The following is a 144,179-nucleotide window of genomic DNA, read 5'->3' as shown; positions in this document are numbered from 1 at the left end:
GATTTTTGGAGGGCCTAGGTTCAATTTAAAGGATTTCAGCATGAGATACACCAATTGTTATAAAGGTTTTTTTTCTTATTTTACTTTCACTGTGTTTCCCCATTCCTGTGTGTGTGTGTGTGTGTGTGTGTGTGTGTGTATACATACCAACAACACCCTCTCTTAGAATAGAAATATAAATAAATAATATCAATGAAAGAAGTGTTATTTCTGCTTTCCCTATAAAATATGTTTAATTTGTTGTTCCAATAAAAGAGTTAGCAAAACTGTCAAAGTTTGACTTCCTCAAACCTGAAGATGTCTCCTCCTGAGCATTGAATTTCCATTTCCATTTACTCTCTTCCTGAGTGTTTTCTGTCATTTCTTAGTATGGAAAAATACACCTTATTTTGGCTTGTAATCAAAAAGAGGTATTTTTTTAATCACAATTCCTTCAAAGTTTATGTTAATAATGCAGCATTTGGACTTCTGCTTCTAGCCAAGATGGAGTAACAAGGTCTAGATTTACAAGGACAGAGTTAGGAAACAACAATTTTCAAAACACTGGACATTAGGTAATGAAGAACAATAATCCCTGAGACAGGAAACATACTAGGTAACCTCTATGATTGCCGCAGAAAATTGAATCTAACAATATATTAAAAGGATAACACATCATGATCAAGTGGGGTTCACCCAAGAATGCAAGGTTGGTTTAACATTCAAAAATTAATCAGTAAAAACTCTCAACAAATTAGGAATAGAAGGGAATATCCACAACCTAATAAAATGCATCTAAGAGAAACCTACAGCTAACCTCATAGTTAATGGTGAACAGTAAAAAACTAAAAGCTTTTCTTCTAAGATCAGGAATAAGGCAAGGATATCCACTCTCACCAGTTCTATTCAAAATTGTATTGGAGGTTGTAGCCAGTGCAAGAGGGAAAGAAAAAGAAATGAAAGGCATCCACATTGGATGGGAAGAATAAAACTGTCTATTCAAAAATAAAGTACTTTTCTCTGTAAAAAAAAAAAAAAAAAAGGAAGCATATAGAATCACAAGGTACACTAATAAGTGAGTTTAGCAAGTTGCATAATACAAGCTCAATACACAAAAATCACTTGTACTTCTATATACTAGCAATGAAAAATTAAATATTGGACTTCCCTGATAGCACAATGGTTAGGAATCCACCTGCCATTTCAGGGGACACGGGTTTGAGCCCTGGTCTGGGAAGATCCCACATGCCGTGGAGCAACTAAGCCCATGCACCACAACTACTGAGCCTGCACTCCAGAGCCTGCACGCCACAACTACTGAAGCCCACGTGCCAGAACTACTGAAGCCCACGTACCTAGAGCCCGTGCTCCACAACAAGAGAAGCCATCGCAGTGAGAAGCCCGTGCACTGCAACGAAGAGTAGCCCCCACTCGTCACAACTAGAGAAAGCCCGTGCACAGCAACAAAGACCCAATGTAGCCAAAAATAAATAAATAAATAAAATTAATTAAAAATTAAAAGTTTTTTTAAATGTTTAAAAAAAGAAAAATTAAAAATTGAAATTATAAAAATAATATCTATAGGGGCAACTATACAAAATACCTAGGAATGAATCTGACCAAAAAATGTCTGATACCAGTCCATGGAAAACTACAAAAACGCAAAAACATTGCTGAGAGAAATTAAAGATGACCTAAATAAAAGGAGAGATATGCCATGTTCATGGCTTGGAAGACTCAGTATTCTGAAGATGTCAATTCAAAGCAACCCAGTTAAAATTCCAGCATGATTATTTGTAAATCTTAACAAGATAATTCTAAAATTTACATGGAAATGCAAATAACCTAGAATACCCAAAACAACTTTCAAAAACAGGAGAAAAGTTGGAGGACTTATAATCACTTGACCTCAAGAGTTACTATAAAATTGCAGTTGGTATTAGTGTAAAGAGTCATAAATAGATCAATTGATCAGAATAGGGAATCCTAAACAGACCCACACCCACACGGTCTATTGATTTTTGACAAAGGTGCAATGACAATTCAACACAGAAAGATGAGTTTATTCAACACATTGTGCTAGAACAGTTGGATATCCATGTGTAAAAAAGTAAACGTCAATCCATACCTCACATCATATACAAAAATGAACTAAAAATGGATAAGATACATAAATGTAAAACCGATAACCATAAATTGTCTAGAAAATCATGAAAGAAAATCTCTGTGACATTGGGTTAGGCAATGATTTCTCATATATGATGCTAAAACCATGGTATATAAAAGAAATGATAAATTAGACTTCAACAAAATTAAGAACTTCTGCTCTTCAAAAAAAATAGTGTTAAGAGAATAAAAAGACAAGCCACATATTGGGAGAAAATATATGCAAATTACATATATGATAAACAGTATTCAGAATATATAAAGAACTCTCAAATCTCAATAATATGAAAACAACCCAATTTAAAAATCGGCAAAAAACTTGAATAGATACCGCACCAAAGAAGATAAATGGAAGTCAAACAAGCACATAAACAGATGATCAACATCATTAGCTCAATGAAATGCAAGTTAAAATTATAATGAGCTACTACTACACACCTATTAGAATGTCCAAAATTAAAATGACTGACCATACCAAGTTTTGGTGAGGATGTGGAGCAACTAGAGCTTTCACACATTTCTGGTGGAAATGTAAAATGGTACAGTCACTTCAGAAGACATTTTTGCAGTTTATCAAATAGTTAAACATACACCAACCATATAATTCAACTATTCCATTTCTAGTTGTTTGCCCAATGAAAGAGGAATAAAAGCATATATCCACACAAAGACTTGTATATAGACGTCATACTTTACAGTTATACTGGTAATAACCAAAAACTAGAAATATCCTAGATGTCCATTGACAAGTGAATGAATTAAAAGATTGTCATGTATCATGCAATGGAATATTACTAAACAGTAAAAAGGAATGCACTAGTGATACATACAACAACCTGGATGAATCTCAAAGTAATTTTTCTGTGTTTAAAAAAAGCCAAACAGAAATGAGTACACACCGTATGATTCCATTTACATAAAACTCTAAAATATACAAACTAATCAATAGCAACAAAAAATACATCAGTGATTGCCTGGAGAGATAAGATGGAGGGTCCAGGAGAGAAGAATTACAAAGGGGCATGAAGAAGCTTTTGGGAGTAAAATGTTCATTATCTTGATAGTGGTGATGAATTTATGAGTGTGTACCTATGTCAGAACACATCAAATTGTACACTTTAAGTATGTGAACTTCATTATATGTCAGTTATAGCTCAATAAAGCTATTAAAAATAACAAAATTTTTCTTCTGCAGTAAATTAGCTTGTATTCTAAAAGATGTTCAGTTGCATTTGGTGCTTTGGCATCAATGCAAAAGACTCAGAAGTGATGAACAGAATGAGAGACATGGTCAAAGACCAGCTGCCTTGTGGGTTAAAAGAATGTAAAAATAACTTCAACCAACTGAAAAGTTAGTACGAAAAGGGGAAGCAGTTTTAGAAATAAATGGTAATCATTCCTCATTTTATAAATTATTTCTAAATATATTTTGTTAGTAACCTGTTTTATTCCTTAAGTTGAAATTTTTTTAATTTAAAATTTAAAAGATACATAAACACACACACAACATTTCAAGGAGGAAAGAGATTGCAGTCATTGTGACCAGTTATTATCAAATAATGTGGCATGCTTTGTAACATAAATTAAAGCTGAGAGAAGGCAAATGTTCTTTTAAGGTAATAAAACAGAAGTGTTACTTCCCAATAAATAAAAGTCCAGTATGTATTAGAGAGAAAACTGGATTTCTCTTATAGGCCTTTGTCTTTTGTCTCTTATAGACAGATTTTTGGGAGAAAATTAATTTTTGTGAAGGCAGGATGTGTTTGATTTTAAATTCTTTAGCAGATCAGCTAGAGCTCGTCATTCTTCATGTCCCCCTTCTCTATGACCCTTTTCCAACAATAGAGACCACCAGAGTCTGAGCTTATCTGCCTTAGAGCAGTGGTAACTAGAAGGAAAAGAAGGGCATATTGAAATTAGGGGTACCTCAAGCTACAAGATTTGCAAAGCTCCAGAAGAGACTAATGGGTGCTGTGACTTAATTATTTCTACTGGGGAATTTGGCAAATACTTAGGGCAAGGCCTATCTCCTGCCCTACGCTTTACACCAAAGGAGAAGAATAAAGAGAGAGAAATGGTTTGGGAAACATAACAGTCTGAGTCAAATCAGGAAAGAAGAAGCACACAGAGGAAGTTTGATATAAAGAATTATTAATGAGAAGTGACATCAGTAAGACAGGAGAATAGGAGATCCCAGCCCTCATATCAATACATGCATCATGGAAATCCCAGAAAGAGAAGAAGAAGAGAAAGGGGCAGAAAGCTTATTAAAGGAAATAATGACTGAAAACTTCCCAAATCTGGGGAGGAAAATGGACATCGAGATTCATGAAACCCAAAGGATTCGAACAGGTTGAACCTAAAGAGGTCTATACTGCTACACGTTATAATTACAGGCATACCTTATTTTATCGTGCTTCGCTTTATTGTGCTTCACAGACATTGCTTTTTTTTTTTTTAACAAATTGAAGTTTTGTGGCAACCCTGCATAGAGGAAGTCTACCAGTGCCATTTTTCAACAGCATTTCCTCACTTTGTGTCTCTGTATCACATCTTGGTCATTGTCACAATATTTCAAACTTTATTATTTTATTTGTTATGGTGATCTGTGATCAGTGTTCTTTGATATTACTATTGCAAAAAGATTACAACTTGCTGAAGGCTCAGATGATGGTTTTAGCAATAAGGTGTTTTTAATTAAGGTGTGTACTTTTTTTTAGACATAATGCTATTGTACACTTAACAGATACAGTATAGTGTAAACATAACTTTTTTTTTTTTTTGGCCACACCATGTGGCTTGTGGGATCTTAGTTCCCTGACCAGGGATTGAACCCATGCCCCCTGCAGTGGATGTGTGGAGTTGTAACCACTGAAGGGCCAGGGAATTCCCGTAACTTTTCTTTAAATTGACATATAGTTGATTTACAATGTTGTGTTAATTTATGGTGTATAGCAAAGTGATTCAGATATATATGTCTCTGTGTGTGTGTGTGTGTGTGTGTGTGTGTGTGTATTCTTTTCCATTATGGTTTATCACAGGATATTGAATAGAGTTCCCTGTGCTATACAGTAGTACCTTGTTGTTTATCTATTTTATGTACAGTAGCTTGTATCTGCTAATCCTAAACTCCTAATTTATCCCTCCCCCCCTTTCCCCTTTGGTAACCGTAAGTTTGTTTTCTATGTCTGTGAGTCTGTTTCTGTTTTGTAAATAAGTTCATTTGTATCATGTTTTAGATTTTACATATAAGTAATATCATATGGTATTTGTATTTCTCTTTCTGACTTCATTTAGTATAATAACCTCTAGGTCCATCCATATTGCTGCAAATGACATTATTTCATTCTTTTTTACGGTTGAGTAGTATTCCATTGTGTGTGTGCGTGCACGCGCACGTGCACACATACACCACATTTTCTTTATTTATTCATCTGTTGATGGGCATTTAGGTTGCTTCATGTCTTGGCTATTGTAAATAGTGCTGCTACTAACACTGGGGTGTGCATATATCTTTTCGAATGAGGGTTTTCTCCAGATATTTGCCCAGGAGTGGTATTACTGGCAACTCTATTTTTAGCTTTTTAAGGAAAGTCCTTAACTGTTTTCCATAGTGGCTATACCTATTTACAATCCCACCAACAGTATAGGAGGGTTCCCTTTTCTCCACCCCCTCTCCAGCATTTGTTATTTGTAGACTTTTTAATGATGGCCATTCTGACCGGTGTGAGGTGATACCTCATTGTAATTTTGGTTTGCATTTCTCTAATAATTAGCGATGTTGAGCATTTTTTCATGTGCCTCTTGGCCATCCGTATGTCTTCTTTAGAGAAATGTCTATTTAGGTCTCCTGCCCATTTTTGGATTGGGTTGTTTTTTTGATATTGAGTCATATGAGCTGTTTGTATATTTTGGAAATTAAGCCCTTGTCAGTCGCATCATTTGCAAATATTTTCTCCCCATCCATAGGTTGTCTTTTCATTTTGTTGATGGTTTCCTTCGCTGTGCTAAAGCTTTGAAGTTGGATTAGGTCCCATTTGTTTACTTTTGCTCTTATTTCTATTGCCTTGGGAGACTGACCTAAGGAAACATCGATATGATTTCTTTCGGAGAATGTTTTGTCTATGTTCTCTTCTAAGAGTTTTATGGTATCATGTCTTATATTTAAGTCTTTAAGCCATTTTGAGTTTATTTTTGTGTATGGTGTGAGGGTATGTTCTAATTTCATTGATTTATATGTAGCTGTCCAGTTTTCCCAGCACCCCTTGCTTAAGAGACTATCTTTTCTCCATTGTATATTCTTGCCTCCTTTGTCAAAAATTAATTGACCATAAGTGTGTGGATTTATTTCTGTACTCTCTATTCTGTTCCATTGATCCATATGTCTGTTTTTGTGCTAATACCACACTGTTTTGATTACTGCAGCTTTCTAGTATTGTCTGAAGTCTGGGAGGGTTATGCCTCCTACTTTGTTCTTTTTCCTCAGTATTGCTTTGGCAATTCTGGGTCTTTTATGGTTCCAGAGAAATTTTAGGATTATTTGTTCTAGTTCTGTGAAAAAAGTCAGGGGTAATTTGATAGGAATCACATTAAATCTGTAGATTGCTTTGGGTAGCATGACCATTTTAACAATATTAATTCTTCCAATCCAAGAGCATGGGCTATCTTTCCACTTCCTTGAATCATCTTCAGTTTCCTTTATCAATATTTTATAGTTCTCAGCATATAAGTCTTTCACCTCCTTGTTCAGGTTTATTCCTAAGTATTTTATTATTTTTTGAAGTGATTTTAAAAGGGATTGGTTTTTTTTTTACATTACCTTTCTGATATCTCATTGTTAGTGTAAAGAAATGCAACAGATTTCTGTATGTTAATCTTGTATCCTGCTACCTTGCTGAATTTGTTTATCAGTTCTGGTTGGTTTTGTGTGTAACTGTAACTTTTGTATGTACTGGGAAAGTAAAAAGTGTGTGACTTGCTTTATTGTGATATTCACTTTATTGTGGTGCTCTGGAATCAAACCCACAGTATCTCCAAGGTATGCCAATAAACTGTCAAAAGTTAGAGATAAAGAGGATCTTGGAAGCAGCAAGAGAAAAGTGACTCATTACATGCAAGGGGACTCCCATAAAACTAGCAGTAGATTTCTCAGCAGAAACCTTGCAGTCCAGGAAAGAGTGGGATTATATATTCAAAGTGCTCAAAGAGAATAACTACAAACCAGTAATACTAACTGTGCCTGACAAAACTGTCCTTTAAAAGTCAAGGAAAGAGGAACTTCCCTGGTGGTTCAGTGGGTAAGACTCTGCGCTCCCAATGCAGGGGGTCCAGGTTTGATTCCTGGTCGAGGAACTAGATCCCACATGCATGCCACAGCTATGAGCCTGCATGCCACAACTGAGACCCAGCACAGCCTAAATAAGTAAATAAGTAAATATTTTTTTAAAAGTCAAGGAAAGATAAAACTTTCCAGACAAACAAAAACAGAGAATTCTTCACCACTAGACATGCTTTACAAGAAGTGCTAAAGGGAGTCCTTCAAATTGAAATGAAAGGACACTGAACAGCAACACAAAAGCATATAAATGTATAAATCTCACTGGTAAAAGTAAATATATAGGCAAATATAGAATAATGTAATACTGTAATAGTGGTACATAGAACAAATTTAACCCTGGTGTTAAAAGACAAAGGCATTAAGAATAAACATAAGCACAAAAATTTATTAGTAGATACATGATATAAAAAGAAGTAAATACTGGTATTAATAACATAAAGGAGGTGGAATTAATATGTAGAAATGTCATATGCAATTGAAGTTAAGTTGTTATTAATTTAAAATAAGAGTAGTATAACTATAAGAAGTTCTATTCAAGCCTCACAATAACCACACAAAAAAACTACAGTAGAAGTAAAAAAGATGATTAAAAATAATCAAAATGTATTACTACAAAGAAAATCAAATCACAAAGGAAGACAGCAAAAGAGGAAGAGAGGAACAAAAGCACTACAAAGCAGAAAGAAAATAATGGAAAAAACGGCAATAGTAAGTCATACCTGTCAATAATTACTTTAAATATAAATAGATTAAAGTCATTAATCAAAAGATACAGAGTGATTGAATGTATAAAGAAAAAACCTATGCTGTCTACAGGAGACTCACTTTAGATTTAGGATGCGTATAGGCCGAAAGTGAAGGGATGGAAAAAGATATTCCACCCAGATGGTAAACAAAGGAAAGCAGAGATGACTATACTTATATTAGACAAAACAGACTTTAAGTCAAGTTGTCACAAGACAAAAAAAGTTACATAATGATAAAACTGTCAATTCAACAGGAAGATAGAAGAACTGTAAATATATATGTACCCAACATCAGAACACCTAAATAGGTAAAGGAAACATTGACAGATCTGAAGGGGGAAATAGACAGTAATAATAATACTAGGAAACTTCACTAATCCAAATTCAAAAATGGTTAGATTTTCCACACAAAATCATTAAGGGAACAGCAGATTTGAATGGTACTGTAGACCAAATGAACCTAATAGACATATATAGAACATCCAACCCAACAGCAACAGAATACACATTCTCCTCAAGTACATATGGTACATTCTCCAGAAGAGATCACATGCTGGGTCACAAAATAAGTCTTAACAAATTTAAGAAGATTGAAATATTTCTAAGTATTTTTTTATGACCACAATGGAATAAAATTAGAAATCAATCGCAAAAGGAAAATGGGAAAACTCACAAATACATGGAAATTAAACAACACACTCTTGACAACTATTGAATCAAAGAATAAATCAAAAAGAAAATTAGAAAATATCTCAACAAAAATGAAAACAGAACTATCAAAACTTATGGGATGCAACAAAAGCAATACTAAGAGGGAAGTTTGTAGCACAGATGTCTGCATTAAAAAAGAATATCTCAAACAATCTACACCTCAAGGAACTAGAAAAAGAATAACAAACTAAGCCCAAAGTTAGTAGAAGGTAGGAAATAACAAAGATCAGAGCAGAAAGAAATTTTAAAAAGGCTAGAAAGACAAGAGAAAAGATCAGCGAAAATAAGAGCTAGTTTCTTTTTCTTTTTTTTTTTTTTTTGCGGTACGCGGGCCTCTCACTGTTGTGGCCCCTCCCGTTGCGGAGCACGGGCTCCGGACGTGCAGGCTTAGCGGCCACGGCTCACGGGCCCAGCCGCTCCACGGCATGTGGAATCTTCCCGGACCGGGGCACGAACCCGCATCCCCTGCATCGGCAGGCGGACTCTCAACCACTGCGCCACCAGGGAAGCCCGAGCTAGTTTCTTTTTAAAAAATAAACAAAAGTGACAAACCTTTAGCTAGACTAACTAAAAAAAGAGAGAGAGAAGACACAATCAGAAATGAAAGAGGAGGCACTAAAACTGATAACACAGAAATACTAAGGATCGGGCTTCCCTGGTGGCGCAGTGGTTGAGAGTCTGCCTGCCGATGCAGGGGGCACGGGTTCGTGCCCCGGTCCAGGAAGATTCCCACATGCCGTGGAGCGGCTGGGCCCATGTGCCGTGGCCGCTGAGCCTGCACGTCCGGAGCCTGTGCTCTGCAACAGGAGAGGCCACAACAGTGAGAGGCCCGCGTACCACACACACACAAAAAGATACTAAGGATCATAAAAAACTACTATGAACAGTTACATGCCAACAAAATAGGTAACGTTTAAGAATTGGATAAATTCCTAGAAACATACAACCTACCAAGACTGAATCATGAAGGAATAAAAATCAGAACAGACCAATCACTAATAAGGAGATTGAATCAATAATAAAATACCTCCCAAGAAAATCCGGGGACCAGATGGTTTCACAGGTGAATTCTATAAAATATGTAAAGGAGAATTAACACCAATATTTCTTAAACTCTTCCAAAAAAGAAAAGAAGAGGAAATACTTCCAAACTCATTTTATGAGAGCAGCATCATCCCAATACCAGACAAAGACACCACAAGAAAAGAAGTCTACAGGCCAATTTTCCTGATGAACATAGATGCAATAATCCTCATCAAAATATTAGCAAACTGAATTCAACAGCACAATAAAAGGATCATACACCATGACCAAGTGGGATGCAAGGGTGACTCAACATATATAAATCAATCAATGTGATATGTCACATTGACAGAATGAAGGATAAAAATCACATGATAATCTCAATAGAAGTAGAAAAAGCATTTGACAAAATTCCACACCCTTTTCATGATTAAAAATAATCTCAATAAATAAGATAAAGAAGGAATTTACTTCAAAACAATAAAGGCCACATTTGAAAAGTTCACAGCTAACATCATACTCAATGGTGAAAAAATGAAAGATTTTCCTCTAAGATCTGGAACAAGGCAAGGGTGCGCACTCTCAACACTTCTATTCAAGATAGTACTGGAAGTCCTAGGCAGGGCAATTAGGCAAGAACAATAAATAAACGGGATCCAAACAGGAGAGAAAGAAGTAAAATTGCCTGTTTGCAGATGGCATGATCTTATATGTAGAAAACCCTAAAGACTCCCCACATGCCCAAAAAAATCTGTTAGAACTAATAAATTCATTCAAGTTACAGGATATAAAGTCAACATTTTAAACACCAGCAACAAACTATCCAAAAAGGAAATTAAGAAAACAATCTCATTTACAGTAGCATCAAGAAGAATAAAGTACTTGGGGATGAACTCAACCAAGGAGATGGAACACTTGTACACTGAAAACTGTAAGACATTCATGAAAAATATTAGACACAAATAAATGAAAAGAAATGCTATGTTCATTGATTGGAAGAATTTTTGTTAAAATATCCATACTACCCAAAGTGATCTACAGATTCAGTGCAATCCCTATCAAAATCTGCATGGCACTTTTTATAGAAATAGAGAAAACAATTCTAAAATTTATGTGGAACCACAAAAGATCACGACTAGCCAAAGCCCTTTTGAACAAAAAGAACAAAGCTGAAGGCATAACACTTACTGATTTAAAAATATGTTATGAAGCTACGTTAATCGAAACAGTATGGTCATAACATAAAGATAGACATATAGACCAGTGGAACCAAATTGCTTGGAAATAAACCTACACATATATAATCAAATAATCTTTGACAAGGGTGCCAAGAATACACAATGAGGAAAAGATAGCCCCTTCAATAAATGATGTTGGATATCCACGTACAAAATAATGAAGTTGGACCCTTATCTTACACCATACACAAAAATTAACTCAAAATAGATTAAAGACTTAAAAGTAAGACCTGAAACCATAGACTCCTAGAAGAAAACAAAGAGGAAAAGCTTCTTTACATTGGTCTTGGTGACGATTTATTTGATACGACACCAAAAGTTCAAGCAACAAAAACAGAAATAGACAAATGGGGCTACATCAAATTAAGAAGATTCTGCACAGCAAAGGAAACCATCAACAAAAGGAAGAACAACCTACAGAGTGGCAAAAAATATTTGTAAACCATATATTTGATAAAGGGTTAATATACAAAATATATGGGGAATTCCTATAACCCAATAGCAAAAACAAAAGAAAACAAAACACAATTTTTTAAATAGGCAAAGGGACTGTATAGACATTTCTTCAAAAAACACATACAAATGGCCAACAAGTATATGAAAATGTGTTTAATCACTAATCATCAGGGAAATTCAAATCAAAATCTCAGTGAAATATTACCTCACACTTGTTAGGATGGCTATTATCAAAAAAACAAAAGATAACAAGTGGCAAAGGTGTGGGGAAAAGGGAACATTTGTGCATTATTCGTGGGAATGTAGATTCGTACAGCCTCTATGGAAAACAGTATGGATGTTCCTTAAAAGTAGAACTACCATATGATCTAGCAGACCCACTTCTGGGTATATGTCCAAAAGAATGGAAATCAGATCTCAAAGATATATCTGCACTCCCATGTTCATTGTAGCATTATTCACAAGAGCCAAGAAATGGAAATAACCTAAATGTCCATTTATGTATGAACGGATAAAAAAGGTATGGTATGCATTGACAATGGAATATTATCCAGCCTTAAAAAGAAGGAAATCTGTCATTTGTGACAACATGGATGAACCTGCAGGACATTATGGTAAGTGAAATAAGGCAGACACAGAAGGCCAAACACTACATGATACCACTTGTATGAGAAATCTAAAATAGTAAACTCATAGAAGCAGAGAGTATACTGGTGGTTGCCAAAGGCTGGGGGAGAGAGAGAATAGAGAGGTATTAGTCAAAGGGTACAAATTGTCAGTTATGCAAAATAATAAGTCCTAGACATCTATTGTACGGCATAGTGCCTATTATTAACAATACTCCATTGTATACTAAGAAGATAGGTTTTATGTTTAGTGTTCTTATAATATGTCAATAAATAAAGAGGGCAGGAGGAAACTGTTGGAAGTGATTGGCATAGATTGTGGTGATGGTTTCATGGGTTTATAATTATCTCTAAACTCATCAAGTCGTATACATTAAATATTTACAGCTTTTTATATGTCAGTCATACTTCAGTAAAGTGGGGGTTTTTTTTAAAACATCTTTATTGGGGTATAATTGCTTTGCAATGGTGTGTTAGTTTCTGCTTTATAACAAAGTGAATCAGTTATACATATACATATGTTCCCATATCTCTTGCCTCTTGCATCTCCCTCCCTCCCACCCTCCCTATCCCACCCCTCCAGGCGGTCAGAAAGCACCGAGCCGATATCAAGTGGGGTTTTTTTTAATGAGCAAAGAATACAAAGAGGCATTTCACAGAGAAAGAAATAAAAATGCCTAATTAAATTTTTTAAAGTATCACAGGAAGTTGGGGTAATAAGGGATTGCTTAGTAAAAGGTAAAGAGAACTCTACAGAATCTAGGAATAGAAGATGTAGAAGCGGCCACCACTCCTAGACCCAATCCAGAGCTTGCTAAGAAGTCATGGCCATGACTCACTGGATGACAGAGAAGTCACTGTGTTGTCATGTCAGCAGAACTTGCTGGAAACCCACTCTAGGAATCTTCTTGGATTCCTGGGGAGCTGGTCACAGGGAGGTGTCTCACAAGAGTCACTCTGCTATAAAACCACTGCAGATGGGAAGCTTCTGGACAGTAGGTGCTGCTGGATTCTGTGCACTGTGGGAGCTGGGCGCTGGAGAAGTTACCCGCACTGGGGCCACCCAGCATCCTGAAGGAGCTTGCTGAGCAAGCACATCAGGCCATGAACCAAAATCCTTTCCTCCCGCAGTGTCTCTCCAGCACCTTCTACTGATAACGCTTCACATTGTGTAACTGGCAAAGGAAGATCTTAAAAAGTCCAGACCCATTTTCCCATAGCAGGGGAAAAGGGTGTATTTAAACCTTAGAGTCAGTGTATCAATAACTGGCACAGAAAGTGAGAAAGGAGGAGCAGAGGAGTCAGTGAGCAAGGTGATGAAGGCCTAAGGAAATGTCCGCACAGCACACCTCCCACGTACACACCATGTTCTGAGGAACAGGGAACCGAGTGCACTGGTCCTCCTCAGCCCTCCACCCATAAGGTTTTGAGTCAGCTACTAGCTCTCTACAGGTAAGAACAGTTTAGCATTTGCTCTGGGCCCTGTGTGCCTTCCCTTCAGAAAACTATGGTATCTCAGGCCGGAAGAAGTATCCTCATCCTCCAGGCTCTTCAACTCTCACTGGCTATATTTACAAGGTGGTTGACTAGGATCCCAGGAGCATTTACCCAGAGATGGTGGCTTGAACAGACTAACAGTATAGTCATTTCCCCAGCTTAACCTTCCCCAGCAGGCAACCAAAAAGAAAAGGAAGGGTAACGTAAGAAACATTTATGAAGTGTTCTTTATCACATACTGTAGTGGGCACTTTTATTACATTATATGTATATGTGTGCATTTATGTACATACATTTTACAGAAGAGGCATCTGAAAATTAATAACTTGCCCATGTGGCAGAGCTATGACTTCAACTCATACCTTCTGACTCCAGTTCCAGAGTTCACTAATCCATGTAGAACACTGGCTCCCCATAAATATCACTGAGATGACTTGCTGACAAGACATAGCTGAGTGCATTCTTTTTTTTTTTTTAACATCTTTATTGGAGTATAATTGCTTTACAATGGTGTGTTAGTTTCTGCTTTATAACAAAGTGAATCAGTTATACATATACATATATCCCCACATCTCTTCCCTCTTGTGTCTCCCTCCCTCCCACCCTCCCTATCCCACCCCTCTAGGTGGTCACAAAGCACCGAGCTCATCTCCCTGTGCCATGCGGCTGCTTTGAGTGTATTCTTACTGCAGTAAAAAAGAGCAACCTTGGCAGAATCTTAGGTGGGGAGGGGAAAATCAGTATATTTATGAGATTTGGAAGTCTGGATTAAGGAAGGCCTTTTGATGAGGAGTCTTGGTTAGGATTAGGTAAGAATTGTGGTATATGATAACACAGTTTTAGGATTGGTGGACATAGCAAGGTGAGGATTTTCAGGGCAAGGAATTGAAAGTCTGGGCATGTAATGTGTCTTTCAGAAAGTTCCCAGAATGAGCGATACTTATTTGTAAATATTATCTTCTTGGGCAAGAGTCTGCTGAGATAGTAAATTATGGTGATGAAAACAGTGGAGTATGAAGGAATAAAGTCACATTAATAATTGTGGACAGTAAGCTGTGCGGGTAGATGGTTTTGGTTGTCGTCCATAAGGAGTTTTTTCTTTTTCTCTTTTTCTTCTTGGTGAGCGAGCATGATATGCGGCAAATTATTCTGTTATTGATCATTAACCAATTTATACATTAAAACTAGTCTTAGCACAATAACTAACTCTTACATAGTACTTTATATCTGTCCTTCATATACTAGGTCATTTAATCATCATAACAATTCTATGAGGTAGGTGCTATTTTCATCCACATTTTATAGATGGTAAAGTGATGCACAGAGAGGTTAAGTAATTTACTCCAAGTCACAGTTCAGTAGACAGCTGAGCTGGGATTTGAACCCAGGCCAAAAGGATTTTAGAGTCCTTTCTTGGGAACTAATTAGTATACTAATTATTCCACACTAGGGTTTTACAGCTACCACTCCCTCAATTCATGTGCAATTCATATAATTCAGATCAAAGAGGTGATTCAGATCAATCCACTGCTCAAGGTCATTCAGTTAATAAGTTATGGCCTTAAAACGAAGTTTTTGGACTTCCCCACCCCCACTTGGTCTTCTATAACTACCTCTTAATTTCCAAAGAACAATTAACTTCCTTAAATATTGCCCAACAAAGACTAAATACACAAAAAATTTAGTTCATTATTAAGTTAGATTTTTTTGCAAGTTAGAGCACTGACTAAACTTTGATTCCTGCTATAAAATGGAATTAGAAATAGACACAGTTTTCATGTTCTCGTAGCTTTGAAGTGGCTTCACTAAATGACTTTCATTAAAAGAGGTGACTGAAAGTAATATTTTATTTAAAACAAATATTCAACTCTTATAATAGAAATGTAAACAAAGCAATGATTTGTGATTTCTCAGTATGTATTTCCTTGCTGAAAGGACCTATAGTCAGGATAAGCACAGTGCAAACTTAAGATTTATAACATAAGGACATGCAGACAGGAAAGATAAGCCATTACATAAACCTTTTTCGGAAAAGAAGAAAAAAGCATGGCACCATTAAATTTATGGTGCTAAAGATGTTTTCCATTAACTCAGGAAATAAAGCTTTATAAAAGTCATGTGGTTGACCTTCTTCAGATTTTAGCAAAATGAAAACTCTTTTGTCTTTTACTTGATGTGCCCTTTGTTCTGGATTCCAAACTCAGTGAGCAAATTGATATACAGTCACTCTTTGAGTTAAGGGGAAAAAAAGATAGATGTGCAACTTACAGACCATTGCCATTGAAGATATTACCTTTCTTTGCTGTGCATTTCACAAACAGATTACATAACATTTTCAGATTATGTCATCAACAGCAGCAACGTATTTAAGTAACATATGCTAAATACACAGGGTACTTGGCTTTTTAATAAGTGTAGTTTGAAGTGGGCTTTGTTGCTTCCCGTCTTTCCTCTTGGTGGGTAGAGTGGAAGGAGATGGGAGAGAGAGGCAGGGGTGGCAGGAATGTTACTGTAGGCCTGCTTGAAGAAAGGCAAGCATGTGCTTCCTATTCATCCCCCTACCCAACGCACACAGCCACATTACATAAAGAGCCCTTTGCAGATGAAAGAAGCTCTTTATGTATTGCCTTGAAAATGACACAATAATTGTGTGTCTCTCAGATGCCTTTCCCTGGATTCACATGCCCAATGCCATGCATAACTTACACACCTTATCCCGCTCCAACCCCTCCTCAGCCCCCATTCTCCTGACATGGTTTCCTTGGGAACCAACCACCGTGGAGGCTGTCACCTGGTTTCTAATATTTCTCACCTTTAAACGGAATAAAAAGAATAGTACAAGTGAATATTTGCTGAGAGCCAGCTATAGCCCCACACCTTTACCTAATACCGGGTAGAGCAAATTCAGGAAGTGCCTTCCCAAACAGGAGATTCTAATCCTGCCTTTTGCCACCCATGAGGGATTCTATTTGGACAGCCATCTCAGCCTTGAAGTTTTGCCCATCCTTCTGCAATGCAACTAGTCAGCATTTTATCTCCACTTTAAAGAGTAAAACTTTTGGAACTGGAAGTTCAAAGAACTGCACTTAAGTTCTGGCTTAGTTCCCTCATAACCTTCCTAACCCATATCACCTCTCTAGGTAGATCACTCTTGTTCATGATTAATCTTCCCCATTTTGATACATATTACCTCCATTTCAGATGGTGATTTTTTTTAAACCTCATTTTCAAATTCTCAATTGGACACTACTAATGCCACAAAATCAGAAGGGAAGATTAAACTTGGGGGTTGGGGGCAGGATTATATATAATTGTTCACGAAAACGTGCACCTGGGACCTTAGAAAAGAATTGATGTTCCTAAACAGTATGATTTTAATTACAGAAGCAATTTCTCTTATTATCCACAAATTAACTTTTACTCCTGAACTTTGCATAGGGTTTCTATTTCAAGTCAAATTGTATTTTCCTTTTCTTTTCCCACCTAAACCTCTAGAGTAAATTTTGTGTATGTGTGTCTGTGGGTGTGTCACGCATGTGCACCTCAAATAAGTATTGCTAACTTATATCTTTTGTCAGTGAAGAGTGATGATGATAAGTGTGTTTTAGCAAGGGCTTTTGTGAGTGGTGGAACTTTCTCAGGAAGTGTGACAAGAGCAGAGTACTGTGGCAGCGTATTTTCACACTAAGAACGTGGTTTTGTTGGTGGGTGAAGGACTCCACAAAAGGGCAAAAGCACTGATGCAGACATAGGGCCAACAAATACATCTCAAAATAAAAGGAAGGAAGAAAAGGTAAAGGAATTAAACAATTGGGAGTCCTATTTGCTTCCCAGGTTCAACTCAAGTACCAAACTAGCATAACAAGTTTTCCTTTAGGCTACACTAGACAGAGGCACTGTCAGTGTGAGATTATAAAAGCACATTCAGCCTCTATAACTTACTAGCATTCCAACCCCTCTGGCTCACGTTGGGAGCATCCCTCTGTAGTCCCAGAAGTGGCCAGTGTCCTCATGTCTTGTGGTAGGCCGAATACTGGTCCCCCCAAAATGTCCATGTTGTAATCCCTTGAGCCATCCCATGTTCTAATCTCGTGGCAAAGGGGATTTATGGTTGCAAACTGAATTAAGGTTGCTAATCAGCTAACCTTATGATAGGGAAAATTTCCTAGATTATTCAGTGGGCCCAATGTAATCATAAGGGTTCTTAAATATGGAAGAAGGGGACTGTCAGAGTGACGCAATATGAGAAAGACTAGACTGGCCATTGCCTACTTTGAAGATAGCCTGAGCCAAGTAATGCAAGCAGCCTCGAGAAGCTGGAAAAGGCAAGAAAAGGGATTCTCCCCTGGATCTTCCAGGAAGAGAGCAGCCTTAACAGCACCTTGACTTATGCTCAGTGAGAGCCATTTGGGACTCTTGACCTCAGAACTGTAAAATAATAAATGTATGTTGCTTTAAGCCACTAAGTTTATGGTAATTTGTTACAGAAGCAATAGGAAACTAATACAGGTCCCATATGGCTTCTTGGTGATATTTTTAATATTTTTTAAAATATAAATATAAAATATAAAAAATATTTTAATATTTTTTACTTTATCGGATTTTTATTTTTTAAAAAGTTTCCTGTTCTTCCTCACTAATCCTGCCCATCCAAGGTTATAATGTAATAGTTATCCTTCCCCAGGTTTTTCTCAGTGAGAAATTTCACTTTTGCAACTTGCTTTTTTCATATAAAATTCCATGGACATTTTTCCAGGTACTTTCACATGGATGTAACTCAAATATAAAAGTTAAAATATTTATTCTTTTTATCAGGGAAATATAAAGAAAAATATACAGAAAAGTATAAAGTTAAAACAAGAAACATAAAGAAAAAAATATTGACCTATGACTCCACAACTTACATAAACTCTGCTGACAATTTCAAAATATCAGTAATAGATGTAAAGGAGTAGAAAATCCATACTGTACAGATGGGACAAGATGTTAAGTAAAAGATTTCCTTTTTCTGTTCTTCTATATCCCTTTCTCCAAAGGCAACTACTATTCAAAGTTTCTTGTGTTCTCTTCTAGAATTCATACATATGTGTGTATGTGTGTATGTTTGTATGTGTGTGTGTGTGTGTGTGTGTGTGTGTGTGTATGTTCCATACACATCAGGGACCATTCATGATTGTGTACCTTTTTTTCTCTTAATAATTTATCTTATGGAGTTTTCCCAGATTGACACACAAAATCTCATTTTTAGTGGGTATATCATACTCCATCTGAAGGATGTTCCCAGTCTATTTCACCAGTTTCCAATTAATCAATGCTTTAGTGATTTCTTTTTTTCCTATACAATAATGTTGTAATGAACATCCTTTTGAAAACACTTTGAAGAACTTTTCCAAGTGTATTTCTAGGTTAAATTCCTAGCAGTGGGATTTCTGGATGAAAAGAGCGTTTAAATGATTGGTAGTTCTTGCCAAATTGCCCTCTAGAAGTCACTGCTATGGATTGACACTCCCTCCAACACAATATGAGAATGTCTGTTTCTCTAAACTCTCACCATCACTAGATATCATAATATATTTTAATTTATTACTAATCTTAGATACATAGCATTTTATTATTTCAATTTTCATTTCTTTATGAACAAGGTTGGGGTACTAATACTTTTGACATTGAGTTACTCTGATAGATAATGTGCTTATTTGGAGGTATGACAAACGTGTTTATAAGAAAATAAGTAATACTTGTATATAGTCTAAATATTAATTTGCAACTGACAAGCTCTGTCACTTTGAGGCATCCCTTAATCTCCCTGGGCCTCAGTGTCCTCATTCTCAAAATGACAAGGTTTAACTAGATAATCTCTAAGAGTATACCTAGTTCCAAGTCTACAAATAGAGTTGATAAGGGCTTCCCTGGTGGCGCAGTGGTTGAGAGTCCGCCTGCCGATGCAGGGGACGTGGGTTCATGCCTCGGTCCAGGAAGATCCCACATGCCGCGGAGCGGCTGGGCCCGTGAGCCATGGCCACTGAGCCTGCGCGTCCGGAGCCTGTGCTCCCCAACGGGAGAGGCCACAACAGTGAGAGATCCGCGTACCACAAAAAAAAAAAGAGTTGGTAAAAGAAAAAGGGATCAATGGGTATCACAATTATAAATAATAAATGTCTTAGTCCATTTGGGCTGCTATAACAAAATCATAGACTGAGTGACTTATAAACAACGAACATTTATTATTTCTCACAGTTCTGGAGGCTGGGAAGTCCAAGATCAAAGCACCAGCAGATGTGGTGTCTGGTGAGAGCCTCCTCCTAGTTTATATAGCCGTCTTCTCACTATAACCTTACACAGCAGAAGGGACAAGGGAGGTCTCTGGGAACTTTTATAAGGGCTGAGCCCTCATGACCTTATCATCTCCCAGAGACCCTACTTCCAAACACTATCACATTGGGGATTAGGTTTCAACAGACCAATTTTGGAGGACACAAAAATTCAGTCTATAGCAGTAAATAAACCACGATTTGTAGATGTAAAAAAAATTTTTAAGATAATAATCCACAGCCCCAAAGAAAAATTTTATCTCTTTTAACGTATTTTCATATTTTTATGTCTATACGTGGTATAAAATAAAGTCAAACCAAAATAATTAAATGAGAGGGGAAATCTTCATTTAAAAATTATTTGTTATGGGACTTCCCTGGTGGCATAGTGGTTAGGAATCCACCTGCCAATGAAGGGGACAGGGGATCAATCCCTGGTCCGGGAAGATCCCACAGGCCGCAGAGCTTAACTAAGCCGGCGAACCACAACTACTGAAGCCCACGCACCTAGAGCCCGTGTTCTGCAACAAGAGAAGCCGCCGCAATGAGAAGCCCACGCACCACAACAAAGAGTAGCCCCCACTCACCGCGCACAGCAATGAAGACCCAACGCAGACATACATACATACATACATTAAATAAATAAAATTTGTTATTTAGCAACAGGGTCCCTTCCAACCCTACTGCTTATACTATAAATTTTATAAGGCTGGCGTCAACATCTGTACATTGTTTGTTTTACTTAGCAGTATGTTATATATTTATTTACATATATTTATATGGTCCAAACATTTGTCATTTCTAATGGGAATATTAATCCATTGCCCAAACAGATCACAGTTTGCCTAGTAATTTCTCCACAGTATTTCAGATACTTCCCAGTTTTGCCTGGAATATGATATGCAAATGTAAACGTCTTTCTACAAGATGGTCTTTTTCTTTTCTTTTGAAGTATTTCTTTGGGAAAGATTGTACACATTCTGTCAGCACTGTATAAGAATATCTTTTTTCCCCACAACCCTGTCAAGCAATGGCCTATTTAAATTGATTTATTTTTTACTAATTATAATTACAATGATACCTTATAGTGCTCTAATTCACAAAATTTTAAATTCTTCTGGGAGCTTAACTTTTAAATAACATTTGGGGCTTCCCTGGTGGCACAGTGGTTAAGAATCTGCCTGCCAATGCAGGGGAAACGGGTTCAAGTTCTGGTCCGGGAAGATCCCACATGCCGCAGAGCAACTAAGCCCGTGCACCACAACTACTGAGCCTGCGCTCTAGAGCTCGCAAGCCACAACTACTGAACACATGTGCTGCAAGTACTGAAGCCCATGCGCCTAGAGCCCATGCTCCACAACAAGAGAAGCCACCGCAGTGAGAAGCCCATGCACCTCAACAAACAGTCGCCGCTGCTCGCTGCAACTAGAGAAAGCCCGCGCGCAGCAACAAAGACCCGACACAGCCAAAAATAAACAAAGTAAATAAATTTAAAAATAAATAAACATTTGATTACTACATATACTTTTTCTTATGCAACTGTACATTCATATTCTTTGACCCTGCTACCATTAGAAAGCAGTTATTGCCTTTATAAACCAGTATCTCTCTTACTTACATACTTTGGATCCAAAATTTTTATTCCTACATATCAAGTACAAATATCTTTCTCACTCAGTTGTTTCCATTTTATTATTGATTGTGTGGGAAAACATTTCATTTCTTATTTTATCCATTTTACTGTAGATATTTTTATTAGTTTAATTATCCAGAAATTATCTCCCTTTCACAACCAATTTAAGGTTTATGATTCTATTTTCTTCTGGCTTTGGTCATAGATGGCTTTTTAAAATTTAACTCTAATTTGAAATATATTTAGGATATAAGATATTACTATAAATTAATTTTTCTTCATATTCCTATCCACTTTCTTCAGCACATTTATTAGTGATTCATTTTTATTACTTTGTGTAACTTGACTTGCCATATATTGCCATCTTAAAATGTTTTTAGTCTGTTTTTTATACCTATTCTACTTCATCATTCTATTTTCTGTACTTAAGATAGTACCAGAAAATTGTGACAGTCATTTAAAAGTTTAGCAGAGCAAATCCTACACTTTAATCTTTTTTTGTAAGAACATTGCTTGCTTGAATGTTTTTCCATAAAAAGTTTATAGATAATTAAATTCTGTTAAGTAGTCTGCTGGAATCACCATATAATCAGTTAACGTTTTCTAGTTTACACAGCATTTTCCCATCAATTATCTCATTTGAGCTTCATACCAACCTTGGGAGGCAGGTCAAGTTCCAGATTTGTGTCTTCAGAGATGAACACATGTAAGAAGTTAGCCCAAAGGTCACTCAGCTATAACTGCTGGAAATAAGTCTCAAACTCCAATCTAGAACTCTTTCCACCTCCTTGTTGTATTGCATCAGAAAACAGTGAAATGCCGATTTTTTCTTTGTTATTATTATTCCTTAACTGTTATTTCCTTTAGATCAATAAAAATTCATGAAGGGTCACATGGTACAGGGAAAAGCACAAAAATCCTGGCACAGTCATTTATTACTCTTGTGCTAATAAGCAAGGCTTAAACTCTTTGAGCTTTGTTTTCCTACTTGTAAAATTGGAATACTACTTGTCTACTTTGCGAGATTTCAGTGATGAAATGGCATCACACATATGAAAATCCTAAAGAAATGTTACCCGGCAGAATCATCAAATTTCTCTGAATCTAATTTTTTTTTTTTTTTTTTTTTTTTTTTTTTTGCGGTATGCGGGCCTCTCACTGCTGTGGCCTCTCCCATTGCGGAGCACAGGCTCCAGACGCGCAGGCTCAGCGGCCATGGCTCACGGGCCCAGCCGCTCCGCGGCATGTGGGATCTTCCCGGACCGGGGCACGAACCCGCATCCCCTGCATCGGCAGGCGGACTCTCAACCACTGCGCCACCAGGGAAGCCCTCTCTGAATCTAATTTTTAATGTGGAAAACGAGGCGTGATCTCCAAAGTTTTACCCAACATATTCCATCATTCAAGGCTGTTAATTAGGGAAGCGATTTACATTTAATTTAAGGATACAGTGTCCTTACTAGATAATTGCAATTTCCACCTTTTACTGAGGGTGGCAGTGCTGATCTCTGTAGCGACCAGAATTTTTGGAATTACAGCAATCTCTAGATCTTTACCCTTATTACCCCTCTTAAATGTTGTATATGTATATGCACATGTGTATTTGTTAAGTGCAGATGAAGTGAAACTTTTTGTTTTGAGTTAGAATATAGTAATGTCCTATTATTTTTTTTAAAATTTCACCTTTGGGATGTCACTTGTACTGAGGTTAGAATTTCAGTCAGGTGATTTGTGCAACTCCAAAATAATTCTTTACACTTGAATGTTATAATATTCTTGCTGGCTGTCATCACTGCGTCCACATCAGTTCTTTAAGTAGGTTAGAAGTCACCCTTTACCTCCACCTTTTTTACTACCTATATGAAAGGCTGCCAACAATTGAAAGCAGAGGAGTCCACGGGAAGGGATTAAGGCACTCTGGTCTATCAACTACCAACACTGGAATTTGTATACTTTATTAAGTAGAGTTAGTCTTGGGCCAAAACTGTGAAGGTTGTCATTTATCCTCCAGCTCCTAACTTTTCTTCTACAGCCTCTCCTTGACCTTTTGCCCAGTTCTCTCCTTTCAAGAGGAGCCAGATCTGAGAGGCAGAATATAGAGGAAAGAGAATGGCTGTGGCATCAGAAGACCTATGTTGTCACCCTTACTCTGCTACTTTGAATTGATTGACTCCAGGTTAATCATTTAAACCCTGAGCCTGGTTTCCTTATTTATAAATTGCACTGAATGATAGCTTATTGAAGGTTGCCAGAAGATATGACAAATAAGAAAGTTTGTATATAATTGATACATTCTGGTTAATTTACCAAGATCTAAACATAAATATTTAATGTATTGCTCCTTACAGCAATTTGTGAATTATCCCAGGGTCTTTGCACAGGCTGCTGACGCTTGAATGACTTCTGCCCTTTACCCTCCGGATTCTTGCTCTAGAAGGCTGGCTAGTGTTCCCTTCTTAGAGGCTCCATAGTACTTATGCTTACTTCTGTTTAGTCTTTACCACATGTTTCAATTCCCGTTCACGTGTGTACATCTCCCTCTAGACCAACGAGAGTCTTTCGAGGGCAGAGACTTTGAGAACAAGCATCTTTAGAAGTCCAGATAAAGTATAGGATGTCCAACAGATAAGTCATACAGAGGGAAGACGAGAGAAAGGATGGATAAAACAAGTAAAATAATAATACAGGGCAGACTGTGAGATGTTCTATGGGAGTTAAAGTAAGAACAGGTCATATTTGCTTGAGGGATCCACTTGATGGAAGAAGTGGAATTGGAGATAGGCCTTGCAGGATGAGAATAATTTGATAAGCAAAAATTGGAAAGACAGCATCCTAGATGGTGAGAACAGAACAGTCAAAGGCACAGAACAGGAAAAGAGCAGGATGTCTTTGGGAAACAGAAAGCACGCTCGTTGGCAGTGGGTAGAGTACAGATGGGGAAGTTGTGGAGGATGAGGCTGTAAAAATAAACAGGAGCTTACTCTGAATTCAGAGATGAGGAAGTTTAAAGAGTTCCCACTGCTGCTTGGCCAACGTCCACTTCTTCCCCTAAGTGCTCGGAACAGGCTCCTCCCCCATTGCTCCTAACGCTTACAGTCAGGGCACAGCCTCTTTTCCACCATTAGTAACTAGCTTGTATTGGGAGCCTCTTCTGGGACTATCAGAGTAAAGCTCTACTAATGAATTACTTTTTTTTTTTTTTTTTTTTTTTTTGCGGTACGCGGGCCTCTCACTGTTGTGGCCTCTCCCGTTGCGGAGCACAGGCTCCGGACGTGCAGGCTCAGCGGCCATGGCTCACGGGCCCAGCCGCAACGCGGCATGTGGGATCTTCCAGGACCCGGGCACGAACCCATGTCCCCTGCATTAGCAGGCGGACTCTCAACCACTGCGCCACCAGGGAAGCCCCCAACTGAATCATTTAGACAAGCAGTATAGCAGGTTAAGGGCTAGAGGAAGTGGGTTTATGAGACAGAAAAAACATTGTGAGCTAACAGAGTTAGTCCATGGTTTTTTTTTTCGTTTGTTTTGTTTTTTTTTTGCCAGGCCCTGAGGACCTTTAATAACTTTTAATGTCTGGCCCTAGCCAAGCTTGACCAAAGCAAACCTTCTGGGGCCTGAAGTAGTCTTGTGCTATTAACCTTGGCCCAGTGCTTGCAGCCATGTTGCCACCTTGACTCTGACCTCTTCTGTGTCAGCCAGATATATGACTGTATGTCCATGTTGCTTTTCTGATATACACAGCAGTTTTCTCATTCCAGGGTACTAGTATGGCTCCACCCCAAACAACCTGGCTGGCCCTCTCCAGTAGGGTCTTGTCATGACCTAGAGATTGCAACTGTGGTACCACATTGGATCTCCTAGAATAACAATGCTGAACCAGAGCAAGCCCATATCTACCATGTCCCTTTAAACTGTGTTGTTTCTGCTGCTGACAATCTTAGAAGCCATTCCTACAGACTAGTTCTTCTAGCCCCTGGATCTTCCTGCTCTTCACCGTTAATCACCACCATGACCATCCCTGCTGGTCCAAAGATGAGCCTATCAAAGATGTGAAAAGGGGAAGGTGTATTAGATTGCGTTGTTGGCCCCAGTTCTTCAGCCCTACCTGCAGGCAGACACTTGTCATGGTCTCATCATGGGTGGAGTGGATTTCCCTGCCCCTTGACCTTGGGTTTGGCCATGTAACTTGCTGTGATGAATGATATCTGGATAGAAGTGCCAGTGTGACAGTTTCGAGCCTAGGCCTTAATAGGCCTTGCACGTTTCCATTTGTTCTCTTTCACTTTTGCCATCACCATGAGATAAACGTGCCTAAGAACAAGCTATCTCACTGAAGCAAGGAAGGAAAGAATACACATGGAGTAGAGTCTCTCTATCCAATACACAACTAGCAGTGAGAAAAAGGGCCACCTTAGCTGCCACAGCTTGAAGCAGTGGCACCCAGCCAAGTCCAGCCTAGATCAGCAGAACTCAAGGCAACCAGCAGATGCACAGAGTCTTGCCCAACCTATCTGTGTCCCATGTCACCACTGATGACTACATCAGGGTGATCACTTGATTAAAGGGAAGCTTACTCATAAGCAGTAGGCAAATGAGTCAATTAAATTCTTGAGGGTTTGTATTTGGAAAAGATTGTAATCAATAAGGGATGGAGTCTTCTAGACATGGAGAGTGAGGTGTCATTTGAAGCCCTGTGCAACTTGATGAATAAACAGAGAAAGCTAGTCTTCAAAATTAAGTAGGAAAACAGAACAGATGCTCAAAGAGTTTCAGAGAAGAGTCCCAGAGAGACCAAAAAAAAAGAAAAAAAAAAGATTAGAGTTATTTCTCAGAGGCTTCCCAGCACCAGCAAACATAAAGCCTGGTTGAGCCGCAGGTCTTGTGTGTAAGACGTTGTCTGTTTTGTCATCAGAATCATCCTTTAGGGGCTTCCCTGGTGGCGCAGTGGTTAAGAATCCGCCTGCCAATGCAGGGGACATGGGTTCGAGCTCTGGCCCGGGAAGATCCCACATGCCGTGGAGCAGCTAAGCCTGTGCGCCGCAACTACTGAGCCTGCGCTCTAGAGCCCACGAGCCACAACTACTGAAGCCCGCGCACCTAGAGCCTGTGCTCCACAACAAGAGAAGCCACTGCAATGAGAAGCCCGTGCACCACAACGAAGAGTAGCCCCTGCTCGCCGCAACCAGAGAAAGCCCGCGCGCAGCAACAAAGACCCAACGCAGCCAAAGAAAAAAGAAAGACCATCCCTTACCTCACTTAGCATATACACATGTGCACCTGCACACACTTATGCACATATATACACACAGAGTTTTATTTTTAGCTAACTTAAATGGGTTTTGTTCCTTGTGACTAAAGAACTGGACTAAGATATTGCCCTTAATGGAAGAAGAGGAAAGATGAGCAACCAGTTATGTGATCGGTATTCCCTCACATGATAGAAAACCAAACTGATTGAGACTGTGTATCACGTAGCTTTTGCTGCATAACAAACCATCTTGAAATTTAGGGGCTTAGAATAACAAAATATTTTATTTAGTTCACAATTCTGTGGCTTATCTGTGATGACTGGCACAGTTGTGATGGCTCTTCTGGACGAGGCCAGCTGGGCTGAGGCTAGACATTCTGGGATAGCCTCACTGACATGCCTGGTGATTGCTAAGCTGGTTTTTCTAGTAGGGCCTCAGTAGCAATGACTTGTCTCTGCTCCATGAGGTCTCTCATCCTCCAACAGGCTAGCCCAGTCTTCTCCATGTGATACTTTGAGGACTACCAAAGGAGCAGCAAAGGAGCCCTGGCCCAAATGAAGAAGCTTGTTTTAAGTCTCTGCTCATGTCATAGTTACTATTGCTCCCTTAGCCAAAGCAAGTCACCTGGTCAAGTGTAAACCAGGGTGTTGGAGACTAAGCAAGGGCTTGGATACAGGAAGGAGTGAACACATTGGAAGCCATTATTGCAACAACATAGGACAAACTACAACGGGCAGGGAGGGAGGAGGAAATATTGCTAAAGAAGGACCTGTGAGCAAAGGCCAAAGGCCAGGGAAGTGGTATTTTTAAAGGAGTGAGTCTAAGAAAACCTCCAGTTTGTTACAACTTGTCCTACATACCTTTAGAAGAGATCAAGATTTTAACTCAGAGACTCGTGCGCCTCTAAAGCCATAGAAACACGGGTCTAAATAGTTATAAAACAGCATGAAATCTTGCCATTTGCGACAGCATGGATGGAACTTGAGGGCATTATCCTAAGTGAAATACGTCAGACAGAGAGACAAATACCGTATGATCTCACATGTGGAATCTAGAACACAAAACAAACAAAACACGACTCATGGATATGGAGAACAGTGTGGTGGTTGCAGGAGCGAGAAAGGTTGGGGGGTGGGTGAAATGGCTGAAGGGGTTCTGGAGGTACAGACTTCCGGTTGTGAAAAGTATAGGTCATGGGTATGGTGAGCAGCATGGTGATGATAGTCAATGGCATTGTCGTGCATGTTTGAAGGTTGCCGGGAGAATGGATCTTGAAAGTTCTTATCACAAGAAAAAAAATTTGAGGGGGACTTTTTATGGTGATGGATGGTGACTAGACTTATTGTAGTGATCATTTTACAGTGTCTGCAGGGTCGAATGGTTACATTGTACACCTGAAAGTAGTATAATGTTGTATGTCAATCATACCTCAATTTTTTAAAAAAAGAAAGGAAAAATGTTATCAAATATACAAGTCTCTGTAGTATTTGCACTCGCATTGGAATATATAATCTGCCTTCCCTCCTTTAGAAAAAAAGAATATCAGTAGAATTAACAGGGGGAAAATATCAAAAGATTGAAAATAGTCTTTCCTGAATGCAATCCACATAACAAGCTCTCTTGTACTTCTTAGCAGAGAAGGCTCCCAAATAATAAATGTAATTATAGAGGGAAAAGCTATTCTGCTGCAAAACACTTCACTGAGGGTACCACAGAAGGCATCAAACCCTTACTTGAAATGGGGCTTGTTCCTTTAAGCTTCATAACCACATAGCTGTGAATCATCGCTCTGTCCTCTATTTCTGAACACATATGCCAGTGTGGGTGTCCATATCTGTGAGACTAGCAGACTGGAGATCTCTAAAGGATGAAGCAATATGGACTCTGTCACCTGTGGAATATGCAGGCATCTCAAAGTATCTAGACATTGGCACTACATCAAAGCAAGTTCTCTTTAATGGGCAGAGATGTCCTCTCACCCCATCCAAAAGAAAAGGAGATCATGAGAGGAGAGTCATACAAACTCATGGTTTCTTCATTATTTTCCCTTTAACCAGGTTCCTCTTGCTGTGTTGCCTAACCAATGATTGTGACATCACCATCATTTCCAGACGTGATCTACAAAGAGAAAATTTCCATTTGTGGACTGTAGTGTCATGAACCAGCAATTAGGGGAAAGGGCATGAAGGGGAGTGGAGAAGTTAAGGTACATTTGAAAATGTAAGTACAAAGTGTTCTTGAAATTCTCCTGAATAGCAGGAGTTTGGGGACCAACTATTCTTAAAAGCAGGAAAAAACCCTCTGTTCTCCAGAAGTTAGTGATTCCATGATGTGCCAATTTTCACAAAATATTTAAAATAGCCTTAGCTTTAGAAGATTATTAAATTCATAAGCTTATTAAAATACAACTAAAAAGAATTCTGATAAAATTTTATTTTAGCATAAGCAAGGAAATATACCAATGCAAGCAATGTGGTCAAAAGTAAAGGAGGGGCTTCCCTGGTGTCGCAGAGGTTGAGAGTCTGCCTGCCGATGCAGGGGACACGGGTTCGTGCCCCGGTCCGGGAAGATCCCACATGCCGCGGAGCGGCTGAGCCCGTGAGCCATGGACGCTGAGCTTGCGCGTCCGGAGCCTGTGCTCCGCAACGGGAGAGGCCACAACAGTGAGAGGCCCGCGTACCGCAAAAAAAAAAAAAAAAAAAAGTAAAGGAGGTTGAGGGAATTCCCTGGTGGTCCAGTGGTTAGGACTCCGCGTTTCCACTGCAGAGGCATGGGTTTGAGTTTGACCCCTGGTCGGGGAACTAAAATCATGCATGCCTCGAGGCGCTGGCCATAAATAAATACATATATAAATAAGTAAGTAAGTAAAGGAGGTCAAGACCAGAGAATCGAAATGGCAATGGGAGGGAAAGAGTGGTGATTTCTCAACCAAAGTAATGAATGCCCAGTAACATACAGCCAGCTGGGGAGAATAAGTAGGGGACAGAACCATTCATATCTATCAAAACTGTTTCTACAGTTTTTTTTTAATAGATTTTTTTAGAGCAGTTTTTGGTTCACAACAAAATTGAGTGGGAAGGATAGAGAATTCCCATATGGCCACTGCCCCCATACCCACAGCCTCCCCCGTTATCAGCATCCCCTACCAGAGTGGTACATTTGTTACAACTAATGAACCTACGCTGACACATCATTATCCCCGACTGTCCATAGTTCACATTAGGGTTCGCTCTTAGTATTTATATTCTATGGTTTTAGACAAATGTGTAATGACATGTATGCATCATTATAGTAACGATACAGACCTGAAAATCTTCTGTGCTCTACCTATTCATTCCCACACATCCCCACCCCACAAGCCCCAGGCAAGCACTGATCTTTTTACCGTCTCCATAGTTTTGCCTTTTCCAGATTGTCACATAGTTGGAAGTATATAGTGTGTAGCCTTTTCATATTGCCTTCTTTCACTTAGCAATGTCCATTTAAGATCCCTTCATGTGTTTTCATGGCTTGATAGCTCATTTCTTTTTAGCGCTGAATAATATTCTATTGTTTGCATGTACCACAGTTTATCTATTCACCTACTGAAGGACATCTTGGTGGCTTCCAAGTTTTGGCAGTTATGAATAAAGCTGCTATAAACATCTGCTGCGGGTTCTTGTGTAGATATAAGTCTTCAGCTCCTCTGGATAAACACCGAAGAGAACAATTGCTGGATCCTATGGTAAGAGTTCGTTTAGTTTTGTAAGAAACTGCCATGGTGTCTTCCAAAGTGGCTGTACCATTTTGTGTTCCCACCAGCAATGAATCAGAGTTCTCGCTGCCCCACATCCTTGCCAGCATCTGGTGTTTCTCTATGGTTTTTAATTCCTCATTCTGTAACATAGATTGGTGATAGAGATGAAGACCTGGGTTTTGTGTACAGTGGTGAGATATGGGGCCTTGGGAGAATGGAGTACAAAAAGTATGGTAGAAAAACTCTGAAAAGGGGCCACAGGGAATTCCCTGGTGGTCCAGTTGTTAGGACTCTGTGCTTTCACTGTCAAGGGCCTGGGTTCAATCCCGGGTCAGGGAACTAAGATCCCACAAGCCACAGTGTGGCCAAAAATAAATAAATAAATAAATAAGCTACAGGTTTTTTTTCACTGATGGCTCAATAATTAATATATATAATGTTTATATGTTTACAGTATCTTTGGAAAATAGTACTGTTGATTCATTGTAGGCTGGCATATACTCTGAGTTCTTTTTCCATGAATAGTAACAAATTCATTAGACGCACATGTGCATCTCAGCACTTTGTGACCAACTTCATGCATTTGAGTGACCTTGGACAAGCGACTTAGATTTTTGCCTTTATTTTCTCCCACTCTAATAAGTTCAGCTGAGCTAGGTAATCTGAAAAAATATTTCCAATCCTTTAATTAAAAAAATAAATCCATATGTTTCTTCACACATAAGAAGTTTCCCCAAAGACACAGATGATTTCAGTGGAATGTTTCAAAAATGAATAGAGTCTCCCATTAAAAGAACAGTGAATATACTTCAACTAAGATCACTGTTCCTCTTTCCTTACACGCCATTACTGAGTGATAAATGATAGATTTTCCTCCAATTTTTTTCCTAGTCAAGTTTAAATAGGGAGATTAAACAAATAAACTGTAAAGTTACCTTTTCTTTTCAAGAGCACACATTTTTTTTCAAAGAATCAGCAAATCAATTATTGTAATCTCACTGAGATTAGTGAATTCCCTCATCCATTCAACATGTATTTTGTGCCTCCTATGGGACTTGTCAGAAAGGCACTAAATCAGTTTTCTTTTCTCTGTTTGATACGAATGTGTGAATGGAGCACTGGAAAAGTCATTGCCCCATGATTATGAATGTAATGCATAATTTCTAATCACGAACATAATTGAACACAATATTGAACATAATTGTGGTTACTTTGACTTCATTTGGGTCATTATTCATACTTTTTACATCTTTATAGTGGCAAAAGGCAGAAAGTAAAAAGGAACTTACATCTTTGTCTTCTATTAGCCACTGGAGGCTTGGAGGTGAGCATATAAAAAGGGAAAGTCAAACAAGCACACAAAAGAGAAAGCGTGAGGGATATAAGAGGAATGTGAGACTAGAGGGCCAAACAGATGCTGGGGGAAGGAAATAAAAACAACCAAAGTGACAGTGGTCCCACCTTAAGCACCACTGCCCTTAACAGACCCAACGAAGACTTCAAAGGCATTCCAGGTATCATCCCTGCCCCAGAACCTTATCAGGAACAGGTTTTCAAATTGAAAGCTTCTCAACTTGCATCAGTTGAAAGTTTTTGGAAAACAAGAAAGCTTCTGGGTGCTCATACTTTGATTTTTCCAAAAGAGCCAGTGTCTTGGTTGTAACCAAATATGACTAAGAATTAAATTCTGTGAGGAATAGAGATCACACCAAAATGTACTCATTGTGTCATTTCCCTGTTGCTCCAAAGCCAAGTGGCTAAAAACAGCAACATTTATTATCTCTCATAACTCTGTGAACCAGCTGGGCGTATCTGGTTTTCCTGCTTTAGGTGATATTGGCTAAGGTCACTCATTCAACTTGGCCACTCATTTAGCAGCTGCAGTCAGCTGGGAGCTCTGCTGGGGCTGAAATATCCAAGATGGTTTCATTCACATATCTGGAAGTTGGTGTTGGTCAGCTAGAATGCCATAGTTCTCCTCCACGTGGCTTCTCATTGGCTAGTAGGTTAGTTTGGCTTTCTTAACAGCATGGCTCAGTTTTAAGAGGGCGTATGTTTCTTGTACAAGTACTTATCAAGTCTCCATCTGCATCATGTTTGCTAACATCCCATTGACCATGAAAGTCACGTGGCCCAAGCCAAATCTCCTCTGCACCTGTGAAGGGACAGAAGTGAGTTGTGACTTGTTTGGGTGAGTGAGAGTAGAGTAGTTACAGGACGTGGAAATGTGTATAAGGTAATGGATGGGTGTTGTCTGCTTATCAAGGGAAACGTTACCGCTTTATACCAAAGGCATTAATATGGACAGCCTTTGACACAATGTATTCCAAAAACAAGTTTATATTTTGAAATGGTTTTCTACAGCTTAGACTTGGTATGTACTGCCCATGATACCTGTGACAGTTGTCTGTCTTTTGTATCCAGCAGCAAAGCCTATAATAAAACTTTAAAATGATCCCCACCCACAAATGTGGGAAGTTACAACACAAGGACATTATCATCAAAAGGCATGACTCATTAGGAACCACCTATGTAACAGTCTATCACATTGATTGATTGATTCATTCATTCATTCAACCGTCACTTGTAGAACACCCAGACCCTAGGGATATAATAATGATCAGGACAAAATCCCTGGCTCCAAGGAGCCTTGCACATTGCATTTGAGGGGTCGGGGTAGGGAGAAGGTGGCAGGAATCTGAATCCTTAACAAGTGCCCTAGGTGATTCTGACACAGACTAATGTTTGAGAATCTCTGCCCTGAACCTTTACTACCAATATTCTAAGTGGATTATTTGATTGTTAGCAGGAAACTAAGATTTGGGACAAAAAGGTCTACACAAGTCATAACACAAATTTCTCATACCTCACAGTTCTGCCAAATCCTAGAAAAATAGAAATTCCAGCATACCCATAGCACAGTGGTTCTCAAAGTGTGTGGTCCTTGTACCAGCAGTATCAGCACCACCTGGGAGCTTGTTAGAAATGCAAATTTTCAGAACTCATCTACTAAACCAGAAATTCTGGGGTTGTGGGCCCAGGTTTTAACAAGTCCTCTAGGTGGTTCTAATGTAGGTAAAGTTTGAGAATAATTGCCATGTCCTAACTCTGTTACAATTGTAACATTGCATGAAGTGATACATAATATTAGGTAGTTATACTTACATTATTAACATGCATGCGAGTGGATTGTCCAGTTCGCATGGGGAGAGGGGAAGGCGCCCAATTTGGCTGTTTTTATCAAGTATATTTAAATTTTGGATCTGTCTTTAACTTCCTCTGCTACCTTGGGCAAAGCACTTCGTACATCTGCCTACATCATCCCATAAAATAAAGGGGTGCTGCCGCTATTTATTGTCATCCTTTCCAGCACTAACTTTCCATGTTATGGGTTTTTTTTCGTATCTATATCAATCCATATCCAAGTAATTATTAGAATAGCAGGGAGAGATTAAGGAAAGGCTAGCTTTCCAAATAGACTAGACTAGAAAAAGTAAGACAGGCAAATATGGAAAGACCAAGAAGCACTACTGGACAAAAAAAAAAAAATCCCTGAGGAAATGTAGCCTTTCTGCTTATGTAAATTCTGTGTTAATTAAAGAACAAGAAAAACTAGAGGAGGAATAAGTGAAACAGCCAGAGACTCTCCAAGGGGTGGGTGGGGAGTTAACACTGGTTTCTTGCTCTACCAGTCAGAAATATTTCACAGTGAGCTTTTGATGACTCAACCTACTTAAATCATTTGCATGAAGGACCTTGGTCTTTACCTCTGGATTTCTTTGATAGAAACACACTTGCCAGTGAGACTACATCTTGCTTTTCATGATGAACTGTGCTGCTTGTAGAGTGCTTTCACAGACAGTGTGTCACTTCAGTCTCACATTAACCCACCCACGTCGGTGATTTTCCCAGTTTTACAAACAAGCAAAAGAAAGACATGGGAGGCAATGAGTTACTCAAGTTTAGGAAGATTAAGTGTTGAATGCCAGGGCCAACACTAGACCAAGGTCCTGAGTTTTCCAATCCAGTGTTTCTTCTACCGCTTTGCCTTCAAATCTCAACGGGTCTTGGGGAGATCAAGGCGGACCATCCTACCTTTTTCCTTTTTATCCATTTCTCTTCCTAGTTTTCCTCAGGTTGCTATCAAAGGGCACTAGGCCTGTGTCAAGGAGATGGAAATTCTAGTCTTGGTTCTACCACAGAAGGACTCAGATGAGCCACTTATGCACTCTGGGCCTCACGTGGACCATTGTTATGATGAAATTAAATTCATATTTTATGGCAAGACAAGAAAAATTTAAACATAAAATTATTCTCTGCCTGTTGGGGCTTCCTCCCTCCCCTTTAGTGTGTATTGTGCATCTGCATTAACCAGAGCTCCTTAGGAGTTAACATTCCTTCTTAATTTTGTAAAGAGACAGGGTGACCCACTACTGGCTTTCTACATGCAGATCTGCATTGTGCAAACTGTCAATATGTCATTTGACATTATCACCCTTTGTCTCAAAAACATAACCGTGCTGTGTCTTCTAACAGTCCTCAGAGCTTTCTAAAAGACTGTCTCCTGGGTTATAATCCTCAGGTTGGATCGAATAAAATTTTCCATTTCTTTCTTAGATTGACAATTGATTATTTTTTTGTTTTGTTTTTGGCGGTGCCATGCAGCACATGGGATCTTAGTTCCCCGATGAGGGATTGAACCAGTGCCCCCTGCAGTGGAAGCCCGGAGTCTTAACCACTAGACTGCCAGGGAAGTCCCTTGATTAATTTGTCATCAACAGTTATTTCCAACTTTTTCTCAATCATAGTATGAAAAATGGAATCAGAAGATATATTGGTTGACTTTTGCATTTATATAGATTTAAGTTTACAGACTGTAGCTGGGGTTTAAAGGGATGTGAGAGGGCAGGCAAACGGGGGAGATTCCAAAAGGATAAAAGCAAATAGGTTTGTGACAGTCAGAGTAAATATTTAGGGTGTGGAGTTGAGATACGGCTGAGCTGGATTCTGCCATTTAAGACCCTTCCCTTGGTATCAATAATCAGTATCAAGGCTGCAAAACAAAGAGCTTTGTGGGAGTCTTAGGAATTGCAATTCTGGAGACAGATTCAGGTTCTGTTCTGGGGAAGATAAAGAGTCAGGGGCTTATATAGTCAAAAGCCATAAGGTTGTTCAAGAATTACAGTTGACCCAACACAAGAAAGGAAATATTTGTCTTTAAGGAATCATGAGTTATTTTAGGGTAGGGGTCCGATAAGTATCTTGAGTTTCTGGAACATTGGGCAGATGTTTCGAATGCCTATGTTAAGACAAGAAGGGATCATAGTTCAGATTCCATCTGGGATGAGATGTGCATAAGTCACATTTCCTCAGTGGCCTAAGTTCTGTTTTGGTGAAAAGAATAAGAATGTGGAACACAGACTATTGTGGGAACCACAGGATCAGTAAGTTTTAGAATCTCTCATGTACGTCTAGCCCCACTTTTACTGAAATGTCTGAATTATGATCACATGATGCTGCTGAACAAATAGTTTGCTGTCCTGTTAGAATCTGAGAGTCAGAAGTGTGTGAAAGTTCAAACATGGTCAGGGATTTTTTTTTTCTTTTAATGGATCAAAGTGGTAGGTTTGGTGGCTTTTTTTTTTAACTTTTTAAGAAATAAATTTATTTATTTTTTAAATTTTTGGCTGCATTGGGTCTTTGTTGCTGCGCAGGGGCTTTCTCTAGTTGTGGCACATGGGCTTCTTATTGCGGTGGCTTCTCTTGTTGCGGAGCACAGGCTCTAGGAGCACGGGCTTTAGCAGTTGCGGTACGCGGGCTCAGTAGTGGTGGCTCGCGGGCTGTAGAGCACAGGCTCAGTAGTTGTGGTACACGGGCTTAGTTGTTCCACAGCATGTGGGATCTTCGCGGACCAGGGCTTGAACCTGTGTCCCCTACATTGGCAGGAGGATTCTTGACCACTGCGCCACCAGGGAAGCCTGGTGGCTTTCTTTTTACTGCCTGTTAGCGTCAAGGAAATCCTTATCTATTTCAGTCAATTAAGTTTTTCAGGGTGTTTAGGGGCAAGTTAGCCTAGTTCCTTTACATGTGCCTGTATGCCTGTCTGTGTCTCTTCCTCTTCCAGGAAATTCAGAAATACTGATTCATCTGCACTCCTATCCTTAAGCAAGCCAGTTTATCAGTAGTTACCAAGTCCAGCATCTCTACAAGTAGGCCTCATCTGGAACACTAGAATTCGATTTCTAGACAGAGTATAGGAAAATTTGCTTCCAGAGCAAGAGTTGTAAAACTATAAACACAGAGATGAATAAGTGAGGTGGTGTAGAGGAAGGCGAGAGGGGGGAAAAATAGAAATGATGTTCCAGAACCGTGAGAGATTGGGGAAGTGGAGTGGAAAAATATGCGAGAGTGGGAATAGTACAATGCTTTTGAAATGGATTGAGCATGCTGGTTTACAAAATCAATTTAGTGATTTTTCAACCAGCATTTTTAAAAAAATGATATGCAATAGAATAAAAAAGATACAGAATGCATAGCATTGAAGGATAAATATGGTTTTGGAAACATTTAAAATATATGTAAAAATATATAAAATGTATTTATATATGTAACTATATAAATTATAAATAAATGCGCGCCTGTGCGCGCGCGCGCACACACACACACACACACACACACACACACACACACACACACACACACACACACACACACACACACACACACACACACACACACACACACACACACACACACACACACGTCGGCACACAGGCTTGGGGTTGTTTTGTAAGCTATGTCTCACATTGGGTCTCGGTCCAGACTTTGAAAACTCCTGGAACACAGGATCTAAAAGAATCCAGCAAGGTAAATTCAAGGTCAAATAAGCAGGACTCTTTTCTCCTTTTGCTGTCCACATCATTTACCGGAGGGAGAAGAAAAGGGCCTGTGAGGGAGGGGACATCAGACTGAGGCCAAACGAGGGGCAAGGGCGCATCAGGACAGGGAGGACCCCGGCGACTTCTTTCCGGATAGTCTGCGGATGACCCCAGGAGGTTGATTTTGAGCGCTTCACTTAAACGCTAAACCAAAAGAACTAACTCGTTCATTATCCCTGAAAAGCCTCCAAAGGCGAAGGATTCGCGCTGCTCCTGAAGGTGACACTACATAGGGTCAGTCCCAGTAGAGGGGATTATTCTTTTCTTGGACGAGGAACCGGGAAGTGGGCGGGGCGTGGGAAGCGCGGGAAGGCCCGGTAGGGTCGGTCCAAAGAGTGACTCACGTCTTGCTTTGCACAGCCCACCAGAGGAACAAGCAGTTCTGCCCTTTGGGACCTATCCGCGAGCGGAAGCCCCAGGGCGCTGGTAGGGTTGTGGCCTTTCCGCGGGCCAGAGACGCTCCCTGACCGTGGGCACCACCTGTCCCAGCCCCGGCCCTGCGGCAGGCCGACTTGGCCGCCTGGTCGCCGGGCCCACGTGACCTGTCGCGCCGGCCACCGCCTCCGCCGCGCCCAGGCCCCGCCCCCGTGACGTCTAGCTACCTCAGATTGTCTGAATGTTCCTTCTCTTTCCGCTTTCGGTAATTGGTCGGCCAGGCAGACAGCGCCCCCCCCCCTCCGCCCCGCCCCCGGAGTCGTGGGGAACGCTGGTGGGGGCGGGGCCTGGGCTGGAGGGGCGGGGTGAGAAGGCTCCGCGCCGGTAAAGGGGCCGCCCGAGCGCGGTCCGAGCCATCTACTGCTGCCGGTCCCCCGGCCCTCCCGACTCGCCGCCCGCCCCTTCGCCGCCCGCCGCCGTCACTCAGGGAAACGGGCTGCGACCGCCCGCCGACCCCAAGCTGGTTTCATGGCAGCCGCGAAGAAAGCAGTTTTGGGGCCGTTGGTGGGAGCAGTGGACCAGGGCACCAGCTCGACGCGCTTTTTGGTGAGCCCGGGGTGCCCCTGAGTAGGTGATGAACCGGGGCGGGAGCCTTGGAACGCCGGGGCTGGGTGTCGCGTCCTCATCCCGTTCTTCCCACGGCCCGGGGCCCCGGCCGCCAGGCAAGAGAAGGAGGCCAAGAGCCCCGGAGCGGGACTTGCCACGCTGGAGCTGCCCCGCCCGGGCCTGGGGGAACGCGGCCTCTCGCGACCCCCGCGGCTGAGCTGAGCAGCCGTGGCCTTGAAGGAGGAACCGGGCCGCCTTCTAATGGGGGGACTCCTCCCCCGAAGGGAGCTAGGACTCGTCGAGCGTCCGTGCAGAGCAGCCCGCCTGCAGCCAGGGACAGGTGGCCACATTGACCGCTGCTGCAGTCTTCCCCAGAAGCATTTGGCCTGCCGGGGGCAGGACGTCCTTGGATGGGGGAAGCTGTGTCACGGCTGTGGTAGCCTAACAGCGTCCTTTGGAGCAGTGGAACGAATATAGTATTAGCGTGATGATGCCTTGTCATTCTCTCCCACAGACATTGCAGAAGGTAGAACGCTAAGGCGGGGGGCGGGGGCCGGCGAGTGGCAGAGCACATTAGGAAAAAGTCACACTACACTGCTTTTACCAGAGTCTTTATTTAATTTCGAAGATTCGTAAATTTCATTTCTGATACTTTGCCCATTACAAAGATGACTGTCCTCTCTGCGCTTCACAGCGTAAAGCGGCAGGGAAATTCTATTTCTCGTTTTATTTACCATGTCTGACAGCAGAGTTTTGCCATAATGGAGTGCTATTTAAGTGACTTTCTGCTGATTAATTTGTTTTGGGCAATTAGGAAACTTGCTCTTAAAGTGACCTAGCACTGACTTCAGTAAGATAATTTAAAAGTAATTTTAAAAAACTATTGTTGTTTAAGAGCCCATGCTTTCAGTGGACATTTGACTAATCTGGCAAGTTGATGTAAATATTTAATGACTACTTAGCTCCCTCTTCACTTCTTTGTCTCAAATCATGTTTTCATGCATTATTTAGTATGTATATATACTGTATGTATACATTGTACATACAGTATATATATTTTTTTCAGAGCTCTGTTTAGTTGACCAAAACCTGCATTTGCACCTTCATTTTTTTTTTAGTGAGTATTTTTGTGTTTTTAAAAAATTAATTGATTAATTTATTTTTGGCTGTGTTGGGTCTTCGTTTCTGTGCGAGGGCTTTCTCTAGTTGCAGTGAGTGGGGGCCACTCTTCATCGCAGTGCGCGGGCCTCTCACTATCGCGACCTCTCTTGTTGAGGAGCACAGGCTCCAGACACGCAGGCTCAGTAGTTGTGGCTCACGGGCCCAGTTGCTCCGTGGCATGTGGGATCCTCCCAGACCAGGGCTCGAACCCGTGTCCCCTGCATTGGCAGGCAGACTCTCAACCACTGTGCCACCAGGGAAGCCCCTGTACCTTCATTTTGATACTCATCTCTCTTGTCTAAAGTCAAAAGCCTTCAGTCCAGTTTTAGCTTGGTTCTTATTTAATGACTTACCTTGGTTTGAGCTGCCAAGACATAATTCTACCGTCTCTTACACTGTTTACCTTCTGATCACCCAGGGCAGGTTTCACTATGTCTTATTTTCATGTAAGTGTCTATAAAGTAATCCAGAATCATAAGTAAGAAACTTAGCCTACCTGGATTTGATTAATAAAATACACAATCATCACTACCATCTTCCCAAATTAAGAAAGACCATCAAGACAGTGCGCTGTTCGTTGAGTTTTGAAGCCGTATTCAAGAATTGCCCACACAAATGCCTCCAGGGGCCAGGCAGGTAGAGGGAGGAGGGCAGACTGGAGAGCAGACTCAGGCTAAGGGGAAACCTGTAGCTGCCAGGCAGGAACACTAGCCCCGTGCTGCCAAATCTTCAAATTCTTTAAGAAAAGCTGGTAGTCTAGAGTTTTCAGTGAAATCTTCCTGTTCTTAAATGTTGGCAACTAGTTCCTAATGGATTGTAGGGGCCAAACCAAACATGGCAGTTGTTCTCAAGTTTATGCAGCCTTTGCCCTCTATGAAAGTGGGTAAAATATTTCATAACTCTGTAGGCTGCCTTTTTAGTTACCAGCCTGACTGTGCCTTTCTTCCTTTTGACTTTTCACTGTTGCTCTCCATATAGCCCAGCAATCTTCTTTATCTACTGCAGGTTGTTCCTGGTCCCTCAGATTTTGTTGCCCAAGAGGCATCTTTCTGCATTGGTGGGGAAGGAATGAAAACTTAGTATCATCACAATCAGTTGTTCAGTGTCATGAGCCTTTAAAAAGTTGGGTGCTGTTTACTGTGGCTTGATCTCAGTGAGTAAGCTAAGGTGCACGTTCAGAAGGTTCCTGTCCTGCTTATAGAATGATGTTTAGAAGTTGATCAATAAAGTTTCCTGCTGCTTGAGAAACAACTATGCAAGAAAGCTTCAGAGGTAAATAAAAGACTACCTGTGTGAAGGGATCCTGTGTGAAGTAGAGAAAAACTTGGGAATGGTTTAGAAAGGGTTTTTTTTTTCCCTTGGTTATAAGGAAAGAGGTTTGCTAAAGCACTCCCTACAAAATACAGATAATAGAGTTGCTGAATAAGTGCTTCAGTCACAAGGTGATTCCCAGGAGTTGTTCTAGTCATATTGTTCCACATTGTAATTATGACTCAAAAATATTTGCTTACCTTCTCAGGAAAGAATACAGCAGGTAAGGACTGTCATAAGGAAGCTTATAGAGTGAAAGGTAGTAAAATAATTTCCTGACCATTATTCCTTGAATTGTCATATCTCATTCAACATTCACAAGACCAATAACCTTGCTAAGTTTTCTTTTCCCTTTTTCTATGCCAGCTATATTGGCTTTCTCCCATAAGGGACACAAGATTTCTTTATTCATGTTCTTTCATCCAAGGGAAATGCTTCCTCCCTGTGAAAATTTCCCATATCTGCTTCTTGAAATTGTGCTCTACCTCCAAATTTTACTCCAAATTTTACCTCCAAATTGTACTCAACTGCCATCTCTTGGTAGAAGTCTTCCTCAAACCCTTAGTCAGAATTTCTCCCCCTTTCTATAGCATTCTTTTTTATTTGTTAATAGCTCTTAGCACCTACTTCGTGTCATTGTATATCTGCTGTACTTGAAAGCAGGAACCTCCTTTTTAAGACTTGTTCATCTTTGCATTCCTTAAAATATCTTGGTCAACATGACAAATGAACATCTGTTTTATCTACAGGAGCACTTTATACATATTTGTTGAATAGATTTTTATAGGTGAACTGAATTTTAAATCTGGTTTTCTTTTTTATCTTGTCAAAAAAATGTTAAAACTCTGACTTAGGTATGTTTGATTACTTAATTTCTTCTCTTTTAGTAGTAGACCTGCAATTTTAGAACATGTTCGTTTCTTCCTCTAGTTGTCAAAGACTTAAATCTTGGGATCCTATGCATATGTTTTGTACCAAAGGAAAATTTCCAACTTGTCTGATAGGAAAGTGAACTGGGCTTGGCATGTGTTTACCCAGATTGCAGAGTAGGAACTTCTTGGAAAGAGAATTAGTGTAACAGGTTTCAAGGAGGAGCCATTTCTTCGTAAGACAAAAGCTTCAGCTTAAACAGTCAACTTCCTTCTTTAATTTGGTAACTTTATTTTTTCCCCATTAAGTTGACTGCTAAAAAAACCCCAAAAAACAAAGGATTAGAATGTGTTGTGACTTGCAATGTGTCAGGCACTGCATTGAGGACTTTTCCAGCATTATCTCATTTAATCCTCATAACAAATATGATGTAGGTAGTATTATTAAGCTCCTTTACCCAGATGATTAGACTGTGCTGAAGAGTGTGCCCAAGGTTACAGAGTAACGTGGAACTGGGATTCAAGTCCAGGTCTGTCACAGTCAGAAACCTATCCTCCTAACACCTCCTGCCTTAGGCTCCCAAGCTACCTGAGTACAGTCAAACCTGGGTATCTAGGAGACTGGTTCCAGGACCCCCGTGGATACTAAAATCCTAGGATGCTCATGTCCCTTATATAATAAAATGGTGCATTATTTGCATAAAACCTATGCACATCCTTCTATATACTTCAAATCATCTCTAGATTACTTAAACCTAACACAATGTAAATGCTATGTAAGTAGTTGTGAATACAATGTAGATGCTATGTAAATAGTTGCTAGGCCCAGGGCAAATTCAAGTTTGGCTTTTTGGAACTTTCTGGAATTTTTTAAAAAATATTTTTGATCTGTGGCTGGTCGAATCTACAGAAACGGAACCGTGGATATGGAGGGCTGACTGCACTGTGAAGGGAAGATGGGAGGCTGGGGAAGGCCATTTACCAGTTCTGATTATGGTCACAGACGAATCTTCACCAAGCAAAACATACTCACACACAGGTTTCACAATATGTAAAAAAATGTTGCCTTTGAAAAAGTCCTGCTGGTTTGGATCATCTTGTGACTCAGATTAAGCGGGGCCTGGGCAGGACTTAGGTGTAGTCACCATGGATAATGGTTGCGTAACCATTTTGTTCCAATAGCCAGCATCTATGAAGAATGATCTGAATTGTAGCTCCGTGCTTATTTTGGCAGGAAACATTGCCTTGACCCCGGTTGTCTCATCATACTTAGAGATCTCAAGGTTAAGGGATAGATTTCCGCTTTCTTTTTTCATTTATGTATCCAACACATAAGTATTAGGCACCCATTAAGGGCCAGGAACTAATGAACAGTAAATTTGGTAAAACTAATTTGGCTCATAGCTCGAATGAGGCCCCTCTTATAATAAATGTAAATGTGATTCTTTTGTGTCCCCCCCGCACTAAGTTGGTTAGTTTTCTTGCCCATAACATTACAGACATGGCAAGAACATGTTCTCATCAGAGAGCTGCCACCCTCTCTTGTCCTCTTGTCTCATAAGCATAAATGTTTAGAGCCTTCAGTTTTGAGTTCCTTGAGGGGCAGAATGGTGTCTTTTTTCCCCCTCTCCAAAGCCTAATACAGCATCTGGCGTCTGGTCGGTGCTCATTACGTGAATAGACAACAGCAGAGAGAAGCCTCCAGGGCTTGATGTGTTGACTAGAACTCTTGGACCGAAAGACTAGAAAGGGAGAACTTGCGGGGTCTTGGAAAAAGTTGAATTTGGCAACTATAGCTATGTTAGATGTATGAATATGCTATTTAATATAATTTCCTTTTTTAAGAAAAATACAATGCCATTTGCTGTGTTTACTTCTGTGGCTTGTTGGAAGATGCCATTATGCCTTCTGTGGTCAAGTTTGCAATGTAACATGATTGTAGCTAATATTTTTATTTTAGGTCCTGCAAATTTACATAGTGTTTTAGAGATGGAGTTTATATTCCTGAAAAATGTCTTACTTATCACACAGTAAAGCTGAGTGTGGCATGAGTAGGCTAGTGGTGAAACCACGTGGGGAGGGAAGTGAATGCATGTTTATGATGGGATGGCTGAGTTAGTCATAGGGTGAGTGAGGCAAGCGTGAAAGACAGTTACTTAGTAAGGACTGCATTTCGTCTTCATCTCTCCACTACTCCCCTTCTGCTGAGACAGAAGGCATGCGTTGTTTCAGAAAGTCCTTTTAAAACAATTTTTATAGAAGTAATTTTCCTTGTTTCTTCAGCTTTTTAACTGTCCCCCTCCTCCAAATCTGGAATTGACCATGATTTAGGCACAATGGTAAATATAGAGCTAATGACTTCTAATTCTAATTCTCCTCTTATAATAGAAGTAGTAAGAGTAGCAGTAGTAGTAATAATCATAATAAGTAGCAGTAGTAGCAGTAGTAGTAGTAGCAGCAGTAGTGGTAACATCTTTTGGGCTTATGCTATGCTATCTTTGGGTTTTGGGTTTATGCTATGCGCCTGCACTGTGCTGAATTCCTTTCCTATGTGAAGTTGTTTCTTCAGTTTTTAATTGCCCTCCCCCACCAAAAACAAAATCTGGAGCTGAGACAGGATTTGGGCTTAGAGATGAATACAGAACTGGTGATTTTTTTAAATTAATTTATTTAATTTATTTTATTTTTGGCTGTGTTGGGTCTTCATTGCTGCACGGGCTTTCTCTAGTTGCGGCGAGCAGGGGCTACTCTTCGTTGTGGTGCACGGGCTTTTCATTGCGGTGGCTTCTCTTGTTGCGGAGCACAGGCTCTAGGTGTGTAGGCTTCAGTAATTGTGGCACGCGGCCTCAGTAGTTGTGGCTCGTGGGCTCTAGAGCGCAGGCTCAGTAGTTGTGACATACGGGCTTAGTTGCTCCGCGGCATGTGGGATCTTCCCGGACCAGGGCTCGAACCCGTGTCCCCTGCATTGGCAGGTGGATTCTTAACCACTGCGCCACCAGGGAAGCCCACTGGTGACTTTTTGAATCCTAACTCTTATCACCTATCTGCTGTGCTGGTGGTAGTAGTAATAATAGGAACAGTAATAAAAATAGTACCAGTTGTAGCCACAACAGTAATGGTAACATCTTTTGGATACATGCTGTGTGCCTGCCCTCTACGAAATACTTTTCATACATTATTTTTTTATTATATTCTATATATTTTCGATGTTTTAAACGAAAAAATTTAAAACACACTGAAAAGTAAAAAGACAAACGTAATGAATGGCTGTGAATCCATCACCCAGATTTAACAATTATTCATACTTGTCATATTTTCTTAATGTACTTTTTTGGTGAATTTAAACCTGGAGTCAGCTATTTTTCCAAATATTTCTCCAAGTTTTCCTTTAGTGATTAACCATATTTAGAGATGAAATTCTGAGTTCTAGTGTTGGTCACTGTCGCAGAGATGTCACTGTTTCTGGGCTCTTTCAGGGGACAGATTTTAAAAGCCTCAGTTCATATTGATATTTCCAGTTCTAATTAACTTTACAGTTCACTTAAGTTCTTTCATTTTATATTTATTTCCTCTTGCACCGAAAAATCTTGGTTCCTGACAATATTAGCATACATTATTTTATTTAATCCTTTCACAGATGGAAAAGTCCAGGCTTAGAGAAGTTAAAGTCAAACAGCTGACATGGGCAGGGCTGGGCTTGACCCCCAGCCCCAGCTCTCCCAGGCCCATGCTCTTTGCCTCCATGTTACACCAAGCATAACGTTCTCAACTGCCTTTTCCGGCCCACATGAAATTCTAAGACTGGATCTCTTGTTTTTTAATTGACATATAGTTGACATATAACGTGGTATAAGTTTAAGGTGTCCACCATGTTGTGTGATACGTTTGTATATTGCAGTACGGTTACCACCATAGCATTATCCACGTAGCTCTACCATGTCACATAATTATCATTTATTTTTGTGGTGGAAATAATTAAGATCTACTCCCTTAGCAACTTTGAAGTTTATGATACATTACCATTGACTATAATCACTCTGCTGTGCATTAGCTCTCCAGGACTTATTTATCTGCTAGTTCCAAGTTTGTACCCTTAGTGGATCTCTTTCTTTAAGCTTATGACCTAAAACATAAGCAATTGACTACTGGGTATCTCCACTTCTGTGCCGAGTTACACCTCAAACACACGTTATCTAAAATGAAATTTGCAATCTCCTTACCCCCTTCTGTACCCTAACTACTTCTCCTTGCCCTACCTTTGTCTTGTAAACACTGCCTACTCTTGTAACCTGTCATCCTTGAGTATTCCTCCTTTTTTGTCACTCCTCCCCATCCAAGCCCTTGACGCATCTATTTGCTTATACCTCCTAAACTGAATCTCTCTCAGCAATGCACTTCATTCAGTCCCCACTGCTGCTGGCCTCCAAGTGGAGCCCTCTAGGTGTCTTACCTGGGTCACTGCAGACACATCTGCAGCTGCTCTCCCTGCCTCAGCCTAGCTTCCCCACCGTTCCCAGTCCCACTCGGACTCCCTTATATTCAACCTTAAGTCTTAGCCTGGAAGTTACCTCTTCTGAGAGCCCTTCTCTGAGCCCACCAGTCTGGGTTGGATGTCCTACCTCCTCGTTGTAGCATAGGCAGCCCTGTGTTAGAAAACTCCTTTGTATTCACTGCCACTTAATGAATGAAAAAGTCCTAATTAGTATCAGTCTGATTTTGTACTGGAAAAGCTCTGCATTGGTATTTAGAAAACCTAGAGTTTAGCCCTGTTTTGTCAGTATTATCCGATCTCTTGGAGCTCCCTTTGCAAACAAGAGAGCATTCCATTAGGGCCATTTCAGTGTGTGTTGTCATTTTGTTTTTTGCCTTGGAACTCCATTGTTAAGCTCTCTTCTGGAAGCTGAAGTCAATAAAATGTGAAATCTAAGGGAGGGTGTGGTCCAGAGCTCCCTGTCCTTCCCTCTCAGCTTCTGAAGGGTCCTAGAGATGCGGGCAGCACACTTTGAAAACACTAGCCCAGAGGAACTCTAGGATCTCTTCTAGATCCCATAGACTCTTGTGTCTTAAAGTATTTCTTTAAATTAATTTTCTTAAAGAGAGTTTTCTGTTCTGTGCCATTGTGAGTCTGAAGTTTTAACTAATTTTTAAATTAGGTGAATTTCAAACTTGAAAAGGGAGAAAAACATGAGCATCTGTAATTCTGGGGTGTTTCTTCCTTGCCATCTAATGATTTTTAGACAAATGACTGTGCTAGACCTTTTATAAAGCAAACTCTATAGCCCCTGCCATCTTTTATAGACAAGGGCTTTTGAAATCTACTTGAAAAGAACCGACTAGCACTCTCGCTACTCGGCAATGTGTTCTCATATGGAGTGTCTCATACTCTTCAGCCATAGAGTCTTATGGAAACATCATTAGCCTGCTTTGTGTACTTGTCCGTCTGCAGACAAATGGATAATCAGGAGGCTTCACTACAGTTCCTCACATGAACCTAGATTTATGAGAAAAGCAGTACTCCACAACTTCACTGTCCAGTATGACAGCCACTAGCTGCAGGCGGCTATTGATCACTTTAAATGTGGTTAGTCTGAATTGAGGTGGACCATAAGTATAACATCTATACCAGATCTCAAAGACTTACACTAAAAGAGTGAAAGATCTAATTAATTTTATATTGATCACCTGTTGAAATAATTTTAGATATATTGGTTTAAATAAACTGTTATTAAAATTACTTTCACCTTTTTTTGTGTGTTTTTTTTTGGCTTCATTGGGTCTTTGTTGCTGAGTGCAGGCTTTCTCTAGTTGCAGCAAGCGGGGGCTACTCTGTTGCAGTGCGTGGGCTTCTCATTACGGTGGCTTCTCTTGTGGAGCACGGACTCTAGGCACGTGAGCTTCAGTAGTTGTGGCTCATGGGCTCTAGGTGCACAGGCTTCAGTAGTTGCGGCACGCGGACTCAGTGGTGGCTTGCGGACTCAGTGGTGGCTTGCAGGCTCTAGAGCACAGGCTCAGTAGTTGTGGCGCACGGGCTTAGTTGCTCCGTGGCATGTGGGATCTTCCAGGACCAGGGCTCAAACCCATGTCTCCTGCATTGGCAGGCGGATTCTTAACCACTGCACGACCAGGGAAGTCCCCATTTCCCATTTTATTTAATATTTTTTTCCTAATAAGTACCTGATAGACCACAGTTCTTTAGATATTCAGCAAATATTTACTGATTATCAAACCCTATGCCAGGCACTATTCTAGGCCCTAGAGATGCTTCAGCAGATAAAATGGGACAGTTGGAGTGGACATCCTAGAGACCTACCCAATGCTAAGTTGTAAATTACTGGGCTATTACATGGGCTTCAGCCAAGTGCCTTTTATTTATGATGTATCAAGTTAACCTTTGCCGTGTAAGATATTTTATCTCCTCAAAGGACTTGAGAATTTGCCTTCTTGCTTTCATTATGTTTATTACTTCCTCTCCCAAAAATGATGTGTGTGGTGGGGAGGGAGGGGAGCAGCAACCCGACCCACTGTGTGTTTTCCCTTATTACTTTCTTCCTTAGTCTGCATTCAGCAAGTAATTTTTTCCCACAGGAAACCTAGGCCTGGAAACACTTTCTTAATTGGATGTGACTTTACTGCTGCAATTATAGTGATTTTGGAAGTTAGTTTTAATTAAAATATGAATCCTTACTCTGAAAGACTAAGTAATTTGATACTTAAATATAGGTACACCCAGGTGAGAAATAAATATATCTGAAAAAAAGGTTGCTAAGTTTTTAAGAAGTGTTGTTTTAGTGGTTTTAAATTTGTGGAGGCTTGTACTGCACTTCTCTGGTAGCTTTCATTCATTGGTTTTAATGTTTTATCATCAAGGGTCAGCAATTCCTGACAAGCATGTCACAGAGAGCACTCAGCTCGATGCCACGGCACTCTTCTCCCCCTGCTGATATGGCTCTACTTACCTCTCCTAAGAGCTAGATGCATTGTTACACTTCCCTTCAAAGGAATTTACACAGTATACTTTCCTGCCTGGGCATCTATTGACTCCTGTCTCCACATCCAAGGTAGATGCAGAATGGAACCATATACTATCACTATCAGCATTTGGCCAGCTCTCTTTTATTTTTGGTTTTCCTATTCTCTAAAAGAAATCCATACTATTAATTGGTTGATGTATTAAGTTTCCTACACCTGGAACCATTTGTTTTAAAGAATGAGGAATTGCCTCTTTAGCTTTATCTTTAATAGATTTTCATTTATCTAAAGAGAAGTTATTATTTCTTAAGCTACCTTATAACTTACATGATTCTATCTGAAGAGAAAGTAGAACATCTTGTAAGGCATTTCATCTGAAATGATTTTTCTATCAGTGAATAAGAACTTCAGTTGCTGAATAACTTTTTTTTTTTTTTTTTTTTTTTTTTGGTGGTACGCGGGCCTCTCACTGTTGTGGCCTCTCCCGTTGTGGAGCATAGGCTCCAGACGCGCAGGCTCAGCAGCCATGGCTCACGGGTCCAGCCACTCTGCGGCATGTGGGATCTTCCCGGACCAGGGCACGAACCCGTGTCCCCTGCATCAGCAGGCGGACTCTCAACCACTGTGCCACCAGGGAAGCCCACTGAATAACTTTTAAACATCTTTGCTCTCTACCTGCATTTTTACCCTAATATTGCAATATATTTTTCAGGTTTTCAATTCAAAAACAGCCGAACTACTTAGTCATCATCAAGTGGAAATAAAACAAGAGTTTCCAAGAGAAGGGTATGTTTCCTAATTTAATATGTAAATGTACATCATGTTTATTAGTCCATCTCACCCCACCTGCCCTGTGCTTTTGTAAAGTAAACTTAACCAAACACCCTCCTGAGAAGACATGAGGGATAGGTATTAGTCAAAAAAAGAAGCAGTAACTTGGTAGCTCAGCAAAAACATGTGGATGATTGACGGCTTAGGAATTCAGTGACAAACGGAAGCGATAATAAAGTAATAAAGCAAAGGAGTATTAGATATCAGAAATTCCACGTTGACTTTGAAATCATTTAGTCCTATGTGTCCATCATTGCCAAACTGCTGCTTTGCTGATTTGCATGTAAGGGTTTTTTCCTTAAATAAAGATATGTTTTTAAAAAACATTCATATATCTTATCATCTAATACTAAAATCATCCTTTTGGGGAATAATGTTCATATATAGTAATTGTGATATTACTACTTATATATATGTATTATATAGTACATATACATATATTATACAGTATTTTATTTAAAATTTGATATTCATAATACAGCCAGTTTGAAAAACTGTGTGGCAGTTTCTTATAAAATTAATCATACATCTGCAACATTCCACTCTTAGGAATTTATCCAAGAGAAATGAAAGCATATGCCTATAGGAAGACTTATCTACATGAATGTTTATAGTAGCTTTGTTCATACTAGCCCAAACTGGAAGCCCCTCAAATGTCTGCCATCAGTAGAACGATAGCAATGAAATACTGTTTGACAGTTTTTCAAAAGTGACCTGATACATGCAATGACATGGTTGAATCTCTTTGATATCCTGGAGAGTGAAAAAAACTGGCCACAAAAGAATACATCCTGCATGGCTCTATCTGAAATTCAAGAAGAGGCTAAACTAATTAGGATGATGGAAATGCGAAAAGTAGTTGCCTGTGGAGTGTGTGATTGACTTGAAAGAGGCATGAAAGAACTTTTCTGGAGCAATGGAAATATTCTATATCTTGACTGGGGTGTTGGTTAGATTAGTATATACATTTGTTAAAACTCAACAAACTGTGCACTTTCAATCTGTTCATTTCATCATAAAATTTACTTCAGTTTAAGAAAGAGAGGGAAAACAGTGTGTTACCAAATTTTCCGTTAAAAATTTTCTCCTATGTTTTAGAGAATTCCTTTATTTAATAATAAAAGCTATTGATATGTTAGCAGCATTAGAATGACCGTCCACAGGCCTGATCCCAGTGCAATTTAGAGAGAGAATAGCTAGACTTGGAGGGACAAAAATTAGAAATATGTGGAAGGAGATTGGGTTTTGGAAAAAGAGAATTTAGAGACAGAACTCAAAGCTCAGGAAAGCCAGGCAGACCTGAGGAAGGCAGAGAAGAAAGGCATTTGGAATTTCCTTGCTACTTCCAGATTCTAGCGTAGGATTCTTTTAACTTGTGTCATTTCTACTTTTGCATAGAAAAAGTATGCCATTTGTTTCTCCCAGGTATTCTTCCTTTTCATTTATTATGAGCCATTCATCCTTCTGAGGTCCTTGTACCTTAACCATAATTGCACTGGGATTGGGTCTGAAAACTGGGACCAGTCACTTGTCTACATGAAATAGTTATTGGAAGGAATGTACATTTTTCCCCTAAATTCTAACAAAACATTTTAGGAAATAAAATGACAAAAGAGATTAGTATACTTATTTGACTTCCTAGAATTTGTTTTGCTTCATAAATAAATAAATACACAGATATATAAGTAAGTAAGTCAGTGTATCAAAAGAATAATATCTATATCTAGTCTGTTTAAAACTGACTAATGACTAGTGAAACATAAAGATAGTATATCAGAATTCATCACACGCACAGAATATAAAGAATTGGGGAACCAGTTTCTTACTGGATTTGAAAAATAATTTAAAAATAGGTAGAATATTTGCTATTTGTGGCCTGGTATTACTTACCTCCTTTCAAATAATTAATTACTATATGAAGAATAATGAAAATGTAAAGTAAATAGGCTCTTCTTTAAATCATTTCTTTAGAATATTGGATGTGCTTTGCTTATCTGATTTTCTTCGATTTGTGCAGCCACTCCCTCATAAGTGAACATCTCTAGAGAAATAAATTATATGTGTCTTGCTCTCTTGTGGACTAACCAAATACATTCTTTTGTTTGAAGATGGGTGGAGCAGGACCCTAAGGAAATTCTGCATTCTGTCTATGAGTGTATAGAGAAAACGTGTGAGAAACTTGGACAGCTCAATATTGATATTTCCAACATAAAAGGTATTTTTCATATTTTACTCTATATATGATTATCTCAATTAAATTCATTCATCCAGCACATACTTGAGTGCCCATGCAGTGGCAAGCATTTCTTTGAGAACTGAGGATACAACAATAAACAGGAAGATTAGGTCCCTGTTCTCATGAAGCTTTTATTTTGGTGGGAGTAAGACCAACAGTAAGAGTAGATAAGTACCAGCTAATTTCAGATGCAGATAAGTTCCATACAGAAAGTAAAACCCAGTGATATGCTAGAGTGTGCACAGAGAGGCTTCCTTTAGATTGGAAGGCCAGAGAAGTCCTCTCTGAGGAGGTGACACTTTTGCTGCGGTGTCAAAGGCCAAAAGGGGCCAGCCATGCAAATATCTGGGGGGAAAATGTTAGAGGAAAAGAAAGCAACACATGCAAAGGGCCTGAGGTGGGAATAATTTTGGCCCATTCCTGGATCAGAAAGAAGGCCAGCATGTCAAAAATACAGTGGAAGAAGGGTGACAGGTGAGGTTGGGTGGGTAAGGGGTTTCAGAAGGAACTGAAATCTGAGAAGTGGACGGGGCCTTGTCGGCCACAGTTAGGAGTTTGGATGTTATTCTTAGTATCACACGGAGCCATGAGAAGACTTTAAGCAAGGCCATAGGGGATGACAGGATCTGACTTGCAGTTTAAAAACAACTTCCTGACTGCTGTACGGAACACTGTGGAGAGTGAACAGTAAAGGCGTAAGTGTGGACACAAGGAGACCAGTGTGGAGGCCGCCGTGGAAGTCCTGAGAGAGAGGACGATGACTTGATTGACAGTGGTAGCAGTGGAGGTGGGGAGAAAGGGCCAGAGCTTGCTGATGGATTGGATGTCAGGGTAGCAGAGAGAGTAGTGGGGTGGGGGAAAGAGATGGGTCACAGATGAGGCTTGGGGTTTTTGCTGGAGCTCCTGGATGGACAGGGATACCCTTTACTGGGGAGAGAAAGACTAGAATAGGGAACAGCTTGGGGAGGGGGGAGGTTGTTTGAAATCAAAGCACTTCACTTTTGAAATCTCCCTTAAATAATTGTCTGAGAGTGTTAGGTTATTACAAGTATCTCCCTTTAATTCCTAGTAGTTTTAATAGAATATCTACCTGAGTTTGGCTTTGCATCATTCATAAGGGAGAAAAAAAATAACCCAGTCATCTAAAATTGATATGCTACTAGTGTAAAGGGTGGAAGCATAATACGGTAATTGCCATCTCCTTAGAGTTTAAATTTTTCAAGCTCACCATTCAAGGGCTACTTTTTTTTTCTTTCTTAGGTAGTTTGACTCTAGATACGGGGAACCATCAGTTGGTGCTGGTGGTTCCTTAATTCATGTCATCTTGGCTCTGAAATTTACCAGCACTCCTGAGTTGAAACATTGATTTTTTTTCAGACTTTCCCTTATTTGTATAAATAAAACTCACTTTAAAAAAGGCTAAGTATAATCAAAACCAGTCATTCAGCAAACTCAGAGTGCCTACGATGTGCTAAGTGTGCTAGGGAAACAGTGGAGCACAAATAGGGTCGTGCCGCTGTCCAATGGGGGAAACATGTTAATCCAATCACAGATTAATGGAAAAATGTAACAGTGATATTTCTGTTACTGCAGATTTTTACAAGAAATACCCATGTACGATTTGATATTTTGTTAACAGTTTTTTAATATCCTACCTTCATTTTATCCCTACATCTAAGTGAAGTACTTCAAACTTCTTTTACAGTTGCATTCACCAAGTTTTAGATGAGTCCTCTGTCAAAGTGATTGTTGGTCAATTTCCTTGAACTGTCCTCACAGCTTTCATGGTCTAAACAGTGTAAACGTGTAAAAGGCATTCAGTAGCACACTCTGTTGTCGAAATATCCATTACCAGTGATGTAAATAATCTAGGTGGCGGAATGCCATGTTCACGATGTAGATTCCAGAGCCATTGGCCATGATTTTGACCTCATTCTACCTCCCTTTCAGGTGAGGTAGGCTGCGGCATGTTGGCCTTCTAGACCCACTCAGGTGGCATTCTTTTTTCTCTTGTTTTTATGGTGTTCGTGAAGATGACACATAACCCCAGTCCAGGTCACTTGTCTTCCACTTGCACTGTCTGTAAGAATACTGAGCACACAGCTCTCTGCTCTACGCTCCTCTGTGTCTAGCCAGTGTGAAACCCATACCTGAACCAAAGTGACCCAGCACTTCCTTCTCAACAACTACCAGCCTATGGCCAAGGAAGAGAACGTTCCACAAGCCCCTCCATACCGGGCCAGTTGTGTTAAAAAAATTTTTTCCCAGGTAATTTATTGAATTGGCACTGTCAAGGGCCAAGCTTTTGCTTGCCTATATAGAGCTCTAGGTCACAGAACCCTAATGCTGTAAAGGATCTTCCATCACTTAGACGTAGCTGCAAATGAGAGAACAGGGACCCTTTGCAGGTCGTGTAGCTATTTAGTGGTGGTATAACATGAAAGCACAACTGCCCTGTCTCCTGGTCCAGTGCTTTCTTTCCTGAGCCACACTGATAATAACCTCAAAAACCACTTGAGTTTTTGGTTCCAAAGTGGCAAAGAAATGAGTTTTTTTCAGCTAAAGGGTGATTCATTTATCATCTTACCTGGTAATCATTGAGTTCATCATAGCTGGTTGTATTTCTTTGGCAAACTCCAGTTTCATTGGTTTTAGTTGTCCTCATCTGCCAAAGTTTGTTGATTTCAGGTCCCTATAAACAATGTCTCCATAATTAAAGTTCACTTTCCAGTTTAACAGCTCACTTGAGCCCAAGACAAGTAAATAGGCTGCTTCTTTCCATCTTGGCTTAGAGAGCTGGGCCGCTCTGTTTGCCTGTCCCTGGACTGAAGGAAATACAAACTATAAAGAGTTACAATACCACATAGTCTCATTCGTCCTCCCTCATGAGATCCAAGCAAAATACAACATACACTGTTACAAAGTTGAGAACATCAAGTCCTCAGTGATTAGGTTAGATAGTAGTTCTCACACCCTTAGAGGACAGGGAAGCCCGCACACCCAGTGCCTCGCCCTAGCCAACACATCCACCCACCTTTCCTTCGCCTCTGAGACTTGGCCTCTCAGAAAGGCACTCTTTGTCCTAAAGGGCTTCCCAGCAATGGCCATATCTCCCTTGCAAGTGGTATAACTTGCCACAGGCAAACGTCTGCCAGACATGGAAGCTTTCTACCTCTTCCCAATGGCGCTTTTAGTAGCCCCAGAGCCTTCCTCTGGGGCTTACATTGTTTTGCTATGTGCGTTTATTGGGTTGTTGTTGTTTTCTCCAGAAATGTGTTCCAATTAGAAATTATAATTTTATTTTTAAATAAGGGTGCATGTCATCTATAATTCCACCAAGACAACAATGATAACATTCTGGAGTATTTCCAAAGGCTTTTTTCGAAGTAAATTTTCTTAACTGCGATTATAACTTTTCACAGGCAATATTAAGCAAAATTTAACCAGATTTTGAATATAGCATTTAACTAGTTAATTGTACTAGTGACACTCAGTTTTGAGGGAAAAAAAAATCCCCTGAAAAAGAATATATGGATGAAGCATGGACCTGCTAGATACGAGAGTAATGTGTTAGGTTTTATATTGTCCAGTGATTTTAGTATCTCTAGCTAAAAGACTTGCACATCACATTCATTTGCTCTTATGGTAGGTGAACTAGGGTGGAGGATTATAAAACCTAAACATGTTATTCTGAAAAAGAAGGAATTAAAATTAGGAACTATTAAGAGAAGCACATGTGCTGGGATTAGCAGTCAGAAAAGTTTTCTTTAAGAAACAGAAAAATATAGAGGATTTTAGGGTAAAAATGCCAAGAAATTAGCACAATTAGAAGTTCAGAGGCAATGCATAAGGTCTGTGTCGGGAGAAACTGGTACTAGACTTGTTTGTGGCTGGAAGAGAATCCTGAGAAGCTGGTTCACTGGACTTCGATTGTTTGCAAGAAAAGCAATTTTGCTTGGCATGAAGGAACCAAATTAAGATAGAGGGGAAAGAAGAAGCGGTTAGAATGAAACCCGTGACTAATGAATCAGATCGAAATAGCTCTAGATAATGTTCTGAATACCAGTTAGAATGAGCCAATAAAGAAAGGTAGCGTGAAGGGCATAGAATAGAAACTCCAGGCTTGGGACTTCCCTGGTGGCGCAGGGGTTAAGAATCCGCCTGCCAATGCAGGGGACATGGGTTCGAGCCCTGGTCTGGGAAGATCCCACATGCCGCGGAGCAACTAAGCCCGCGAGCCACAACTACTGAGCCCACATGCCACAACTACTGAAGCCCGTGCGCCTAGAGCCCGTGCTCCACAACAAGAGAAGCCACCGCAATGAGAAGCCCACACACCGCAACGAAGAGTAACCCCCGCTCGCCGCAACTAGAGAAAGCCTGCGGGCAGCAGCGAAGACCCAACGCAGCCAAAAATAAATAAATAAAATAAATAAATTTATATATAAAAAAAAGAAACTCCAGGATGGCAACTAAGGAAGCAGCCAGCTAGTTAATGGGAAATTAATGCAGTGGGGAAGAATAGGAGAGTTTAGTAGACCATGAATTCATTGTGAGCCCTCATTGTAAAGTTGTCACATATCACGTTCACAATACTCCACCTTAACAACCATTGCCAAGGTCCCGCCGAGGTCTCTGGCCTCTGCTGTGCCCACAGTGCTGCTGCGGAATTCCTTTATGTGTCCCACTTAGCTCAGTCCCATTCTTTGCAACTGGTACTCCAGCCTCTGTGTAACAATGATGACAATGAATGGCAGCAATAAGTGACATTTATGGAGTGGTTACTATGTCCCAGGCACTGTTTTAATATGCATTAACTTAGGTTTTCCTTTTTGTAACCCTGTAAGATGGGAACTTTTATCATCTCCATTTTACAGAAGATAAAACTGAGACCCAGGATCATGCTGCTAGGAAGCAGAAGAGTTGGAATTTGAACCCCAGCAGTCTGGCTTCAGAGCCTGAGCTCTATTGAATAGCAACCAAGCTTCACAGTCCCTGCTTTCACAGATAACCTTGCGCTCTACTTCACAGAGAAAATTGAGGCTCTGGGGTCTAAATTCCTCAACTTCCTGTCCCAGTACTTAATGTCTGGATCTCTTGCCCCCTTCCCTCCATTACAAGGGAAGCAATAGCCTTCCGCCCTACTGAGGCTCCTCCCTCCACCTGTGTATTAATCCCATCCCCTCCTGTCACTACAACAATCAGGACCGTGTCCCATTCATTTCCAGACCCCTTTCCCCCCACATTCTCCTTTCTCTTCCTTTATTCCTACAGACCTTTTGGCCTTCTATTTTTTAAAAAACACCCTCAAATCTCTTCCTTTTACCCTATGCCTCTAGGTTTCCTGGTAGTAGAATCTCATTCATCTTTATACCTCTAGAAAAGGTGTTAAATAAAGTAAGTATATTTGCATTGGATAAAGATTATTTAGAACAAGGGAGCTAGCTGCTGGTCCCCTTCAGCTCTCTGTTGGTCAGAACATTCCTAGTATGTCTTATTCTGGGTGTACAGCTTGAGTAATTTGGACAGTTAGTTGCATGTTCCTAGGAGAGGTGGTGAAGGGACTTTAAACCATGCCCTATGGAGGTGGGGCAGTGGAAGGAAATTGGGCTGTTTAGCCTAGACAGGGGAAGAGAAGCCTGGAGGGACAGAATAGCTGCTTCAAGTGTGAAAGACTGACATGTGGAAGAAGGATTCACCTTATTCTTTGTATCTCCAAAGAATGTAACAAAGATCTATAGGTGGAAGCAATGAGGAAACGAATTGTTTTTAAATAGCAAAGCTGTACAGTAGAGATTTGTTTGCCTGGAGAGAGGTAGTGAGTATCTTGTCACTAGAAGTGCTGCCTGAATGGTCATGTAACAGGCAATTCCAGAGATTTGAGCATAAGGTGGGTTGATTATATAGCCTTTAAGGTCTGTCCTAATCTTAAATTGTGGAAAAGCTCCATCCTTTAGCCCAGTGTGTGCAACTCTGCACAGGAGAATCACCTGGGGAGTATTAAGAAAAAATACCAATGCTCAGATGCTACCCCAGGTAGTTAAATCAGAAGATTTGGGTCAGGGCCTGGGCACCGGTATTTTTTAAAAGCTCTGCAGTTGATTCTAATGTACAACCAAGTCTGAGAACCTCCAATTTAGCTGAATCAAGCCGAACTGAGTAAGATGGTATGGAATAGTATTTTACTTATAGTAACTTACTGTAACTATAGCCCTTGAGTTGTATATAGGTTAGTATAATGTAATTGCCATCACATACTGTACTTATGCCTGATTCAAACTCTATGTCTTTTGTTTGTTTGTTTTTTTGGTTGCGCTGGGTCTTAGTTGTGGCTCACGGGCTCCTTAGTTGTGGCTTGCCAGCTCCTTAGTTGTGGCACATGGGCTCCATAGTTGTGGCATGCGAACTCTTAGTTGTGGCATGCATGTGGGATCTAGTTCCCTGACCAGGGATCGAACCCAGATCCCCAACATTGGAAGCGTGGAGTCTTAGCCACTCTGCCACCAGGGGAGTCCCTCAAACTCTGTGTCTTGTAACATATTATTAAAATACATGAAGAAAACTGAATTTCTAACTAAGCATAATATGAGTTTGCCCAGTGTGAAGGATTTTATCTGTGACTATTTTCTCAAAATACAGGCATGTGTGCACACACACACACGGAGGGAAATTTCCTGTGGCAGTTAGTAAATAAACGAATGAGGTTATTGTTGGTCTCCGCAGCATGATAAATTGGGTATCATAAAGTTGGGAAGTTATTGCATTCCCTATTTATAAGGCAACCTGCGAGTCTTTTATTTGGCTATTGATCTGGGTCCATGTTATGGTGTGCTGGTAGTGAAGCAGGGAGAAGTCTGTAGAAAGGAAAAGAAGTAGTTGACATTGGTGGTTCGCTTTTCCTGGGCCAGTCAAAGAAAATCAACTCAATACCACCACAGACGTTCCAAATGTTTTTCTTCAAATTTTTATGTTTAGTTGTGCCTGTAAAAAAAAAAAAAGTGAGAACTTTGCTCAGATTTCTGCTTTTTTTTTTAATCCTTTCTGTTTAACTTTCTCTTTAAAGCTATTGGTGTCAGTAACCAGAGGGAAACCACTGTAGTCTGGGACAAGTTAACTGGAGAGCCTCTCTACAATGCTGTGGGTAAGCTCTTGTGCATGGATGTCAAACTCAAGGCCTTTCTCCACTTGCAGGAGTTGTCATACTAAAACATCTGGCTAACAAAGCATGTAGTCATGTTCCCTATAATCTCATGGGTTGAGCTGAAGAGTCCTCTAAGAAATGAGTTGTTATATATTTACCATTTTCAGATAGTTATTCCCAGTTTGAATTAACTCTTTCCTATGCTTGCCCCTTCCTGATAATTTGCATTATACAAATGAGTCATTGTTACCAGAACTTTTTATAATCCCTGCTGTTTCTGACACCTGAAAGGGATCTCACCTCCTCTTCCCCTCAAAAATCAAGATTACAGATGTCCCCATTCCCTTCTCTACCTTTCCATAAAGTACTTGTATACTTGTTCTTCCCATCTAGAAATTTGAATTGACTCTTTTGAGCTTATGAAAATAAAATGTCAAAATTTTAGCTCCTTCTGCTACAAACTTGGTGATTTCAGCAGGGGTTCAAAAGCTCAATCTCAAATATACCACCGTTAGGTATCACATCTTATTAAATGTAAATAACCATGGGTATATTTTAGCCTCACTCTTAGTAGCACATGACAGTTGAGCACTGAATGACACTGTCACTTGCTAAAAGGAAAGTTTTGTTCTAAATATACAGTCGCTAAAAGGCGTTATTCTGTCGCAAATAGCAAAGCACAATTTTTTAGTCAATAAAGTAACAGGTTGTGGGTTGAACAGTGGAGGCAGAAGTTGTCAGAGATGGGATGATTTATAGAGTGAGCTCTTTTTACTTTACAGTTACTTTAGTAATATATTTAGTTACTTTAATATTGATTGGAAAAAAGTGATATTCAAGCAGAAAATATACTAACAAGGTGCCTTGTAAGAGTAGTGTGAATTCCTTTGGAAATAATCTTTATAAAAAATGAAGGTCTTTAATGTTATTGTGTTATAAGAAAGCATTTAGTATGTCTTCTGTATCTGTGATAAAAAATTCAAGTTGCAAAAAAGGTCAAAGAATTGCAACCAAAGGTTCTCTTACACAAAAGTACCTCTTTTAAAGCTTTATTTTGTTCTTATTCTCATGAGCAGCGCATTTTGAATATAAGCAGGGTATTACAATTTTAATGGCTAGTATCTAGGAGAGTATTCTTTCACAGACCAATGTTAGCCAACTTCTTATACTTGTTAAGGTTTTACTTTTTGTTTTCCCCCTCATGAAAGGAAGGGCCTACTCACAGGAACCAGAAAGTTTCTGTTAAACTCTAAACTTGGAATTGTAAAAATGCAGCTTTGGACTTTGAGTTATCATTTTAAAATAATGCAACTAGGTTAGCTGAAGTTATGCATAAGTGAAAGATGTCAGTAAATATTTTACTAGAAAAACTTTTTGAGATGTGCTTATTTACTCATTCCTTTTTCTTCTACACTTTTTAGTTTTCTATTTAAAAAATATCAGGTATTCAAAACAGAATGACTGAAAACCAAAAGAAACAACTGACATTAGAAGCAGACCAATAAGAAATCCTGATATTAGAGTTATCAGACTTTAAAATAACCATCATCTACATGTTCAAGGAATTCATTGAGATGAGTGATAATCTTAGCAAAGAAATGGAAATTTAAAGATCGAAATTCTAGGACTGTATTAAACTCAGTTGATGAGTTTTACATCGTATTAGACACAGCTGAGTTACTGAACTGGAAGAGAGATCAGAAGTAAATATCTAGACTAAAGCACAGAGAGACAAAGGTTTAGAAAATACAGAAAAGAATCTAAGAGAAATATGGGGTAAGGTAAGAAGGTCCAACATATTTGTAATTGGAGACCCAAACGAAAAGGAAAGAGAGATAGATGATAAAAGTTTTTCAAAACTGTTGAAAGATATCATGCCACAAATTCAAGAAGCACTATGATTCCCCAGGCAAGATAAATACACATAAAGCCGTATACAAACATATGCTGAGACCTGAAGATAAAAAGAAGGATTTTAAAGTAGCCAGAGGATATGACCTTCAAGAGACCAACACTAAAACTTTCAGCTGATTTCTCAAAGAAACAGAGTACAATGGAACGAAATCTTTAAAGTGCTAAAAGACAATAACGTGAACCTAGAATTCTATATTTAGTGAAAATATCCTTAAGAAATGAAGGTGAAATATAAAGGCAAAGACAAACAGGGACTTATAGGAATCATTACAAGCAAACCCCGACTAAAAGAAAAACTAAATAATGTTTTTCTGGAGTTACGAAAAGAAGATGGTGGAAGAATAAGACACGGAGATCAACTTCCTCCCCACAGATACACCAGAACTACATCTACACGTGGAACAACTCCTACAGAACACCTACTGAACGCTGGCAGAATACCTCAGACCTCCCAAAAGGCAAGAAAGTCCCCATGTACCTGGGTAGGGCAAAAGAAAAAAGAATAAACAGAGACAAAAGGATAGGGACGGGACCTGCACCAGTGGGAGGGAGCTGTGAAGGAGGAAAGGTTTCCACCCACTGGGAAGCCCCTTCACGGGTGGAGACTGCAGGTGACGGAGGGGGAAGCTTCAGAGCCGCGGAGGAGAGGACAGCAACAGGGGTGCGGAGGGCAAAGCGGGGAGAGATCCCCGCACAGAGGATCGGTGCCGACCGGCACTCACCAGCCCGAGACGGTTGTCTGCTCACCCGCCGGGGCGGGCGGGGCTGGGAGCTGAGGCTCGGGCTTCGGTCGGAGGGCAGGGAGAGGACTGGGGTTGGCGGCATGAACACAGCCTGCAGGGGATTAGTGCACCACGGCTAGCCGGCAGGGAGTCCGGGGAAAAGTCTGGACCTGCCGAAGAGGCAAGAGACTTTTTCTTCCCTCTTTGTTTCCTGGTGCGCGAGGAGAGGGGATTAAGAGCGCCGCTTAAAGGAGCTCCAGAGATGGGTGCAAGCCGCGACTAACAGCGCAGACCCCAGAGACGAACATGAGACGCTAAGGCTGCTGCTGCTGCCACCAAGAAGCCTGTGTGCGAGCACAGGTCACTATCCACACCCCCTTCCAGGGAGCCTGTGCAGCCCGCCACTGCCAGTGTCCCGGGATCCAGGGACAACTTCCCTGGGAGAACGCACGGCGTGCCTCAGGCTGGTGCAACGTCATGCCGGCCTCTGCCGCCGCAGGCTCGCCCCGCACTCAGTACCCCTCCCTCCCCCCGGCCTGAGTGAACCAGAGTTCCCGAAGCAGCTGCTCCTTTAACCCCGTCCCGTCTGAGCGACCCTCCCACGACCTACACGGAGAGGCGGGGCCAAATCCAAAGCTGAGCTCCGGGAGCTGTGAGAAGAAGAGAAAGGGAAATCTCTCTTAGCAGTCTCAGAAGCAGCGGATTAAAGCTCCACAGTCAACTTGATGTACCCTGCATCTGTGGAATACCTGAATAGACAACGAATCATCCCAAATTGAGGAGGTGAACTTTGAGAGCAAGATTTATGATTTTTTCCTCTTTTCCTCTTTTTGTGAGTGTGTATGTGTATGCTTCTGTGTGACATTTTGTCTGTATAGCTGTGCTTCCACCATGTGCCCTAGGGTTTTATCTGTCTGTTTTTTTTCTTTAAAAATTTTTTTTCTTAATAATTATTTTTTGTTTTCATAACTTTATTTTATTTTATCTTACTTTATTTTTTCTTCCTTATTTCTTTCTTTCCTTCCTTCCCTCCTTCCTTCCTTCCTTCCTTCCTCCCTCCCTCCCTCCCACCCTCCTTTCTTTCTTTCGTTCTTCTTTCTTTCTTTCTTTCTTTTCTTCCTTCCTTCCTTCCTTCCTTCCTTCCTTCCTTCCTTCTCTTCCTTCCTTCCTTCCTTCCTTCCTTCCTTCCTTCCTTCCTTCCTCCCTCCCTCCCTCCCACCCTCCCTCCCTCCCTCCCTCCCTCCCTCCCTTCCTTCCTCCCTCTCCCTTTTATTCTGAGCCGTGTGGATGAAAGGCCCTCAGTGCTGTGGCCAGGAGTCAGTGCTGTGCCTCTGAGGTGGGAGAGCCAACTTCAGGACACTGGTCCACAAGAGCCCTCTGAGCTCCACATAATATCAAATGGTGAAAATCTCCCAGAGATCTCCATCTCAACACCAGCACCCAGCTTCACTCACTGACCAGCAAGCTACAGTGCTGGACACCCTATGCCAAACAACTAGCAAGACAGAAACACAACCCCACCCATTAGCAGAGAGGCTGCCTAAAATCATAATAAGTCCTCAGACACCCCAAAACACACCACCAGACATGGACCTGCCCACCAGAAAGACAAGACCCAGCCTGATCCACCAGAACACAGGCACTAGTCCCCTCCACCAGGAAGCCTACACAACCCACTGAACCAACCTTAGCCACTGGGGACAGACACCAAAAACTACGGGAACTACGAACCTGCAGTCTGCAAAAAGGAGACCCCAAACACAGCAAGATAAGCAAAATGAGAAGACAGAAAAACACACAGCAGATGAAGGAGCAAGATAAAAACCCACCAGACCTAACAAATGAATAGGAAATAGGCAGTCTACCTGAAAAAGAATTCAGAATGATGATAGTAAAGATGATCCAAAATCTTGGAAATAGAATAGACAAAGTGCAAGAAACATTTAACAAGGACCTAGAAGAACTAAAGGTGAAACAAGCAATGATGAACAACACAATAAATGAAATGAAAAATACTCTGATGGGATCAATAGCAGAATAACTGAGACAGAAGAACGGATAAGTGACCTGGAAGATAAAATAGTGGAAATAACTACTGCAGAGCAGAAGAAAGGAAAAAGAATGAAACGAACTGAGGACAGTCTCAGAGACCTCTGGAACAACATTAAACGCACCAACATTCGAATTATAGGGGTTCCAGAAGAAGAAGAGAAAAAGAAAGGGACTGAGAAAATATTTGAAGAGATTATAGTTGAAAACTTCCCTAATATGGGAAAAGAAATAGTTAATCAAGTCCAGGAAGCACAGAGAATCCCATACAGGGTAAATCCAAGGAGAAATACACGAAGACATATATTAATCAAACTGTCAAAAATTAAATACAAAGAAAACATATTAAAAGCAGCAAGGGAGGGCTTCCCTGCTGGCGCAGTGGTTGAGAGTTCACCTGCCGATGCAGGGGACACGGGTTTGTGCCCCGGTCCGGGAGGATCCCACATGCCGCAGAGCAGCTAGGCCCATGAGCCATGGCCGCTGAGCCTGCGCATCCACAGCCTGTGCTCCGCAACGGGAGAGGCCGCAACAGTGAGAGGCCCGCGTATTGCAAAAAAAAAAAAAGACAAAAACAAACAGCAAGGGAAAAACAACAAATAACACACAAGGGAATCCCCAGAAGGTTAACAGCTGATCTTTCAGCAGAAACTCTGCAAGCCAGAAGGGAGTGGCAGGACATATTTAAAGTGATGAAGGAGAAAAACCTACAATCAAGATTACTCTACCCAGCAAGGATCTCATTCAGATTTGATTGAGAAATTAAAACGTTTACAAACAAGCAAAAGCTGAGAGAGTTCAGCACCACCAAACCAGCTTTACAACAAATGCTAAAGGAACTTCTCTAGGCAAGAAACACAAGAGAAGGAAAATACCTACAATAACAAACCCAAAACAATTAAGAAAATGGGAATAGGAACATATATATTGATAATTACCTTAAATGTAAATGGACTAAATGCTCCCAGCAAAAGACACAGATTGGCTGAATGGATACAAAAACAAGACCCATATATATGCTGCCTACAAGAGACCCACTTCAGACCTAGAGACACATACAGACTGAAAGTAAGGGAATGGAAAAAGATATTCCATGCAAATGGAAACCAAAAGAAAGCTGGAGTAGCAATTCTCATATCAGACAAAATAGACTTTCAAATAAGGACTATTAGAAGAGACAAAGAAGGACACTACATATGATCAAGGGATCGATCCAAGAAGAAGATATAACAATTGTAAATATTTATGAACCCAACATAGGAGCACCTCAGTACATAAGGCAAATACTAACAGCCATAAAAGGGGAAATCGACAGTAACACATTCATAGTAGGGGACTTTAACACCCCACTTTCACCAATGGACAGATCATCGAAAATGAAAATAAATAAGGAAACACAAGCTTTAAATGATACATTAAACAAGATGGACTTAATTGATATTTATAGGACATTCCATCCAAAAACAACAGAATACACATTTTTCTCAAGTGCTCATGGAACATTCTCCAGGATAGATCATATCTTGGGTCACAAATCAAGCCTTGGTAAATTTAAGAAAATTGAAATTGTATCAAGTATCTTTTCCAACCACAATGCTATGAGACTAGATATCAATTACAGGAAAAGATCTGTAAAAAATACAAACACATGGAGGCTAAACAATACACTACTTAATACCTAGAAACAAATGACAACGGAGACACGACGACCCAAAACCTATGGGATGCAGCAAAAGCAGTTCTAAGAGGGAAGTTTATAGCAATACAATCCTACCTTAAGAAACAGGAAACATCTTGAATAAACAACCTAACCTTGCACCTAAAGCAATTAGAGAAAGAAGAACTAAAAAAACCAAAAGTTAGCAGAAGGAAAGAAATCATAAAAATCAGATCAGAAATAAATGAAAAAGAAATGAAGGAAACAATAGCAAAGATCAATAAAACTAAAATCTGCTTCTTTGAGAAGATAAACAAAATTGATAAACCATTAGCCAGACTCATCAAGAAAAAAGGGGAGAAGACTCAAATCAATAGAATTAGAAATGACAAAGAAGAAGTAACAACTGACACTGCAGAAATACAAAAGATCATGAGAGATTACTACAAGCAAGTCTATGTCAATAAAATGGACAATTTGGAGGAAATGGACAAATTCTTAGAAATGCACAACCTGCCAAGACTGAATCAGGAAGAAATAGAAAATATGAACAGACGAATCACAAGCACTGAAATTGAAACTGTGATTAAAAATCTTCCAACAAACAAAAGCCCAGGACCAGAGGGCTTCACAGGCAAATTCTATCAAACATTTAGAGAAGAGCTAACACCTAACCTTCTCAAGCTCTTGCAAGATATATCAGAGGGAGGAACACTCCCAAACTCATTCTACAAGACCACCATCACCCTGATACCAAAACCAGACAAGGATGTCACAAAAAAAGAAAACTACAGGCCAATATCACTGATGAACATAGATGCAAATATCCTCAACAAAATACTAGCAAACAGAATCCAATAGCACATTAAAAGGATCATACACCATGATCAAGTGGGGTTTATTCCAGGAATGCAAGGATTCTTCAATATATGCAAATCAATCAACGTGATACACCATATTAACAAATTGAAGGAGAAAACTCATATGATCATCTCAATAGATGCAGAGAAAGCTTTTGACAAAATTCAACACCCATTTATGATAAAAACCCTGCAGAAAGTAGGCATAGAGGGAACTTTCCTCAACATGATAAAGGCCATATATGAGAAACCCACAGCCAACATCGTCCTCAATGGTGAAAAACTGAAAGCATTTCCACTAAGATCAGGAACACGACAAGGTTGCCCACTCTCACCACTCTTTTTTATGTTTTTGCTTGTTTGTTTGTTTTCGTTTTTACTTGCGGTACGCGGGCCTCTCACTGCTGCGGCTTCTCCCGTTGTGGAGCACAGGCTCCGGACACGCAGGCCCAACGGCCACGGCCCACGGGCCCAGCTGCTCCGCGGCATGTGGGATCCTCCCGGACCAGGGCACGAACCTGCATCCCGTGCATTGGCAGGTGGACTCACAACCACTGCGCCACCAGGGAAGCCCACCACTCTTATTCAACATAGTTTTGGAAGTTTTAGCCACAGCAATCAGAGAAGAAAGGGAGATAAAAGGAATCCAAATCGGAAAAGAAGAAGTAAAGCTGTCACTGTTTGCAGTTGACGTGATACTATACATAGAGAATCCTAAAGTTGCTACCAGACAACTACTAGATCTAATCAATGAATTTGGTAAAGTAGCAGGATACAAAATAAATGCACAGAAATCTCTGGCATACCTATACACTAATGATGAAAAATCTCAAAGTGAAATCAAGAAAACACTCCCATTTACCATTGCAACAAAAAGAATAAAATATCTAGGAATAAACCTACCTAAGGAGATAAAAGACCTGTATGCAGAAAATTATAAGACACTGATGAAAGAAATTAAAGATGATACAAATAGATGGAGAGATATTCCATGTTCTTGGATTGGAAGAATCAACATTGTGAAAATGACTCTACCACCCAAAGCAATCTACAGATTCAATGCAATCCCTATCAAACTACCACTGGCATTTTTCACAGAAGTAGAACAAAAAATTTCACAATTTGTATGGAAATAAAAGACCCCGAATAGCCATTGCAATCTTGAGAACGAAAAACAGAGCTGGAGGAATCAGGCTCCCTGACTTCAGACTATACTACAAAGCTACAGTAATCAAGACAGTATGGTACTGGCACAAAAACAGAAATATAGATCAATGGAACAGGATAGAAAGCCCAGAGATAAACCCACACACATATGGTCACCTCATCTTTGATAAAGGAGGCAGGAATGTACAGTGGAGAAAGGACAGCCTCTTCACTAAGTGGTGCTGGGAAAACTGGACAGGTACATGTAAAAGTATGAGAGTAGATCACTCCCTAACACCATACACAAAAATAAGCTCAAAATGGATTAAAGACCTAAATGTAAGGCCAGAAACTATCAAACTCTTAGAGGAAAACATAGGCAGAACACTCTATGACATAAATCACAGCAAGATCCTTTTTGACCCACCTCCTAGAGAAATGGAAATAAAAACAAAAATAAACAAATGGGACCTAATGAAACTTCAAAGCTTTTGCACAGCAAAGGCAACCATAAACAAGACCAAAAGACAACCCTCAAAATGGGAGAAAATATTTGCAAATGAAGCAACTGACAAAGGATTAATTTCCAAAATTTACAAGCAGCTCATGCAGCTCAATAACAAAAAAACAAACAACCCAATCCAAAAATGGGCAGAAGACCTAAACAGACATTTCTCCAAGGAAGATATACAGACTGCCAACAAACACATGAAAGAATGCTCAACATCATTAATCATTAGAGAAATGCAAATCAAAACTACAATGAGATATCATTTCACACCAGTCAGAATGGCCATCATCAAAAAATCTAGAAACAATAAATTCTGGAGAGGGTGTGGAGAAAAGGGAACCCTCTTGCACTGCTGGTGGGAATGTGAATTGGTACAGCCACTATGGAGAACAGTATGGAGGTTCCTTAAAAAACTACAAATAGAACTACCATATGACCCAGCAATACCACTACTGGGCATATACTCTGAGAAAACCATAATTCAAAAAGAGTCATGTACCAAAATGTTCATTGCAGCTCTATTTACAATAGCCGAGAGATGGAAACAACCTAAGTGTCCATCATCAGATGAATGGATAAAGAAGATGTGGCACATATATAGAATGGAATATTACTCAGCCATAAAAAGAAACGAAATTGAGCTATTTGTAATGAGATGGATGGACCTGGAGTCTGTCATACAGAGTGAAGTAAGTCAGAAAGAGAGAGTCAGGTACTGTATGCTAATACATATATATCGAATTTAAGAAAAAAAAATGTCATGAAGAACCTAGGGGTAAGACAGGAATAAAGACACAGACCTACTAGAGAATGGACTTGAGGATATGGGGAGGGGGAGGGGTAAGGGTAAGCTGTGACAAGGCAAGAGAGTGGCATGGACATATATACACTACCAGGCGTAAGGTAGCTAGCTAGTGGGAAGCAGCCGCATAGCACAGGGAGATCAGCTCGGTGCTTTGTGACCACCTGGAGGGGTGGGATAGGGACGGTGGGAGGGAGGGAGATGCAGGAGGGAGGAGATTTGGGAACATATGTATATGTATAACTGATTCACTCTTGTAAAGCAGAAACTAACACACCATTGTAAAGCAATTATACTCCAATAAAGATGTAAAACATAAATAAATTAAATAAATAAATAATGTTTTCCTGGGAGAAGGAAAAAAATGTTCTCAGGTGGAAATTTGGCAATGCAGGAAGGAATGCAGAGGCCTAGATAATAAATCTAGGTAATAGATTTAAATCTATTTAAATAGATTTAAATCTAGATAATAAATGTAGTAAATATGTAGGTCAATCTAAATGAATTTTGACTGTATAAGGAAATAATGTATTGTGATATTCAAAATATATTAAAATTTTAAGTATTACATGGCAACAGTAGTACATGAAAGGAATATGGAGTAAATGAGGTTAAAGTGTCTTGTGGTCCCAGTATTGTCAAGGATGCATGTTGTAATCTCTAGGGTAAGCAGTAAGAGAGTGAATAGTGTATAAGTCACAGGCTTATGAAGGGGAAAAATGGAATGACTGTGAAAAAGAAGGAAAGAAAAAGGAGTAGAAACAGGAAGGAAGGACAAATAGAAAGCATTTATATCCAGACATGTAAATAATTATATTTAAAAGGACAAGGTTACTCTCTTCAGTAAAATCTAGCAAAGGAGTTAATTGAGACTGCTAATGAGCTAATGGGATTAGAGTGTAAGAATGGAGAGACAACTTTGCCAGACCTTTCAGAGGAAGGATGCAGCTGGTATGTTTGGAAATTGAATAGGGCATAAAGTTGAGGGTAAAATAAAACAGGGCTGCAAGATTTTTAGCCTGAGAGAACAGAAGGAAATTAAGTAATACTGAAAGAGTACCAACGTGGGAGAAAAATGGCTTCCTTTCTTGGACAAGGTTAATATTGGACTTGCAATCAAAGCTCATTTCTGGACAGTTAGAATTTGTAGCTGTGTTGTAAAGAGGTTGTTCAAAATGTAGACTTAAAAGTTGCTAACTTAGTCAGTCTCAGTTTATTACAGAAGAATTCACCATAGGAATGAAGGTAAAATTAATTGATTCAACAGAAGTTTAGGTACCTTTCTGTAGACAGGTTCTGTGATGACCCCTAGGCATATAGTGACAAACCAGGCAATCACCTTGCTTGCCTTTGTGACACAGAGGCTAGGGATAGGAATTTGGAGGCTAGACGAGGAAGGGGCATAGAAAAGGAGGACAGAAGAGTAATTAGCTGGGAAAAGAAGCCACTAAGTAATGACAAGGGTAGATTCTACCTCCAGTTTTATTCCATCTAGGAAAACACTAAGGTGTCATATCTCCGTGCAAGTTTTCAGTTGAGAATATCAACACAATATTAAATCTTTAGCAGCTTTATCTTGAAACAACACAAGGTGGGATTGATGGAAACAGAATCAGATTTTTCCATATCTTTGTCTTTGAGCTTCTTTGTCTTTTTTTATATCAGAGTCTGTGGGTTTTCTCCTTTTACCCCCCCCCATGTTTTCTTCCTTCCTTGTCCCTCTCTCTTGTAAATTTGTCACTGAAGGCCTATCCTGCTCCTCTTCATTCTTCTCTCTTTGCTTAGTAAATTATATAACTGCTGAGCAGTATTTGTTATAGGCAAGCAAATGAGAGGGGCAGTCTACATTTTTTTAATTGCCTTTTGTGTCGCCATTTTTATGGCTCGGAGTCCTCGATAAGCAATCCACGCACCCCCAGTACAGTAACAGAGAGGAGAATTTCAGGGGCCTATTAGTGGACATGAAATAGGCTAGGTGAAGAAGTTGAAGACTGAGAAAGGCTATTTGTTCTTCCTCGCAATAAAGGTGTATTTGTTTACTGACATATTTTAGAATGGTATGCTTATGAGAGTAGAGGTGGCCTGTTTTAGAAGTTTCGTATTGTTTTAAGAATTCATGTGTTAGTTCTGTGATAGGCGAGGTGAACACTGGTGTGGTATCTGAGATATAGGTAAAATGCATCCCTGCTTCCCAGTCACTGTGCCATGATGCAGCCATTTACCATCATGGCCTCACAGGTGGATTACAGCAGCTTTGTGGCCCTGGATCTGAATGAAGCAGGCCTTTGACTTCTCTCCCCTACCTTTAGTTTTCCTCATCCCTCTGGCACTTTTTTCTCTCCCTCTTAGCATTATCTTCATCACTATTTTCCAAAGGATTCCCTCCACCCCACTCTCCACCTTTTTCTAAGCCTTTTCCTTCCAAAACCAACTCTTTTTTAGTGGTCTACAGGCCTTGCTGTCTTCTAAGTAGTATTGAAAAGAAGGTTTGGGTTTACAAATGCACCATAGACTAAATTGATAAAGAAGCACAAAACTACACAGGTGGTTCAGATGTTGAGTGGGGAAAGGCTTGAATCAATTGATATTTAGTGTGTTCATATTCACATTTCACTAATGTTACCGGTGAAACATTCTGGCCTAACTAGGATGGCCCAGCTCTTTACCCTCTTCTTGTCCAGGTTTCGTCACTCACTATTGAAGTTGATTGGTGTACACGGCAAGCCTAGTGCAATATGACCCTCATATCGGTAGCTTTCTGTAGAGCACAATTCATGATTTAATATAAAAATATTATTCGTAGTAGGGACTAATATCCAGGAAGGCAAGAGTCACTAATTTTGAGTGGCTATGGTATACTTAGTATACTTTAGTACAGTATACTTTACTACACTAAAGAAAACCACCAACAAAATCATGTGTCTCTGAGTCATTATTCCTTATTTAGATGGGATTGCAAACATTTTTTTTAAGATATTGGATTTAAAGTTCCCTATGACACATAACTCTTTATGCAGAGTATGGCAGTTTTAAACATTGGTTATCCTCTTTGCCTTTTGTTATTTTTACATGCTAGTTAACCCTGGGCCAGTGATTCAACCTGGTTAGTCATCTGTTGAGATCTGAAGGAACATTGAGCTCAATTCTTCTCTCTCTCCTGGAACTGGGTTCTGTTTCAGAGTATCAGCATGAAAGAAAACCATAGATGGCAAACCACCTAAAACTCCTAAGCATGCTTGGCCTTAAACAACAAAGGTGTGGTTTTGTTTTTTATTGTTTTGCTATGGAAGGGAGCAGATTTTTTACTTCTGTAAAATCTAGAGTATTCAGCCCTATCACGATCCACTTATTTTTCATTTTGTCAAGTCTCTTATTACATGGTTCTTTGAATGCCTTACATCTCCTTCAATCCTGGATAAAGAAATACTGCTATATTTTGCAGTGATTGAATTCCTCAACTCTGGCTAGTTTAAATAAAAAGAAACTAAATTAGAGTTCAAGTGTGAGGTATTTTTTCATGTTCTATTTAAGACTGTGACTTCATCCTGACTGTACCTATATCGTAGAGATTTCATTCTGGATTCAGACTCTGCCTTTTCCATTTACTACCATTCTGTGCCTGTTGCCTCAACAGTTAAGCTGGAGAAAGTAAAAGTATGGATCTCAAAAGCTTGCGGTGAAGATTAATGAGTTAATACATGTAGGACACTTAAAACAGTGCCTAGCAGACTATAAGCCTTCAGTAAGTGTTCAGAACATGGCCACTGTTCTGAATTAGATGGTAGCCTTTTCAGTCCAGGAATGCCAGATGAAATGGCTGATTTATATACAACAGGTGTTCTTAGGGAAAATGCAGAGCTTACCTGGGGCCACACACACTCATGTCAGCCATTGGCATTTTGGCATTTATACACCTAAGAGCTGAAATAGGTTTCAGCCCCCAACGTTTGACATGCATGTTTTAATTCACCCCCCTCCCCAACTCTCCATGTTTCTTTCGGCCCCACCTGATTTCTGGAAATGTCATCAGGTGAGGGACAGCCTCTTTCCCTTTGCAAATGACCTCTTACCCAGCTTAATTAATAGCTTAACTTTTGGCTAGTGGTAACACATAGCAATTAAATCTGGTTTACTAGGTGTAATGTCTACTGTGGGCAAAACGACCCGATAACACTTTATATAACTGTCAGCAGTCCTTGCTTAGGGTGTGTTCCAAAACCTGGAGCCTTACCTTCATCTCCCTTTCTGTCAGGCCAGTAGCGCCTCATAGCAAACCATCCAGAGGAGATGTATTATTTGCCTTTGCTTCTAGTCAACTGAAAATAATTTAGTTTATCTTTAGTGTGTTTGCTTATTCTTTTTTCCTTATGTATATTTCCCTTCTATTGTTATGACTGACCAAAACTGATGCAAACTTCTAAATATTCTAAAAATGATTTCTTCCTCTATGCTGTCACTACGTCACTAAACTAACCTTGGTCCGTGGGCTTTGAGGCAACTGCATTTTTCTTCATTCTTAAAACTTTGTTTTCAGAACAAACTAAATCCACCAGACATATATTGGATGTGACTTTATTTAGTACAAATAAAAATTTCAGATCACCCAAGTTGGGTTTTTTTTAACGTATTCACTTGGTGGTCTGAACCATTTAAATCCAGTTTATTTGGTCTAAGTAAGGGACATGTGTGCTAGAAACAGGCTGTATGGTATTCTGGACTCTATTTTCCTTTTTCTGATGTTTTTCCGAATCACTTTGGAACTTAGCAATTCCCTGTTCCCTTTAGATATGCTGTTGCTTTTTGTGGAGATGAACTTCATCTCCTGCCACCCTACCAGGGAAGTGCTTTCCTGGAGCTGTGCCTTCCCAAAGCCACCCATTTATGTCTTTCTGCAGGTGACCCCAGCAGAGATTGTAGCAATGCTACAATGCTAATGCTCCTTAGCATTCCTTTCAGAAGTCCCTTAGGGATGCACTCTCTCACTGCATCACATAGCCTTTCAATTCAGTGGTTGGGTGAAAGTCAACTGAGCCACTTTCCTAACTAGGACGTAGATTTGTGACAAGGTAGGGAAGAGTCATCCTGAACAAGAAGCAGATATTTACCTGGTCCTTGTCCAAACGGAAATGCTATTGAACCAGAGACTTTGACTGGACTGCCTCTGTTCCCCTTCCACTCCATGTCTCTTCCTTCTCTTTTTCTACGCTTAAATGTGTAGGAAAATGTTCATCCTGATGAACTTGCCCATGTGATCTACCATTTCCTAAATGGTCAGCAAGAAAATGCAAACCTTGAACCTGGCCATCTCTAGCATGAATTGCCATTATTTCTCCTAATGCTCCAGCTGCTCCAGTTTCTCCTGGCCCTTCAGATCCAGTTGCCGTTGTTCCCTCTGGCTCTTCAGTTCCAGCTGCTGGCGCTGCCTCAGGTATTGGTGCTCTGGCCCTTGCTCACTTCCCGGCCTTCCAACTCGGACACATTGGGGGAAATTGACTGCTGCTGCTGGATCTGGATCTGGCCCTTCTTTTGATTTTTCTCAGAAATTATCTCCACGAGGGGCTTAGTCCTCCAGCTTGGGGTCTTCTCTTTGGCTTTTGGTCTCTTATTCTGCAAACGTAATTCTGCCATCTTAGCTTCTTTAATGAGTTGTCTAATTTTTTTTGTTCTTAATTCAGTTAATTTTGAGCATTTGTGAATTGCTTAGTAGTATACCGACCACTGACATTTTTCTCTTTGGCAGTTTTACTAATTCATTCCATGTATTCTAATTGCTTTAAACCCTTGGGTTATAAAAACAAAGTAAAAATTATGCCAGCCTTCTGTGATCATGGAATAATGGAAGGAGAGGGACTTTTGAGACCATCTAGTCCAAACTGCCTTATTTTATATTCTGGAAACCCAGGCCACGAAGGGTAACGTGACTTGCTCGGGTCACATAGCTTGTTGGTGGCAAAGCCAGAAGATGTAGATTTCACCTCCACTGTTTTGACTCCTTTTGGTGAGGGGTTCATTCTGCACATACCACTGTGGCTACTTGGAAGCTTTCAAGTGAGGAGTGTAGTGCCCAATTTCTTAAGTAGTCCTTGTCAAGGAGCAGTAGAATCACAGAGCCCCTGGAACTCAGAGAGCCACTTGATCATCAGTTTGTCTTTAGTTTTGTTTTTAAATTAATGATTGGAACAAATTCAGTATCCTAAAGAACATTCCCTAAAAAAGAGGTTGTCAAGCTGTAGTATAACACTGAATAGCATAGGTGAAAGGACTCAGGCCTTCCTTGCCTGGACTTGCAACCAGAATCCTACAATGTAGGAACCGGGATGTGTGATTTCAAAGTTTTCCAGTTGGTTCTGGTGTGCTTTCTGGATCAGAACCACTGATGTTGAGTCTTAAACCACTGCAGTGTTTCTTAAAGGGGAGGGGCATCTGTTTAAAAGGTATATTTCTGGGCCCCCCTCCCCAGACCTACTAGCCAAGAATTTCTGGGAGTGGGGTTTATCTTTAATCTCCCTAGTGATTTTTATGTCCATTTAAATATCGAAAAATGCTGAAAGCCTAGAGCAGTGGTTTTCATGTCCCTTGGTAAGAAATAGATTTTACCTCATGATTCAACAAGCCAGCATAACTAAAACAGCGTTTCACAGGTCAATATTTATCCTACAGAGTCCAGTGAATGCTGGCATTTTCCATCCTAATGCATCTTATTTCATTTTTGTAAAGTAGGTAATGGAAACTATTAATACACTGATTTTTAAACCCCTAGCCCACTATAGTTTCAAACACTTGAGGATTGAGATGTGCTGTTAATTCTACCTGTCATAGGTTTAAAACTTTTCTCTCGACCTCCTCTACTTTTCCCAACTCCTCTGGTTAAGCCTTTAACACCTGCTAGGGTTGCTTGCCTATGAGGAAGGCCCACCTTTGTCACAGTCGCACAACACTGCCACTGTGTACAAAGCAGATTTCCCTTGTTCCCTGGACATGGGAGACCTTGCCAACTCCACAGCGCTGCTGCTAATGGCTGTATCAATCACAGGGCAAGTAATAGAAAACTGAACCCCAAGTAAGTGAAGTTATAAGGGGAAAAAAAGGAATTCTACAAGTAGCTTAGTTCAGGTGCTGTTTGATTCTCAAGTCAGACAGTATCGCCTGGATCCCCCGCAAGTCTGTCTCTTCTGGGTTGGCTCCAGATGTGGCCGATTCAGCTCTCTATTCAAGAGGGCAGCAGGCCCAGCTACACACTCCCAAGCTGAGCTGAGAACAGGGACTCTTTCAGACTGAGCACAAATCTCAGTTGGGCTGATTTGACCACATCAGAGCACATCAGAGGCTGATTTGCTCCTCTCCTGAACCGCTCACTGGGGACACGATACTGGACCTGGGGGTAGGGTTGAATCTCAGGCTGAGGATGAGGGAGAGTTAACTTCCTAAAGAGAATTAAAGATACAGCTCCCAGCAGCAAGAGGAATGGATGCCGGGCAGCAAATGCAGGTGTCATTGCTAGGCTATGTATTTCCATGGTCTTCCTCTTTGTGTCCTGTTTCCTTGGTTATGATGAGCCTGTTTTCTTAAAGTTTTCCCCACCTTTGGGAAGCAGCATAGTGTCCTGAAGCCCCTGATTTAATTCTTTTGCAAACTAGCCACTGTCAAAATCAAGCACAGGCAAGCCCTCAAGGGAAATGATGCTTTAAGTAATTTAAAAGAATTGGTTAAAATTCAGGACAGGAAACAACTGATTTTTGAATGAAGAGAAAGGAATAGTACAGTTAAGGATGAGCCAGACCAGACAGTAACTGCCGGCACTCACACGTGTAGTGGGCAAGTATGCATAATCTTCCTGGTGCCCTTTAAATAAACTGTGTTTTTAGGAGGCATCTGAGCACAGTCAGTGCCTAAAAATATCGAGTGACCACTCACAGATTAAAAGTTAAGTACAAACCTGAAATCTGACAAATAAAGCTCAGCTGATCCTATTGTTTACCTTTTGCAATTGCTCTGTATACTATTTAATGCATTCTCTTTCGCAAGCCTTCTGCCGTAAAGCAGAACAGAACTTTCTACTAGGGGGATCAGAAAGTGGATGATAGTTATTTAGTGAAAACAACATTGATCTGTTAAAATGGGAGTTTTTTTACAATCTAGCATGGAGAAAGAATGGTGAGCTTTAAATAATTCTTGTAGCGATTCTGGATTCTAGCCTACTTTGAAAGAGTTTAATGTAAATAAGCATTTTGTACATAAGCGACTGAATCTTATTTTTTCCCCCTCTATAATAGTATCAGGTTCTCTACTTTGTCACAAACTGCTACCAAGGTTTTCTAAGGTACATGCTTTAGACATGGTACAGTGATCCTGGGCTGTGCATTTTGCCCTGGAAACTAGCCTGCCTAGCGTTTAGATTTTCTCTGCACTCATGTATGCATAGAAAATCCATATCCAAAAAATTTTTTCATTTTTTTCTATAAAAAAGGATACAAAATCAGCACCCTCAGGTATGTATTGTTCTCCTAACTTGGCCTATAATTTTGCATAAAAGCTTCAAATTCTCCCTCATAAATTTATTCTCTCTTCTAACAATATGCCCATTCATTTCTAATTTTCTAATTTCTGTCTTTCGAAAGCCGTAGCATTTTAATTGCTTATGGAAACTAATCTGTCTCCTATCCTTGACAGTGATTTCATAAAGATCTGATTTTTTTAAATGAAGTTTTTCATATATATTATTGTATTTTGGTCTATAGTGTGGCTTGACCTAAGAACCCAGTCTACCGTTGAGAGTCTTAGTAAACGAATTCCAGGAAATAATAACTTTGTCAAGGTAAGAGATCTCTTCAAAAGTATACTATAAAAATGCCTGTTTAACAAAAAAAGTTTGGAGATTTCACCAGGCCTTACATCTTATTGCACAGTAGTTATTTGATACAATTGATAGAATATTTCTCCACAGATAATTACCTTTCTATCTTTCTTGCCCTGTGGTAGATTGGAGGAATAATATTCCAAGGTAAAAAGGCTGGAGGGGAAAATAAGGTGTCCCAGTGGCTTAAACCATACTCCTCACGGAGTGCTTCCTATAATTCAACCGTGCTTTCCAAATCCTTCTCTTTTTTTTTTACTGTCCATCAAAGAAAGTTCTGCGTGCTTTTGAGTTTTTAGGCATCTGGATTCAGGGAGAGAAACTAGAAGACGCTCCAGCCTTTACTTGAACTCCTCTTCCACTTTCTTCGTATGAAGAAGCCAATAAAAAATGCCTAATTTTCAGTCCTTATATAGGTCTCTCTTCAGATAAATGAAGGGAGAGAAAATTTTTGAAACAGGCGAGGTACTTTTCTTAGCAAGGTCAAGGCCAATTTCTCCTACTGTCCAAAAAGAAATTCCATTTTTTTTCTTTCTTTTTTGTTTTTGGTTTATTCCCTTTATATTTGTCAGTGGGACTCTTGAATGGCAGTTTCTTGTGGTTCTTGGTTCTGAAGCTAGTGCTCAAATCCCATTAATTGCAGCAGTCTAACAAACCATCCCCTACCATTACCCACCCAAATAACCTCAGTCTTGTCCTGAGTATGCCCTCACCCATTTCCTATCCTGTTCTCTTGGTCAACCTGCCCAGCCTTCACGCCTAACCTCCAGCTGCACTTTGCTTCAAGGGGTGCATGTTTTTCTCTCCAAAGCCATTTTCGGCAACTTTTACACCTTCTACTTAAATCATGAAAATGAGATATTTATATGCTACCTCACTATTTGGTTTGTGGGATGACCCTTGGTCCTTCAAATCAAAGAAGCATATTCCCATATGTTATTTCCTTTTATTATTTTTGAGCATTGATCTTTTTTTTCTAGGAAAGCTAGAAAACTATGAGTTAAGATTCTTAACTTACAAGCTTGCATTCAAGTGTTATATCCTTTGGTTTGAGCTTTTTTTACTAAACATATCCATGGGAGATGAGAAGGAAAAGGGATCACTTTCTGTAGTTGGGTGATAAATGAGAATAGGGATCAAGAAGGGGAAGATAGTTGCATTATTTTGATGTATGTATTTTCTTAACCACTTTCACCAGCCCTTATAAATATAGTGTTTAATATACTAACAAAAATGAATTGGACCTGATCCATTCTCAAGGAAGATTGATAAGCCCATGTTTCATTTTTACCCTTTAAGCTTTATTCAGTTCACCTTCCCTTTGTTCAATCTATTTGCTGAATTCAGGCAACTACTTTCTTTTATATATATATACTATTTTTTTTAGTTTATTGAGGTAACATTGGTTTGTAACATCATATAAGTTTCATGTATACAACATTATATTTCGACTGGCAACTACTTTCTTAAATAGAACAACCTTGTGTTGCTTTAATCTGGCGTGTCTTTGAGCTCTACTTCATTCTCCACCAATTTTATGTTGTTTGAATATGTGTATTGAATATGTTTTCCATTTTTTACACACATAAATATATTGTTAAGGCTTATATGTTTTAAAACAATCTTCTGCTTGTGGTCATTAGTTTATGAATTGATATTCTCTCTGATTTTCAATAGTTTAAATATCACTTTCATGGAATATAAAATAAAAAGCAGAGTTTTGGGCTAGCTTCTGTATGTAATCCTAACTCATCACAAAAGTTAACATCTGTGTCTTAACTATCTAGATTGCAGGGCATGTGTCATTTAATTTTCTCTTTACCTTGCTATGTGGATGCTCTTTGAACTGCAAACATACCACTCTGATCTTTTTTCATGAACATGCTTTCCTGTGCCATAAGATAGGAAAAGTATTTTTATCCATAATACTGTAGGATTGCCTTTAGGGCCATTGAATATTTTGTGATTTATTGAGTTTTTTGATTTGGTGTTTTATTTTAAGCTGTTATGAATTTAATTTCCTGGCTGAATTTCATAACTGTTTTTAGTCCAAGACAGGCCTTCCACTTAGCACTTATTTCAGTGCAGTGAAACTTCGTTGGCTCCTTGACAATGTGAGAAAAGTTCAAAAGGCAGTTGAAGAAGATAGAGCTCTTTTTGGGACCGTTGATTCATGGCTTATTTGGGTACGTTTAAATATCATGTGTGTGTGGAGAAAACTTTTAAACTGCCTATCTTTCTTCTACAAAGAGTTTCAAACTTTTTAGTTGGCAGCATCATTAAGAAAAGCCATTCAAGAAACAGCAGAACAGTTCAGCCTCCATTTGAGAGGCATTTTTGCCTGCTTCTTCTTGATTTTTTCTTGTCTTATTTCAGCAAAAATGGAGGATGATTACCAAAACCACATCTCATGTCTATTACCTTTAGACTAACTAATTTAGGTAATTAGCAATTAGTAAATTTAAGTAGCCTTTATCTGCTGCCTATCATACAATCCCTTGCTATGTGCAGGCGCTTGGTTCTAGGACCCGCCGTGGATAGTTAGCTGTCTGTATCTGCGGATCATGTAGTACTGTATTATTTATTTTTAAAATCCACGTATAAGTGCACCTGCACAGTTCAAATCTGTGTTGCTCAAGGGTCAACTGTACTTCTTTTCCACTAGTCATTTCCTAGAAGAAATGTATTTATTTCTTCTATTTTCTACTATTTAACATGATAAAATACCTAGGCTACGTTTGAACATTTGCTTTCAACATCACACAGCTGACTTTTACTTAAGTCACAATATGAAAAATCATAGTGGAAATTTCTGATGTATAATCTTTTTGCCTAAGCTGAACATGGATGAGTAGAAACAAACATTTCCCAGATATCTGTATATCTTAAAAGTACATGTTCATTCTCTTCGTTCTCTCTCCTCTCTCTCTCTCTCTCTGTCTCTCCCTCTCTTTCTCTGTTATTTTTATTAAGGGCATTTTCAAATACACCCAAAAAGCGGAGGGAATAGTGTCATGAACCTCTAGAACAATGAGTCAGCTACAGTAATCAGCTGTGGCCAAACTTGTTTCAACTGTACTCACTCTTTCTCCCCATGGATAATTTAAAGCAAATGCCAGACATATAATTTCATTTGTAAACACTTCTCTAAGTATGTGATTATCTTTTCCAACATTCAGGGGAGCTTCAAGGGAACACTGCCCCTATTCTCACTTGCCAGATGCACAGAGCAGATCTTTCGAACCCCCTATCAGGAAGTAGCGCCTTCTCCAGCCCTCCCTGTGCTTGGCCAGGGCATGCTGTGCATTGTGTTCATGGACAGCAGTTTTCATACGTGTCGGTCACAGTTGAAATAATTCTGACAGTAATTCTCACAATTGCCTGGAGCCAGACTAAGACAAGATGTGGAACTGTGAGCTGCCATTTCTCCACTTTTGTTCCTTTCTTACTTCTCACTGATTCTACATGAAAGGAAGCAGCAGTCCTTGCAGTTCAGGTACAAGGGTATTAACATTAGAGAGTTTAAAACTGCTTTCAGGATATGTGCTTGGGTCACTGCAGGCACAGCCCAATGAGAATTGTTATTCCAAAACATGGACGTGCGCACACACATACACACACAGACAAATGCAACAAGAGCAACAACAGCAACACAGGGTTCAGTGAGATCCTAAGAGGCAGGCATTTCAATGTATTTTACTTTGCCAAATTTAATGAGACTCTGCATCTTCCAAAGATAAGAGGAGGAAAACAAAAGCTGAATTTTTTCTTTAACCATCAGTTAGCTAGAACTGCTGTCCAGTAGGGTAGCCACTTCGCCACGTATGACTATTGAGCACTTGAAATGTGGCGGGTGTGAATTGAGATGTGCATGAGTGTAAAATATACACTGTATTTCAAAGAGTTAGTACACAGAATAGAAGGTAAAATGTCTCCGTAATGATTTTTTATATTGAAAGGATATTTTGGATACATTGGATTAAATAAAATATGTAGTATTATTAATTTCACCTGCTTCTTTATATTTTTAAATGTAGCTACTAGAAAATATTCAAGTACATATGTGGCTCAGTGTGGTTCAATTACATTATATTTCTGTTGGACACTGCTGAAAACTAAAAAATTAAGTAATTGAAATGTTCCATTCTCCTGCCTTATGTGCTCTGCAACTGATTATGGGTCTTGACAAAGTGTAAATTAAATTGCAAATAAGTACAGATTTAACATGTCCTTTTCACTCTGTCCAGAGCTTGACAGGAGGAGCCAGTGGAGGTGTCCATTGTACAGATGTAACAAATGCAAGCAGGACGATGCTTTTCAACATCCATTCTTTGGAATGGGATAAAGAGCTCTGCGAGTGAGTTGTATTTTGCCCTAAGAATAGATTTCCAAGTGTGTTGCCTATTTATAACCTAAATCTTACTATTTTCAGATGTTAGTGGGGCACCAAACTTTAACTGTTGATATTTCAACTACAATATACAAGTCTGTGTTGTATATTCTTTTAAAACAGACTTTTTTTTGTTGGGGGGGGGGTACGCGGGCCTCTTACTGTTGTGGCCTCTCCCGTTGCGGAGCACAGGCTCCGGATACGCAGGCTCAGCGGCCATGGCTCACGGGCCCAGCCGCTCCGTGGCATGTGGGATCTTCCCGGACCGGGGCACGAACCCGTGTCCCCTGCATCGGCAGGCAGACTCTCAACCACTGTGCCACCAGGGAAGCCCCAGACTATTATTTCTTTTGTAACGTCTTTATTGGAGTATAATTGCTTTACAATGGTGTGTTAGTTTCTGCTTTATAACAAAGTGAATCAATTATGCATATACATATGTTCCCATGACCGTTTTTTTTAGTTTGTTTGTTTTCTTAGATTCCATATATATGTGTTAGCATATGGTATTTGTCTTTCTCTTTCTGACTTACTTCACTCTGTATGACAGGCTCTAGGTCTATCCACCTCACTACAAATAACTCAATTTCGTTTCTTTTTATGGCTGAGTAATATTCCATTGTATATATGTGCCACATCTTCTTTATCCATTCATCCGATGATGGACACTTAGGTTGCTTCCATGTCCTGGCTATTGTAAATAGAGCTGCAATGAACATTTTGGTACATGACTCCTTTTGAATTATGGTTTTCTCAGGGTATATGCCCAGTAGTGGGATTGCTGGGTCGTATGGTAGTTCTATTTGTATTTTTTTAAGGAACCTCCATACTGTTCTCCATAGTGGCTGTACCAATTCACATTCCCACCAGCAGTGCAAGAGTGTTTCCTTTTCTCCACACCCTCTCCAGCATTTATTGTTTCTAGATTTTTTCATGATGGCCATTCTGACCTGTGTGAGATGATATCTCATTGTAGTTTTGATTTGCGTTTTTCTAATGATTAATGATGTTGAGCATCCTTTCATGTGTTTGTTGGCAATCTGTATATCTTCTTTGGAGAAATGTCTGTTTAGGTCTTCTGCCCATTTTTGGATTGGGTTGTTTGTTTTTTTTGTTATTGAGCTGCATGAGCTGCTTGTAAATTTTGGAGATTAATCCTTTGTCAGTTGTTTCATTTGCAAATATTTTCTCCCATTCTGAGGGTTGTCTTTTGGTCTTGTTTATGGTTGCCTTTGCTGTACAAAAGCTTTGAAGTTTCATTAGGTCCCATTTGTTTAGTTTTGTTTTTATTTCCATTTCTCTAGGAGGTGAGTCAAAAAGGATTTTGCTGTGATTTATGTCATAGAGTGTTCTGCCTGTGTTTTCCTCTAAGAGTTTGATAGTTTCTGGACTTACATTTAGGTCTTTAATCCACTTTATTGCATATATAATGAATAGGCCAAATTAAGTAATTGTCTTGATTATTTTTCAAGGAAAATTAGATTCCTCTATAAAAGTACTTTGGTTTTTGTGTGCTTTTTATTTTGTATTGATTTGTTTGTATAAAGTTAGAGTGTTAAATACCCAAGCATACTGCTGGCTTATTTATTTGTTACTATTTAATTGTACACTAAAATAAGTTCATTTTTAATTGTTGTTTACATGACTTTAAATTCATATATATGTTTCTAGATGTTTATTTAAAATAGTTTTATATACCCAATCTTATTGTTTTTTAGATTTTTTGAAATTCCAATGAAAATTCTTCCAAATGTCCGGAGTTCTTCTGAGATCTATGGCCTAATGGTAAAAAATAATAATAATAATTTTTATCTTAAAAAAGGCTTTACTATTCAGAATTCAAAAGTCAATTGTGTTACGTTTTATATTTTGAGACCTGTACATTTTGTGAATGTTGACAGTATGTAAACTAAGAATTTAGTATTGTTTAAATAGTTTTATAACTTAAAATTCTTGAGTCCTACTTACCAGTTTATATTTTATATAAACTTTATATAAAACTGTATATAAAAACTTTATCTATTATAAACTTTATTGGCTTTTCTTTGAGTATTTTAAAGTATTATTGAGATAATCTAACTACAGAGGGTGGTAAGGGAATGTTTGGGCCAGGTTATGCCTTTAATCCAAATAACTGTTCGGTAGTTGTGGTGCCTGCTCTTAATTTATGGGAAGGTCTCTTCACATTTTAGTGGTGTTCTTTTTCCTGTTGAATCTCCTTTAATGGCCAAACCATGTCTCATAGTAGATTCTTTGTCAGCCTGAGCAAAACTTTAGCAAAGAAACTGAAAGCAAAGAGTCTGTTCTGATTTGTGATTCCTGATTAAACTGGTTTTCATCATGGACATTTTTACTGTTGCTTTCATTGAAACCCACAGAAAAAGTAGTCTAAGCAAAAAGTACACTTAGCATTACTGAGTAAAAACCTTTAGGACCATTTGAACTGGTGTTTAAGGTCAAAAAACTAGAATTTATGGTAAAGATTAAGAAAAGTCTTAGATTAATTGCCAAAAAATAATGTTTTGATATTTCATGAAAAACATTAGAAACTCTACTTATAGACTTTAATAATAATAATAGAGTAGAACACTAAGTGTTCTGGATAAAGCTTAAGCAAGAATTCTTAAATGTTTTATTTATAATAAAGCCCTTTAAGGCAAAATGGAATTTTGTAAAGGAAGCATAGTCATTGCTTATCTACAATTTAAAAGTGCTTTGATAATTTCATAGCTACCTATAAACTGACTTGGGTCAGAGAAAAAAAAACTATTCTTGAGAAACAGTTTCAGAGGATGGTTAAAAAAACATTTAACTGGCCTAGTTTTCTCTTGCATTTAAAATATTATGCTTCTGTCCCCCTCTCTCCCCTTGCTGACTATAGAAAATCTCTCATAGTCTGGTGAGTAGGTTGCCCACCAATTATGCTACCCATTCATTTGGAAAAGATACAGTGCATTTCCGTTTAGTTTTAGATAAGCAGAAGTCCATTTACTAAGTAGATTAATCTAGAGCCTTCCATGACCCTCCAAATTATTATAAGCTCTAGTCAAGCTTTAGGTGTTTTTAAAATGTAACCTTATTTATTTTTAAGTCTTCCATAAGGCTGAGGAAGACTAAGGTAGTTTTCTGGAATGAGAAATTCTGATGGTCCCTATTACAAAGTACAGTTGTGATGTGCTTTGGGCTTTAGCACAATAGGGAAATCAGGTGTAGTTTTTAGATGTCCTAAACATCTATCTTAAATGATATCTTGCCCAACCTTTCAGACCAGTTAGTTGGAAATGCACTGTCACTTTTTCTGCATGCTTCACCAGAGGATATTCCCAGGAATCCTCCAGAGACCCCCCTCCCTGTGAAGAAAAAAGAGCGCTTTCCGTGCCTGACTGCACATAGTAGATTCTGCTGGTAGTTTGATAATAACTTCAGTAGTATAAGCAAAGACTTCTTTCAGTATTTAAATACATTAAGATATCTAGTCTATAGGTTTCCTGATTCACTTTCAGCCCTTCACTTATTATCCAGGTTCAGATTTTCTAAGAATTTATACAGTAAATAAAAGATAGGTCTTGGATTAACCCAAAAGCATGAAAGAAATAAAATGTCATCCACTAGATAGAGGGCATTTTTTATTTTGTAAAGGGTTTCCACACATATGCTATTATTTCCTTATCATAGCCATGTGAGATGGCTTCTGTTCTTACCCTCACTGTCACAGATAGGGAACCCGAAGCTCCCAGAGGCCAGGAGACGGGCTTACAAATGGCAGACTGAGGGGTCAGGCAAAAGCTTTAGTTTGGTGCTCTTCTAATACATCACAGGTACATCAGGGATCATATTCCTTTACCCTAATTCCTTAATATCAGTACAAATTGCTTTGTATTAGTGTAAGTTGTTTGTTTTTTTTTCACAATTAAGTTTGGTAAAGTCCACAGACAGTCACTTAAATCTCATTTTTTTTCCGCTAGAATGCTGGCAATACTTGATCAAAGTCAAAAGCACTATTCATGGCATAAATTAACTCTTGCTTATCAAAACTTGAAGAATGATGTTGGCTATGAACAAATAATACCCAATACCTGAACCCTCTCTTGTTTCTTACTTATCTTCAGAGCAGTTTGGGTAGGAAGAACAGTTGGTAAAATACAGCCTCCCAAAACAAACATGTTCCATGCTGGTTTAATAGCTATTTATATGTTCATTTTAAAGGATGTGTTAGTCTTTTCTTAGTAACAACAATAATAGCAAAGAGCTAATGGCCTTTGGCATGCATATAAGCCCAGGCCCATTTTGTAGATAAATAAATTGAGGCATAGAAAGGTTTCAGCGGCCTGCTCAGTGACTAACTAACTAACTAACCAGGAGTAGAACCCGCGTCTCCTGACTCTCAGTCCAGTGTTTCACGTCCATGTCTCTTCTTGTCATTCTAGGAATATTTCTAGTATCTCTCTCTCTGAACCACTCATGTAGTTGAAACACTTGCTTTGTCTTGTCTGCCCACATGCTCTGGCATGTTGCTATTTGTGTTCATTCCTGTTGCAGTTATGTTAGTAGAGCCAAATTTGTGATTATTCATAATCCTTTTTTAAAATTTTATTAGAAAGCTGGGGCCTTGGAAGGTGTACCAATATCTGGGGTAAGTTTCATCACCAAACATCTCCCTGCTACCCGCCCCCTTCCATGTTATGGCTTCCCTTAATCAATCTTCCTCCTTCCTTAACTATGGAAAATAAGTAAGAGCAGCAGAATTGGCTAATTCTTGTTTCACTGTGACACAGTGTAGGCTATTGAGAATTTTTTCTGAATAAATTAATTCTACCTCTCCCTTCCTGTACCTGTTTGCAGTGTTAACACATGGGAAAATGGCCAAATGGAGGCGATGCAAAGAACATAAGACAATTCGTTCCTTCATAAATAAAGAGGGGAAAATAAATCTTATGGCTGTCCTAGAAAGGAAATGAACAATATTGTCTTAGTCAGTGTTCTTTATTGTCATGTATACTTTCAGTGTTTGGGGGACCAATCTGCTGCATTGGTGGGACAAATGTGCTTCCAGGATGGACAAGCCAAAAACACGTGAGTTTTAAGAAACAGACCTGAAAACCAATGGTGTTTTGTTTGTTTTTCCCTTTGGTGTTTTGAATGAGGAAATGCTTTTGAAGTTCATCCAGGCTGAAAATTAATAGCTTAAGAGTTCCAGTACAGATATATATACTTTTCGCCATTTGTTTTTCTTCATCTCCTTCACATAGAATTCACTATATCATATGTAAACAAACTGATGAGGCTTGTGAAAACCTTAATTTGTAAAATTCAGTACCTTTTCCATCCAGAAACTAGATGTTGGTTTAAAGTATTCTTGCCTCGGGACTTCCCTGGCGGTCCAGCGGTTAAGACTCTGAGCTTCCACTTCCAATTTTCAACATGGTGTTCCTGCCCTAGACTTTCTCACTAATTATAAAGTCATATTTTTGTGGGATTTTCAGTGTTATTTCCCTGGCACTGTGCTTTCTCCCCGTCATGTGGAGTTTCTCCTTCGACAAGAAGCAGAAGGAATGACGGAAGCAGAGATTTGGTGCATTTTTCTCCTAATCTCATCTTCTTACTGCTCATACGTGCAGTCTGTAACAAGCCCCATATTTAATAATGATAAGATTACTCCCACTTTAGGCTGGGAAAGATTCTCAGAGAGGTTAAGCTAGTAAGTGAGAGCAGCAGTCTTTGCACCCAGATGCAGCTGATTCAATTTAGCCGGGGTACTTTACCTCTGTACTTTACTGTCCTCTGTGTGGAAAAGAGTTCCATAGACCTGGCAGGAGACTATCTACGTTTAAGTGTTTTTTTCTTGAGGAATTTCTAATTCTCTCATTAATGTTAACTTCAGTCGTTACGTTCTTCTTTTGTCAGTAATGGAATGTCTTTACGTTTTAGATTAAGTGTTCTTGTACTCTAGTAGGGCCAGAAGTCCTCATGCAAAAGTGTGACATTATTTGTGTGAGAGGTTTTTTTTGGAGGGAAGGTGGAAAAATTCTTTGCAGGTCATGATATCCTGAGGTTACCATCAAGGAGTGTTTGAGTCAGCGTGCGTCTGGAAACATATTCTTTGAATTCTGGGTCCCAGGTAGCTGAGTCAGGAGTCAGAGAAATGATAGAAATGGTAGAAAAGTAAGCTGTCCCCTCCGCCCCCTTCTTTCGTCCTCTGCCAGACACCCTAATGCTAGCTAGTAAATCAGATGCTCTCTCTGTGTCAAGTACCTAACACTACAGAGCACATGGGAGGCGCCCAATAGAGTTGCCAGATTTTCCCTCTCTTTATCCTCTCCTCCCCCTTAAGCATTATCAGCCAAATCCCGAAATGATGAATTTAAGTTAGGGAGGGCTTGCTGAGTACCTCTGCAGCCATTGCAGGTTGGCAGAGGGGAATAATAGCAAATTGTAAGATCTTTGGGCTCATGTTTCGCTTCCTGAGGGGAAAGAACACAAATATACAGTTCATCATATTATAAATCAGAACTTATGTGCCATAAAAAACTTGGAAGTACTGCTGTTGGGTTTCAAAGGGAGGGGAGACCAATCACAAAAGATTGTTAGTAATGAGATGTTTTGAAGACTTAGCAGTATTGGTGAACGCATGGAACACTGAACCAAGATGCAGACAGGGAAATGGAAGACTTTATTTAGAGAATGTGGAGAACATTTGGGTGGGAAAGTGGTTGTGGGAAAATAAGGCTAGGGTGATGGTGTGAAACCCTAAACTTCAGACTGAGGATTTTTTTCTTGAAGGCGGTGGGACACTTCTGAAGGTTTGTGGGCTGCTGTTCAGAGATGACTGGAGCTGTTCATTAATGATATGGCAGTCCTGTGTTAAAGTGGGGAGAGATTAGAAGCAAAGAGGACGTGGCGGAGGCCACCATGGCATCTCAGTAACAAAGACAGGAACTAAGAAGGATGAGGGCTGAGGGAGGCGTGGGTGGATATCCATGGCGCTACAGAGGGACAAGAGACAGGAAGCAGGTATGGAGACTAGTCCCCTGGGCCCAGTGGTTAGATTTAGCCAAAGTAGGGAATGGGTCCAAGTAGAAGAATTTCTGTTTGGGACACGTTGGCAGTACTGGTAGACTGTACATTACACACATACGGTAATGGGGAATGAACTCAGTATAAAAGTAAGGGATTTTGAATTGCCCATATTTAGAGGTGATTTTTGAAGCGATAAGAATAGATAAAATTACCAAGAAAAAGTATACAGGTAGAGGAGATATTTAGAAGAAGGAAGAGGTGAAGGGATGTAGAAGTCAGACAAATAGAATGTAGTTAGTCATTAAAGTGGAGATCCAGTGTAGAGCTGTTGAAGAGAGGGGCTTGGTCAGCAGTGCAAAATAGTACAAATAGGTCATGGAGGCTGAGAATGAGAACAGACCGTTGTACATAGAAGTCAGGTCTTCAGCGGTGACCTCAAAGAATGAAGTTTTAGTACAATGCTCAAGATGGAAGCCAGGTTGCAAGTGGTCAAAAGAGATGCGAGTAGGTAGAGAATAGAGACAGCAAGACAGAATGTGCTTTGCAAAAAGGCAACTATTCAGGAACGGGAAGTGAAGTACGTAGTTTGTTAGGTTAACAGGATCATGGCCAAGTTTGGGGAATTTTGTTTGTGTTTTTAAGTTAAGTTTGTGTTTTAAGTGCCTCCTCTCCCCAGAGGCCCTAAGTGTAATAGAGGAGTCCTTCTGCCTGTTTCACAGCTTCGGCCAGGGCCACTCACGCTCCCGCTGTGTACCATCTTTGTTTGGCCCACTTCTCCGTGGAGAATAGCAAACAACCTTTAACTTTCCAGAGCTCAGAAACGTCAGACGTCTTTCTGGGATGTTTGAGGAAGGACTGGTAGGCCATATAAATGCTGAAAACCCCATATAGGTTTGATGACTGGGAAGAAAAAAATAATAAAATTTAAGAGGAAAGTAATTGCCTGTACACTGTTTTGAAAGCTGTGGCCTAAATGTAGCAAGGAGGTCTCTTCATATATTGACAATACTCGGTAATTACTTATCAAGTATATACAAACTTAAGAATTCACTTTTATTAAGTACCTTGAGCCTCTGCGTCAATTTCATACTTTAAGACTTGTACACTACCATTCAGTATACAGAGTGTTTATATGGGGACTAAATCAGTACAGATTTCTCCTTTAAATAGTGTGGAACAGAAAATTCACTTCCATTTTTACGAATATTTATTAAAGGAGATTGACTTAAAATATATAGCTTTTTCAGCGTCACAGAAGTAAAAAGGCGTAGCGATTTATGTGTTTGAATTCGTATATATATTATTCCCGTACCTGGTGTCATTTGACTGGTGTCTTTGAAAACTTAGATATTCATGAATCCCATGCAGGCCGACAATCAAGCAGAAGAGATAGACGGTCTTGGGCTAATTCTCATTCACAACAGTGGTGCCTGGAAAAATGTTTATCAGAAAAAATTGCCCTGGCTTTCTATTTGCCCCACAAGGCCCGTGGGGAGGGAATCCCAAACAGGGCAGGACAGCTGTGGAGAGCCAAGGGTGATAGTCACAGCCAACTGATTTGAAAACTGTCGCCATGTGACCCTTACTGATATCACTTTGGGCTGCTTATCTGCCTGGCACAAGTCAAAACCACTCACTCATGTCCAAGCACCAGATTTGTTGCAGAGTCCGAAGGTTTTGCTGATAAGGCTGTCACAAAATAAATTCAGTTCTTCCACGGCAGCTGTGTTACGTGCTGGCTATGACTCTCCCACCAGTGTTAGTAGAATGCCCTGTCCTGCGCAGAGAACAGGGAAAGTAGACCAGCAATAGCTTTTCCCTCTGGGCCCCTCATTTTCCCAAAGTCCACCTACATTTTCCTGTACCCTGGACCTACCCCCTCTCCATGCCAGAAGTTTATGACTGTGCTAATGATGGAGCTAGGCTGGCCCGCTCCATTGCTGAATGCCTGTTAGTCATGATGCTTCACTTCATGGGGATTAATAGCAATGTAAGTGTGACAGACTTTAGGATTTATTGTACCTCAGTGCTATTTTATGAACATGGCCCTGGGCTATGACTAAGTGCCAAATACTATACTTGCATTTTTCCATTAGGATTGCACTAAGTACATTTTCTTCTAGACTGTTCTTTAAAACATTATTCCAAAGAGTTTGTGATGTTTGTTAGCTTTTAGAACTTTTCTAAAACTTTAATATAAATTACTTTTATTGTTCTAAGTTAAATGTTAGTTTTGTAGTATTAATGTTTCATCATTTACTTTTAATAAAATTGTCCTACTGTTCATTCTTCCCCCCAACTATAGGTATGGAACAGGCTGTTTCTTACTATGTAATACAGGCCGTAAGGTTGGTTTTTTTCAAATTAAAAGATTAGTGAAAGTCTTCTTTAACTTCATATAAATAATACTTGAGCATAATTTGCTATTAAGTTACTTTTGAGTCAGGAGCTTTTATTTAATTTCTATCAGGGTTTAATTTAGAGCTCAGTAAAAATGATGAAAATCACTACATGTGAATGGTTCTTGTAAGCACCATTTTAGGTTCTTTGAATTTTACATGTGTGTGTTTAATTGTGTTAGTGGGATATCTATACTAGGACTTTGTCAGATTCTTAATGCAAATCTAATTTGGAACGAGGGATAAACTTTTTATACTGTTTAAGTGTACTGTTCTTAATACTGATAATTTTGACTTTTAAGATCTATTTTCTAAATTGTTATATTTATTGAATTATGTTGTAACTAGATCATTTTTGCTTTAAAAATATTCTAATGCTATCTTTTTGTTTTCCTGACTAATGAAATCTTTTTCTCTTTCCTACAGTGTGTATTTTCTGAACATGGCCTTCTGACCACAGTGGCTTACAAACTGGGCAGAGACAAACCAGTGTATTATGCGTTAGAAGTAAGTACATTTCATTCAGTATAGATAATGTGACAAACATTCAAAGCTAATGAAAACCACAGTGTTGTCTGTAAGAATGAGAAGCAACTCCTCATCTGTTACAATTTTATAATGACATTGCAACAATTCAGTCACATCTTTATTTTTATTATTTATTTATTTATTTTTGGCTGCCTCGGGTCCTCGTTGCTGCACGCAGGCTTTCTCTGGTTGCAGCGAGTAGGGGGCTACTCTTTGTTGTGGTGCGTGGGCTTCTCATTGCGGTGGCTTCTCTTGTTGCGGAGCACAGGCTCTAGGCGTGCGGGCTTCAGTAGTCGTGGCACACAGGCTCAATAGTTGTGGCGCACGGGCTTAGTAGTTGTGGCGCATGGGCTCAGTAGTTGTGGTGCATGGGCTTAGCTGCTCTGTGGCATGTGGGATCTTCCCGGACCAGAGATCAAACCCGTGTCCCCCTCACTGGCAGGCGAATTCTCAGCCACTGTGCCACCAGGGAAGTCCCCAGTCACATCTTTAGGCTCCACTTCCAATTCTAATTCTCTTGCTATTTCTAGTTACTTCCTAGAAATAGTGTTGAACCGCTCAAAGTCATCCATGAGTGTTGGAATGAACTTCTTCTAAACTCCTGTTAATGTTGTAATTTTGACCTCTTCCCATGAATCACAAATGTTCTTAATGGCATCTAGAGTGGTGAATCCTTTCTACTAGGTTTTCAGTGTACTTTGCCCAGAATAGACCCATCAAAGGAATCACTATCTATGGCAGCTGTAGCCATACAAGATGTATTTCTTAAACAATAAGACTTGAAATTCAAAATTACTCCTTGATCTATGGGCTACAGAATGTATGTTGCATTAGCAGGCAGGAAAACAACACGAGTCTCATTGTATGTCTCCATCAGAGCTCTTGTGTGACCAGGTGCATTGTCAGTGAGTGGTCATATTTTGGAGGGAATCCTCTTCTGAGCATTAGGTCTCCACAGAGGGTTTTAAATATTCAGTAAATCATGTTGTGAACAGATGTGCTGTCATCCAGGTTTTCTTGTTCCATTTATAGAGCACAGGCAGAGTAGATTTAGCATAATTCTTAAGGACCCTAGGATTTTCAGAATGGTAAATGAGCATTGGCTTCAACTTAAAGTCACCAGTTGCGTTAGCCCCTAACAAGAGAGTCAGCCTGTCCTCTGAAGCTCTGAAGCCAGGCATTGACTTATCTTCTCTAGCTATGAAAGTTTCAGATATATCTTCTTCCAGTATAAGGCTGTTTCATCTACACTGAAAATCTGTTGTTTAGTGTGGCCCCCTTCATTAATGAAGGTGTCTTAGCTAGATCTTCTGAATTACTTCCTGTGGCCTCTACATCAGCACTTGCTGCTTTACCTTGTACTTTTATGTTACAGAGACAGTTTCTTTCCTTAAACTTCATGAACCAACCTCTGTTAGTTCCAAACATTTTTTTCTGAAGCTTCCTAACGTCTCTCAGCCTTCATAGAATTAAAGAGAGTTAGGGCCTTGCTCTGGATTAGGCTTTGGCTTAAGGGAATGTTGTAGCTGGTTTGATCTTCTATCCAGACCATTCAAACTTTCTCCATATCAGCAACAAGGCTATTTCACTTCTTTATCATTTGTGTGTCCACTGGAGTACTTTTAATTTACTTCAGGAACTTTTCCTTTGCATTCACAACTTCGCTAAGCATTTGGGGCAAGAAGCCTAGCTTTCAGCCTATCTCAGCTTTAGATGTTCCTTCCTCACTAAGTTTAATTATTTCTATCTAGCTTTTGAGTTAAAGTGAGAGACATGTGACTTTTCCTTTCACTTGAACACTTAGAGGCCATTGCAGGGTTATTAATTGGCCTAATTTCGTTATTGTTCTGTCTCAGGGAATTTTTTTTTTTTTTTTTTTTTTTGCGGTACGCGGGCCTCTCACTGCTATGGCCTCTCCCGTTGCGGAGCACGGGCTCCGGACGCGCAGGCTCAGCGGCCATGGCTCACGGGCCCAGCCGCTCCGCGGCACGTGGGATCTTCCCGGACCGGGGCACGAACCCGTGTCTCCTGCATCGGCAGGCAGACTCTCAACCACTGCGCCACCATCGAAACCCAGAACACACACATTTATCATTAAGTTCGCCGTCTTATATAGGCACAGTTTATGGCAACCCAAAACAATTACAATAGCAACACCAAAAATCACTGGTCTCAGATCACCTTAAACAACTATAATAATAAAAGTTTGAAAAAATGGGAGAATTACCAAAATGTGCCACAGGAACACAAAGTGAGCAAATGCTGTTAGAAAAATGGCACCAATAGACTTGCTCTGTGCAGGGTTACCACAAACCTTCAATTTGTAAAAAACACAGTACCTGTGAAGCACAATAAAATGAGGTATCCCCACTGTGGGATTTGTGCCTCCGTGACCATAAACACTGTTTCTGCTACTCTAGCCTGAGTGTTCATTAATTTAGTCTAATAACCCCATCATATCACTGGCTCCAGCAGCATATATTAAAATATCTCGCTCTTTTTCAAATGAATTATTATCAAGCCAAGTCGATGCCATTTTGTATTTGCACAGACGATCTTTTGTTAATCTAAATTGAGGTCTTTGTTTCTTCCTGTTAAATTTCAGGATAGTAATTTCAGCCTGTTCTGACACTGTCTGAATGCTTTTTCATTCTTCCCACTGTTCCTCTTCCAGTTTTGTCTCATCTGGAGACTTAACACATAAGCTTTATGATATCGTTTTTTTGTTTTTTGGGGTTTTTTTTTGTGTGTGTGGTATGCGGGCCTCTCACTGTTGTGGCCTCTCCCATTGCGGAGCACAGGCTCCGGACGCGCAGGCTCAGCGGCCATGGCTCACGGGCGCAGCCGCTCCGCTGCATGTGGGATCTTCCCGGACCGGGGCACGAACCCGTGTCCCCTGCATCGGCAGGCGGACTCTCAACCACTGCGCCACCAGGGAAGCCCCATATGATTTCGTTTTGATTCATGTAATTTTTTTGTTTAGTTTCATAGAATTTTAAAGTAGAGAGGGGCAATAGATTAGATGACAACAGGCTTTGCTACACCCTGCTATCCCCTTGTTTTATACATGAAGAAGACAAGTGAAATTGGAGTCATTTGGCCAAGGTAGCTTGACAGCTAGTAAGTAGCCAATCGTCGATGCAAATCCCGGTTATTGGGCATCAAAGTCTAGATGCCTAGGCCGCTCCACTGTGCCATCTCCTTCCTTGTAAATCTGAGTATTCAGGGCTCCAGTCTACCAAGTCCAGTGTTCTTTTCACTGCATCTCCCATATGTCACACCCTTCTACTAACCTAGCAACTTGATCACAACACACACACACTAGTATATTAACAACAATAGATAGAATCTTTTTTCTTTTCCGAATTCTCTTCAGTTAACAAACATCTTGTAAAATTAAGAGAATCAAAAACGAGTGCAGAGAATAAAGTTAGGTGGGTAAAACTTTTTCTCAGTGAATTCATGCAAATTCCACCTGGTCACACTGCTTCCTTTTTGGGTTAAAGTGCTTACAAAGCAGATATTTAATACCCATTTCTTTCATTTGACTGATTGTTGTTAGCCTTGGCAATCTGAGGTATTCAAAAAGTAACTTTCTACCCTTTTTGAAAACTGAAACTATAACTACCCCTCTTAGTTTTTAGTCTTCTTTCATTCTCCCTCTGCTGATTTGGAAGCAACATAACGCATTTCTCATTTTTTGTTGTTGTTTTGGGGTTTTTTGCTAGTACCTTCAAAATAATAACTATATATTTTTCTAAGAGTGCTTATAATTGTTTAGTATTTTTAATAACCACCCAACCATGATGAGGACCTTGAATGCTTTACCCTTGCCACCTCCATCCATAATCATGTTATTGAGTTTAAAATTTTCATTTCCCCTTTTTCTTAAACACTCAATAATTCATACTGTTTTCTTTTCAGTCAATCATAAATCATATCAATTGACATATTTTGTCAATTTCCGTGTCCAGTATCGTTTCCTTGGTCCCATACCTTTTACATCGTCCCCCACCCCCAGTTTTTTCTTGCTGAGGGATAGCCTTTCACAGTTCATAGAGTCTGGTGCGGTGAGCCTATTCTTTTTTAGGTTTGTCTTTATTTTGCTCTCTCTCTGGGGTGGATATAAAACTCAGTTGCTTTATCTGCATCCCTTCTGGCCATTTTTTGATGCTGATGAGACCTTCGCTGTTCTGATTTAAAAGTGGTTCCTTTGTAGATAGGTAATCTGGAAGTTTTAAACGTTATATCCTTATCATTGATGTCCCATAGTTTTACTATGATGTGCCTGAGTTTGGATTTATTTTTACTTATTCTGTTAGGTACTTGGATACAAGTCTGTCTTCAGTTCTGGAACATTCTCAACAATTATCTCTTCAAATATTGCTTCTCTACCATTACCTCCATCCTCTTCTGGAATTGCTATTGTACGGATATTGGAACCTTCCAACCCACCCTCCATGTCTCTTAACTGCCCTTTTATATATTTTTAATCTCTTTGTTTCTCTGTGCTGCATCCCTGGTGAGTTTCTCAGTATCTACCTTACATTTCCAAATTCTCTCTTTAAGACAAACAAAACAAAAATGTTTTAATTGTGAAATGTAACACATGTATAGAAAAAAATGCATAAAACATCAATGTACAGCTTAACAAATTATTATAAAAAGAAGACCCATGTAACCTCACCCAGGTCAGGAAACAGAAAACTACCAGGAACCTTCTATGTGCCCCTCCCAATCACATCCTCTTCCCTTTCCCCTAAGTTAACCCTGCCCTGACTTTTATTATGATCACTTTCTTACTTTTCTTTACAATTCTAACGCTTAAATGTGTAACCCTAAACACGGAAGTTAGTTTTGCATGTTGTTAATACTTTATATATTAAAAATATAAGAGAGAGACTGAGTAATACAGTATGCAATCTTTGATCTGGCCTCTTTCACTCAACATTTTATTTGGGAAATTCATCTGTGTTGTTAAATATAACTATTGTCCCATTCTTTTTCATTACCATGTGTAAATACCACCAGCAGTATATGGGAACACTACTTTGCCTATTTTCTCTGTCTATTCTACAGTTTATCTCATCTATTACATTTTTTAATCTCACTCAGTAATTTCATTTCTACAGTCTTTAACTGGTTATTTTTCATGTCCACCTGATTTTATTTCTCTTTTCTTTTGATTTGTAATTCATGGGGTTTTTTTTCATGGAAATCATACCTTAATCTACCTCTTTGTGTTTTTTTGTTGTTACTGTTTTGTTTTGTTGTTGTTTTTTTCTCTTTTTGGCGGTGCTGCGGACACACAGTGTCTTAGTTCCCCGACCAGGGATTGAACCCGTGCTCCCTGCGGTAGAAGCGCAGAGTCCTAACCACTGGATTGGAATGAATTCTATTCCAGATGTTATGTTTTGTTGGCTGATGTCATTTTTTCCCCTTCCATACATTTTCATTAGAAGTGATGCTTGCAAGCTAGCGTATGATATGCTGTAATGTCTAATTTATATAGTATATATACAAAGTATATATATATTTTTAATTTAATCAATTTTTAATAGAAGTATAATTGACTTACAATATTACATTAGTTTTAGGTGTGTAACATAGTGACTCAGTATTTTTGTACATTACAAAATGATCACCACAGTAAGTCTAGTTAGCATCTGTCACCATACAAAATTATTACAATATTATTGACTATATTCCCAATGCTGTGTATTACATCCCCATGACTTGTTTATTTTATAACTGGAAGTTTGTACCTCTTAATCTCCCTCATCTATTTCACTCATTCTGCTACCCCCTTACCCCCTGGCAACCAGCATTTTGTTCTCTGTTTCTATGAGTCTATTTCTGTTTTATTATGTTTATTCATTTGTTTTATTTTTTAGATTCCACATGTAAGTGAAATCATGCTATATTTTCTTTCTCTGTCTGATTTATTTCACTTAGCACAATACCCTTCAAGTCCATCCATATTTTCGCAAATGGCAAGATGTCATAATATTCCATTTTATATATATTATAAAGTTATCCATTTTGTCCATCTATTAATAGATGCTTAGGTTGCTTTCATATCTTGGCTATTGTAAATAGTGATGCAATGAACGTAGGGGTGCATATATCTTTTCTAACTAGCGTTTTTGTTTTCTTTGGAAAAATACCCAGAAGTGGATTTGCTGTATCGTATGGTAGCTCTACTTTTGATTTTTTGAGGAACCTCCACACTGTTTTCCACAGTGGCTGTACCAACTTAACATTCCCACCAACAGTGTCCAAGAGTTCCCTTTTCTCCACACCCTCGCCAACACTTGTTGTTTGTAGTATTTTTGATAATAGCCATTATGACAGGTATCTAGCTCATTGTGGTTATGATTTGCATTTCCCTGTTGATTAGTGATATTGAGCACCTTTTCATGTGTTTATTGACTATCTATATGCCTTCTTTGGAAAAATGTCTACTCAGATCCTCTGTCAATTTTTTAATCAAATTGTTTGTATTTGATGTTGAGTTATTTGAGTTCTTTGTATATTTTGTATATTAACCCCTTATGAGATATATCATTTGCAAATATCTTCTCCCATTCAGTGGGCTACCTTTTCGTTTTGTTGATACCTTCCTTCACTGTGCAAAAGCTTTTTAGTTTATTTTCACTTTTGTTTCCCTTGCCTGAGGAGACAGATCCAAAAAAATATTGCGAAGACCCAAGGTCAGAGAGCATACTGCCTGTGTTTTCTCTAAGAGTTTTATGGTTCCAGGTCTTGCATTTAAGTTTTTAATCTATTTGGAGTTTATTTTTACATATGGTGTGAGAAAGTAGTCCAGTTTGATTCTCTTGCATGGAGCTTTTTTATTTTCCCAACACCATGGCTGATGTTTTAATAATGGATTTCTTCATGTATTTTGGAATTTTCCCTTCCAGACTCATTTTCCATTAAGCCAATAGCCCTAGTCAGCGCGTAGACAATTGCTTGTTTTCCAGTACCCCTACACAAGCAGGAAAGCACTACCTAGCCCCTGGCTTCAGACACTGACAGTCTTCCTGATCTTACACCAAGCACTTCGAATCCCTTTCCTCTGCAGGAGTCAGCTCCAGCCACCACTCCTGCTCCCTGACACACACAGAAAAATGACTCACAATCCATCATGCCTGTGGCCTCAAATCCTGCTTAGCCATGCATTTCTGTTTCTGTCCACATTGATGCTATTCTCTGTCTGAGTTAGCATGTGTTGTTTTGGTTTTCTCTTTTTATGTTTTGCCTGTTATCCTCTGTTAGGGACAGAGGTGATTTTTTTTTAACAATGTAGTTTATTTATTTATTTATTTATTTATGGCTGCGTTGGGTCTTTGTTGCTGCGTGCAGGCTTCAGTAGTTGTGGCTCGTGGGCTCAGTAGTTGTGGCTCACGGGCTTAGTTGCTCCACAGCAGGCATGTGGGATCTTCCCGGACCAGGCCTCAAACCCGTGTCCCCTGCATTGGCAGGTGGATTTTTAACCACTGCGCCACCAGGGAAGCCCCAGGACAGGTGATTTTTAAAGTGCAAACTCATCCATCTCTGTTGATAGGGATGTTTACTTCTTTTTTATCACCAAGAATATTAACATCTCTGGGTCCTTATTTCATTGTTAGTAAAAAGGAATTGGGACACCTGATGCTTCAGTTGTTTTGAGACTTTAAACTCATATTAAACTGCTAAAATTTGTCCCACTCTTTTTTTTTTTTAAATAAACATTTATTTATTTATGGCTACGTTGGGTCTTCGTTGCTGCGTGCGGGCTTTCTCTAGTTGCGGCAAGCGGGGGCTACTCTTCGTTGCGGTACACGGGCTTCTCATTGCGGTGGCTTCTCTTGTTGCGGAGCATGGGCACTAGACCTGTGGGAGGGCTTCAGTAGTTGTGGCACACGGGCTCAGTAGTTGTGGCATGCGGGCTCAGTAGTTGTGGCTCGTGGGCTCTAGAGTGCAGGCTCAGTAGTTGTGGCACACAGGCTTAGTTGCTCCGTGGCATGTGGAATCTTCCCAGACCAGGGCTCAAACCCGTGTCCCCTGCATTGGCAGGCGAATTCTTAACCACTGTGCCACCAGGGAAGCCCTGTACCACTCTTAATAGTTGGAAAATTTTCTTAGTGGTGGAAGATACTGAAGCAAAATAGACCAAGGATTACCGAAATAGAACGAGTAGTTCTGCCTTCCCTCTGCCATCTGTGCACTGTCTTCCCCAAGCTGTGCTTTTCCCTTCCTTGTTCATCTTCTTTTTCTAAATGTTATTTCACGAAACAAAATTCTTTTGGGGGCCTTTAATCTGATTATGAACGTGAGCTTACTTTGGATTTGAGACTTCCACGTTCTGTATTCTGTCACTAGGATATAAGTTCCCTGAGGTCAGAATATTTATCTGTCTTGTTCACCACTCTATCCCAGAGGCTGGCACATAGCAGACACTTAGTAAATATTGTTTATATACCAAATCCTATGTTATGCCATTTTTGTCTATTTAAACATGAGCTTCAAAGAGGATTCCTTATATCCCCCCATTGTTTTCTTTGAATGTCCTTTTTCTCCTATCGTTTGTATGACTTGTGATTATAGTGTTAAATTTTTGTTTTTGGAGTTTTTCATCCCTCTTCAGCCAGATATTCCATTTCAGGTATAAGTCTCATATATTAGTTAACTGTTGCTGCATAACAATATTACCACTGATGTAAGCGGCTTAAAACCTTACCCATTTATTATCTTATAGTTTCCACGGGTCAGGAGTCCAGGCAAAGCTTAGCTGGATCCTCTGCTCAAGGTCTCACCAGGCTGCAGTCAAGGTGTAGGCTGAGGCTACAGTGTCATCTGAGGCTCCATCTGCTTCCAGGTTCACTCAGATTATTGGCCAGATTTGGTTCCTTGTGGTTGTAGGACTGGGGGTTTCAGTTTCTTGCTAGCAGTCAGCCAGAGGCTGCCCTTAGCTCCTAGAGGCCGCCTGAAGTTCCTTCCCATGTGAGGACTTAACACCAGCAAGGGAGGGAGAGAGTCCAGAAAACAGGTGTGGTAATCTTATGCAACGTAATCATATGCACATCATCACATACGTCCCATCACCTTTGACATGTCCTGTTGGTTAGAAGCAAGTCATAGTCCCACCTCACTCAAAGGGAAAGGATCATGGAAGGCCATGAACAGCAGGAGGCGAGGATCATGGGGGCCTATAAACATTGTTTATGGACTTTTCTAAGGTAGTTTCTTGGAAAGTGTACTTTCTGAGCAATAAGTGCTTTTAATTTTAATTCCCTAACTGGTTATCAAAGTATTAATGATACAGATTACATTTCATAAATGCTTCCCCAATTCAACTCTGTGCTCCTGTTCTCTTTTCTTTGCAAATAAAAATGCTATAGAGTTAGATTTTGCATTTGTAATTATACAGAAGTTAAGTACAATATAAGTTATATATGTAGTGTTACATATTACTGTAGCATACACAAAACTAAGTTTACTGTGCCTAGTGGTTGATTTTAAGGAATTTAAGGATAATCTTAATTTTACATAATTTTTCTTCACACTTACTGATTTTTTTTTTTTTTTTTTTGCGGTACGCGGGAGTCTCACTGTTGTGGCCTCTCCCGTTGCGGAGCACAGGCTCCGGACGCGCAGGCTCAGCGGCCACGGCTCACCGGCCCAGCCGCCCCGCGGCACGTGGGATCTTCCCGGACCGGGGCACGAACCTGTGTCCCCTGCATCGGCAGGCAGACTCTCAACCACTGCGCCACCAGGGAAGCCCCACACTTACTGATTTTAACCATAACTGCATTGTAAGATACATCCTGCATCCTGAAATATCTACTTTATACAGATACTGTTCATGGCAGTGGCATTCATGTCAAGGAGCTTTTGAGGGAAAGTGTGTTTGCCTGCTATGACATTATATCAGATCTACTTGATTATTTTTAATCTAATCTTTGCAGAGCCTGTTCCTTAGCCTTTCACTTTCCAGGCTATGTGTCTAGTTTTTGAGTAATTTATTTCTCTTGTCCGGTTATCATAGAACTTCTTTTTACCCTCTCATTTCTATTGTGTTTTTCTTAGAGAACCACTATTAGGTTTGTGTGCAGCTTTCCCAGTGCATCGTGACTTAGAATAAGGGTTGATTCATATTTATAGTTGATGAGCTGAAGTATTGAATGTTTATATTTATGATATAATTGACAGAAACTTATTTGATAGCAAGTAGACAATCACCTTCTGTCTATCATTTTAGGTTTCCATTCCTGTACTCTTTTCTGCTCATCTTGAAAGCATTATACCATCTTCCACTTTATCTCCTGCCTCTGGATTCAGAAGACTACATCTTTTGTGAATTTGGAGATTTCTCTTATTTTTATTAATTTTTAAAAAGCTATACCAAGTATTATATCCTGTACCAAAATTATATACTTCTTTCAGATAAGTGTTTTTTATATTGAACCTACTTCTTCATTCAGTAACAAAACACTCCTGTGTACTCCTGATGACCAAATTTAGAATAATTTTCTTCTGGAGCCTTGACAGTGGCTTTGTATTTTTTTTCTATTGTTTTAATCTAAAATAATGCCCTCTGGTCCTCAACCAGTTACCTTTAATGAAAACCTTGATTTTTCCTTTTACTGCAACCACATTGCTTCCTCTCAAAAAAAATTGAGCATGTAAACATCCTGCACTTTTCAGTGGAAATGAGGTACATCGGCATTTGATTTCCCAAAATATAAAGTTCCACTAGCTGGTAGCTGCAAGACCACTCCACTAGACTTCTAGCTCAGTGGCTTTTTAAAATTCATTACTTACTCACCTAAAACTATTGGAAATATACACATTTTGTGGTTAGATGCCATGTAGGACCAGTGTCTTTTTGAGAGTATAGAACATCTGTTTTTCCATTTAGATCTAGAACTGTGCTGTCCGATATGGTAGCCACTAGCCACACGTGACTACTGAGCACTTGAAATGTGGCTAGTCCAAATTGAGATGTGCCGTAAGCATAAACGATATACCTGATACCAAAGACTTAGTGAAATATACACAAATAAAAGATCTCGAGTTTTATATTGATTACATGTTGCAATGATAATGTTTTTAATATATTGGGTTAAGCAAAATATATTATGATTAATCTAACCTTTTAAAATATGGTAACTAGAAAATTTAAATTACATGTGTGGCTCACATTATATTTCTATTAAACAGCACTGTTCTAGAATATCTTATATATTTTCTAGCCTCTGGCAGCTACTATCTCTGAATTGTTCGCTTCCAAAGGATGTGTGAGAGTTGAACTATTGTCTCCAAAAGCAAACAATTTACTTAGTTCTCCTTGATGGTCCCACTCTGTACCTAAATATATAATATATCAAAACTAGGAAGTGTATTAAGAACTTTCTTTTTTGGGGCGGGAGAAACATTGGGTTAGAGTCCCTTGTCAGGTGTTTGCTGAATTGTCTTTGTCCCATTTTTAAAGTCTGGTTATATTTGCACAGGGATGTCAAATCTGTTCCTCAAATAATTTTTTATAGCTGAAAATTCACTGTATAAAAAGAGCAACTGCGATGTTTTGCCAGCTATGCAGTAGCGTATAGTGACCTGTTCTCATAGCAGCTGTGAACGATAGGATGTATCAACATATTCAGCATCTAGTTTGTTTGCATCCTGAAAACTGATGGCAAGAAAGGGTAACCATTTGTAATTCAATTAATTTAATTGGGGACAGGGAGGCAGATGACATATAAAAAACATTCTGCTTCCTACACTTATACCTGATGTTTTGGTTTGGGGTGACTCTGTGGAAGTAATTTACATTAATAATGTATATGAAGAAAAAAAGAAAGAAAAAAATTATATGAATGAAACATCAGAACCAAAAAACTTTTTTTTTTGGAATTCCTAATGGTTTGTGCTGATACTTCTTTTGCCCCCAGAATCTTTTTATAAACGTCTTTATTGAGATGTAATTCCCATAGCACATGATTCACTCTTTTAAGGTATGTAATTCAGTGTTCTTTAGTATATTCACAAAGTTGTGCAGCCATCACCACAGTCTAACTTTAGCACATTTTTATCACCCCAAAGAATAACTGCATCACCTCAACCCTAAGCAAGCACTAAACAACTCTTTGTCTCTCTGGATTTGCTTATTCTGGACATTTCATATAAATGGAGTCATACAATATATGGTCTTTCACTTAGCATAATGTTTTCAAGATTCATCCAGGGCTTCCCTGGTGGCGCAGTGGTTGAGAGTCCTCCTGCCAATGCAGGGGACACGGGTTCGTGCCCCGGTCTGGGAAGATCCCACATGCCGCGGAGCGGCTGGGCCCGTGAGCCATGGCCGCTGAGCCTGCGCGTCCGGAGACTGTGCTCGGCAACGGGAGAGCCCACAACAGTGAGAGGCCTGCGTACAGCAAAAAAAAAAAAAAAAAAAAAAAAAAAATTCATCCATGTTGTAGCAGAATTTCATGTCTTTTCATGGCCAAATAATTTTCCACTGTGGGGATATACTACATTTTATTTACCCATACATCAGTCAATGGAATTTGGCTGATACTTTTTTAACACTTAAAGAATTAAAGAAGCTACTATTTGCATTCAGTAAGAACCTTCCTGTGTACTCCTGTATACTTTCTGTATTGAGCCTCATCGTAATTTCTTTAGGTAACTGTTGTTATAGTCACCACCATTATATAGGTGAATAAATGGAGTCTCAGAAAGCCTAACTAATTTGCCTAAGATCACATAGCAGTTAAGAACTAGAGCTCAGACTCAAACCAGTTCATCTGACTCCAAGCCCCATCTCTTGGTGATTTTGTTGGAAAGAATCATTACTTTGTAGTTAGCTTCTTTGCTAACTTTTTTTTGTGGTTGCTAGATTTAATATAATGTTAGCTATGGGAAATGGGCTTGAAAAAACTCTCAGGGTGGCCTTTCCCAATAACTTTGTGGATAAGATGGGAATGTACTCTGGGTGATAATATACCTCAGTAGTTTAGCAACAGATAGAACAATTGTATAAGAAGCAAATTGCTCAACACATTGATGTCCACCTACGGGCACAGGTCCAAGGGTGTACTGGCGGACTCTCTTCTCTGTCTCATTAAAAACTTCTGTAATGCCCTAGATAAATAATGTTTGTAGTAAAAGACCTAGTTTATGATATTTGTAGAAGTCCCAATGTTGAAATTTTTGAATTTTATCCATCTGGTAGTGTCATACACAGAGAATATGCTCAATAAAAACTTTTTATTGTGATAACATATATTCTCTCTCGGATTCCTTTATTCCCATAGGGTTCCGTAGCTATAGCCGGTGCTGTTATTCGCTGGCTAAGGGACAATCTTGGAATTATAAAGACCTCTGAGGAAATTGGTGAGTATGTTCTAACAAAGGGCTAGAGTCTAAATAATAAGAATTTTAAATATTTTACCCTTGCAATCTGTTAATACATGTGCTTTGCCCCGTATGTGACATTAAACTATATGAATCCCTATTATGAGCTTGATTTTACACATAAAAGATTATTTTGTGAAGATTTATAAAACAACAAATTAACATAATTAGTGGGGGTTATTAATAAACTGGCACGGTAGGGCATAAAAATCACCCAAGTGTAAAAGTGAACACCAAAGATGGCCAGAATCTGCAGTTAAATTTATCTGATGAGAAAAAGCTTTAAGTCTTATTAGAGTGAGAATTAAAACTCCAGTACCTGTAATTTAAGTATTAATATGGCTATTTTCAGACAATGGATAATTATTTTGAACCATCTACTTTAATTTCGCCTGAAGGTGAGACAATCAGGAACACATTTCTGATTAGGGACCCACTGAAGGCCACTTCTTCATCAGCTAGGCAGCAACCTTAAAAATAGTGGAAATAAGCTAAAATACCTTAACAAAACTAATCCAGTTCCTTTATTTCTTGGGCTGGGTTACATTTTACTGGGGGGGTATTCAATGTGGAGAAATTTGCTTTTGTTGCTCCTGACATTCTGCTGTAATTAGGAACATTTTGCTGTACTAACTAATAGGAAACCAAAAGCTCTGTCCTAATTTTTTAAACACGTGTGTTTATTGACTAAAATAAGTAGCATATAGTAGAGTGATTTTTGTTTGTTTGTTTGTTTTTAACGTTAGAAAAACTTGCTAAAGAAGTAGGTACTTCTTATGGCTGCTATTTCGTCCCAGCATTTTCAGGACTATATGCACCTTATTGGGAGCCCAGTGCAAGAGGGTAAGAATTGAAAATAAGGTATGCTTTTGTCGGTCTTGATTTATTTACTATATTAGCTAATAACTTATTAGTTAAAAGTTTTCTATTCTCAAACGATTTTAAAGTATTGAGGAAACCTTTTACACTTGGCAAGTATAATTTCAGAACCTTTAAACTCCAAGAAGTTGGGAATTTCCCTGGTGGTCTGGTGGTTATGGCTCCAAGCTTCCACTGCAGGGAGCACGGGTTCGATCCCTGGTTGCGGAGCTAAGATCCTGCATGCCATGCGGCATGGCCAAAAAAAAAAAACACTCCAAGAAGTTATAAATCATCTGACAAATAAGCCCCTGCCATATTCGTATTCATGTTAGTGTTATTAGCTTTTATCTTCAAGGCACCTGCAAGTTATGTCTCAAAGGGACACCATCTAGATGAATATTGATTTGGTTTTATACTATTGTCATCTATCCGGATAGATCTTGAACTTTTTCGCATGTGGATGCAGCATTGTAGACTATAAGGACTTTCCAAGCTACTTAATGTTTATGTCCAGTTTTGTTTTTTTTAATGTCCATTTCCCACCCCCCCCCCCCCGTACATTTCTACCTACCAAATTCAGTCTTTCCATATTTAGGACATTTCCAGTTGATGACTCATTTATTCCACTCTAATCTTAAAAATCTTTGTATTTTTAGGATCATCTGTGGGCTCACTCAGTTCACCAATAAATGCCATATTGCTTTTGCTGCATTAGAAGCTGTTTGTTTCCAAACTCGAGAGGTAATAAATATGAGCCCTTTTCTTGTACTTAATCCACCTTTATTATTCCTAAACAAATTATATATTAATGCCAGAAATTTATTACAATTTATAAGCTTACTAAATATTTAATCAAAAATTAAGCCTGCCTGAACATTAATGTAATAACTGCAAGTTTTGGTTCTTTTCCCAGCTGTCATTACTTTCTAAGTTCCTGTTAGCTGCCAGGCGCTGGGCATTTTACAGTTGAGGGGATGCTGAGTGGTGCATATTAGGCAAAGGGGATAGTTACACAAACATAGGCACCATGGCAGGAAATCAGGGTGCAAAATAGAATTGTTTGGCTTGACTGGATATAGGGGTGAGTGCAGAGGTGAGGTGAGAGAAAAGGTTGGTTGTAACCAGATCAAGGAGGGCCTAGAAGACCAGCCTAAGAAATCTAAATTTTTATTCTACAGGCTTTGGGGAGCTTTTGAGTGTTTTTGAGTAGAAGATGGCTATTTTCAGAGATGTTACTATGGAGTACTTTAATTATGTTCATTGCATTGGTTTATTTAAGATTTTGGATGCCATGAACCGCGACTGTGGAATTCCTCTCAGCCATTTGCAGGTAGACGGAGGAATGACCAACAACAAAATTCTGATGCAGCTACAAGCAGACATTCTGTATATCCCAGTAGGTTAGTAAGCCTTCATTCCTTTAAACTCCAAGACTAATGTTTCTTCGGAAGAACTGGCTTTTTTAGGCATATGTAACTGCAAAGATACTGATGTAGCTCTCTCCCCTCAGTGAAGCCCTCGATGCCCGAAACCACTGCTCTGGGAGCTGCCATGGCAGCAGGGGCTGCAGAAGGGGTTGGCGTTTGGAGTCTGGAACCTGAGGACTTGTCAGCTGTCACAATGGAGCGGTTTGAACCTCAGATCAACGCTGAGGGTACTTGTTTTTTAAAATTTTTTTTAATTGAAGTATAGTTGATTTACGATGTTGTGTTAGTTTCAGATGTACAGCAAAGTGATTCAGTTATACATACATGTGTATCTATTTTTTTTTCAGATTCTTTTCCCTTACAGGTTATTATAAAATATTGAGCCTAGTTCCCTGTGCTATACAGTAGTTCCTTTTTGGTGAGGGTACTTGTAAAGATTGAAGATTGGTATACTGTGAAAAGTGAGAGAGAGTTTGCTTTTCTGTTTATTCATAAGTTGAGAAAGTAAATAAGATAGCAAATGCTACTGTTGCAGGTTTGGCTACTCAGCATATTTGGACACACTGAATGAATGTGAATGAGAGGAATGGTTCCCTATTAAAAAAAAAACAAACTTCTATAATCACTTTTTTACCATTCACTTCTAGTGTTTACAGTCCTTTCATGTAGGAGGATAACACTGCCACACTATCAGTTCTAGCTTGTTAGTGTAGCCTTTCCTGACAGTGACAAGGGAGATATATCGGCCACCGACTCCTCATGTCTGCATCGGATCATCTTTGGTGCCAGTGGCCAGTTTTAGGACAGGATTATGTGGGGTAAGCGATATTCTGATAACTTTTAAACACAGCAGGGCTAGCCTGACAAAAGCAGCAACAATTTAAATAAATGAGCATTAAATATTTGACTTAATGTCGTAATAAACAAAGCTAAGCCACAAGCTCTGACCAATACCTGTATTAAATTTGTGTATGAAAATAAGGTTTTAAATACTGAATTTGGTTTTAAACCTTTTTAAAAACCTGTGTATGAAAATAAGGTTTTAAGTACTGAATTTGGTTTTAAACCTTTTTAAAAACCTGTGTATGTAAATAAGGTTTTAAATACTGAATTTGGTTTTAAACCTTTTTAAAAACCTATGTATAAAATAACGTCAAAGTGTATTTTGTATGATATCCCAAGCTCCTCCACCCTCCCAAAAAGAGAAAATAGGTCAAGTAGGATTCCCCTTTCTAATTCATCACCACTTGCTTGTGAATGGCCTGGTCTTAGCAGGTAGCCTGTTTCCCCATCTCCCTTCATCGTGCAGACCAGGCTGAATTTCCCTCCAACTTCCAAGCAAGCTTCTCTCCCAGTCACTGGTAGTCACTAGCAATGGTACTCTCCGGAGTCTGAGTCCTGGTAAAACTCCATGTCAGCTTAATACAGTGTAACAAACATCAGTTTAATATGTGTAACGATTTGTCAAGAATGCTGAGTGAGGGACTTCCCTGGCAGTCCAGTGGTTCAGACTCCATGCTTCAAATGCAGGGGGCACAGGTTCGATCCCTGGTCGGATCCCACATGCTGCACAGCGCAGCAAAAAAAAAAAGAACGCTGAGTGAACATAAGTGTGGTACTTAGAACATCTCAGTAAACTGCCTTTCTTATGTGTGGTTTTCCTACCTTCTATGTCTAGAAAGTGAAATTCGTTATTCTACGTGGAAGAAAGCTGTGATGAAGTCAATGGGTTGGGTTACAACTCAGTCTTCAGAAAGTGGTAAAAATGTTTTTATTATTATTACCACTTTGCCCTAGTATGTTAAATCGCTTCTTTAAGTATCTGGCCATTTATACGTAGCAAGGCTGCTCTGAAGAAGAGCGTTATTGTAAGTTATAGTTTCTAATGTTTTGAAAACACTTTAAAGTTCTAAACATAACATGTAAATTATCATGTTGATATACATACTTAACTCTGTCCTGCCATATCTTTCCTTATTAGTTTATTCCTGGTACTTCAATTGATAACTTAGTTTTCTAAAAGTAAAATTATTTCTAGTTTCTTCTTAATGAAAAAAAAAATCAACTAGACTTTTTTTTTTCTTCTTCTTCTTAGTGTCTGACTTTGCCTTTCTGGGGGGCTGTCTTCATGACCTGAACCAACCGAAAGCTGTATTAATTTCAGAATATATTTCACTACTTCCTAGACTGCTTCCAAGCCCTTAGTGAGTGTATGTTATGAGAACTCATTTGAATCAGAGGAAGAAAAGTACCAAACATACTAAATTAGAAATGTCATAATTGGCAAATGCTCTTGGCAGAAAATAGAGGACTATTTTTTTCAACCTCTTAGGTGGGAAGGTATTGCCTTAAGTAAACTATTTAATTATAAACAGCCCTGAGCTGCCTTTAATGTAGAAACAGCCTTAAACATGCCTTTAATATGGCATAATATTTTAATTCTTTGCTAAATGCAAGATTTCAAACATAGTGAATGAAACAATGGCCAATAATATATTGAAACGTATAGTTTAATGGACAAGAGAATATAAATGAAATATGGCCTGCCTTCCAACCCCAAAGCGAGTATAGAACCACTTTTAATGTATCTGGCTTTTAGGAGAAGCTTCTGGGATCGTCTAGTACCACAGATTACTGTGATCTGTATTTTTAGTCCTGGATGTTCCTACTTGAAGCTTTTGTTTATTCTCCTAAATAAGCTTTAAGCTTAATATCCATTTTCTTTAAATCTTTTGTTCTGAGACTCACCTTTCTTTCTAAGATAGTGGCAGAGCCTTTCTTGCTAAGACTGTTTGCAGTTTTGAGACCCTTTATAGCTAAACTTCTCAATCATAGGTATTTTTGTAGCACAGTGCTAGTTGCTTTGAAAGATATAACAGACATGCACTCGATTTATTTTCTGGTTGCCCTTAATTAATGGCTAATGAAAATGAGTTATATGTTTTCTTTGACAAGTTAGATTTTTTTTTAACGGCACAGGGAATTCCCTGATGGTCCAGTGGTTAAGACTACGTACTTCCAATGCAAGGGGCCCGGTTTCAATCCCTGGTCGGGGAACTAAGATCCCGTATGCCATGCGGGATGGCCAAATAAAATAAGATGGCACAATCCTACCTGTGTTCCCGCACTCCACTGCCCCAGCTGCCTCCACATCAATGCCACACATTCTTCTCCTTACTCGCAGTTGAAGACATAATTTTAATTGCAAAGCTCTTACAAAACCAATTGATCGTTTTCTCTCTGTTTGCTTACCTTACCTGTCAGTGAATTTAAAATGCCAAGAAAAAGTTGATAAAAGAAAATTACATGATTCTATTGTTTCTGCCATCAGCATTGATGATAAAGTAATTTGATTTTTTGAGAGCTTTTGATTTTTCAAACTTTGTTTTTGTTTCAGTTAGGCTGCAGTGGATTTAAGGCAAAGTTTGAAAAACTTTTTGAGTAGATTTATGAAAAGCACTCATGTATAATATTTGAGAGTCTCTAAACTGTATAATAAACAGGCTAATAATATTCAATTAGTGAAATGCTGATTGTATTCCTTAAGCAGTATAAGCTATATAACGTATGATTTATCAATAAGCTATCTGATAATAGCAGTACAGACAGACTCTTATTTTGATGATCTTGAAAGGATATTGGAATTGCTACCTGGTCTCTGATCCTCTTTAAATAGGTTTAATTTATGGGAAGAATATTATGTTAGCTTAATTTCCAAAGCGTTTTGCCAGTTTTGAAGCATTAATATTTATTTTCTTGTTTGTAACTATATTTGAATGAAGTGTAAAGGATTTTTAACATACATTCAATGTGTTTAAAATGTTGTAGAAGTGATTGGGGGTTTGATATTTTTTGGAGAGAGCTTATCATAAATGATGACTTCTTGGCTCTGTACTCCAAACCCACCAAAATATTTTTTCAAAGAGTGTTAAATATTCTAGATATATAATTTTTATATTCAAGAAAAGTATCTATCTATCTATCTATTCTTAAAAGGAAGGGTTTCCAAGAGAATTCAGGTTGGAAAATATCAAAACAATCGTGTTCTCAGGCAATATTTTAAAATGTAGATTAATACAGTTTGGTTTTTTAATTATACTAACATGAATATTCAGGTACATTTCCTTATACACCAAGTCTATTTAAAAAAGAAAATGAAACCAGTAGGGTTTGAAGTTCATTTTTAGTAGACGAATATAACTCTTCTCTGATAGCCAAAGGATCTATAATTTGAATTTGAGGGGAATTGGATTGCTCATTTAGTATCTTTTGGGGAAGAATCAAGAAAGCTAAAATCAACAGCCTCCCAAAAAGTTCTCCATCAGCTTTGGCTTTGCCAGTGGAAGGTTTATGTTGGTCTGTATGTTCTATGTTCTTGGCTACTTGTGGCATGCTATCTGTATTGTTTGTTGACTGTCATAAGCCTTGAATATTGATTCTGGTTTTGATTTGAAGTAAGAACTCTTTGCTAGCTTTTATGAATATGCTATTTTTATAACTTTTTTTGCTATCATGTGATTCTTAACACAAATATTGTAATTATGTGTCTCTCTTTTGGTTTGCTTGACTGGAATTCCCTCCTACTTGGATGACCACAGGTGACCCTAGTATCTTCTGTAGTCTACCCTTGGGCTTTTTTATAGTGAGTAGCATGGTAATGTTAATCGGAGCAAGGTACCTCTCAGGTCAGTTCCTCTTTACATTAGACAATTGTATTAGTTAGCATTAATGTATTTGTGTATGACTCAGCAGAAAGTTTTTGGTGTTTTTCCTTCTTCCTATTCTTAGGAACCTGGAAAATCTATTAAAGGTCTAATTAGTTAGACCAATTGATCTTTGGGGGCAGTCAGAATTAAGGACTGTGACTCTGCTTTTATTCTCTTTTTAGTAGATGATGATTTTCTCTGAGGGGCTACATTCTGCTGTCAGCTGCAACAATAAGCACAAGTGAAAGTACTACTGTCAGTGTTTAAATGAAAGGACATTCAGAGTGATAGATGAAATTTATAGTATTTGAAATCAATTAAATTGGCTTTCAAATGTACATAAGTTGTTTTTCATACTTAATGAAAATCTGCTACACAAGTCTTAATATTTTCAATTCTGGTAAGAATTTCAGCCAGAGTATGTTAGCAGAGTTTCTGTGAAACTCTGCAGCTAGGGAAAATTTATCATCACTTTTATTTTAGTTAAAAGAATACATTTGGTGAAATGAAGTTTTTTAAAAAGTTATTATTGAAATAAATTGGGGTTGAAATTCAAACTGAAAAAAAAAATTCAAACTGAATTATTATTTTGCATATTAACTTCTGAATATTCTTATAAGAGTAAAATTGCTCAGTATTTTATAAAACACATTGCATAACCTGTATTAATTTAAATATAATAATCATTTTTGGAAGATGTTGCTGATGATAGCTCTCAGTTTTTCTTCAAATTAATGGCCTAAATGGAAATGACGTATTTCATATGTTGCCAAGAAAGTGAAACATTTTAACAATCTTCCTAATTAAGGAAACAGTTAAATTATTTTTCTTAATTAATTAGAAGATTACCTGGGTGTAAAATATAAAATTTTTTATTAATATGGGAGAATATCTGTTTATAGAAATCTGACAAGCGTTAATCAGCTTGACATCATCACCAAAGTGCTATATATAAATATGGAATGAAAAGTTATTTACATCAGCAGAAATGGGATGAAAATTATTTACATTAGCAGAACATTAAATTATCTTTTAGTTAATGATAAAACTTGGGTTACTTGCATGAGAATTTAAAATTAGATTGCCTTTTTCTGTATTCTTCATGTTCCCGATAAATTTGTTCAAATCTTCTACTTCCATAATAATCATACCTTATGTTGGTATTAGTGCTTTATACCTTACAAAGGGCTTCTGTATACATAAATCTATACAGAATTAGCAGATGCTTATTTTCTTTCTGCTTCTTGGGAATGTTTGGTGGAACAGTCCAAATATTCCCCAGAAGAACTGTAGTTTAAATTAATTTTTTAAAAAAATGCTGTTTGAGGAAAAGTTCTATTTTTTTTTCTTTACCATGAGTTTTTTTGGCTGCATAATGATGGTCTGGAAAAGGAAAGAAAATAACATTGCAGCTGAATGTTTTCATTGATTTTTTTTTTCGCCTTCTGTTTCCCCTTTGATACCAGTACCAGAATGAAAAGGCTTGGTCTATGAAAATTAGGATATGTAGCATATCTCTAAGCTAAAGGATACAGTAAGTGTCCAAATTCCTAGGCTTCCAAAATAGATATGATTGCCATCTTTAGGATCTCTCTTGGTAACATATGCTGAGATTTGAGAAGAATTGGGATGGGTTGCCTTGGTAAACAGTTAGCAATAGTGTTTATTTGCTAATTTTGGAATTGGATCAGTTATATTTGTTGCATTTTTACCTGTGAAGCAATATTTAAGAATCATATGGAATTTCTAGCTCAGTAAATTATTGAATTGTCTTCATTGTTTTAACTCCTGAATTGCATGTATTTTATTACTGACATATATGATTTTTGTCCCCCATTTTAGGTATGCCATAAATACTACCAACTCATGGATTCCAAAGATGCGAGCTCTTTACCTACCGAGAGAATCCAGTGATTCTGTCTCTTAATGTGATGACACTACTCATAGACTCTGATTTTATTTATAAGCCACTAGCTGCATGACCCTCCAAGTAGACCTGTGGCTTGAAATAAAGTAAATGCAGCAGAAAGAATGCTATAGAAACATTTGGTGTGTTTTTTAACATCGGTAGTTAAGATTGGACCAGCTACCTTTGGGGCTGACCCGCTCCTTTGCCATCATTTCCTGCCTCATTCCCTCTAAGATCTAGGAATAATTCAGATCCTGTCCATTGGAATCTTTTATCACATATATTCAAACTCTGATGGGCCAGGATTTGCTTCCTGAACTACACATGCTTGATTAAGGGGCTGTTACTAATGGGCTAAAAATTTGTGACCTTTTGTTTGCTTCTTTTTAACAGACCCCCCTACCCAAAGTCCTCTTTTCTGCATATTAGGGAGACCACAGCATCTTCACTGAATGTTTAAATGGAAGCCTCTACTAAATTCTTAAAATGGAAATTTAGTACCCTCATTGCTTAGGTATTTCGCTGAAAAGTATTTGCCAAAACTGAAAATTCTTCATATATTGTATTTAACGTGGTCTCACTAATTACACTGAATTGCTATCTGGATCTTATAGGGAAGGACACTTTCCTTTTTTTTTCTTTCATCTCTCCTTTTTATATATTTTTTTACTTTGTATGTCTAACATACATGCCTATATATTTTATATACCGAGGGTAGCCCATTTATAAAAAGAGTACGTGTTCTCACTAATTATACTGAATTTCTGTCTGGATCTTATAGGGAAGAACACTTTCTTTTTTTTCTTTTTGTCTCTCCTTTTTATATTTCTTACTTTGTATGTGTAACATACATGCCTTTATATTTTATATACTGAGGGTAGCCCATTTATAAATTAAGAGCACACTGTATTCGGTAGGTTATAACAGGGCTGGTCTTAAGTGGACCTCTATGTGTATAAATATTTTGGAGAAAACAGCTGTATACATTTTTGGGCAATGGTTATGCATATTATTTACCAGGAGAAACTTTTTCTTAAAGAGCCAACATTTAAAATTTAAGTATATGTTCTATGTCAATAAAAGAAAATATACTTTATTGTGACTATAATTTCTTATACCATACTTTTATATGCTAAAAAAGAAAAGAGAAAAAACTGTGGAATACTACAGCAAACATTGTTTTCAAATACAAGCACTAGTTCATATAAAGTTATTTTTCCTTTGACGTAATTTTACACATATTTAGTATATTTTGAGGGGATGTCAAAAAATGTTAAAATACTTAAGTAGAAAAAAAAGCCAAGAATCTCTTTCTCTCCAAGTATGTTATCAATTGCTGATAAGCAATTAAAATTTCTATTTGAGATAACAGATAGCTATCTCTGCTTATTGTCATATTACAACTGAAAAAAAAAAAAAGGTTTTATTGATAGAAATGGCTTCTAGCAAAACCAAGAATTTCTTTCTGCCCCCCACCGACAACCAAGAACTTCTCAAAAAATTTAATGTTATGTGTTGTAAAAACGTAACCTAATCTAGCTTCTTAATGTCAATTTAAAAATATCTTAAAATTAATTTGTGTTTACTACAAACAAGAAGATACTGCCTTCTAATTATTTTCTTCAATCAGTGATGAAAATGGGAAAATATTTATATATTAATATAAAAGGTTTTGTTTTGTTTGGAATTAATGTAGCTTTCATTTGCAGTTCTGATTATGCTGTTTCTAAATTATTGAATCTGCTGGGTTTTATTGACGCAGCTGCCACTTTAGTGACGTAAATATTATAGAAAGGTACTATGAAATTATTACTTTGTGGCAAGGATACTTTTAAACATAATTATGTTTCTACAAAGGTAGGTTGAGTTAATGTAAATAGTTGTGAAAATCATTGTTCAAATAATTTTAAGATTACATTAATTTTCTATAAATTGCAATATTTATAAATGTTTGAAATTATACACATTGATATTTAATGATAAATTTACTTAAAATAAATCAACCTTCATTCTTACTTGCATTTCTCATTTACAGACTAGAACTTAGATCAAAGTTAAATTGAGAAAGAAATTGCAGGACACGTGAAGCTCAGCTGTTAGCACTTGATCAGGCACACTCTGAAGAATTAACCGACAGCCAAAGAAGTAGTTTCTGGAATGATGAGCACCTTACTCGTTCTGTTAGAAAAGACTACAGTGTCCCATCTCAGCATCCAGAAAATACCCTGCTGAGGTCAGCAGCCTTTATCAATAGGGTCTTGTGGTCATGGCTAACCATGACCTACTGGTTCCACTGTCTGCTTCAGTTTCTCTCTACCTGGGTGATTTGGTGGAGTGAAGTACCCCACTGTTCTCTGAACACAATAGTCAACACCTCAACCTTTTTTTTCTCCAGGTAATCAGTAACATAAGTAATGCATTTTTGCTTCTGTAATAATATCTTAGAATTTTTTAGTGTGTTTCTTTTGAAATGCCTAAAGGTCAGCTCTTTGGCTTATGGGTATTTTGTATCATGTGGGAATGAAGAATGATAGCTATTTAGGAGGGACCACCAATCAAAATATGTCATAGCACAGAAACTGTAACAGTATGGGCATTCTAGTCGGTAGTATTTACCTCACAGTGTCTACCTAATCGTAAATAGAAGTTCAAAAATTATTATTTTTATAGCTTTAATGAGTTATAATTGATATACAGAAAACTGTACATATTTAATGCATATACTTTGATGAGTTCAGACATATGCATACACCCATTATCCCATTACCACAATCAAGGTTATAAACATATCTGTCACCTCCAAAATTTTTCTTATGTCCCTTTGCTTGTTGTGTTTGTGTGTTAAGAATGCTTAACATGAGATCTACCCTCTTACATTTTAAATTATTTATTTATTTATTTTTGGCTGCATTGGGTCTTTGTTGCTGCGTGTGGGCTTTCTCTAGTTGTGGTGAGTGGGGGCTACTCTTCGTTGCAGTGCGCGGGCTTCTTATTGCGGTGGCTTCTCTTGTTGTGGAGCACGGGCTCTAGGCGCGCAGGCTTCAGTAGTTGCGGCACACAGGCTCAGTAGTTGTGTCTCTTGGGCTCTAGAGCTCAGACTCAGTAGTTGTGGCGCACGGGCTTAGTTGCTCTGCAGCATGTGGGATCTTCCTGGGCCAGGGCTCGAAGCCATGTCTCCTGCATTGGCAGGCGGATTCTTAACTACTGTGCCACCAGGGAAGCCCTACCCTCTTAAATTTTTAAGTGCACAATACCATATTGTTAACTGTAGGCACTATGTTGTACAACAGATATCTAGAACTTATTCATCTTGTGTAATTAACTTCATATCCACTGAACAACTCCCCATTTCCCCCTCACCCCAGACCCTGCTAGACACCAATCTCTTTTCTGTTTCTATGAGTTTGACTTTTTAAGATTCCACACATGAAGTAAGATCATGCAGTATTTCTTTCTGTGTCTGGTTTATTTCACTTAGCATAATATCTTCCAGGTCCATCGATGTTGTCACAAATAGTAGAATTTCCTTCTTGTTTTAAGGCTGATCAAGATTCCACTGCATGCATATACCACATTTTCTTTAACCATTCATCTGTCAATGGACATTTGGGTCGTTTCTATATCTTGGCTATTGTGAATAATGCTGCAGTGAACATGGGAGTGTAGATATCTCTTCAAGATCCTGATTTCAGTGCTTTTGGATATATACTCAAAAGTGGGATTGCGGGATCATATGGTAGTTCTATTTTTAATTTTTTTGAGGAATCCTCATACTGTTTTCCACAGTGGCTGTACCATTTTACATTCCCACCAACAATGTTACAAGTGTTCCAAAAATTATTTTTTAACTAGAACTTTGTAATAACTTGTTTTAACTAATAATATTTAAGTAATGAAGTTTATTTGATCCGTTCTAGCAACCTAACAATTTGTAAGGTCACATAACAGGCAATTATTGGAAAACTGAGTGGCTTTTTTAAAACCAACTTGGTTGCTACTTGGTCTATACTTTATAGGTGTATATCTTAGTTCTGGTCTTATGATAAAGTATAAATTGTGTTAAGTATCATAGACAAAAAACTCTCGCAAGTATTTCCAAACATTTCCCTGTCATCAGATTTAGTGAAAATGACCTATTAAATTAAATTTGGGGACTATAAAGATAAATATTCTGAGAAGCAGAAGATAGTTTAAAAACAAGTTGCTCAACTAGACCAATATCTCTATTTACCAGTTTTCATCCTATTTCAGGTAACTAGTTCTACCTGACAACATAATAGTTGAGGATAACAATATTTTTCAGTTTTTCTGTGTAGTATTAAAATTAAGTAGCTTCTTTTATTCCCCATTATTAAACCTGATATTATTTATCTCATTGATTGCTTATTATGATATGACTAGTTTACAGGTGGATTTCATAAATATCAGATCACTTAAATCATCTCCAAAACATTCATCAAAAGGAGACTGGTTAAATTAACTGTGCTACAGCCACACAATATAGAACATGTAGCTTTAGAAAAGCATGAGGATGCTGTCTAGAAACATGGAGACATCCAAGATAAGTGAAAAAGCAAGGTGCAGAGGAGTGCGTAAGTGTGCTACCTTTCCATTTAAAAAAAAAAAGAAAAAGAAAAATCTAGGATGTTTGCCTGTGCCAGAAGGACACATAAGGAAATTGGGAAGCTGCTGCATAGCACAGGTAGATCAGCTCGGTGCTTTGTGACCACCTAGAGGGGTGGGATAGGGAGGGTGGAAGGGAGAGGCAAGAGGGAGGGGATATGGGGATATATGTATACGTACAGCTGATTCACTTTGCTATGCAGCAGCAACTAACACACCATTGTAAAGCATTTATACTCCAATAAAGATGTGGGGGGAAAAAAAAGAAGCTGTTAAATAGTACTGGAACAGAATGCAGTGATCAGGCATGTGGGACACAGGAGTAGGGAAAAACATAAAAGTTATATATTTGAACCGTGTTAATTGCTAGTATGTGTAATATTGAACCATGTTAATATATTAACTGTTTGCAAAACTAATTTTAAATTTTTGAACTTAAATTCAGAGGCCATTGTACATGAATGTTCATGACAGCATTATTCATAACAGCCAAAAAGGAAATAACCCACATGTCTATCAGCTGATGAATGGATAAGTGAAAGTTGGTATATCCACACAATGGAATATTATTCAGGTATAAAAATGAATAAAGTACCAGATACATGCTACAACATAAATGAACCTTGAAAACTGCACAAAGTGAAAAAAGTCATGTACAAAAAGCCACATATTGTATGATTCCAGTTGTATGAAATGTCCAGAATAGACAAATCCATAGAGACAGAAAGTGGCTTAGTGGCTGCCAGGGTCTGGGGGGAGGGGAAAGGGGACGTGATTGCTAATGGACAGGGTTTCTTTTGGGGTGATGATTGCACAACTTTGTGACTATACTAAAAACTGAATTATACACTTTAAAGGAGTGCATTTATGGTATATGAATTATATTTCAATAAAAATGTAACTTTAATTTGCATTTACGTAAAATAAATATACATGACCAGTCCCCGATGGCATGTGAACTTGTAGGCCCTGAAATGAGCCCTCTGAAGGAAATAAATTTTATTTGCTCCTTGAAAAATGGAGGTTAATAAATTTATCTCCTTTTTATTTCACTTTCATTAACTATTTTTTAAGTATCTAATACTGGAAATAAGAAAAATGCTTTAGTCACTGATACATAAAAGATTATGACGAAGTAGAAGATCTGGGCTCCCATTCAGTTTCCCAGGCGTTTTCATGGTCTGTCCAATAGAATATAGTGATAAAAAGGACGCAGCTAACTCGTTTTCCCCAAAGACTTGGTAAATGAGGAGGCAGTCTTCTGAACGTATTAAGCAAATCATATCACTATAATTACCAGTAACTTGACTTCTAGTTACGAAACTATGCTGTTTCCTAATTTTCTTGAAAGTTTAGCCTCATCTGTTTATCATCTTCTTTCTCCTCAAACTTATTTTAAACCTTCAACCTTTCATTAATTTACCACCACATCTTTTTCTTTACTACTGTTTATAGGAGGAAACAATAGGTCTGTTTGTCATCTACCTCTTCAAATAATTGTAAATCTAATTCAAATGGCAGTGAATGTTTACAAGTTCACACTCTACATCACTGGTTTCTCAACAGCCGAGGGAGCGCTTTGTAAAATGAGCATTCCTGTCCATTTAATTCTTTTGATCAAATTGTTTGTTTGGAAATCAGAGTAATACTGCTCTTAGAAAAATTAGAAGATAAGAGGTTACAAAGAATAGTAGAAAATCATTTATTTTTTCCCCAAACTTTAAGGTGGTATTTTCATAGATCTTGAATGTTCATAAACTTTACATAAAAATTTTAACCTGCACAACAATACAACGTATCATGTGTATGGACACATACAGTTGAACTAGAAGTATGAAACTTGCATAGGGATGATAGATGCCAAGTTTAGGATGGTGATTACTTCTGGAAGGCAGAGCATGGAATCAGGGCAAGAGACTTCACTGGAACCTGAAAAGTTGTGTTTCTTAAAAAGTTAAAAGCTAAAGCAAATATAGCAAAATCTTAAGATTTGACTGAGTGGTGGGGTACGGATGTATTTACTATATTCTCTACTTTTCTGTATGCTTGAAATATTTCATAGTAAAAATATAAGGTGTATCGTCCTCCTAATTATATGTATCTAAGTCCACCACTCACTGTCCATTAGTGTAATTTTGTTTATCCTGGCACCCTTCCCAATTAAAAGGGCTGAAATCTTATTGATCTTCTGGCACAATTATTTCAAGCACCTCATGTAAAGCATCAATATTCAGAATAAATAAGGTGTATTAGAAATTATATCCTTGCTTAGCCATTCATTTGTTATGAATTCCGTGACTCAATACTTGTCTTCTTTCCAATATAGAAACTTCCACAAATTTTAATAGATAATTGCGCTGCTGACAGCCCACCGCATTTATAATTACATATTAAGGCTAGAAAATTTCTGGGCCGAAAAGTCTCAATTCTAGATTTAAGTTTAATATCAAGGGGAAAAGATCATTGCCATTATATTGGATTTCAAATCAGGCACAAGACCTGTTTTATTCTATTGCAGGTTCTAGTTCATTACAGTTGAAAGAAAGCACTAAATAATAAAATTGGTTGAAATTTGTTTCCTTCCAAGCATGTGTTTACAAGACCACAAAGACATGGGTAAAATAAAATGGTAGGGTGGCAATCAAAATGATTAGCACCTTCTGTGGAAGGGAAAATTGGGCTCTGAAACTGAACAATTATCCCCATAATTTTCGTTTTTTGTTTGTTTGTTTTTTGCGGTACGCAGGCCTCTCACTGTTGTGGCCTCTCCTGCTGCGGAGCACAGGCTCCGGACGCGCAGGCTCAGCGGCCATGGCTCACGGGCCCAGCCGCTCCGCAGCATGTGGGATCTTCCCGGACCAGGGCACGAACCCGTGTCCCCTGCATCGGCAGGCGGACTCTCGACCACTGCGCCACCAGGGAAGCCCTATCCCCATAATTTTCATCTTTATCTTCTAATCTTCTAATCTTCTTTATCTTCTAATTTTTCATCTTAATGGATGTCATATTTCGTCTCAGGAGTTATGGTAATTTATTTAATCACTCAGAGCAATTACTTCTGTAAACTATTTTTTTTTGAATTTTTGAATTTTATTTTATTTTTTTATACAGCAGGTTCTTGTTAGTCATCCATTTTATACACATCAGTGTATACATGTCAATCCCAATCGCCCAATTCATCACACCACCACCACCACCCCCTGCCACTTTCCCCCCTTGGTGTCCATACGTTTGTTCTCTACATCTGTGTCTCTATTTCTACCCTGCAAACCGGTTCATCTGTACCATTTTTCTAGGTTCCACATATATGCGTTAATATACGATATTTGTTTTTCTCTTTCTGACTTACTCTGTATGACAGTCTCTAGATCCATCCACGCCTCAACAAATGACCCAATTTCGTTCCTTTTTATGGCTGAGTAATATTCCATTGTATATATGTACCACATCTTCTTTATCCATTCGTCTGTCGTTGGGCATTTAGGTTGCTTCCATGACCTGGCTATTGTAAATAGTGCTGCAGTGAACATTGGGGTGCATGTGTCTTTTTGAATTATGGTTTTCTCTGGGTATATGCCCAGTAGTGGGATCGCTGGGTCATATGGTAGTTCTATATTTCGTTTTTTAAGGAACCTCCATACTGTTCTCCATAGTGGCTGTATCAGTTTACATTCCCACCAACAGTGCAAGGGGGTTCCCTTTTCTCCACACCTTCTCCAGCATTTGTTGTTTGTATATTTTCTGATGATGCCCATTCTAACTGGTGTGAGGTGATACCTCATTGTAGTTTTGATTTGCATTTCTCTAATAATTAGTGATGTTGAGCTGCTTTTCATGTGCTTCTTGGCCATCTGTATGTCTTCTTTGGAGAAATGCCTATTTAGGTCTTCTGCCCATTTTTGGATTGGGTTGTTTGTTTTTTTAATATTGAGCTGCATGAGCTGTTTATATATTTTGGAGGTTAATCCTTTGTCAGTTGCTTCGTTTGCAAATATTTTCTCCCATTCTGAGCATTGTCTTTTCGTCTTGTTTATGGTTTCCTTTGCTTTGCAAAAGCTTTTAAGTTTCGTTAGGTCCCATTTTTTTATTTTTGTTTTTATTTCCATTACTCTAGGAGGTGGGCCAAAAAAGATCTTGCTGTGATTTATGTCAAAGAGTGTTCTTCCTATGTTTTCCTCTAAGAGTTTATCCCTCTAAGGGATTACTTCTGTAAACTGTTCTTTTTAGCCCAAGCTCCTAGGTCAGAGCCACTAGGGCGGGGGTGGGGGGGGGCAGACTCCTTTGGAGCTACTGACCCTCCTGCCCCCACCTTCCCGGCATTCACTGCCCTCGGCCTGCGCCTGCCTCCCTCGTTCCTCAGCTGGAATCAGTCGCCCTCCCTTCAGGCCCATCCCTCCTGCCCCATGACATCAATCAACCAGTAAGCCACTACCAGGTGCCCAGCCCCATGCCAGTAGCTCAAGGGTGCCCAAGAGAAGAAGGCTTAACCTGCCTTCAAGGACCCTGGTGTCTGTCTGGAGAAGTAAACCATACACAGTAAGAACCAGGGAGGTGGCGCCCTGAGGGACGGGGTGCTCAGAAAAGCAGAGGATGGGTTGATGGGATCTGTTCACCTGTGCTACATTTCTTTTTCCCCATTACGGCTGGATATTTCACTTCTCTTTACTCACAGTCGGGGAGATGTGACTGCTAGTTAGTTGCTTTGTCTAATAGACTTGTAAAGGAAGAGCCATGACTAATGAATAAAACTAAATTGTTTAGATTTTTCCTTGACTTTTCAGTGTTATGTTTACATATCCATCCTGCGGATTGGGGTAATTCTCTCGTTCTCTTTGTTAAATATGTGTGTATATGTGTATCCTGCACATTCACCTCTCCCAACACACACACACACACACACACACACACACACACACACACACAATGGGTTATAGACTTCTATGGGTTATAGATAATACGAATTATTGGAGGCGAATTTTTGCCATGTCTCTAGTGTGTATATGTGTTCACAAGAGCCACCAGGTGCCCCTTTCCTCCTTCTCAGAAAGAGGCACCCATGTGTGCCAGGCCTGCCTGGGACCATGCCTCTAACACACAGGGCTTAGTATGCTCTGAAGCCTGTTGCTGCTTATTACTGTTTTCCTAATTAACTTTGATCAGTGTGTTTGGCTAATTGAACTGCACTCACTGGTAATTGCATGGGCCTCCCAGAAAGAATGTTGCCTTTCAGGACTAAGGCAAGAAAATCCCCATTCCCAGATTCTTGGCTTGAGCCAAACAACTGTGTAGTTGAAGCCAAGGATTTGTGTCCCACAACTAGTAGAAGAACTGGTGAAGGTACAAGTGTTAACGTGGGTTTCTTTAATCTGGTGATAGTAGACAGGATTTCAAACGTAATGTTGTGTTTTTTTTTCCATTGAGTTACACTTTGGACACTGTAATGCCAATATTAAGTGATTATAACATGGAGGGATGCTGAGCCATTTCTGCTGAAAAGCCTCAGATATCCAATCACAATGTGTACCATACAAGATTCCCCTATGTTTCCAAAGTCCATCACTTGTAGTCTAAATTTATTTATCGGCTTCCTAGAGGTCATGTGGAATAGAATCTAGTGACTGATTGATTACCTTTTGAAAAGCTGGCTTGTTATAAACAAATTCACCTCCTAGGTGGCGCTGTTTTCAACACGCAGGCTTTTTGTCTTCTCAAGTAGCCTTCCTTTCCATCAGCGTATACTGCAGAAGTGGCTGGGGTACTTGTTTTGGGTAATCATAATTACATGAAAGCATCGTAGTGATCGTAGGAGATGTCCAGGATGCCTTCATGCTAGGATCATAAAAACCAAAGGCTTAAGTGAAGCCATCAATCCATTTATACTTTCCTGCAGCTCTGATTTTCTTAGAATTTTCAGCTCATGAAAAAACTCAGATTTGTAGATAATTTTTTTATCATCTATAGTTTAACATTTAACAATTTAAAAACTGAAATATCACTGCTAATTACACATTATATAGTGTCCTAAATTTATTCAGTCATAAAGATCTTCATAGTTAGCCTATTTTCTTAAAAAAGCCTTTTTAGAATACCTCTCTTCATAGTTGACTCTTGGGATGACATAGTAGAATCAGCCAATTCCAAGGCAATATTGTGCATCCATTATTTTCCCTGATACCGACCAGATTATTTTTCATTCTTCCTTATTTTATTGTTTCTGCTTCACCTATGCAGTTCTAGAAAATTATAAAGAAATAATCTCTTTATAACAATCCACAAGTATGACCAAATCAAGGCAAAATTGTGTTAATTGTACCTTATGTTGTACCATCATTATTGTCTCAATACCAAGCAGGTTTCTTAAAACTCTATTATCATTGTCATTAGCTTCTTACATATTGAGTTTTACAGTTATTAAGAAAATATTCTTTATTGCTACAGTCCTTCAGCACGTTGATCATATATCCACTATAAGCACTTGAGCATCCAAATATAACAAAACACGGGACTTCCCTGGTGGCCCAGTGGGTAAGAATCCGCCTGCCAATGCAGGAGACATGGGTTCGAGCCCTGGTCTGGGAAGATCCCACATGCCGCAGAGCAACTAAGCCCGTGAGCTACAACTACTGAGCCTGCGCTCTACAGCCCGTGTTCTGCAACAAGAGAAGCCACCGCAATGAGAAGCCTGGTATCGCAATGAAGAGTAGCCCCGGCTCACCACAGCTAGAGAAAGCCCACACGCAGCAACAAAGACCCAACACAGACAAAAATAAATTAATTTAAAAAATATATATATATATAACAAAACATAACTAATCTGGAAAATGGTGAATAATCTAATTTACATAATAATTTGTAAACATTTTCCACATACAATTGTATGAGATAAAGGGTATACTTTGAAAAAAACGATCACTCATATCAATGTTAGTAAGCTGCAAATAGGATTAAGTTCCTTTCATCATAAAACAGTTGTTGAATCAACAATTTGAACAATTTATTCCTTAGGTATCTTTTGGGTAAACTGTATTTTAACTGGAATTCTTTTTCTATAAAATAAAATATATTTTCAAAGAGATTTTGTTGAATACACCACTCTGAAAAGAATCATAAACAACTTTGGAATTGAGTAATCCAAATTAATTTTTATCTAAGAGAAGTAATGCTATTCTGCTTTGCATTGTACTATGAGTAAGAAATTTAGTTGTAGATGTATAGATGCTAAAAATACATAAGCAGGAAGATGTAGTGAAAGATTCTTTTGCTCCCGAAATTCTTTTCGGAGCTTTGCTGTAGAAAGACATTAAAAAAGGCTTTTATCCAAAACACGTGAGTAGGATGTTAACTTGAAGTGAATGGCCTTAGAGTTATATTATTCCCTTCTCTACACTTAGGTTTCTAGGTTAAAGAATGAGTTTTGTTTCTTTATTTTATTTTATTTTACTTTATTTTATTTTATCGAAGTATAGTTGATTTACAATGTGTTAATTTCTGCTGTACAGCAAAGTGATTCAGTTATATATATATGTGTATATATATATATTCTTTTTCATATTCTTTTCCATTATGGTCTGTTACAGGATACTGAATATAGTTCCCTGTGCTATACAGTAGGACCTTGTTGTTTATCCATCCTATATATATTAGTTTGCGTCTGCTAATTCCAAACTCCCAATCCTTCCCTCCCCCACCTCTCCCTTGGCAACCACAAGTCTGTTCTCTATGTCTGTGAGTCTGTTTCTGTTTCATAGATAGGTTCGTTTGTGTCGTATTTTAGATTCCACATATAAGTGATATCATATGGTATTTATCTCTCTCTTTCTGACTGACTTTGCTTAGTATGATAATCTCTAGGTCCAGTGAGTTTTGTTTTTAAAATTGCTTTCAGTGGAGCTAATTTTAGTGCACTTGGGGAAGGGACTGGAGAAAGGAGAGTTCTTCTTTTCATGTTTTATTGATCAGTTGGCTTTAGTATATCCAAATGGACTTGGCTATTCTAATCATGTATGCTTAAAGATTTTCTGGAATCAAAAGGAGAAAGATTAAAATCCAATTCTGCCATCAAGTATTTGGTTACTAAAGTAGAATATACTTAGATTATTAACAAATTTTGCATAAATATCATCTCAAAATAATAAATAAAATTAAGTTAGTGACGTTGTTAGCATCAAAATTTCTGTTTAGAGTAGTTGTAATTTTTAATAACTTGTGAGCTGGGTGTGTCAGTTATCTATTGCTGCATAGGAGACTGCCCCAAAACTTTGTGGTTTAAAACAACGACAATTTTATTGATCACAATTCTGTGGACCATCAGTTTGGCCTGGGCTCATTCGGGGCAGTTCTGTTGATCTTGCTTGGATCATTCATGGGCCTGCAATCAGATGACAAGTTGGCTGGGAGCTGGCTGGCCCCAGTTGACCCTAGTCACACATCTGACAGTTAGCTAAGACTGTCAGCCAGAGCACCTAAGTTGCTCTTAATTCTTCTCTTGGTGGCTGGGTTCCACGAGGACAGGAGTGGAAGTTGTAGGGCCTCTTGAGGCCTTGGCTTGGAAGTCCTACAATGTCACTTCCACTGCTTTCTGTTGGTCAAAGAAAATCATAAGGCCAGCCTGAATTCAAGGGAAGGGAAAATAGTTTCCATCTCTTGATAGAAAGAGCTGCAGATAGTTTGTGGCCATATTTATCTATCACACTAGGTTATTTGGATCAACCTTCTCATTGAAAATGTTGAAATAATACCTTAAAAGTATTGAAGAGCTAAGAAAACAATAGTGAACTCTCAGGTTAATGTTTAATTTGGGGATGTTAGCCTGTAATCCGAGGTATAAGCTATCAGAGCACCAAAGATGAATTGGCTTTACACTTCGGATCCAGATGTCCAGGACCAGGACACTTCAAAATAAAGGGAGTCTTACAGGTGATCCCGCAGCATTATGGAAGGACCCGGGAAGATTGCACCTCCAGGATAAGGACTAACCCTTATTCCCTATCGCAGGAGCCTACAGAGAAGGCTGCCTTGGCTCTGAGCACAACTAGAGAAGAAGAAAGAGAAGGAAAAGAGTCCCTGAGAAGTTGGCACATGCCTGTCTCATGCAGATTTGTACCCCCAGAACTCATAGCTTCAATGAGCTGGGTCCCTCAAGGCCTGAACTTAGTTGATGCAGTCTGAACAGGAAGTGCTGCAAGGTGTCTGACCTAATCGAACCACAGAGCCTCTCCATCCTAGGCCTTTGGAGGCCACCAGAAATAATTTTCCTCAGGCATCAAGCAGCATGGAGTCCACGGTGCCACTAGAAGACAGGACATCATGAAAAAGAACCTGCTAAAATAACAGCAGAAAGAGATTTTTATAATTTCAGATATTATCAAACAGGTTTAAAGAAATCAGTGACAAACTTGAAAACATCTGCAAAGCAGGTTTGAAAAAGAATCCATCTGAAATTCTAGGAAAGAAAAATTCATAACCAAAATTAAGAATGCCATGAATGTATTGAGGATTGGACACCTCAGAAGAGAGAATGAGTAAACTGGAAGACAGATCAGGACAAATTATCCAGCATCGAGCACAGAAAGAAAAAGTGGAAAACCTCTGCCAGCCCAACAGGGAGTTCTGGAGGGCAGATTGACTGTTAAAGGAGCCCCGCATTGGGCAGGAATGGCCAGACCTGAGACCACCACCTGCTCAGTCGTTGGCCAGCAACCACCCCAAAAAGCATGAGCCCAGTTCAGAAACTGAGAAGGAACCCAAAGGAGCCAACAGCTACTAACCGCACTCCTCTCAGGTGAGCAGAGCCCCTTCCACGCCTGTCACAGACATCGTAAGAAGTGAAAATGCTAGTCAGGGAGAGGACAGATATTTGTATCATACATGACCAAGAACTTGTATCCAGAATCGAAAAGAACTTCTCTAAATCAATAAGAAAATGGGAGACAGCCCAATTTAGAAAAATGGCTAGAGGAATGGAGCGAGCATCTCACTAAAGAGGAAATCCCAAAGGCTATACTATCTTTTTTAGGGAGGCATATGTAGGTAGTAAAACTATTAAAAATGCAAGGGAGTGATTAATGTGCAAGTCAGAATAGTGGTTACCTCTGGAAGTCTGTGGAGGGTATTGTGGTTAGGCCATGTTTTAGTCCATTCAGGTTGCAATAACAAAAATACCGTATAGACTAGTGGCTTAAACAACAGATATTTATTTTTCACAGTTCTGGAGACTAGGAAGTCCAAGAGCAAGGCACCAGCAGATTCAGTGTCAGGAGAGGGCCTGCTTCCCAGTACATAGCCATCTTTTCACTCTGTCCTCACAAAGTAGAAGGGACAAGGGAGCTCTTTGGGGTCTCTCTTACAAGGCCAGTAATGGCATTCATGAGGGCTTCACCCTCATGACCTAATCATCTCCAAAGACTCAACCCCAACCACCATCACCTTGGGGATTAGGCTTCAACAATATGAATTTTGGGGGGGACACAACATTCAGTGTATAGCAGACAGTAACGTGGGAAGCATGTAGGATGACAGCCATTGTATCTCATGAGTGGAGTGGTGGGTACATGGGTGTTCACCTTATAATAATACATCATTTATTTAATTGCATATTTACATTTTATGTACTTTTCTGTATGTAAATTCCATCTCACAATAAAAAGCCAAAATATTTAAAACAGCTGAGACCATAGAAGAAAATATCTTAAATGAGAAATAAGCAACATGAGTAAAACCTGAAGCCTATCCAACCCTCTTTACTCTGATATTTTTCCTCCATAATACTTAGCGCCTTCTGACACATTATGTATTTTATTAAATGACTTTGCTTTGTTGTCTTTTTCTCTTACCCTCCTCTGGAATGTATGCTCCATGAAGGCAGGGAGTTTTTTTCTGATTTGTCTATTTCTTAATCCTAAGTACCTAGGAGTGTGTAGCACGTGGTAGGTGCTGAATATATATGTGTAGAATGAATGAATGAATGAATTGCATTCTAAGAATTTACCTTTAGCTGCTAAAGAGATTGTTCTGGTGGTTTGGGAATGGCCGTTTTAGGATGCCACTTTATGAATGATGGAACTCCTGGTGGCTTGGATAATAATTTTTCATCATGTATATGGTGATTGGTCACTGGAGTGTTCAGCTTCCCACAGAGTTTGGTCTGAAGGAGGGCTCATGGGCCATTTTATCTCCTAGGAGCTGCCTCTGGAGTCACTTTTCTACTTCTAAATTCTCCTTAAAGGTTGAGGTAAAGTGAAGAAAGTTTAACAAAAATAATCAGAACTCAGAAAGCAATTCTGGACATAGTTCCTGCATATTATAGTCATGCTATTAGAAACTCCATGATACTGGTTTTCTCCTACTATGGCCATTGTGATGTCAGTAGAGAATGCTATTGAGATTCATAAGAAAGGTCTACACTGAACAATTAATGGTGCTTTCCTAGTGAGGTATGGGGAAGGGGACTTCACTTTTACTGTATAGACATCTGTATTGTTTGACTTTTTTTAAAAGGTTTAGTAAGAATTGCAACTGTATAGATGACAAACTGAAAGCAAATCACAACTTGTAAGAATCCTGAAGGAAAAGAAAATATGTTTTTAAAACAGAGGAAAACTGGGCTTCCCTGGTGGCGCAGAGGTTGAGAGTCCGCCTGCTGATGCGGGGGACATGGGTTCGTGCCCCGGTCTTGGAGGATCCCGCATGCCGCAGAGCGGCTGGGCCCATGGGCCGTGGCCGCTGGGCCTGTGCGTCCGGAGCCTGTGCTCCGCAGCGGGAGAGGCCGCAGCAGTCAGAGGCCCGCATACCCAAAAAAAAAAAAAAAAAAGGAAAACTAAGGGGAAAAAGAATGTAGTCGTTAAGATCTTGGGCTCTCTGCCTGGATTTGACATACAATAATTAGTTGTGTGGCCTTTGTCTCGTTCAGTTTGTTTGCATCATTCCCTCGTCTAGAAAATAAGGACAGTAACAATCCCCAACTCTTAGAGTTGTCAGGATTAAAAGAAATAATACATACAAATTGCTTAGAACAGGGGTGTCACAGAGCAACTGCTCAATAAATGTTAACTATTATTATCTTTTAATAGGAAAAATGGTAATGATAAGGTCTTACAAAAGGAAGAGGGTCTATACTGAGTTTTTTCTCCTTTCTTCTGCTTCCTTCTGGTGCCTTTATGCCTTGTGCCCATGTTAAAATGTCAAGTGCCCCCAGAGGCCAGACAGGAAACTTAAAAAGGGAAGAGAGAAAGTAAAGAAAACAGGGAGAGACAGAGCTCTAGAAACAGAGGCCACACACCCTGTGTTGTTGCTATGGGGGAATTCAGGCCCCTGTTGCCTATCTTAATTAGCATAATGCTACTCATAGAAAGTAGACATTTGGGAAGTAAGAGTAGACAACCTCAAATTCGGAAGCTCTTGGAAGATAGAAGAGGTTACCAAAGCCTGAAAAATATTGCATATCCTTAAAAAGGGGGAGCCAGAATTTGAATTTAGACCTGTCTGTCTTCAAGGCGAAATGCCCAAGAGGTTCAATATCAAGCACTGACCCTCTGGTTTATGAAATGTTGCTCCTGTGAGGTAGACAATAGTAATAATATTTACTGAGATGTTATTATATATCCACATTAAGTGCTTTTATATACTTTACCATATATTATCACATTGAATTCTCATCGATACCCTTAAAATTAGTTAGTACTATTTCACTCTGACTAGATAATTTATTGAGCTATTAGAATGTGTTTTGTTTCTGCTGTACGTTTTTTTTTTCCTTTTAGCAATTGGAGGGTTTTATGCTTGGCTGGGCGTAGGCGGGTACAAAGATAAATGCTTATAAGGGCAGTGAATGAGGAAAGAAAGGACACAGAGCCCCATGTCTCCACCAGAGGGGAGACTCAGGTTCTTCTCCCTACAGAAACCCCAGGAGGGAAATTTAGAGGCCTCGTGGGTGGGCAGGGGTGGGGAGGGGCAGATGGTGGAGTGGTGCTCAAGGAGGCTGATTTTAGGACTAGAATCTTCCCCAGGACAGACAAGCTCCCTGAATCCCTAGCGGTGGCTCAGGAATGTTGAGTGATTTGCCCAAGGTCAAAGAGCAAGTGAATAACAGAACTGAGATTCAGGCCCAAGTATGTCAGACTCCAGAGTCAGTGCTCTTAACCACACTACCAGATTTCTTAGCACTACTGACTCTCTTCTAATCATGACTGACTGTTGTCCTGCCATATGCATTTCTGGGGCCAAAATCTGGGTGATGTACACATTCAGAAGTGTTACCAAGAAATGATGGTGGGAGAGTAGATGGTCATGTGCAATTCAGCCACATGCCCTGAAATCCTACTGGGTGAGCTTTGATTCCATATTCTAGTCTATGACACGGCCTTGCTTCCTAGAAATGTGGGTCACTGTCATTCAGTAAAGTTACCATGATGAATATTTGCAGGTGTATTTACTTGCAAGCCTTCATTTTCTACTTCCATAACTTCTGCCATTAATGTTTATGATTAATCCATAAAGCATACGTAATCGTACCTAAGTAGGTGACCCTAAATTAGCAAATTCCTATCCCATCAACCACAGAAGATTTATTCATTCTAGGAGTAATTTATTTTTTCATCACTGATTCTCTGGGGGAGATTTCAGAGCTGCTTTTCATGGCCATTGCTTCTCCGATAACTGGCAAAATAGCCTGAGAAGCCTCTGAAAGTGCTAGGTGTTTGATAAATGTCTAGCTAGAACTTTCATTGAAAATTAAGGACAGGGGCTTCCCTGGTGGCGCAGTGGTTGAGAGTCCGCCTGCTGATGCAGGGGACACGGGTTCGTGCCCGGTCCGGGAAGATCCCACATGCCGCGGAGTGGCTGGGTCTGTGAGCCATGGCCGCTGAGCCTGCGCGTCCGGAGCCTGGGCTCCGCAACGGGAGAGGCCACAACAGTGAGAGGCCCGCGTACCGCAAAAAAATAAAAAAATAAAGTGAAGGACAGAAAATGATCCTTCCTCTGTGAATAATACCAGAAAAGGAAAGAATGTGTTGATATAGTTGGAATAAAAAGGGCACAGTGAGTGATACACTTGATATCTTAGTTTAGTGAACAAATTTCTTACCCACCTATTCTGGCAATTGACAGGTGTAGAAACAATAGACAAACTAAAATGTCTCTATGAATTTCATGAATAAAGTGGATCAAAGAAAAGGCATCTTTTAAAAATCATTTTAAAAATTAGAAATAAAAAGTCAAAGAAACCAGCTACTGTGTCTTAAAACCTTCTAAAAACTGCATTTTAAACACGGATGAGTGGGGTGAGGGGGGAGGGAGAGGGAGAGGGAAGGGGAGAGAGAGGCAAATTAGAAAACTAACAAGCAAACCAACCAACCGGGGAACTCAGTGTGGCCAGTAGATTTAAAAGATAAGTCATTACTGAAAAATCCTTATTACCTAACCCTGCGGATTGAGGACAATAAGATATACCTGGAGCTGACTCAGATGAGCTGAGATCAGCAGACTCCCCAGCTGGCCCACAGACATGTGAGCAAAATCAGTGTTTACTGTATGCAACAGATTTTGTTTTGTCACTTATATACTAATAGCTGACTGATACAATCATTGTGTCTGTTAGGAAATGGAAAGCTAACATAAGCAAATGTATAGCGATCCCAGACACACTTTAAGTCAAGTACAAGAGAATATGGAGACCAAAAAATAATTCCAAGTTTCCTCATTAGAAGCACAAAACCAACAGGGGCTGATACTGCAGGGGCCGGAGAGCTTGCTGGGAATCAGTGCATTAGAGCTGTGGTGATCCAGGAGGAGAGTATCCATGGGATGAGCGTCAATTAATTCTATGCTCTGACCTTGACTACTGAGGACACACATTATGTCAGCACAGCTAGCACCAGGTTTTTAGGCTTGCCACCTGTACTTATGTATCTTCTCACTATTTTGCCCATTAGGTGAGTTTGTTCTTATAAACTGTTCATAAGGAGCTCGTCTGGTTTCGGGGTGTTTAACTTAAGTTCTCTTTGTTAAAGTTTTCTAGTTAAATCATTATACAAAAGGTAAAAGGGGTAAGCTTTGCTTTTTGCTGCTTTCAATGCTTCATTTAATTTACTTTTAATAGTTGAGCTTGGTGGGAAGTTTGGGCTAGTTTTAGTTCCAAATGTTCGTACAGTATGAGATCTCCTGGGTGTAAACTAGGTGCTTTTGTTTAAGCCACACTTTTTGATTCATCCAAACACGTTTGGTACTTGTTAATAGGTTATAAGAAGTTTTCGATATTTGGGGAGGGTGAAGGGCGGTGCCTGTGTGCCTCCAGGCCTGATTCAAGTAAGCATTTGATTCTTAATTTACTACTAAGTCATCCTTTGGCTTTTAATTTCATAAAAACTGTCTTATAAAATATTTTATCTTCTTGAGGTAGAAGGTGTAGACCATTTCTTCCCACCCCATAGGTTACAGCTTGACCTAATATTTTTATGACTGATCATTATGCTTACTATTATTCCTTTTCAGGGTTTGTTGAAGACGGCAGCATATAGACTGTATTAACAAAGGTTGGTGAGGTTTATCAGGGTTTGTTGATTATAGAACAGGCTCCTCTAGAGGGGTATTAAGCACTGCCAAGTCCTTTGAGTTTTAGCCTATTGCCAGTAGTACTCTGGTGAATAATTTTGTTTTTAGAATTATTTGGGTTTAGGGCTAAACATAGTGGGATATCTAACCCCAGTTTGGATCTTAGCTGTTGTGTAATCAGAAATGTTAAAGTCACTTTTGTAGCTTATTTTTATTTTAGCTATGGCTTATGGCAGCTTAGCTAGGACTTTATTTGGGGGTACTCTTTGACACGCTTTACACTGAATTTCTGTTAATTTGGGTTACTTGTATGGCTGCCGTGGCTGGTGTGAATTTACCAACCCTGTTTAGTTAATGTAACTCAGTCAAACTTTCGCTTACAGCTTACTTTTTATCACTGCTGTTTCCCATGGGGGTATGATTAAGCAAGATGTTGTGAGCTACTTTTTAGTGTGCTTGATGCCTGCGCCTTTTAATCTTTTAGGATTTAGAGGGCGTTCTCACTGGGATGCAGCTACTTGGATGAGTAATTTTATTCGAAATTAACAGAAACGCTGGGACCATACCTATGTGTTTTCGGAGTTAGTAAACTCATCTAGGCATTTTTCAGTGCCGTGCTTTAATTATTAAGCTACATTAACAGGTTGAGTTGCATTTTATATATATAAGAATTATGTATTTAAGTGATATATTGGTAGTCGGTATGGTAGTTTGGATTGTGTGTTAAAATTAGTATCGAAAGTTTCTTCTTTTGGAGATTATTAAAATGTACTTTAATTTTGATTTTGTTGGAGGTAAATGGCAGATCTAGGGGGATGTCTGTCTATATGAGCTTTACATATCTAAGTAATGCATTGATATAGTTAGGAGGCTAGTTTTTGATAATACCAACTTTGGTCTGGTGAAATAAGGGTAATGTTTATTAGGTGATTGAGTTCAGTCTTGTATATTTTATATATTTTGCCTCGTTTTGAGGGTATAGCAGGGCAATAATAGACATACAAAGTATGAGATTTAGCAGGGGATAAGGGGTGTTTGACTAAGCAAACTATTTACTTGATACACCTGTGTGTGTGATGCTAGATCAAGAACACCAGGTCAAGTAGTAGTTGTACCTAGATAATGTTGAATGAAATAAAAGCATACAACATGGGAGCTGTGAGTTCCAGTTTTATTTGGGGACTTACTGAGGACTGTAGCCCAGGAGACAGCCGTTCAGATAGCTCTGGGGAATTGCGCCAAAGAGCAGGGTTTTGTGATTATGTTGATTTTGGAGAAGGGCTCCATGCAGTCATGCACACATCTTGGTAGAAGGTAACTGCTAGTCCTGAAAAACAGGCACCTTAGTTAATGATTTTAGTGCTTTTCTAAGTATGGGAAGATGCAAGAAATTGGCTTCATAAAAATTTCTCCTGAAAATATCTATTTGAAGTCCTGTTCTGCCAGTTTTCCCAGAGCACAGAGTACCTCATTCCTGATCTCCGCCCTGAACTCCTTTCAGGGTGTGTTGAAGGTCAGCGACTGTAGTGGCTAATGACTGAATCCTTGCAGAGCCAGATAGCGAGTTGTCGTGGTCCGAGCGCGGGTTGGAAAAGAATTTCCAGACACAAGGCAGAATGTAAAGAAGATAGGGTTTATTAGAGGGAAGGGGGTTGCTGCCAGAACAGCGGGCCGACTTCCTAGTAGTCTGGGAGAGTCGACCCCGAACATGTGCTATTGATCAATTTTTATAGCCAGAAAAAAAGGAATGCTCTGAGGTGAAAATTTCGTTTACTGATTGGTCGAGGCACATACACCTTCCTTCTACAGGGTGGGAGTGGGACAGGCCAGATGCCTTTTCTCATTTGGGACAGGTCCCATAGCCCAGGTGGGCTTAGGAATTTCGTAACCATCGCAACATGGCAGGGAGGGCGATTAAGAGTCCTGTAGGGGGTGTAACGCTGATACTTTTTGAGGCAGGGTCGCCCTTTGCCCTTGTAGCACCATTGTCCTTGGAGCACCACACGAGTGACATTCCTTAGTTGGCGGTAACATTGTTTTGGTTCTACATAAGCGTAAATAAATCCCTGAGATCATAGAAAATCCTCCCAGTTTTCAAGTCATTCATAGTTAAAACAATGAAACCATGTGTGGCAGATGTTTCAGTAATTTGCCCCCATTTGGTCACATCTCCCTATATCCATGCCCCTTAGTGATCCTCTTGTACAATGACTCTGGGCTTCACTATGTGACTTGTATTATCCAATGGGTCAAAAGTAAATGAAGTGCAAGCAAAAAGCTTGACAAGTGATAGCCCTTTGGGAATAGCTTCTCGTTATTCTTTGGAGCCCCAAGACCACCATGTAAAGAAGCCAGGCTTGCCTTCTGGAAGATGAGATCAGGTGGAACAGCTAATAGGTCATCTCAGCTGAGAGCTCTTAGTCAGCTAAACTTCCAGCTGACTGCATTCACCAGCCTGAGCCCAGAGGCCAGCAGTAAAGGAACCACTCATGAGCGCAGCTCGAATTGCCAAACCTCAAAATTGTAAGTAAATGATTGTTGTTTTAAGCCATTACATTTTGGGAGTGGTTTATGACACAGTAGAAACTGATATATCTTGTGGACGACCTCATGGATTGCCTCTGCAATTCTTACGCAAAAGAAAGTGTGTTGTTTCCATCTCTAACAAGTTGGTAATGTGATAGTGTGATTTATAATAAGAAATACAGTATATATATGTTTGGTCTTTGTCCTTGTTTCTGGCACAGAGCTCCTAAAGCCCTTGGAATTTCCTGTGAGGAGAGTAATCAAGGTGTCTTTTGTTATGTTAATGAGGTCATTTGGAAAGCACCTAAGCAGGGGGGCTGGTTGCCAGGGGAACCAACCACGTGATTAGAGGGTTGGAAGTTTCAGTCCCATCCCCAGATCGCTCTGGGAGAGGGGCGCTGGAGGTTGAGATCTATCACTAGTGGCCAATGTAATGAAGCCTCCAGAAAAATTCAAAGGGACTGGGTTCGGACAGGCTTCAGGTTGGTGAAGATTGAGTAGAGTGGCGCACCTGGAGAAGGCATGGACGCTCTGCACCCCTTTCCACATGCCCTACAACCTCTTCTCTCCGGCTCTTCCTGAGTTATGTTCTTCTATCGTATACCCATGACCAAGTAAGTAAAATGTTTCTCTGAGTGCTGTGAGCTGCTCTAGCAAGTTAATCAAACCCGAGGAGGGGGTCATGATCTGATGTATAGCCAGTGGGGTCAGAAGCACAGGTAACAACCTGGACTTGTGATTGGTGTCTGAAGGGGGTCAGTTTTGTGGGACTGAGCCCTTAACCTGTGGCATCTTAACGCTGTCTCTGGGTAGATAGTGTCAGAATTGAGTTGACTTCTACGGTACCTAGCTGGTGTCAGAGAATGCTTGCTGGTGCGGGCAAAAGACACAGATTGGAATTGGGTATAGTTGTAGGCAGAAACCTTGCTTAAGGTATTATTGAACCGTTTGGGTACCTTGGAGTCAGCTTTGATACCTCCCTCTCCTTCAGCCCGACCACCCCCATCACCAGTCTGTTGTTTTTACCAGCTATAATTCAGAAATCCATCTCCTTTTCTCCATTTACACTGGTACCACCCTCATCAAGGCTCCCACCTGGACTACTAAACAGGGATTTCTCATTTTCCTGCATCCACCCAGCCCCACACCAATCTCTGCTCCAACATGACAGTCAGAGCAGTCACTTCAAAAACAAATCTGACAGTGTCCCCCTCCCACTTAAAATCCTTCAGCTTCTCTCATTTATCTTAAGATAAAAGCCCATGTAGTTACCATGACCCACAGCCCTTCACGGTGTGACCCGAACGCAAGTTTGTGTGCCCAATGCACAGTGAGGCCAAACAAACCAAACTGTCGAAGTTGGGAGCAGAGAAAGGTTTACTGCAGGGCTATGCAAGGAGAACGCGAGGCTTATGCTCAAAAATGCACGAACTCTCCCATGGTTTGGGGGGAGAAGTTTTTATAGGCAGTATTTGGGGTGAGAGCTGCAGAGCGTGTGACTTTCTTCTGATTGGTTGGTGGTGAGGTAACAGTGTGGTGTTTCAGGACTCTTGTGCTCAGCCTGAAGTTACCATCCTCCACGTGGAAGGGGGGCCTTAGTCACAGTAGAAGAACTGAAAGATATACTGTTAAGTGTATTCCTTGAGGAGGAACCAAGGACACTGCCCCATCTCTGCACTATTGTTTCTTTTTTTCAGGCAAGGCTTAATTGGGACTCATGGAGGGAGGGAAAACAAGTAACAGGTGCCCTTGCTTGCTCCCGGGTTGGGGGGTGGTAAGTTGGTTCCTTATATGGGGTGAGTGAGGTTTGGGGGGAGGGTAGAGGAGGATGAAAAGATGAAGCACAGGAAATCGTGGGGGTGATGAAGCTACTCTGTATGATACCATAATGGTGGCCGCATGTCTTTTATTTGTCATTATTGTTTCGTGACTGCTCCTCCTTTGTTTCTGCGTTCCCTCCCTTCCCTGATTAGCAACTGTTTGCACCTGCCCTTTGAAGCGCAGGGAAGGTCTAGGGGGCTGAAACCCTTTTCCTGCAAATAAGAAATGGGGGACACAGAAAAGCTTTTTGTACCCAGGAGGGTCCCACAGGATCCTTCTCAGTTTCAACAGCAGGAAACATCTCCCATCAGCCACCTCGAGTCTCATCTCCACAACTTCTCACCTCAGTCTCTCTACCCCTCCCTTCCTTCAGTTCTGGTCACTCCAGCCACTGAGGCTTTTCGTGTGCTGTGGCTTTTGCCCTGGATTCTTCTTCTCTTGTTCCCCCACTGGCTCTTCCCAGACCTGTAATCTCAGCTCAGGCATCACTTAGGAAAGCCTTCTGTGGCTCCCTAGTGCAGGCTTTTCTTTTCCTTTATTGTGCTTTTCTCATGTCATTTTGTGATTGAATATACTGACGTTTGTGTGATTTTTCAGATCAATGTCTGTATTCCCAAGTCCACTGTAAACTACAGAAAGTAAAGAGTGCTGAGCTTTGCTCACCCTTGGAGCTCTGTCTAGCATAGTGCCTGGCACATAACTGACAGTACATATTTGTTGATTGAATGTGTGAGTTTGATATGCAGTTATAATTGCGTTTGGCATATAAAATATACTCAGTAGATATTTGCTGAGTGAATAAGCCTGGGATAGGGAGGGGATAGCAAATGGGAAAACCATGTCTTACATGGCACTGTGTTCTTTGCACATAATAAGCTAAGTAACTATTTTTGGAATGAATGAATAATTAGAGCACTTTGAAGAGATAAAAGTATTGACCAAAAGAACAAGAATTTGTTTCTTTTATACTTGAAATAATTGATTAAGTGGTCTCCTTAATGGAGAGAACTAACTTGTAAACCAAAAAATAAATTTAGATGGGTACTTCTCTGGTTGTAGATCTATAAACAGCGTGAGGTTCTAGGGGATCATACATTGTGATCATGATTACTTTATAGAAATATTAAGTCTACAGGATGAATTCTCTTGGTTTGTAAAACACTGAACTCTTCCCAGTGGAAAAATGAGCATACATTGAAGTCAATTTAAACATAAATAGAAATCAAAACAGAACACACATACTTTCCTGTCCCCTGATTACCCTTCTCATGAGCCTTGTTTAAAGCCTCATCATCTCTCACATTAAAAAAAAAAATCACCAGGGCCATAGAAAATCCATCCACAAGTTTTGAAGGAACTCACAGATGAAATAATGAACCCCTCTGCAGTAGATGGCTGCAGCGACGGTCCCCAGTTTGTATCCACACCTTTAACTGGTCCCTACGTGCACGGGCTCAGGGTTTGGCCATGTGCTTTGCTTTGCCCACAGAATCATGAGCAATGAAATGATTGTTTCTTTAAGCCTCTGTGCGGTTCATGGTTTTACACAGCAAAAACTAATTGTCCCAATCCTGCTGCTCTAACGGTTTTCTAAACATGAACCTGAGATGTTATGCCACTGCTTAAGAGCCTTCGGGATTCAGTAGTGGTCCTTAGGAAGGAACCGTCAATTCTGGGGGGTCAGGGGCTGGATGAGGAGGCCTCTTAGAAGTCAGGGTTCATTCAGGAGTTGGGTCAGATCTGTGTGAGTGTGTGTGTATGTGTGTGTTTGAGTGGGTCAGGAAAAGGCTCAGCGTCCATGAAATTGCATATGTTTCTGAAGAATCTAATCTAGGGGCAACTTTTCACCTTATTTTGAAAATTCGAAAAGACTCTAAAACACGGAAACATGGATTGGGGATTTTTTGCCACCCATGACACTGACAGAGAGTTCTAAGTCTTGGAGAAGGAGAGATGCCGACAGTCATTTCTCTCCTTTTTGAATTTCTTTTCCATGCATCCTCAGCATCTAATGCAGTCCTCTGGTTAAGACGCAGCCCCCTTCAAGTTGTTAAACAGTGATAAATAGGTCCAGATGCTTTACTTTAAAAGGACATTTTGGTTAATGTTCCTTGAGAAGCAGTAGTAACCGATAACTGCCCATTTGTCTGGTCATTCTGGGCTCCAGATGGCCTCATCACTGCTTGAGGAAATAGGAATGTTTTATTGAGCTGGAAGATTAATATGTGCTGAGCCACTTCTACCACTTTGGGAGGGGTTTCAAATTTAAGCCTCCAGCATTTCTGGTAAAACATACACCAAGTGTGACAAAGTAATCAAAACTGCTCTCTTTTGCAGCAGGATGTGTGAGCTGTTGTCTTCACAAACAGCAGTTTCTAGAACTGTCCCTCTTTGCCTACTAGCAGAGAAGCACTTGGGAGTATTACTGACTAAATTTACAAAGGAAGTAGTTTCAGCACACAAAATGTGTATCTATATATACAATGTGAGTTTCCAAGATCATTAAATATCCTACGTAAAGTCCTGGAAAATGGGATTACCCTGTTAAAATGCTGGTAGGAGATTGGTTTGAAGCCACTGTTGGTTTATCAATTTCAAATGTGTTTCTTGTAAAGTTTGCCTGATTAGTTATGTGATCATTGTGCCGAGACATGATTATAAAAACATTCCACATTAACACTTTAAAAATTAAAAATAGGGACTTCCCTGGCGGTCTAGTGGTTAGGACTCTGTGCTCTCACTGCCGAGGGCCCGGGTCAGGGAACTAAGATCCCATGAACCGTGTGGCGTGGCCAAAAAAATTAATTAATTAAAATTAAAAAGTTTTTATCAGTAGTTGACCACAAACTATAGGGAACCAGTTTAAACTAGCTGTGGTGGATTGCAAACATGGCCATAATTATTTTTCTCCCTTCACAGGGGGTAGTCTTATCTGCCCCTTGAATCTGGGTTGACCATGTGACTTGCTTTGGCCAAGGGGACCTGAAAACATCTGAGGCAATCAAAGGTTTGAAGAGTGCTTGCACATTGGGACTTGCCCCCTCTGGTACCTCATAGAACCCTATGATTGCCCTGTGGAGAAGCCCGAGCTGGCCTGCTGAGGACGATAAATCACATTGTAATTTACTGTTAAATAAATTGATTGTTAAATCAATAAGTCACATTAGAGCCTAGTCACTTCCATAGCACCCCAGCCAACCCCCATCCACCTGCCAGATGTAAAAGTGAGGTCATCTTCTAGATCATCCGTCTGCCAGCATGAGTGGTGCATGGGTGAACTCAGGCAAGGTGGACCAAGGCAGCCCAGCCCAGAATCATTCAGCCGACTCACCCTATCCTGAGCTAAATAAATGTTGGCTCTAAGCCAGAGCTTTGCAATAGTATGTTACATAGTAAAAGCTAACTACTATATAGCTTCAGCCAAAAGAGTCATTGGAAGACCCCTGTGTGTTCTGAGGCTGAACCAAGTGAAGTAAAAGATGGGATAAACTTGAGCCTCAGAACAACCAGTACCAGGTACTTGAACATCAGCGCAAAGTAAGACTCACCATTTTCTGGGGTGACGATATTTTTAAAGGCACATATAGCTGGTGAACAATAAAAACTCCAACATTGACCCCAGTAGAACTCCATATCCACTTTGAAAATATTCCCTGCATGACTAGAGCAAAAGAAACAATCTGCTTTGATGATGGGCCCTTCAAATTTTCCCTGCCCGTATTCACCGATGCAAGTACTGCCTGAGAATACTAAGCAAGCAATTCCAACCTTTGTCTGGGGTCCTGACGCTGGTTTGGTTTTTCATGAAAGGCAAATACATACTAGCTGCAGAAGCTATCGCCCATCAGAATGGTTCCTTTGGATCTTCTCCATTAGTAACACAAGTCACTGCATGGGCCACATAGACTTTTTTTTTTTAATATTTATTTATTTGGCTGCACTGGGTCTTAGTTGCAGCACGTGGGATTTTCGTTGCTGCGTGTATAATCTAGCTTGCGGCATGCATGTGGGATTCTAGTTCCCTGACCAGGGATTGAACCTGGGCCTCCTGCATTGGGAGCTCGGAGTCTTAACCACTGGACCACCAGGGAAGTCCCTGGGCCACATAGACTTTTTAAAAAATGTATTATGCTTTCAAGGACTGCCTCAGGATGCAAAAATAAAATTTGCATTAGTGATGTATACTAATGAATAAACATGAATATTTCAAAGAGTAGGCTTCTATAATTTCTTAATTTTAAAAAATATATTATTGAGATATAATTGATATAACATTATATAAATTTAAGATGTATGTGTTGATTTAATACATTTACATATAGTATTATGATTAACACCATAGTGTTAGCGAACACCTCTATTACATCACATGATAATTCTTTTTTGTGGTGGGAACAGTTAAGAACTTACCTCTTAGCAACTTTGAAGTTTATAATACAATACTGTTGACTGTAATCACTATGCTGTGCATTAGATCTCCAAGACTTATTTATCTACTCTTTTGAAGTTTGTACCGTTAACATCTCCCTAATTCTCCTGCTCCCCAGCCCTTGGTAACCACCGTTTTACTCTCTGATTTTACAAGTTTGGCTTTTTTAGATTTTCAACATAAATGATATACAGTATTTTTATTTGATTTTTCTGCACATGGTTATCCAGTTTTCCCAAACCCATTGTTAAATAAACTATCCTTTCCCCATTGAGTGTTTTTGGCTCCTTTGTCAAATATTAGTTGACTGTAAATGCGGGACCCTATTTCTGGGCTTTATTTTGTTACATTGCTCAAAGTGTGTATTTTTATGCCAGGACCATTTGTTTAAATTACTGTAGCTTTATAGTATAGTTTGAAACCAGGATGTGTGGGGCTTCCACTATTGACCTCCTGGCTATTTGGGGTCTTTGGTAGTTCATGCAAATTTTAGAATTTTTTTCTATTTCTTTGAAAAATGCCATTGGAATTTTGATGGGGAATGTATTGAATCTATAGATGACTTTGAGTAGTATAGACATTTTAACAATATTAATTCTTCTGATCTATGAACACAGGATGTTTTCCTTTTGTCTTTTTCAATATCTTCAAAGTCTCATAGTTTTCAATGTACAGATCTTTTATTTCCTTGATTAAATCTTTTCCTAAGTACTGTTTTTTTTTGTTTTTTTTTTTTTGCGGTACGCGGGCCTCTCACTGCTGTGGCCTCTCCCGCTGCGGAGCACAGGCTCCGGACGCGCAGGCTCAGCGGCCATGGCTCACGGGCCCAGCCGCTCCGCCGCACGCGGGATCCTCCCGGACCGGGGCACGAACCCGCGCCCCCTGCATCAGCAGGCAGACTCTCAACCACTGCGCCACCAGGGAAGCCCCTAAGT

The 144,179-nt window shown here is 39.4% G+C and overlaps 1 protein-coding gene across 5 annotated transcripts; it reads left to right on the top strand.

Moving 5' to 3' along the window:
* Positions 1-38,424: 38,424 nt before the first annotated feature.
* Positions 38,425-116,180, top strand: GK (glycerol kinase). 5 transcript variants are annotated; one of them, XM_082681073.1, is made up of 22 exons: positions 38,425-38,628; positions 49,651-49,724; positions 51,878-51,984; positions 59,069-59,146; positions 74,152-74,235; positions 77,546-77,622; positions 79,710-79,847; positions 81,909-82,018; positions 83,770-83,836; positions 84,933-84,950; positions 86,649-86,684; positions 87,057-87,124; positions 91,374-91,416; positions 91,894-91,974; positions 105,297-105,375; positions 106,143-106,239; positions 106,914-106,998; positions 107,537-107,657; positions 107,768-107,911; positions 109,363-109,443; positions 112,283-112,369; positions 114,233-116,180. In XM_082681073.1, exons 1-22 carry the CDS (start codon positions 38,551-38,553, stop codon positions 114,241-114,243), a joined length of 1,764 nt encoding a protein of 587 aa, XP_082537199.1. In that variant the 5' UTR covers positions 38,425-38,550; the 3' UTR covers positions 114,244-116,180. The 5 variants fall into 5 exon arrangements, with proteins under 5 accessions (XP_082537199.1, XP_082537200.1, XP_082537201.1 ...); XM_082681074.1 differs by lacking the exon at positions 84,933-84,950; XM_082681075.1 differs by lacking the exon at positions 112,283-112,369.
* Positions 116,181-144,179: the final 27,999 nt, after the last annotated feature.

This window comes from Grampus griseus, assembly GCF_964374135.1.
Source record: "Grampus griseus genome assembly, chromosome: X".
Taxonomy (NCBI): Eukaryota; Metazoa; Chordata; class Mammalia; order Artiodactyla; family Delphinidae; genus Grampus; species Grampus griseus.
The sequence above is the reverse complement of the archived record's forward strand: the minus strand, read 5'-3'. Positions and strand labels throughout refer to the sequence as shown.

Coding starts and splice junctions, on each gene's coding strand:
- GK (XM_082681072.1), top strand. CDS start 38,551: ATGGCAGCCGCGAAGAAAGCAGTTTTGGGGCCGTTGGTGGGAGCAGTG. Junction 38,629..49,650: donor CCAGCTCGACGCGCTTTTTG/GTGAGCCCGGGG, acceptor TATATTTTTCAG/GTTTTCAATTCAAAAACAGC. Junction 59,147..74,151: donor GCCTCTCTACAATGCTGTGG/GTAAGCTCTTGT, acceptor CTAATGCTCCAG/CTGCTCCAGTTTCTCCTGGC.